Below are 144,179 nucleotides of genomic sequence, written 5' to 3' on the forward strand. Positions count from 1 at the left end.
CCCGCCACACTTTCAATGTCTAGTCCGGTGCACCATACCATGATGAACATTAGACTTCCAACTATTGATGAGTATGCTAGATGAGACATTTGTGGCTTCTCCACTTCTATTCTAAGGCATTGTTATGAAGATAAATTAATATGAATAGGAAGTAGAGTACTAATTGGTTGTGTATTTTTCATGTTGAAGCATTGTAAAACCTTCTCCACATTAGTCTTTTGTGATAACCGTAATTTCCTATTATCTCTATCGCTATGTATCCTCATTACAAGAATCTATTTTGCACTTCCTAAGTCCTTCATTTCAAACTCCCCAATAAGATGAGTTTCCAAATGGATGATTCTATCCATGCTAGGACCTGCAACCAACATATCATCTACATACAAAACTAGAATGATAAAATTGTCAATATCATACTTTTGAAAATAGACATAATGACTAGCTTGACATCTACTAAAACCCTATACTCATCATAAAGGAATAAAACCACTTATATTAAAATCTAGGTGCCTATTTTAAACCATATTGTAATCTTTTCAATCAGCAAACAAGATTGTCCTTTCCTTTTTCCTTAAAACCTTCTGACTACTCTATATAAATCCCCTTAGAGAGATAAACATGTAGGAAGGTTATTTTAACATCTAATTATTTTAACTCCAAATTAAGACTACCAATAAGAGATCAAACAACTTTGATAGTACTCAAATGTACAATTGGTGAAACATTTCATCAAAATCTATACCATATTTTTGAGAATACCCTTTAGCCACCAACTAATCTTTATGTCTCTCTAAATTGTCATTTGGATCCATTTTTGGCTTGAATACCCACTTGTTTTCAATATTTTTTCTTCCTATAAGTAATGGGACACGATCCCAAGTCCCATTTTTATGATTTGATATCATCTCTTCCATAACAACTCTCTATTTGTTTGTACACTCTATTTCACAAGCCTCCTGATGTGAATTGGGTTCACCAACTTGTCTTAGTAATTCATAAGAAAAATTACAAGAAGAGTACCTTTCAAGTACTTTGGATTCTCTACTAGACCTTCCTACAATGGATGATAATTCACCATATCGCTCTTTGATTGTTCAACTGGATGATCTTCTTCTAATTATTCTTCATCAAGAATGTTGGGACCATCAGTCTGGTTTTCCACATCTACTTGTTTTCCTTATCTATTTTTCATGCCTTCTCATAAAAGAACACATATCATCTAACAATAATATTGTGTGTAATAGTATCCCACAACCTTACCCCTTTGTACCTTCTACATAACCAAGAAAAATACATTTTTTGGACTTCTTCTCTGATGTATTCATGCTCTATTTAGGAATATGTGCTTATGCATCAGAACAAAAATAAAAAGAAATGAGTAGTTAATTGGATTACCTTTCCATATTTTTTTAGGAATTTATTTTCAAGAGCACTAGTGGGAGATCTATTGATCAAGAAACAAGTTGTGTTAACAGTCTTGCCCCAAAACTTCTACTCCAAACTAGTAGTGCTTAACCTAAATCTGGCTTAATCCATAGTTATACGGTTCATTTTTTAACAACACCATTTTGTGGTGGTGTCCTAGCAACCATAAATTATCTTTCAATTCCATGCCCATTACAAAATTGGTTTTTTTTGCCTAATGAAATTCACCTTCATTATCTTTTTTAATACATTTAATTATCTTACCTTTTTTATTCTCTACTAGAGCCCTAAACCTGTTGAAATATGTTAAAACCTTAGATTTATTCTTGAGAAGATATACCCACACCTTTTAGAGATAATCATCTATAAATTTAAAAAAATGTGGTGATCCTCTAATCATTATTAGATTTATTCTTGAGAAGATATACCCACACCTTTTAGAGATAATCATCTATAAATTTTTAAAAATGTGGTGATCCTCTAATCATTATTATAGGAGATTCCCAATTACCAAAATAAATTAAATCTAAAATATCTTTACTTTTGGCAATACTTCTAGAAAAATTTACTCTATTTTTCTTTCCATACAAGAAATATTCACAAAATCTCAAATATTTGAATTTAACACCAGGAAAAAGATTTCTATCTAAGAGTACCTTGAGACCTCATTCACTCATATGTCCTAGCCTTTGATTCTAGGTTGTTAGTGAGTCCATCTCTGCAATTGTTACTACAACAACCTCTCTATTTGGGTATTTTTTTAGTGGTGAATATTCATAATTTAGTGAATATTGGGATTTCTAAGTGTTGTTTTTGGCAATTTTTGGGCCATTACATGGTGGCCCAATCACCTAAAATTATCAGGGTTAGTGGGTCATTACTCCTTTCAATTGCCAAGCATGGATTTACATTTGACTTCTTTGGTATCATTATTTTCCTTTCATGCATCTGACCTATTTATTCTAACTGATGCCATGTTCACCATTACTCAATCCATTAGATTTTCATGTGTATGGGTATTTCACCCAATTTATTTAAATTTAATCCTTTCACTCAACCCATTTTGCCAATAATTTTCTATTTTGCATTGTAGTGTTTGACACATTTCACCTCTTGGGATTCAGAATCAATTGATATAAATCACATTTTGCCTCATTTTTTTGTAATATTATTATAAAAAATTATACCATATAATTATAATGTATATATTTTATGTTTAGCATAATGAATCAATTCACCTTTTGAAAAAACTATTATTTGTCAATGCATATATTTTATGTCTAGTACAATGAAATAATTCATCCACAAAATTAATATTTTACCAGAAAATAATTTGTATTCACCAATATACATATTTTTGTGCTTTTAAAAACAACTCAATTCCTCTAGATTTTGCAAATTTTTCAAGAGATTATGAATGATTTGCCAATGGAGATTATTATTTTTTCATTGTAAATTGATATTTTTTGCCAAAAAAATTATTTGTTTTGCTAGGTGTTTTATACATTTTGCCAAGTTTTACATCTTTTCCAAAGGGGGAGTTCCTTAAAGTATGCCCTACTCTCTACTGTCAATTTTACCAACCATCCTATACAAATTGCCAACTTTTTCTCGCTCAAGTATAACCAAGAATCTCTTTGTTACTTTCAAAGAGATATTCTCACCACTAAATTAAAAACCTTGTTCATCAAAAACACCACATGAAAGATTTTTTTTCTTTAAATTAGGTACATGCCTAACATACTAAATATTTCTAACTACTCCATTAAACATCTTAATTCTTACCTCTCCTTCACCAATGGCTTCACATGGATTATAATTTCCCATATAAACCATACCTCCATCACAATCCTAGTAAGAAGAAAACTAGTCTCTATGCAGATTCATGTGAAAGGAAGCACAAAAATCAAGAATTCAAACACACAGTAAGTAATTTCTCAAGTTAGCAATTAATACCTCTCCATCTTCTAATGGTGCTTGAACTTCTATGTTATTTTCTTTGGATGTATTTGAAGCAATATTCTCCTTGGTTTCTTTTGGAAACCTATAATCCTTCTTGACATGTCCACTTTTTCCAAAATTCTAGCACTTGACCTTTTTCCACCCCTTGGATTTGGACCTATTTTGTCCATGATCAATATTGATTCTCTCTTGAGTTCTATCTCTAGCAGCTAGGGCTTTATTAGAAGATGAATATCCTTGAGATGTCATTCACCTTGAATCCTTAGAGATTAAAGTAGATATCACATCATCACATACCAATATCTTGCTAGGTATAGAATTGTCAAGAGTTGTAACCAATTGATCCTAACTATTGTAAAAGGAACAAAGTAAAATTGTTGCCTTATCTTTTTCAACAATATTAACTCCCATTGAATCCAACTTTCTTATTAGTGAGCTAAATTCATTCAGATGATCTATGATGGATGTATTTTCACACATCCTCAAATTATGCAATTACCTTCATACAAGATTTTTGTTTGAGAAAGAATTAATTTCACACAACATTGCAAGATTAATCCATAAACTATGAGTAGATTTATCCTCTACAACATTAAATAGAATTGAATCTACTAGAGATAATTTCATTGTAGCTCTAACATTATTGTCCATTAAATTTCATTATTTCATGCTCATAGTTGTAAGTTTTAATGAAACTCCCTTTAGAGATAAATCACAACCATCCTTTTCCAGCAAAACTTTAATCTGCAACTTCCAAATAGAAAAATTTGAGCCATCAAACTTTTATACTTCAAATTTGGTAACAAAACCTCATGTCATTTCTCACCACTCCAAATAAAAAAATTATGGACAAAAAATCTCTGATATCAATTGCAATAAAGAACAACCTGGTGTAGAAATATTTAGAATTGAGGAAATACACATACATAATATTTACATGGATAAATAATAGTAAAAACCACGAGCTAATATCTTAACCTTTATTGCTCAAGAATTTTTATAGTTATAGAAGTGTTCAAAAAACTACCTAAACAATCATGACTTCAAGTTGTAGATAACAACCAAGTTGCAGAGTTTGAAATACAAACCACTTACTAAATTTAGTAAGGATGAATTGCACAACTACATGTTAAATACTTGTCAAAATTACTATGTTAAGAAATCCCCAAACAATTTTGCTCTTGATGAATCAACCACAACTAGATGACTAGATGGATGACTTCACATTCCAACAGTATCTAAGTTGAAAAATATTATTAGTCATGAAGGGTGTTCCCCTTAATACCACAAGCACATAAAAAAAGAAAGAAGAAACAACAACAATTTGCAAGAACCAAAAAATGGGCTTTTTATTATCTGGAAAAAAAGTATGTAATTAAATTTTTTAGAAATACAACATGCAAAGCCACATGGGCATTTTCCTTACAATATTTCGTAAGATAGAGCCACCAATAACCATCCCATTGGCTTATCTCCAATCAAACATCTCAAATTTGTTCTCTAACTTCTGTTCATTACCTTTGTTTTTCATTAGTTTGTGGATGATGTAATGAGATGATATTCAAATATATCCTTAATTTCTTCCACAATGTGTGCCACACAACTACCCAACAAACTTGTCTCGATCTGAAACTATACCTTTTTTAAGACCATGTACTCTCACCACTTCTTAGAAAAACAATTCTTCCACATGAACAAAATCATTAGTCTTCTTGTAGGGAATACAATTTTCCATCTTTGAAAACCTATAAACCACCACACAAATTGAATCATTCCCTCACTAAGTCCTTGGTAAGACAAGATCAAAGTCCATTATGATATCCTACCATGAATTATCTAGTATAGGTAATGGTGAATATGACCCTATATTTTTCTTTGCTCCTTTTCCCATCTGATACTTTGCAAATCTATACAAACTTCTTGATATCTTTGTAAAACTATGGCTAGTAATAGTTTTCACCAATTAGAGAAATGGTTTTATCTTGACAAAAATATCCAACCAACTCTCCATTATACTTCTCCTTGATGAGAATATCCCTCATAGTACTCATTGGAATGCACAAATGACTTCCTTTGAATAGCATACCATCTTGGGTGATGAAATCAAAAAATTTGGTTCTATCTAGGGTAACAGGTTCTGTACAAGCTTTCTAAGTTTCATTAAAATCAAGATCCTCTAGATGCAATATCTTGAGTTCCTTGAACCCAACCAACTTAATATGTATCTATGTTAGTAAGATATGTCTCCTATTAAGGAAATTTATAATCTTGTTTGACTTCCCTCTCTTATGTTTCAATACAAATGTATAACTCTATAAAAACTCAATCTGTTTCAAATGCCTCTAATTTAACTTTCCTTGACTATTTTAATATTGTGAAGATTAATGATCGATATATAAAATAAACACCTTAGGAAGAAGATACTATCTCCACTTCTTCAATGTCTAAACTATAACATTAAATTTTTGATCATAAACAAAATATTTTCTCTTGGCATCATTTAACTTCTCATTGAAGTAACAAAATAGTTCTATCTTCTTGGCTCAACACAACTCCTATTATAATATCACTAGCATCACCATCTACTTGAAACACCATATTAACATCTCAAAGTTCTAAAATAGGTTGTGATATAGATTTTTGTTTCAACTATTGAAAACTCTTATTTGCTCATGCAATCCACTTAAACTCTTTCGTATCCCCTCTCATTGTTTCAATTAATGGTCCATAGACATTGCTAAAAATCATAACAAACTTTATGTAAAATCTAGCCAAACCATGAAAAGATCTTACCTTAGTAGAACTCCTTGGAGTAGGTCATTTGAGGATAGCCTTCACTTTCTGTAAGGACATTTTTAGACCTTCTACTGGAACTTCAAATCCCATGTATGTATTAACTCCTTCAAAAAATTGCACTTGTTCAAATTAATTAATAGTTTCTCTTCCTTTAAATTTTAAACACCTTAAAAATATGCAATATATGCTCCTCTAATGTCTTACTAAAGATCAAATATCATCTAGGTAAACAGTGGTAAAATTACCCAAAAATTCTTTCATTACCTCATTCATGAGCGACACAATTTTTCTTAGTGCATTGGTTAGCCCAAAAGGTATGACTAACCCCTTATACAACTCTTCATTTGTCTTGAAGGAAATATTCCATTCCTCTCATTTTTTGATCCAAATATAGTGATATCCATGCTTCAGATCTATTTTCATGAAATGCATATCTCTACTCAAATGATCCATAATATCATCCATCCATGGTAAGAAATTTTTGTACTTTACTATGATCTTATTGATAGCCCTACACTAGTAAATTTGGACCTATTTTTGGACAAGAATTGGTCAATATTTTAATGGATAATGGTTGAAAAATAATATTGCTATAATTTTGTCAATTTTTTAATGTAATCTAGGGTTGTCACGAGGCGGTGTTAGACCACTAGTAGGAAATGTCAAAAGTTTGACAATTACAAAATTGTTATCGATGATAGTTCTCGTCAAAATATCAACATCAGGAAATTATTATCAATGAGCTTGCCATGTCCTAGATGAAATGACTCTTCAAAATATCAACAATGAGGAGATTGTTATCGATGAGTTTTTCATGCCATCGATGATAGACATCGTTGAAATAGCGACTAGTAGTCATCAAAATTTCAATGATAGCTAATTTTAAAAAAAATCAACAAAAAAATTTCAAAGCAAGACCTCTCCTAGTGCCTCTCTTTGAGGAAATTTTTATTAACATCTACCATAACCCCTAATTTGTTGGGCCTTCATGAAAAAGCATGCTCTGGAAGCTTCTTCCAACCTAGCCCTTGTTAAAACTTGTGTGACCATGCCCACAAGTAGAAGGCCCTGGAAACTACCAACACACCCCCAATACCTTGAAGGCTTCATTCCTTGGGGGAGAGAGAGAGAGAGAGAGAGAGAGAGAGAGAGAGAGAGATCTAATGGAATTCATGAAGTGGGATACTAAGCTGAAAGTTAAAGGGGTGAATTAAGATACAACACATTTACCACATAAGCTAGCTTGGGTTGATTTTCATGGTTTGTGTCAATTCATTATTTTGTTTCCTAAATGCAGCTAGATACCTTGTAGTTGATAACTAAATAGTTTGATATGTTATTTTTAAATTACACTTGATAAATTATACAAAATGGAACTTCATTGTTAGTAAGAAAGTATTTATTCACCCTATGATTTAAAAAAAAATCCTGCATATATTTCAAGCTAACTTCTTTTACCAAAGAAAACTAAGATTGCTATGAAAGAGTAAGTGAAACAAATATTTTGAGAAGCAACAAATGACTCACCACACATTCTTTGATATATCAGTTAAAGACATGATTACATGCAATTATGGTACTTTTGACATTTTTATAGGGAGAGTGATTGATCCCTGTCATTTTACAAAAGTAATCCAACTGTGTTGGAGACTTCAAAGTTGGATCATCCTCATCTACAGTAATGACAATAATGCCTATAAGAGACAATAATGACATTATACAAAAATAAGTTATAACTAAAATGATTTTAAAAGGGAAATTAAAACCACTTATGTTTTAATCAGATCATAAATTAAAAGAGGGATTTTTAGTGCAATAACAAACCTCAAGCATCAATATTGTCAAACTCAAGCACTCTAGCTTAAGTTAATTTGTTGTGCTACTCAGTACCTTGCAACCAAATACAATGAAATCATGATCGACTAGCATTATATCAACAAATTTAAGAAGACTAAGATCAACAGGTTACCAATATGGTTGCAATTAGCAAAGATCAATTTTAGTGAATGAAGGCATGACACATTTCAACAAAGGAAACACCACATTACTTTTAATAACATCAAAATGTAGAATGTAGCAATAGTCAAAAAAAGGAACCCAACGGTAGAATGTAAATAGTGAAGAATCATTGCTTGTAGTCACTTAAGCATCCATATGCCTTTGGTTTCTCTCCCTCCCATCCAAAATAATATTCAACCACTCTAAATCAAGAATGTGCATGCAATAGCATTCCATATGCATGGAAAATATGGCAGAGCTAAAAAAATGCAACACGTTTACATTAATGACCTGTATAAAATTTGCAAACATGTTGCATTTTTCAGCTCCACTTGATGTCCTATGCATACCAATTGAGATTGCATATTGAAGTAGGGCCTCCTTCTACATTTCCTAAAACCAAGACAAATGAAAAAAATTAATCCAAAATACAAATTTAATCCAAAATATAGATTTATGGTACAAGTGATATGTAATAATGACCCAAATTGTAAAACCATTGGCCTGTTTTGCATATATAAGTCATCATGATCAAATTGGTCAAGGGGGTAAGGATAGAATTTGGTGTTCTTAGGTGTTGGAAATATTTTCAAGTCATTTTTCACCTATTGTATGAGGTGTGAAATGGTTTAGGTGTAATTCGCTATAAAATAGAAAAGGTTTTCAATGTTGCTTGACAACATTGTCAACATCTAAATACAATCTTCATGAAAAATGCAATTGGGTGTGAGAAGCAACACATGATTCACCGCACATTCTTCAATATATTGATTAAAGATAGGATTATGTGAAATGATGGCGATTTCAACTTTTTTATGGGGAGAGTGATAGATCCCTATCATTTTACAAAAGTGATCTAAAGTAAACATGGCCATTAGAGCCATTTGAATGAAGTTTTAATTAAAAAACATGTCAAAATGTTCAAGGTTACCAATGTGGGAAAATAGTCCTAACAAGGGATAATAGATGGGTTCAATGATAACTTTAAGTTTAGTTGATCTTTGAGTCTAAAGGGGTAATAAGAGGCTATTTGATGTAATGGAATAAGAAAAACATGTTAAAGTTGCAAAAATGGTGTAAGTTGTCAAATTCACAACATAAGGGATTAAGAAACAAAATCAATCTATTATGTTTATAGGGTAGTTAAAAAGGTGAAGGTTGGTTTTAGTAGACTATATTGGTCTATAAAAGATGTCAAATCCTAATAATAAGTTTAATGGTCAAATGATATTTGAGCATCAATTAAGGGCAAGTTTTTGCATATTTATATGTTTTGACTGATATAACAACACTTTAAAATGATTTTTTCATGGTTGATATCTTAGTACCTAAATCATATTAGTTTGTGGATGAAACAATAGTAAATTCCCCTAAATGATATTTGTTTGTAGAGAAATAATTTTCAAGGGTTTTGGAGTCCTAGTTTGTGGAATTAGGACACATTTGAAGGATGAATTCGTGATAAAAAGAAAGGGATGGCAATTAGTAAATTGTTATGTGGTTGGTACTTAGGTGTGATCAAAGATTGATGTAGAACCAATATGTGGAGAATGGTGGTTGGACAAAGTTTTTTGTGATAGGATCAAAGCATTAATAGGTCTTAATAGAGTTATTAAGTGATTGGATGATTAGTTAAGAGACTTGGTGTTGGTTCAATCAATTTAGTGGTTTCAGAGGACATGTTTGATGTGAGAAGTTGTATCTCACTAGAATAATTTAAGATCACATTCTTGTACATGGGAAAAATGTGTTGAACCACTATGCTTTGCATTGTGGTGGTATTAGAGAAAAGGATTAGATCCTTGCAAGTTGGTGAAGGTTAAGAGAAAGTCTAAGAAAGACAAAGATGGGTTTGATAAAATTAGAAATAAATATGCTTGAAGCATTCAAAGCATTGAAGGTATCATTGAGTTATGGAAAGAAGAAAAGAGAGAAAGATGAGAAGAGCAAAATATTGTATGAGGAAAGGAGGTAGAGCTATACTATTGAGAAAGAGATAGATAATGAGGTTTGATGCCATGGAGAGGAAGATGGGGTTGAAGTAGCAAAAGGTTGAACAACTTGAAAATGAGTTGGTTCAAGATGTTTAAGTAGTGATGGATGGTGAAGAAGATGAAGAACCTAGTGCTAAAGAGGTCTAAGGTGTTGAAGTAGATGTGGAAGACAAAGGTGCTTGTGAGGATAACAAGGAAGCAAGTCCTATAGGGCTTGAGTATGATGAGTAAGTGGTGTTTGGTATAATGACAAGACCTTTGAGTGAGGAGAAGGGTATGAAGGCTAATGATGTAACCTTGATGGTGAACGAAGACTTATAATGCCAAAAAGAGTGGCACGAGGTAAGTGAAAATTTGGTAGAAGAAATTATCTCAGTAAAAAGGATGCAATGGTGTGGGTCATGAGAAGATCATGGAGGTTGTTTATGCTCCAATAATAGAGATTGGATATGCTATTGTTACCAAGACATAAGAGTGTCTTTGGGTAGCATACTTGGTGAGTTTATAGATGTATGCAACTGGGATGATGAAAATGAAGATATCTAGCTAGATGAAGAGCATTGAGAAGGATGCCGTGTTCAAAATGCCAAGGAAGAATCATCCCAAGCCATCTTCCCCCTAAAATGCCTTTTCATGTGTACAATATCACAATAGAATATTATCTTCAGGTAGTGAGATTGACTATTTTTATAAAGTTGAGAAAAGTGTGTTAGGTGGAGTTTGGTGATGACCAAAGGAGTCAATTAGACATGTCTACATCAACATGGAAGAAATATCAATCTCCTATTATTCTGTTAAGTTAAATGAGATGAACCCTCACATTGTATGGAAATGAATTTTAAGTTGTTTTGAGTCCAGGTGAATTTAGTAGGCCTAAAAAATTTATAGTCTCAAAATTTCTCAAATTCATCATCTTTTTGAAGAGCTTAAAAACTTGGACTTCATGCAACTTGAAGCACACGAAAATGAGTTTGTATGCTCAAAATATGCTTGGTCAAAATTTTGGTCAAACAAGTGAACCCAAGGTTGACCAAAAGGGTGAAATTTGACCATTTTGGAAGTGGTCAACAATGAATTTCATATTGAAGAGCTCATCGAGAGATTTCTAATGAATTTTGAATGGACAAAATCTGAGTCTGTGTGCAAAAGTTATGGCCAAATGAAGATTTTTGATAAAAAATAAAATCAAGTGTTATTGATGACATCAACATGATTTGGTAAACATGATAGTTTTGGGAAATGTGATATGTTAAGTTGATCGGATTGAAAAATGGTGATTGTGGGAATTGAACACAAAACCTCCCTCCTTTCATTTGAAGCCTACACCATTGCCAAATACATGTCTTGGCTTTAGTTTTAGGTAGATAAGACAAAAATTAGAATGAAACAAGTCTCACAAGATTCCACCTAGAAAACCTCTCTCTTCAAGTAGATTTCTTGCCAAATTTTATGCAACGAAATTCCTTTGTTAAGTGCAGATAGTGATTAATCAAAGGAAGTTGGTTAAAGTGATTTGGACATCAATGTTAGTGTAGTTTTTTATTTTTCCTATTTTGCTAGGTTTTTCCTACACTTTTAATAATCTCGCTTAGGTTAATAAAGCATGTCTTATTAGGTGAATGGTTGTGAGGTGTCATCTTCCTACATGTGAGCATCCATTAGCTATCTTGGGAAGATACTTTGCTATCTTTAGTCCGATAGATGGTTGCTCCTCATTGGTTGGTGTTGCCACCTCCTCCCTCTTCCTAGCATATATAAGCATGCTACCTGGCTTGTATTTGCATCTCTCGTTTTTGCATCCTCTTAATGCTATTTTGCTTCAAGCATTTGCATTACTCTCTTGGAAACTAACTCTATGATGCTATTTTGATTTTGTATCATTTGCATTCATAGTTTAGATATTTACTCTTTGCACTAGTTTTCTGGATTATTAATCTTTTCAGATTCTAACATGGTATCAGAGCTTTTCTATGTGCAAGAGTAGATTTTAGTTTCCTTATTTGAGAGATTTGGGAGGGGCAAATAAACTTTATTGTAGTTTTTTGAAAAACGAAGTATGCTCTTCTCTTGCATCTTTGGATGATCCTGAGAATCAGAAAAGTTTTGACAAAAACAATTTTTCTCTGGGGTTTCAATCTCAAATCTGACAACCAACTTGCATATTTGGAGTTTTCAATCAGTTTTGCAGGTTTCAGCATGCCATTGATGGATTTAAGAAGCTGATCCAGCATTTGCATGTCATATTTTGTTTGCTGGGGTCATTTTTTAATTTTTGGAGCCATTTTTTACTGTTAAAGGCGTCTGATTTACACTACGGCAACATCTTCTGTACATCAGCAAGAAAAACGCTTTCTGGGTTTTGTTCGCAGCCCCGAAAAACCATCTGGATATCTTTTAGATTTTGCATGCAAGCTGTATATTTTTCAAAATAGAGCATGCAAAGCTACAGCCATACCCCTCTCCGTTGGCAGTCGCAGATTTGAATGCAATTTTCAAATGTCTCGTTCTTGCTCATACGAAATCCGATTTTGATGATTCTTGTTATGAAATTGACTATTTTTTTGTGCTCTATCCACTAGTGGAGTTCTTTTTTTGATTTTCATGCATGAATTCTTCAGAAATTGCAGATTCTTGGCCGTGACTGTGCATAGTTCTGGTTTTGGAAACTTCGGAAGATCATAACTTTCTCATACGACCTCGTATCGAGGTGATTCTTTTTTGAAAGTGCATGATTTTTCGAGTAGATCACATTGGTGCTATTTGTTTTCTTGATTATTGTGCCCAAGTTTCACTTCTAGCATATGCTCTTCATGAGGGTTTGTAATGCATTGAAATCAAGACCACTAAGTAATTCTTTCTAGTGGTAGTTGTAAATGCACTAAAATAAAGTGCCAAATCATATTTCTTTGAGGGGGGGTTCTTTGATTGGGTAAAGAGGGGGGGGCATTGTCGTGGCTGGGTTCTCTTCTTTTTAGCATTTCTTCTCTACATTTCTTCATCATGGATCAAAAAAATATGCCCATCCTAACTCCATACAATTACTTTGAGTGGAAATCATGCATGACAATTCACTTAAAGAAAGCTGGATTAAATAGGATAACTATGGGACTTGAAACTGAACCTACTAAAGATGAAGACAAGCCTAAGTGGTTTAACAAATGTGATGAGGCATATGGAACATTGTGTTTGTCTGTTTCTCCTGACTTGCTATTTCACATTGAGTCTTTGGATACACCAAATGAAGTATGGACAAAGCTAGAGACACTATTTGGCACACAAGATTCAATGAGGGGTCATATGTTGGAAAATGAATTAATTAGTTTGAGTCCAGGCAATTTCAACACAATCCAAGATTTCTTCACCAAATTGAAATCACTAAGGCTGCAGTTAAAACAATGTGGAATTGAAAATAAAGATGAACAACTGATTCTTAGTATTCTCTCTAAGCTAAGTTCAGAATATTCTGTGTTTGTTTCTACCTTCTGTGCTACTAAGGGTGCACTTGGTACTCAATTCACCATGCCATCTTTAGATGATTTTGCTGTCAATCTCACTCGAGAACAAGACAAGCTAATCCAGATGGGCATTCTTAAGTCCTTTAAGTCACATGCCTTGGCTGCTAACCAAGGCACAAAAGAACAACAAGGACAAAGTAGTAACAACAATAGTAAGGACAAGAAACAAAAGAATAGCGAGGAGAAGAAGGATCAGATGCCAGTTTCTTCAAAAGCAACTATTGATACACCATCTTCCAAGGGTGATAAGCCTAAGAAAGAAAAGGTCAAATGTGCCTATTGTAAAAGACCTGGTCATGATGAACATAAATGTTTGCAGAAACAACTTGATCACTTGACATACATTCTTGAGAAGAATAATATCAGTGTTCCTGAGTCTATCAAACAAAGTTCTAATGAAGGGTCTAACAAAGAAAAAGAAAACAGCAAGGGGAAAGGAAAGGGCAAGGCCCTTTTTGCAGTTTCTTCCTCACCATCCACTTGGGTTCTTGATTCGGGTGCTTCACACCACATGGCTTCATCTAAGGAAGAAATTGCATCCTTGGAGCAATGTACTATGCCTTCTATGTTGATGGGTGACAAAACTCCTATTGAGGTGTGTGGGAGAGGGTCTGTTGATGTGGGGGATGGCACATTCCATGATGTTTCTTATGTACCCTCATTGTCAACTAATCTCCTATCGGTACACCAGATCACTCACACAGGTTTAGGCAAGCGGGTTGAGTTCACTCCTGATTCAGTGGAGATACGTGAGTTGCACAATGATTCTACAATTGCAGTTGGGAGAGCAGATCATCAGTCAAGACTCTATATGTTTTCTCACCTTGTTCCTGATCCTCCTTTGACTATTTTTCTCACTCACTCTAATGATGTGAGCAGATTATGGCATGAGCAGTTTGGCCATCTTAACTTCCACTACTTGCATCAGCTTAACCAGCAGAGCATGGTCACAGGGTTGCCTTCTACTTTGACATTGGAGTCACTTGGAATACATGATAGATCTTCTGATGGGTCAGATTCACTTGAGCAGTCTTCTACCTCCACTTTTGATGCAGAGAGTGATTCAGAGGACTCACCTCCTTCCTCTCCTAGTCATCATTCACAGGTTGATGATTCTCCTCTAGATTCTCCATCTTCTGGTCCACTTTGGGCTAGACAGGCCTTGCAGTTTGCAGGTGATTGGGTTGGGGATCCATCAGACACCAAGCAGACTCGTTCACAATTCCAGGATGCTCTACATATCTTCATTGCTATTGCCTCAAATCCACAGTCCTTTCATGAGGCTTCTGGTATTTTTGAGTGGGATACAGCTATGCAGGAAGAGTATAGTTCCTTGATGAGGAACCACACTTGGGATCTTGTCCTTTTTCCTAAGGGAAGAAAACTTGTTCAATGCAAGTGGATCTACCGAACAAAATTTGCAAGCTTTGCTGGAGGTGCGGGATGCTACATCTTTTGGGGGGGGCCTCTTCCTCTCACTTGGAGTCCTAATTTTCTTTGGGGAGTCTCTTTTCTCTCTCTTTTGGGGGAATTTTATGTACATGGGTACCTCATCAGGCTTGACTTGCCGGGACCCATTTCTACATCCACCTAAGCTTCGCTTATGGGGGGGTGTTAGTGTAGTTTTTTATTTTTCCTATTTTGCTAGGTTTTTCCTACACTTTTAATAATCTCGCTTAGGTTAATAAAGCATGTCTTATTAGGTGAATGGTTGTGAGGTGTCATCTTCCTACATGTGAGCATCCATTAGCTATCTTGGGAAGATACTTTGCTATCTTTAGTCCGATAGATGGTTGCTCCTCATTGGTTGGTGTTGCCACCTCCTCCCTCTTCCTAGCATATATAAGCATGCTACCTGGCTTGTATTTGCATCTCTTGTTTTTGCATCCTCTTAATGCTATTTTGCTTCAAGCATTTGCATTACTCTCTTGGAAACTAACTCTATGATGCTATTTTGATTTTGTATCATTTGCATTCATAGTTTAGATATTTACTCTTTGCACTAGTTTTCTGGGTTATTAATCTTTTCAGATTCTAACATACCCAACATCCCCTACATTTTCTATACACTGATGCAACATGCACCATTCTTGGGATTAAATATTATAGATAATTTATTTCTCCTATTTTACAAGTGGTCATCCAATTATGTAGAAATATGAGCTTGATCCTCTATAGATGATAAAATGGGAAAATGCATTGTGAGCCTATAATTATAAAGGTTGGATGTTGTAAAAGATTTAATTGGGAAAAGATGGTAAAAATAGAATAAATGGGATTTTATGTAAAATCAATTGGTTACCCACTAAATTGGGTAAATTTTTAATATTAAAGGGGTGGATGGGTCAAAGTGAACAACTAGTCATTGAGAAAGAAATTAGTCTTGGAGAAGAAATTATTATGAGAAATTCTTGGAGAGATTTTTTGTGAGAGAATTTGTAAGGTGTTATTTTACACAAACAATTGTAAATAAAGAAAAAGACTATGAAGGGTCAAAGCTTAGATTTTTTAACAAAGTGTTTTTCTTTGCATAATTAATAAAGTGGTCCCTCGATTGAGAAGCAGACCCAGAGACATAGTCCTAACTAGATGAACTCTGTATCAAATTGTTTGTCTCTTTATTCTCTTTCTTATTTTCTCACCCATTTAAGTTTCTTTTATTATTATTCTCTTTTATGTACATTAAACACATTATTAAATTAAGTTTTTAAGCTTTAACCTTCTTGTAATTTCAATAGTTTAAAGTACATACCACACAATTACTACCTAGATCAGGGATTAAATCAATATTTTGGATTAAGTTATCAAACTTGTAAATCCTAGTTTATAGATCTATCCTTGTTTAGAAAAGACATTGTCATACTATCTTGACCATGACAGTGGCATTCATAGTAATATATCAATTCACTAAAGGTCATATTTGTATGGTTGCAAAAAAAACACTATGATTGAGCTTGAAGTGCATTGAGATTATTTATTTGGTTTGAAGTGTGCATTGAGAAGGTTTGGATCCTTTCATGCATTACCATTATGCGACAATCACAGTATGACATTCAAATGAGATTGTGATATAAATGGCGAAGCTTCCATTGGGAGTTTATTCATAAAACCTCTATAATTAGGAAATGAGTTTGATCCATTTGATCCTATTTAGAAGTTGTTATGATGATTTAGTGAAGGTTTATTCGAGTGTCAAGTTGGTAAGGCATTTGGGAAGAATTGATGGGACCATATATTATTATTGAGTTTTGATAGGTTTAGCTTGAGCTTCACTTGGTTTCAAGAATCCTTTCATATTCTCTACTTAACAAGGCCAATCACATGAAGATGGAAGCATATTTGGCCTCTCCCCCCCCTATAATCACTCTAAATTCCCCATTAAAAATAATGAAAATATTTCATTCATTCATTTTAGAAGTATATCATTGAATCATTATAAACAATAATATTCATTAATATAACCTATAATTAATTAATATGTATAAATATTCATCAATAATTCGTGAATGCATCAATCATTATATTCACATAACATTCATTAACATGAAATATAAGTCATTAATACGTATAAACATTCATCAATAATTCATGAACACATCAATCATTATAATCACATAACAATATTCAATTACATGACATAAAATTCATTAATAAGAAACATTCATAAAAAAGTCATCAACACATTCATCATCAAACAAGGTTTTTAACATTTATTTCTTCTTTTGTTTTTTCTTTTGTTGAAGATAAAGCCCAATAGGCACATCATGACTATCTTCAGAACTCTCCTATAACTTTTTTGGTTCTAATCTTATGACACGAGGCTTGCTCTTCTTTTTTCAAGGACAAGGCTAATGTACCCCTGCAATAATAAATAAATAGGTTTAATACTAAACATTTTAAAAAATTTTATAAGTATTTCATTAATCTAAAAAACATAACATGGATCTTTCTTTACCTAATAGTGCCACATCATCTACTATCACATTTTGTTCAACCCCAACCTCAACATGCTCAACACTAACATCATGCTTTGCATACTAAAGAATTATCAGATAAAGTTACACCAACTGCAATTTAACATGTTAAATTTTATTAATAATTACATAATTAATTTTTAATAGAAATTGAATATGTATCTATATCTTTGTGATGCACATCAAGGTCTTTGTCATGTATAGGATCTGTGCCTTCATCATCATGAGTAGGATCTATGTTGGGAGTAGAAGGCTATAGTGAAATGTCATGCACATTGTTTGTTGAATACAATTGATTAATTATGTATTGTCTTTGGTGTTACACAAAATGCCATATCATTGCTAGTCAGTATATGGTGAGCTCACTTGGGCATTGAAGACAGTTTCCTATGTTTGCCGAGCATTCTAGAGTTTGCTGAGTTCATAAGACAATGTCTACCATGTTCACTTGGGCATCAAAGCAAAGTTTGAAAAAGTTTAGTGTTAATTGAGCTCACTTGGTTAATGAAGGAAATGTTGGATGGAACCAGTGTTAACCGAGCTCACTTAGTTACCAAAGGAACTTTGTGAATATGTAGTCTTAACTGAGTTCATTTGGTTAATACAAAAAATCATTTCTGAGTTAGTGTCTACCAGGTAGGGTTAGCTAACGAAGGATTTTCTTATTTTGGCATATTGAGTTCAATTAACTTGTTTGTTGGTTCTAGCTGACTAAGAAGATCAATATTAGTTATTCTAAGTTGTATTTAAGTTGACTTGACAATATGAAAGATATAAATATAAGGTCAAGTTGAGGATTACATCAAGAAGGATAGTGGAACATAATTGAAGATTTGATGATGCTGAGAGGAAGTGCATGAGAAGGATAAGTAGAATATCCTTGTTGAGATGAAAAGATACATTCCATCAAGAAGGATTAAGTATACAAGCCAAAATTTAGACCTATAATCAACAACTTAGTTGCATTAGGAATCAAGTCACCTCATTGTTACTCTTTAACCATTGTAGTAGTGATCTAAATCTCTTAATAGAGTTGGCTTAACAACTATTTGTAAATTCTCTAACAAGGTGGAATTTCTGTTGAATTTACTAAAGACCTCTAACAAGGTCACTCTTAATAGGGTTATTAAATCATCTAACAGGGTCACACCTAACAACGTGTTTTGTTACCATTAACAGGGCTGGCTCCTAACAAGGCTTACTTTAGAAGAGTGAAAATCAGTAACTAGTTACAATTGGTGGTTTTTCCTGAATTCAATTTCCATGTTGAATCTTAGTGTTAAGTGTTTACATGTTATGTCTCTTATGTCATGCAACTAAGTTAAAGTAATATTAATCACTAGATAATATCTTAAGATTTTCATGTTAAGCATTTATCGAGTTACAACATTTTGTCTGTGTGTTTATTGAGCTTCAATAGAGTTGAGTTTTCACAGAGTTTATTTTGTATTGACATCTAAGGGATCTGGGAATTATTTTCAGATATTCACCACAGCTAAGATGGTATTGACCAAGCTTCTCTTTCCTAGCTTGTGTAGCCTTTGATGTGTCTTGTAACTTGTATATGTAAATATTGAAATATGTTAGATTATGGAAATATAAAGATCACTAATTTGTGCATAATTACATTAATAATACAACATACCTATTTTTGTTGGGTGGTGGGTTAATTCCTTTATCTCTTAGTCTTATCTCTTTTGCATCTTCAATGATTTCATTAAACTCCAGCTCTGGAACTATAGGAGGATGCTTGTACTTTGGGTTGAGCTTTAGAGCTCTTTTGTATTCATCTCTCATAGTCTTTAGATATTTGCAAGTTTTTAAAAGAATTTGGATTCTATTCAAAATATTTTGATTAAAAGCTACTCCATATCTTTTAATTCAGATCCTTTATCATTCCTCCTTTTAACAAAAAAAAAGTTATATAAAAAATTAGTTCAAGCTATGTACGTTGAATATATTACAAAGAATGGATGAATGGAAAAATGTAGCAACCAATTATATCAAGCTACATAACTTTTACCTAATGTGAGCCCAAATATCTTCAATGCTAAATCATAAAAAAATTCGAAAAAAGATCATTTCTTGTAAAATTTTCACACACTTATTAGTCAAAAATGAGTTATGCATAAGTAAACTACAATGACACTTTAAATAATTACAATTTTAAAGTATCCAGAAGCTTAGGCAATTTTAATGGAATCATATCTTTCTCAACCATCAACAATGATGGCTCCAATGATCTAGTAGGAGTAACATGGGCTACACCAGGAAAGGCTAGTAAATTATCACTAGTATTGGTATCTGTTCTTGTTAATCTCAGATTGGTTTTGACAAGGTAGTGAAAAAACACTTAGTCATTCTCTATTAGTATTACAATGAAGCGGAGTTATCATAGCGAGCTGCGCAATCAGTGTGAGCTAAGTGATCAAAGCATGCCATGCATAAGTTTCCAGACAATACATGTCAAATAATATACCTAGTCAATGTCGAGCATCAGTACATGCTGAGCATATAGTACATGTTGAGTCACTCAAGTGCCAAGAAGACTATACATGTTGTGTGATTCAGGTGCATAGTAAACAATGAGTGCCAAGTTATTAAGAAGTTGAGTTACAACATAATGAGCATAGTGTATGCTGAGCATCAGAGTCTTTGGATGTTGAGTGAATAGTTTTTGGCATAATTTTTTGTAATGGCACAAACTTCTATGTAAACCATTTTTGGGTTGACATAATGATTGTTTAATGATTCTAAGAGATAATTATGAAGGTATATTGTGAATCCCTATGTAGTACATGCAACCAATCAAATTAATTTATGATGAATTAAGAGATGATATTGATCAATCATAACCATTGATTCTTACCTAACCCATTCCATCTATGTTTATGTCATAAGGAAAACCCTAAAGACTTTGTATGCGCAAAAGAAGATGAATGATACGTGCAAAGAGAGCATTCATGGTGGCTCTGGAGGTTATGGTAGTGTTTTGAATTAAAAAATGAGTTAGAGAGAACAAAGGAATGCAAAGATAGGATAGAGGAGACATATTTTATCAGAAGGATCAAGGATTTATTAGCAAAGAGAAGATTTGACATCTAGCAGCAATGTGCTAACCAAAGAATCATGGTGTTGAATCATTTTAACAAGTGATGTAGAGAAAATCTCCTAACAAAGTAGTCTTAACAAGATTTTATAAATCTCTTACCTGAGTGCTTACTTTTTTATAATTTTAAATCCTTTGATAAGGTTTGACCTAATAATATTTATAACCCTTTAATAGGGTAGGCCCCTGATAGGGTTGATCATAGTTTATGGTCAAACTAATTGTAGCTATAATTGACTACACTTTATAGCTACATTAATGAATATTTGTGGGTGTCATCCCCACACTAGTTTTACCTTCTAATTGGAGGGTTTCTCGGCAACCAATTTATTATGTCATGTGTTATTTGTTTCATGCTATGGATGCAAATGTGTAGTTAGCTATTTCAATTTATATCCTCAATTATGAGATGGATGTGTTGTGAATGTTTTATAGTTAAAGTTTTGAAGTGTTGATTCAACCCCCCTCTTAAAGTTTACTTTACCATTTTTATTTCCAATAATTGGTATCAAAGCTTTGTTCTCTAGAAAGGAAAGTTTGCAACTTTGGAGGTAAGATCTTGAAGATGGAAGTCTACAAGTTGGGAAAGACTATTGAGAACTAGAAGATTGAAGTACAACTTGCCCTACATCAACTCAAGAGGAAAGAGATGAACTACAACATTCATTACAAAGAAGAAAGGAACTAGCTATTCAACAAAATGACACTCGATACCAATAAGAAGACACTACTAGATTGTTTGAGAATGGAAACTCAAGTGAATTTGATTCAATAGTTGTAGATTTGATGGAAATGAAAAATGCCATAATTGAAGAGGTCATAAATCTTAAGTTAGAATAAGAAGTCCAATCAATATTGCTATGTGAGGTGACTAAACATAAAAAGAAAGATGAAGAAGACAAAGTCATGATTGAAGATGATAGAAGAACACTAACTAACAAACTAGAAGAGAAGACATCAAATGTGCAAAATCTTGCTAACATGCAATTGGATACAATGAATCAATTGATGATTGCAAACCATAATTTGAATGGAAAGGACATTGAGATCACAACCCTAAAGTTACTAATGGTAAAGAGGAAGAACAAGGCTAGGCCCTACTAGAATTAACTCAAGGCTTAGGTGAGGATCAAGAAGAAGAAGTAGAAGCTACTTAGGGAGAAGAAATCAAGGAAGCACCCAAGGATACTAAGGCCAAGAAGAGGAAAGCTAAAGTAAAAATTGTGGAGAAAGCAAAGAAGCATGTGCAAAAACCACAAAAGAATCTAGTTGTACCTATTACTAGGTCAAACATACATGTAGCCATAATTTAGGCTACAAAAATTGTGAAGCCTAAGGGAAAGAAAACACTTGACATAGTAGAGCTGAGTGAGCTTGGTAAGAAGACATACAAAAGATTAAAAAATAAGTCAATGCCTCAACTAGATTTAGATGAGGAGAAGATAGAGTCAGATGACTTGAGTCAATACAAGGTGGTAAGCCACAATCCCTCTTCTGACATAGATAATTTGTGTGAAAATATTATTAGAAATGCATATTTTTCTAGATTTACACATGTTGAGTTTGACAAGCTAGGGAGTGTAGATAAGAATAAGGTTGAAGAAGCCATATATGAGATGATGGCTACATTTAAAACTACTCCACTAGAGATTTCCAACTCTTTACCCAAAAGTCTATATGATTGAGTTGAGCAAAAGTGACAATTAGTTTGACCACTGAGAAGCAAATAAGGGAGGCTAATTTAGCCCATCTACTTTGGATAAGAAGATGATGGCTAAAGCCATGAAAAAATACAAGGGGAGATTTTCCCCAAAAATAGAGCTTTTAAGATTTTGAGGAATAATATAGAAGAAGTGGTTACTCAAAGCACATTTCTTTGAAAGGACATTTATGGTCTATCTACCAAGGTAAAAGAAAAAGAAGAAGATGAAGATAAAGGAACCTAAGAAATGCGAGAAAGAAAAGGATGAAGTCTCAATCAAAGAAGTTGATGTGGAAGGGACTCAAGGAACTATAGAAGAGGCCACAATTGAAGATGTGTAGTAGGATTTACAAAATGTACAAGTTCCAAGTGTCAATCCACACATGCAAAATAGGAGAGTCAATAGGGCTCAGTGGTTATAATCAAGCATGTTGCTGATAATTCATCACAAAACATAAATCCTTTGAGTAAGGAAAATTTGTAGAAAATTCTTAAGGACTCCACCACTAGAACACAACTATGCACAAATCCTATATTGGTGAGAGTGGATGTGAGAAGGAAGAACTTATATCTGTAGGGGAGAAACCACAAGAAACATCAAATGTGCCCCCTCAATCTATAGAAGTGAAAGAGATAGATATATAAGATCTTCAAGGAGATCAAAGTGCAAACCTAGTACAAATAGTTGTTGCAACTGATACACCATTTGTAATGCCCATTTTTGTATTGTAGATGAAAGAGGTCAAGGAAAAGAAAAGAAAAACATCATTTCCAAGCATAAACAATTTAGGTTTTCTAGCATTGCTTACTATTGAGAAAGATGGAACTGAAGTGAAAATAGGTCAGGAAGCAAGTCCTATACCTAACAAAAAATTACAAGGTGAAGCTCAAATGGAGGATAATAATACTAAAGAGTCAAGGTTGGCTACTATTCCAAAGGAGTAGATAGAAATACAAACACTAGTCACACTACCAATATGTACATCTCCTATTAGTAGCCAAACTCTTCAAAGGTCGAGTATACATGAAACCCCACTACAAATATCAAAGCCAAGCTCCACCACACCACTTAGTGTTGATACTACATCATATGGTGATGTAAGTCTTGATGAAGTGATTGAGCTACCTAAGTTTGATCTTAATACAATGACTATAGAAGAGATGAGTATATTACAAGATTCTCTACAAAGAAAGAAGAGGTAGGAAATTTTGAGGAGAGAACATAAGAAAAAGCAAGTGTTACATGATATTAAAGACATAGTCTATGATGCTTTTAGCCTCCTAGAACTAAATGAAAACAAGATTATCATAAAAAAAATTGTCACCATTGTGGACAAGATCAAAGATGAAGACTTGGATTCAAATGTCAAATTACTTGAATGGTTTGAAAGGAAGTTCCATACAAGGGTTTTATAAAACATATCAAGTGCCCTTACACTTTGACAAGTTGACTTAGAAACCAAAATGGAAAGTGTCAAGTTAGCATTAGAGAATACCTTCTCTCTATACACCAAACCGTGCTATGTGGATAATTTCACACAAGAGACACACATGGCTTTTGACTAACTGTAAAGAGATCTACGTAACATAGGTAACACTTTAAAATTATCTCTTGGTCAAAGTCAAGTGCATTTCCAGAGGCTACTATCTACTCAAGGTAGGCTTGTTGAGCTACAAGCACAAGATGCTACTATTTTTTCTACCTTGATCAGTATCTAATCCATGTTGACTCTGCACATGGAAGTGTTTCATAAGGAACTAGCCTATGCAGAGACATTGATGAAGAAAGATTCACATCTTTCAACTCATGATGGCTTAGTTGACCTTGCTGCCAAGCTAAATATTCAATATCAATCACTAGAGGTAGCTTGCAATAACTGGAATGCAACATTGAAGATAATCATGGAGTTACATAAGCCATTTTTTGATAAACACACTCTAAGTGTACAACCCAAATGACATAAGTGTCAAAAAAGGGGGACTTTAAAATTTTAAGAAAATATTTTATTGAGGTAGATATCTACTCTATAGGAGTATGAGAAGAAGATTTAGAAACAAAAATGAAGTATTTACTCATGAAGAGTAATGGAATAAAATTTTGCAAAATTTTAAAGTTATGAAATTTTGTATATAAGTTGAGTAATGTAGTATATATTGTCTGAATTATGCATAAATAAGAATATATATGCCATGAATTTTTTTTTTTCCACTCATGTCAAAGGTGGAGATTGTCAATCTTAGATTGGTTTTGACAAGGTAGTGACAAAAAACTTAGTCATTCTCTATCAATATTAAAGTGCAAGTTGAGTGATTAGAGCTAGCTAAGCAATCAATGCAAGTCGAGTGATCAAAGCATGTCATGCATATGTTCTAGACAATAAATGCCAAGCAATATACCTAGTTAGTGCCAAGCATTAGTACATGTCAAGCATATAGTATGTGCCGAGTTACTCAAGCACCAAGAAGACTATACATGTCAAATGATTCAGGTGCTAAATAAATAGTACATGTAGAGTTGTTCAAAAGATAAGTTATAGAATAACGAGCATAGTGTATGCCGAGCATCATAGTCCTTCAATATCAAGTGAATATTTTTTGGCATAGTTGTTTGTAATGAAACAAACTTCTATGTAAACCATTTTTGGACCAAAATAATTGTTGTTTTATGATTCTAAGAGATAAGTATAGAGTTATATTCTAAATCCCTATGCAATACATGCAACCAATCAAATTAAGGGATGAATTAAGTGACAATATGAATCAACCATAGTCATTGATTCTTACCTAGCCCATTCCACCTATGTTTATTTAACAAGGAAAACCCTAAAGAGTTTGTATGTGTGAAAGGAGACAAATGCTAAGTGCAGAGAGAACATTCGTGGTCATTATGGAGGTTATTTTAGTGTTCTAAATTGTAGAATCAGTTAGAGAGAACAAGAGATAGGACAAAGGAGACATATTTGATTAGAAGGATCAAGGATTTATTAGCAAAGATAAGATCTGACATCTAGAAAACTCATAATAAAGAAAGCACTTAATTAAGAGATTTAGAAAAGCTTGCTAAGACTACTTTATTTGTTTTGTTAAGATCTATCAGCCCTAGGTATTAAGTTTGAGTAGCTAGGACCTTCCCGGGTGGCATACAACTACCTATTTAAGAAAGGCCCAGACATTGTCTAGAATAGCTCTGGGTGATAGTTGACAGCACTATCTTGTAGATTTCTATAATGAAGGCACCCATTTGGGTTAGCATATTGTAATTGATAATTATGTAATTCTACATTTGTGGCAATATTAAGAAGTCCATTTTTTTTTCTTGCATTTGTTGTTGTTTCTTTTTTTTTTGTTATGAGTTTATGGTATTAAGGGGATCTCATGAAAAGGTGTATCTATCCCTACACAAAGTTAATCAATGTCATACTATGATCAAATAAACAAGAAAGTACAAATAAAATCATATTTAACACATAAAAAAATGTAGCAAAACAAGGATTTACCAGTTCTAGTTGCAATAGGTGTGGATGTTTGTATGCTTCTTGTTGTCGATCCTACAATAAAAAATGTTGGAGTACTGGCTGACCTCATGGAAGAAGGCATATACATGCCATCAACACCTAAAAAATAATTCTATATACAATGTATTGTCTTTTTGAAATATAGATTGCAAAAACATGACAATAGTAATATAAAATTGTCAATAATAATCGTGAAGAAAATAAAGTCCCTTCTAATGATTGAAAATTGAAATCACATACCTATAGGAGCTACATTAGTACCCTTGGTAAGGTCTCAAAGATTGCTATAAAAAAAACATACATATTTTGGTTCATGATCCATAAATTAGTATAAAACATAAATCTTTATTGAACTATTGTCCTAGAAAAAGATTCATTATTGCTTACTTCCAGAGAATGTGCTTTACAACACAATTCATTTCTTGTGGCCTCTTTCTCCTCTATGGATTTGGATCCATCAAAAGCCCAATTATTTTTAGATTGATGCTCTTGAGGCTCTTTTTACACATGCTTATAGGGGTATTGGTATATGTGATGTCATCATCACATAATACTATTTCTATCATATCAACAACTATTTGTTCTTGTGTAATATGTCCTTTTCCCTTTCTCTAAGCATCAAATTGTGAAAAAAACATCAGTAAAAAAATCAAAACAAGTCCAAAACCTTAATGAAAATAAGATAATAATATGAAAATTTGTAAAATTACAATTGAATTTTTTTTATATACAAAAGGTTTACCGCACTAGAGAAGGGGTGGGAGCAACATCCCTGCCTCTGTCATTTGATGGATTAGCCATTTCACCCTATGACAAAGAATATATATAATGAAAGGAATAGTCGACTTAACAACTTTTTTTAATAAAATGGTATATTATATATTGGAGTTATAATTGGATGTAAATAGTTTAAATATTACATATATAGTACTTATGAGTCCCATAATAGTAACTTTTTTTTGTATCTATGTGATTCAAATTTTAATGTATTAGCAACTCTTCCCCTAAACTTATTGATTTTATCACACCTACAAAAAATATGATTTCCCTCGTGCACCTCAAAATGGTAATTGGGCCACTTATTAGTTGACCCGGGATGCGTGCTATTTATAAAACTTGCAACATTCCTTGTTTCTTTTGGCCTTCCATCAATATACACAACACGTCTTTTACTTTGATAATTTTCTTTCCATTTTAGATAATTTTTTGACAATGCATACCTACACATACTTTTTTATATTGAACTATTTGCATCCAATTAATGTAATTGTAACAAGATCTGATGTACTCCATCAATTCAACAACTTTGTTATAACTAACCATTATGCCATCCATGGAAAATATGCCCAAACCATGTAATGATGATGGAGCTATGTGATATATCCTCTCGTTAACACAAAAATCAATATTAATTGGAGGTAATTCCTTGGGTACCCATTCAAATTGAAGATGTGTGTACCTTAAGGGAAGTTTGATGTCACTCTTTGTCTCATCATCATAAGAACATGACCCCCCTTGAGAAAGGAAAAATTGCATGTGTTTATTGAATTTTCTTTGAATTTTTTGACCTCTAGTTTGTCTCTCTCTTTCATAGACCTACTACATGTCTCATTATCCCCTTCTATTCCTACATTTCCCTCACTTGAGGAAGACAAATCTAATAGATACCTATTTGGAGTTACCTGTAGCCCATCAAATGAGAGATATATTGAAGGAGTGAAATATTTTTCAATAAAATGAGGCTAATATTGATGAAGTTTGCCTAAAGTTAATATTGAAGGTAAAGAGAAAGTAAGCATGCAATAAACTTATACCTCGTGATCCATGTCACTATGTATGATCCTTGTCAAAGGGGTATTGTTTTGCATATATAAATCATTTGTCTTAAGTTAGTTACAAATTACATGATACTTATGCTACAAATTACATAGAACATAACATGAACAATATGCATACATCATAATCATTATATACTTTTTAATTCATTACCTCTACAAAAAACATTTTATAAGTAATCAACACCAAGAATTGAGCATCGTAACAAATATTTTGACCTAATTAGAACCTAATTCATTTCCATTAATCATGTCATTGATCATCTTCTTCATCCATATCATCATCATGAACATCATCATTATTGTCATCATCATCCAAATCCTCAGAATGATCATTTTTTATCACCATGATTGTTACTATGACCATCATCACCACCATCATCATCACCATCGTCACCATCACCATCACCATCACCACCACCACCACCACCACCACCACCACCAACATCATCAATGTCATCACCATCATCATGAAAATCATCACCATCATCATCATAATCATTTCCTTCTTCATCTTTGCCAGCATTATCATCTATTTTGTCTTCCACTTCTTTGATATCTTCTTCTTCAATCACATTATATTTTATTGATCTTACTCTTAGATTGTGTCTAATGAAAAATGGCCAACCCAGTTTATGTGGAACATCAAAGTAAAACATTTTCTCACATTGTCTTGGAAGAACATAAGGCTCATTTCCAACTGGCTGAAATGACCTTGTATTAATTATTGTAAATCCATTATCATGTTCAATAACAGTTCTATTAGGATCATTTTGATTCAGTCGTAGCTTGTAGCATTTGACAATGAATAGAACTAGTTTGAAGGAATTAAAGTCACACTCAATTATTTTTACCAAAATGCCATACTATATATTTTCAAATTTTTGAAGATGCATGTCATTTCTATATGAAATATTGGTGATCTCAAAGACTACAGTTATCCTAGAATCACAAGTTCTCTTAGTAGATCATCCACCTTTTTTATGCAAAATTTATGACCATTGTAGTACATAGATTTGTGATGCTTGACCTAATATTTTTCAAATATGTCAAAATTATGCATCCATCTAGGAGTTCATACTAAACAAAAGGGTCATGATAGATTAACTTTTATGTACCTTTCCACCTCTTAAACCATTTTCTAGATCAATGACCATTGACATAACATTGGGATGCCCATTATGATGAGCTTCTTTAACCAAAGAAGCAACACCTTCCCATGTTAACAAGTGACCATTTTGTTGAGTAAGTTCAATCCATACCATCATTCAATCAATGATTGTTTGCAATATACAAATGAAGTGCATCCCACTCACGAGGAATTGTATAAAATAAATAGACTACTTAGAAACAACTTATATTGATGATGGATATGAATTAATTACCTACAATAACATCTTATAATTACCTCTCACTTTCCTCAATCTACCTTTTCCCATCAAGTACTCCAATTCAAATCTATTAATGGAGTTAGGATCCTAAATGTGATCTACATGGATCTTTGATGCAAACTCGGGAAGATATTCATTAATGTACACCATGGTCCAGTATACCATATATCTCTCAACCATGGAACTCTCAAGATGTGGTCTTTGTTGAACCAAACCCTTCAAAAATTTTGAGTTCCTCTCAACCATCCAATTTGACCTAGTTGGTACAGGTCTAGACAATTCAATCTCCTCAACTAGATGTATGAGGTAGTGTTCTTGTGCATTAAAAAAAGTTGAAGGTAGACACTTTTGCATCTCACAGAAAAGCTAAGGAGTTTTTCTCTTCCAATGCTTTAAGTATTTTTTTTATCAATTTCTTTAGATTGCAACCACCTAGAAGATATTCATCACATAAAAAACTATTAATGAGAAAACAAAAAATTATACAAAAAATTACAGAAAAAGAAGAGCAAGACACAAAAAAAATCTACACTAAAAATATAACAAATAACACTTCTAACCTCATGTATTTCCCAAGATAATATATAATGTATTTGACACTCATTTTGTTGAAGTTTTGTGGGAGAGATAATGGTAGAATGTACTACAATAATAATAAAATGATTTTTAAATATACTATTTAAAAATAATAATCAAAAGTACATGATGGTTTACAAATTTATTGTAAATAGAGAAGAAGATGACTTACCTATTACAATGGTGTTTTCATTGCACCAAAAGACTAATCTGTCAATGCCCAATACAACCACTCAAATTATAGTACATAGGAGGTGGTTAAGCCCTTGTCACAAATCCTGAGGGTAACATTGAGACAAATTTCCAACAATCTCCCCCATGATGTTGCCTGAGGGTCTAAGGATTCGAACTAGTGACCAAGCTCTAATACCACTTGTTACAGTGGAGTTCCATTGCACCAAAAGATTGATCTGTTAATGCCCAATATGGCCACTCAAATTATAGTACATAGGAGATCGTTAAGCCCTTGTCATAAATCCTAAAGGGAGTGCTTAACAAATTTCCAACATTACCTTTGTAACACTACCACTAACGAAAACAAATAACTTGAAACATAGAACAAGAACAAAGAATGAACAATGACACAATACTTTTTTTTAATTTAATTCAACTTATTACAAATACAAGAACAAGGATTAAGCCATTCTCAATCTGAAAATCTCAAAAGATAAGTAGACATCATCCAAATATGATTCCATTAAGATTCTAATACATATTGAGTTCAGTACAATAAGGAAGTACAATTTCATTCTTGAACACCTATGCCCAACATATGGACCCTACAAGTAATTATATGCTGATTCAAGAAGAACTTCAATAAACATCCTTAGCTACTTGAAAACTTGAAGCACTCGAAAAACACACATAAGGCAACACGACACAAAAGGGGGCTCAGTACACACTGAGTTGAAAAAGCATAATCCACCTACATACATGTTAAAATAAACATATACCTAACCATAATGCAAATATCTAATCCACTTAACATAGTGCAATTCTGAAATTAATATGCAAGAAGTAAACATTTACTTAACAATGCAAAATTAAACTTGCACTAAGAATAACCCGTAAATGAATCATATATATACTGAGGTGTCATCGTTATGGCACTAAGATTCTGCATCCATGTATGGTATGCTCATAGTCAACACATAATGGTAATCTCTATTATACTTGTCAATGACAGAATAGAGATATGCCTTGTTCTCCGTACTTAACCATATAGATTTAAGTCATAGGTAAGGCCAATTATCTTTTAATAAGTAATTAACCCACCCAATTCATTTTAAATTATCACTGAACTAATTAACTGAATAGAACAAATTGATATTCAGCCACCTTGATATACGATCATTACAGATATCCTTAAAATACACATCAAACAGATATTCTAAAAATGCACAAGTAACGAATAACAAATCAGTTTACTCATGATAATTACAATCTTCATCTTTTGAAAATCTCATGTTTTACTGCCAAATTCAAAAGTAAACTTAGACTATTTTAACAACAGAAATAAATACTTACAATATTATGTTCTCATAAATATAACTGAAACTGATACAACAATTCAATGATATTTACCAGTCATAGTACTATACTACATATTCCTGCTGCTATAATAAACTAAACTTATCTTTTGAAATGACTAAGATAATAAAACAATGCTCATATGATAATATTGCTTTAATTGATACATTATCAAACATTTATCATAAATTTGCCTCATACACAAAATAACTTTCCATTTTGATTATGAATTGAAATACATCTTTACAATAAACAAATTCTGTTTCAAACATCTTATGTCAATATGACCTGTAAATGCTATTTAAGCACTTCATAATCAAAATTAAACATAATAGAAACTAAGTACAGCCAATGCTTAACACATGACCATTAACAAGGTTATTAAAAAGTAAGTGTATATTTAAGTTTTACCTCTATTTGACAATAAGCCACCACTCAACTATAAATACAATAGCATAAAAAATCATAATATCTGAAACAATATAAAACACAATTCATAGAATTAGCATTGTAACTTCATCATGCCAACAACTAAAATAATTAGGATGTAATCTTTCCTATACTATAGGATGTAAACTAATTGTTCACACTATGACCACATTGACATTGAAACAACAACATTTCCCTATGTCTTTGTTTATCAAATAATTTCATATACTGTTGTGAACTATTTCTCAAAACATTAGTTAATAATAACTTAATTTCCATCAGATTATAATGGACAAATGATACTATCTCCATGTTATCACTATAATTACGAGTTTCACATTAAAATTTCTCATAACGCTGCCTTTGAAAACTAACAGAAATCTTAACCATCCAACATCTAAATCACAATTAAATATTAACTCATAATTTCCTTATCAAAACAATTTCCATAAATATTTAAAAAGTGATTTATAACGTTTGCATAGAACTTATACTTGTTTCCAATTTACCTCCTAACTGTTTGACCAAATGCCACCCTCAGTATAATGTATGTGTTCGATGGTTTACCTATGTTTTAAGTTCATACAATTTCACATACCAAACTAAACTTTTAAAATACTAATGTTTAAAAACAAACACTATGGATCGGATTGAGTCTCATACTCATATGCAACTATAAAATTCAAAAGATAGACTCGAGTTTTTTTTTATACCCCAATTCTTTCCGCAAAACAGAGATACATCCACTCTAATATTCACAAAGCTAAGTATGGCGTTTGCAAAAACTTTCCAAATTAAACTTATACCTTAACTTCTTGCAAACCATATGACAAAATGTCTCGGCTATTACTATACAGTTCTACAATGTTCAGTTTCAAACTAACAGTCGAAAGCATGTTTTCAAACACAATATGACCCGATGGAAAACATGAATAGATTTATATACATATATACAAACTGTTTGCCCAAAATCAAGTCAACTAAAAACCCAACCTAAATCTTACTAAAGTTCCAACAGAATAGTCATATCAAGAATGCATGCAAACTATTTCTATCAAAATGTTCATTAACAAAATGCACTGAAGTTTCAAACACACAGAGCACGACTGAAACAAAACCAAAAACATCACTATAACACTTATTACCATAACCCATAACAAATATGCTACAACATGGCTATGTTACCATAGCAATCTCACCATACCCACATCCAAATGTGGAAATATACAGAGTCCAACAAATTAATTGCTGACCCTGCATACTTCCACCCTTGGGTGTCGATATGCGAGACCCTAAACAAACCATTTTAAACCAATCTAGTTAACAATTTTAAATGAAACACACACAACTGAGAGAGAGTAGGGTTTAAGAAAGGCCCCCTACCTCAAATCACAATAGATTCCGAAATGCTCAATGCAAAGCTTCTACAAATAACTTGTTGCCAAAGCCCCAAAACAAAAACACACTCCAAAACTGGACACACTGATATGCAAAAGAAGGATAATGATTGATAGGGAGATCCCAAACTAAGCCCAGCTTCATAAACATGAATGCTCTGGCGACTAATTCCTTCATGTTGCTGTTTCTTAGCAACCATCAACCCAGATGCATAATAGAACAAAGTTGTGAGGCCAAATTTTTGGCCCATTTCAACAAGAAAATCCCAAATCGCATACAGATAAGGTCGACCAAACTTCAGTGCCATAAAAACTCATAAATATGCATTGAATACAACTTCAACACCATCACTATATCGGGTACACATAATAGATATTTGCCACTGCCATATATGGCTTTTTAAAACAATAAACATAATACCTTATGCAAAACACTTGACACCCATCTAGGGTTACTTGCCAATAAGATGTAATTAAACCTACTTAGGGGGATGAGAAATAATCCAATCCCTTATTAGTCACACAAATGTGGATATAATAACAGGTTCCAACACATACAACATAAAGCATACAAATTTAAAGCTTTCTTTCCAATATAATTAAAACACAAAATACTGTTTACGTCCAGTCTAAAACATTACAAACATGACCAATACCCAAACAACATGAAATTATAGTTTTCAAATCATAACATTATAAATAATCTTCAAAACTAAACAATAGTTCTGAACAAAAAATACGTTCATCATAAGTCTCAAATTCCAAAAGATACAAAAATATAACCAAGTACCGCAGTGAAATACAAAATATCAACTGAAATGATCACCAAACTGTAAAGTCTAAAAATACTGAAGAACAAAAGTAGTGGTTAGGCATGACAACCTTGACGAAAGTATGCAAATCATGTGTTTTAAACCCTAACCCAAAATCACCTTTCTTTGATATGAGATTGCTTATGTTTTCAAAAAATCTTGTGGGAAATTTAGTTTTTTTATGGCTTCAAATATGACATCATTTTGCTTCTACATTAATAACCAAGGAATGACACTCATATTAATATGGTTTCTATTGCTATTTGATACAAATAAAAACTTCAATGCATGATTGGACTCATCAATGTCATTACAAAATTGGACAATTTTTTTTTGTCACACCTTCCATCCAATATTTCCTATAGTCACTAGTACATTTGAGGTCATTTTTCAACCTTTATTGGTCAAAAATTTTGACCAAATTCTGACCAAATTCAACCAAATTTGACCAATCCATTGGTCAAAAATTTTCTCGTCAAAATTTTGACCAACCTATTGGTTGGTCAAAAATTGTACAAAATTGTTCGTCAATTTCTACCAAGCATTGGTTGAAATTTCGACCAATGCTTGGTCAAATTTTTTTTGAAGCTCACACTTGTTGAGGTCCACTTCAATAATGGCCCTTCTTATGAAATTGCTATCGAAAACCTTTCTAATGAGATAATGTGTCGTGAGCTCTTCATCAGTGGGATGGAACGTGAATCTAGGAGGCAGTTGTGCATCACCCATATCATGACTGTAACTAAAGTTAAGAGCCTCTATTATTGAATTCTCTTCCCTATCAGCCATATTCATTTCCTTTGCTATATGGGTGATAGGGAAGAGAATTCAATAATAGAGGCTCTTAACTTTAGTTATAGTCATGGAATGGGTGATGCACAACTGCCTCCTGGATTCACGTTCCATCCCACTGATGAAGAGCTCATAACACATTATCTCATTAGAAAGGTTTTAGACATCAATTTCATAGGAAGGGCCATTGCTGAAGTGGACCTCAACAAGTGTGAGCCTTAGGGAGGGTTCAATTCCCTCCTTTATTATTCACAGTGTTCTAAATGTAACAAAAATCAATCTACATTAAACCACTTAAGTTTCGTAGCAACATGGGCATTATAGTAGAGGATCTGACATGCCTTTCCCTTGAATCTAAAAACCAATAATTATATCATAATGGAAAAATTTATACCAACTTGGTTTGTATCTAAATTATAAGCAAACCATCCAACATTCTTTCTAATGGAAAGCTTTGACAGTATCAAGGGCATAATTAAGCACTTTACAACAATCACAAAGGAAATATTCCAATTTTCTATATACTAGTTCAAACTTAGATATATCTTGCTGATCTAACAACATCCCATCATTAAAAGTGCCAAAAAGGCACGCAAACATTTGTAGATCAGCATAATATCCATAATACTGAAATGTACTTGTAATATGTACTTGGAGATGATGCATAGAACCTCTATCTGCAAGAGTCATTCTATGAAAATTCCTACAAAAATAACAAAGTTCTAGATACAAGCAAACAATAGTGTGCTACTCATCTTGCATCCTATGCCTTCCCACACTTGAGATATTAATATCTTTAATTTATGAAATAGTAAATGTTGCCACTCAAATCTCTTCAAATTCTAAAGCTACCAACTAGTAGCTTGTATAATATTTTTGCAGTTTGATTCTCATTCAACCACCTCAAGCTACAAGAGCCTCTTCTCATATAAAAAGAATTTTGCCTTTAAAAAATTAAGTTATGCCTCTTAGAGCCTAATTCTATTCAATCCTATGACAACCTCATGATCACATATATGTATGCCATAGAGATGTGTTAAGGAGACATCATACTAAGACAACTCTGTAGTCTACTACTCAAACCCTAGTAAGCTCTCACAAACAAAAGATTAGACTTCACTATCAGAGACTAAAATTTTATAGTAGAAAATCTAACAATTATACTTATAGTTTAATAATAGGATGAGCCATTTCCACATAAGTATCCACCACCCATGCCATGACTTGAATACAAAGACGAGTAAGAACCTCCACCACCTACAAATAACATTATAAAATGAATAGGAGACTTAATCTGACTTCAACATATGGAAGTGTTAACATAAATAAAATCATGCAATTCAACATGGTTGCTCAATATTGTCTTCTTGTATGTAAGATTCAAATAAACTTAAAGAAATGGAGGATCATGAAGATCTCAAGTAAAACTTGATTTACTATCCATATATTTCCAAGTCTGGCCAATAGAAATAGTAAACATTTATCAACTTTCTATTTAAATGGGAAGTTACACAAGGTTCCCTAGAATGTAATCATTCCATCTCTAAACTTTGAGACAAATAAGAACATTATGATAATCAGACATCAAAAACTTATGGTGTAAATATAGAAAAGAAAATTAGCAATTACAAAAACATGGGGGCTCAATTCTCCAAAGGGGCTCAATAATCATCTTTTCTTTGACTAGGACTACCATTAGATTTTCCACCATTCTGATTTGAGAAGGGTTCTTGTATAATGAGCATTGCATGCATACTTGTACAAAATATCTAAGGATATGTAGGCTATGGTGATAATCCGAACTTCAAATGTAATTACAATATGCAAAAAGGTTGAGAAATTTTAAATGAAAAATTTAAAACATCTCAACATAATTTTTGCATTTTCTGTTTGTATTTAATGTGGATTGAGCCACGACGATGCTTGTATTTGAAGTATCAAGGATGTATCACTAATATTTCAAAATTTACATTTTTTAAATCTTCACAGGTGTACTATTAATTATTAACGAGTAAAATTTTGCTAGAAAAGAGTTGAATATCAATTATATCATTTACAAAGAACATTGATGAACTTGCTAGAATGTCATTCCTTTCAAAGTCTTTTGAAACTTGGGAGACTAGTTGCCCCTGCCTCTTATTTATTTTCATCAAAACATGGAAGACTTGGTGGACTGCTTACAAAGCTAAAAGTTATCACGTAATTGTTAGAATTTCATAGCTGAAATTATTAGATGTTGCAGTATAATTTTGATAAAAATGCACGTCTGATAGTCACTTGTTATCCTTTTATGAGGCCTCAAGTCCGCATGTAAAAAAGGTAAATACAATTATTCAAAGACATTAGTTGATTTTTTGTCAAGCTACTTTTCACTGTGCGGATGGCAAGCGTTGCATCTTGATAGGCACATATTGCAATGGAACTGCAGGATCACTGCCAGTTTTTCAGAGAGACAAGAATGTCCAGAACATGAAATATATAGGCCTTAGCTACATGAAATAAGACCCAAATTTGGGCACAAAACTCGTAAACAAGGACCTAAACTAGATCCAATCCAAACATGTTGCCTCAAATCTACAAGGCAGATCCTAATTGGCAAGGTGATCCCAAATCTAGGCTCTAAGCTTGTTAATAAGAGAGGCCATCAGTAAACTAACATGCATCCTTGGAGGGATAAATCATGCCCTAAATTCAATTAAATTTCAAGAAATTTAGATCCTAGTCGAATGAGTGCTTTAATTGGGACCCATGGCCCTAAATCTAGGTTTGCCCTAAATCTGAGTTTGCATTAAACTTATAGCTGCTTCTATCAACCATATGGACCTAAATCAGGCTTTAATTTAGATGAGGCATGACATAAATCTGCCCTCTAATCGAACACATAGTTCATAAATTCAAATGCAGGGGCCTGATAACCAAATGTATGGCCCATTGTTCAATGATTGGCCCCAATATCCAAACATGTGGGCCTCTAATTAGGCCCAGATCTAAATGCATTAGGCCCTACCATGAAATGTGCGAGCTAGAGTTTGTAAATTGGACTAGAAAGAAATGCATTAGGACCCAAATTGTCTAATGTGTGGACTCGAGGCCTTAGATCTGGCCCCTTGCTCAAGCAAATAGGCCTAATGAGGCCCAAAACTCAAAAAAATAGACCTTAAGAGAGAAAGAAAGAAATGAGCAAGCAACTATAGGAAAGGGAGTTAGAAATGCTCAAAGTGCTGAGGCACGAAGTTTGGCATAGTTGAAAGCTGATACACAAGAAATGACACATCAATCTAACTTCACCTCTACATGGGAGAAAATTGGAGACACCTATCTTGGGCCATTTGACATGAAATTTTATAAGGGATAGAATGTATGGAGTCAACCAATCCAAGGTGATCAAGATGATCATTATGAGTAGCATCGTACAAGCAACGATCTTCCCTCTTATACATTAGTGGATAGAGTTAGTTTTAGAGATGGCAAAAAACTATACTCTAATCACAAACCAAGTCCTCACACCGAAGGGAAATGTTGTAGCTCCACTCATAGTGGATACTATAAGAGATTGATTTTAGTAAAGATAAAGGAGATCTCATTTTGATGCATGGTCACCTGGGCATGTCCAGGGGCTGTTTGGAGGAAGAAGAGATTCTTGGCATATGTTCTCAATGGACTCCAGCAACCACCATGCATGGTGTAGGGCACCTTGGAAAGAGCATGAGAGGAGAGTCATTTAGACTCATAAAGATCAAAGTGATATTTAAAGATTAAGAGTTAAATGTAATCGAATCTATGATCCATCTTTGTATTTGATGTTTTGATGTAATGAAGCCTAAAACTATAAAGGCAATGTAATAGAGGTAAATGGTATTGAAAGATTAAAATGCACCTAAGGGGTTATTAAGGGTCATTTTGTGGATTGTAGCCTAGTTATAGGATTTAAAGACCTATATGGTATTGGACCAATGTAATATGGTCTCTAAAAGCCATTAAATATTGTAAAAGCACTAAAAGTGCTCAAAAGTTGTACTTTGCCATGTTGGCAATTTAGGTCTAGTAAGGTTTGTAAGGGGTTTAAGTGTCTTTGGAAGGGTTAGTGAAGTTATAAAACCTTTGAAAAGGTTAGTGAAATGTATTAAAGGCATATATGATTGTAAGTTGTCAAAGTTAACACTTTTTGTCAACTTAGACAACAAAGTTTAGTTTATAACTGACTGTTACTGTTACGGTTAGACATCAGTGGGTATTGGCCTTGTTTGGCTATTTAGTGGAAAGTGGTCAAGTTTTAAAGGAAATGGAGAGTTGGTTTTTGGAATAATAAGACATGTAATAGACTCTGGAAGCAATAAAAACAAGTTTTTTCTCTATTAACTAGCCACTGTTCCGGTACAGTCATAACCAATACCTCTGAAATGATAGTTGAGTTTGGCTCTCAATTGATCATGATGTAGGAATCTTAAGGAATTTGTGTCCTATTCTTTTCACACATTTTCTTTCTTATTTCATAGTTTTTAGGTTCAAATAATCAGGCTGGTGTTTGTAAGACAGTGATTGGCAGAGCACAGTTGGGTTTAGATTTGAAGCTTTCTACAATGTGGCAACTCTTACACCCTCTGTGATCTATGTGATTGGTGGATGGGCTTTCCTTCAAGGATAATGATATTTGGTGAAGGAATATGTATGGGGAGGACATTTATGAAGTGTTGGTACAGTCCTTTTGTTTTGGTGATGTTGTTAGAGGTCTCATTGAACAGGCCTTAGTTTAGTGACCCTAGAACCAAAGGTTTGGTGAAAAATGAATTGGATGGCTAATAGAACCTTGGAGATTTCAAAATATCTTTTTTTATGAGCCCTAGAAACACTCTTTCAATGTTTGGGGACAAGAGGATAAGTGGAGCTATGATTTGCTTTGAAAATGGGAGAGAAGTAGGCCTTGTTTGGTGTTACTAGGGGTATTGGATCTTGGGTATGATCCAAAAGAGTTGATATTGAAACTTAGGGAGGATGTATAGATCCCAAAAGGGTATCTTAATTAGGTTCTAGTTTCCCTAGTTGTTTGGGAAATATTGGAGAAATCCCCAAATTAGTGACTGGGATAAAATGAACCACAGTTGTTAAGATGAACCATGATAATCATATCATTCATGGGATAAAATGGGGTTGTAGTAGAAATCATCTCTCTTTGCAAAATCTCATGTTTTAATTATTTGACTAGCAAATTGCTCTTACCTAAAATTGCTAAGGAGCTAGCTTATTTCTAAATCTCCCATAAACAAAGGCTTCATTTGGGACATTTCAGCATTGGTGGTGAATTCAAGTCCAAGTTGCAAAAGCAAAGACATTTACATAAAAACTAAGCAACCTTGTCTAGCAAGAAAAGATATATAGAGATTTCTAACTAAAATTACAAATTGATGTTGAAAAACTTAAACCATAAGAATTGTTCTATAGAATAATAAAACAAATGAAGATAGCATACATTTCTCATTTCTAGGCTGTTCTGGTGCTTAGTGGCAGATTTCTGTACCTGCTGAATCGTGCTGCATAGAATTATATAGAATATTTGATTACTTAATATAATCTACATGCATTATGCAATCATATGATTCAATATCTTACCTAGTCATACAATAGACAAATGATAAGATAGTTGACAATGATTTATGATTTACCAGGATGTAGAATATGCAAATGCCATGACAGTCAAGATTGATCTCACAAAGTTTAAGAGGTGCTACTTGATAGCTTGACTTGTTTTAGAGGCAGTCACAAAAGGATCAAATGCCCTGGAAAGAAATCCATTACTGTAATATACCTAACACTTTAACAAAAATAATATCTGCTACCAATTTATTCCAAATCCAAGCAATCAAATTCAAAATACACTAAGTCAACAAGTTTCCAGTTGGTTGCAGCTAGGATCGAGGAATATGATACTTGAAAAACAAAAATTATTGTCTATCAACTACATATTCGTCTTAGTAGCTCTTTCTTTTTTTTTAAAGCTCTTAAATTCAAATTTTACCATAAAAGTTGTAGTATCATCCATAAACTAGCATCAAGTAGAAAGTTGAACACAAAAATATAAGAAATCTCACTAGCATTGAGATAGCTAGCCACAATTTTCAGCACATTTCTTTGGATGAAAAGTTCCTTGATGGTTGCATCCATTTGAGTAGACACCATTGACATGATAAGAAGGCTATTACCGTCCAATATTCTGACCATTTACCCATGCTTGGCCTTTACCCATTGTGCTCAAATCCAATCCTATTGGATCTTCACTAGCTGGTGCATCAAATGTTGCCTATACAGTAATAATTTAAATTTTAATGAAAAATGTTAAACAAAGTACACAAATTGTAACTATGCAAACCTTTTCATGGTTCCCATGGTTGTTGACACAATCATAGATTTAACATTTAACATCAAGAGCATACCTTGTACCATGTTAGTGGCTGTCTCTGAGGGACAACTACTCCTTTCATCCATTCAATAGAGGAATGCCCATCTATTGTATGGAGATCCATTGATTCACCTTTCAAACCAACCTGCACGCACAAAAAATTGGATATGCATATACATAGAAAAATATTACAAAATGAGCTGGAGCTGTATTAATAATCATAATAAATCACAATATTCCAAACAAGGATTTCTCCCAGAAATCTATAACACACATTTGTAATCCATTCAATACCATTCACCCTTTTACATTTGAACTCCAAAAAAAATCCTTTATGTCAAAAACTAATGCTCATATTCTTGAATATTAAGGAAGAAACTTAAGTTGTTCTACAATCTAAAGAGAAAAAAATTAAAAGACACCTAGGTCCACTGGTCACAGGTAAAATGTGTAGAGTCATCATGTTATTATAATTTGCGAAGACATATATAGAAAAAATATGGTGCCATTGGGATCTTTGGAAAGAAAAATAATCAATTTCAGTTCAAATTGTGATATAGTAAGCAAAGTACAAATATCACTAGCTTAGAAGGAGGACACAAAATGACATATTTGATCCAAAATTGATGACTTCAACCATGTTTTATTACTTATCCATTTGTGCTCTCAAAAAAAGTATCATATCTAAATAATTTAATCAATAATTAAAAATTTAAATGTATATAAACTATTCTTTTTCTACTCCAAACTATAGTATCCTATTTAAGAAAACAAAATAACAAATTTGCATTAACATGATTCATACCTAGTAAGACCAATTTTGTATCGACAAGTCTTGTGTTCCCTCCTTAAAGCCACTAAGGGTAAGTGGACCAAGAATCCCTATATTCCAAGATTCAAAATGGGGTCCAATATTCTATAACATAAACATATAAATCAAGAATTAGTATCTAATGTCAAAAAACATTATACTATTATAGTGACAACTAGTAATATTATATTTGATTTCATTTCACATAAACAACTAGTGACTAAATTCTTATACATGAAATTAGACATAAAACAAGATACTAACATCGCTACACCTACTATTTTCACTTTTGCATCTGCCAAATAGAACAAAAATATAGAAGCAACTGCACATATGTGGTTTGAAACAAACCTGTAAACCAACTGTCATACTCAAGAGTGCAATTATGTTTGTTCCAACCCTAAGCTTCACACTAGATGGATATCTCACTTTAGGGTTTTGCTTGCTTCCAAATTGAGAGCCTGTTAAAAGCATAAATCCAACATGAAAAGTCCTCCCAATTCTCAATTTCTATGTCTCAACATTGAAAAACCAAAAACAAAAACACAGACCAAACTAGCAATTATTAGTCCACTCTGATTATTTGACTCAACAACACTAAATTAGAAAACACACTCTGAATTTAGGGATGTTGGATGATCTTATACCTACAAATTCTCCATTGATGAAAACATGCAATGCATCACGTATTGAATCTATAGAAAGAACTGAAAGACCACCATTCTTTATAAAAGGCTCATCCTCACCAACTTCAACACTATACCATACATGATACAACAAATGTATTAATATGTGAAACTGCCAATTTGTGCCCAACAAAAGAAAACTCTTAGGTTTGAATTGATTCAAGATTCTTGTTTAACAAACTAGATTTGTGTTCAACAAACAAAGTTACAAATTAACCATATGACTGTTCATCAAGTAGTCTTCCTATCCACAATTCAACATTAAACATTTAGAATCTAGAGGAAGCATTAAATAATAGATCTACTTGGAAGAAAAAGGAAAATAATTGTTTATGATTTCCTTAAATATTCCTCTATTATCAAGATAACATGTTAATATTTAATGGAGTCAAAATCTTAAATTGTTAAAATAGAAGAGCATTCAGAGCTCAGATACAATCAATACAGATACCGTAAAACAAGTCAAATGTGAAGCATAAATTAGAAGCAAGGAACAAAAAGAAAAATATTTCCAAAAATGGAAAAGATATGAATGAAAGACACTGAATTAAGTTATTTTGCAAAAAGCATAAGCATGCAAGAGATCAACTAAAGTTATCTTGTGATCTATGGATTAGAATGGAATTAATTTTCTAACCTTTCTAAGATACAATTACAAATCTCAACAATGTGAAAATCGAAACCAATAGAAAAAAATCATTCTAATTAGTAAGAATGTATAGGTGCACTTTCAGTACACCATTTTAAAAACTTTTAAAGTTGCCACCCATAAAGAAATTCTTAAAATTGTTCTCAGTGTGTTTAACAAAATTTCTATGAAGGATTGAATTATTTTTGAGTCCAGATATGTAAATGTGGAAGCAAATAGAAGTCAAAATTTATTTTTCCACCATGGAGAAGCACTTTTCTATTTTTTCGCAATGGAGAAGTCAACTTGGGATTTTCCACCAAAGGAAAAATGAAGTGTAGTGGAAAACTCATTTTCCACTGCGCCTTTCGCAGTCATTTTCTAATTCTCCATGGAGAAGCACTTTTCTAATTTTCCACAATGGAGAAGTCAACTTGGGATTTTCCACCAAAGGAAAAATGAAGTGTAGTGGAAAACTCATTTTCCACTATGACTTTCGTAGTCATTTTTAGATTTTCCATTGGAGAAGCAAATATTTCATTTTCCAGCAAAAGGAAAAATGCATAGCGGAAAATTCATTTTTCATTATGACTTTCGCAGGCAAAGTCCAATTTTCCATGAGGAGAGAAAAGGAAAATCTCAATCCCAAATGAAGATATATGGGGTCTAGCATCAAGATTACTCCAGAAAAATAATTTGTGAATCAATCTACATCAAAATTGTGCCCACTACATGGAAATGGAAAATTCATTTTCCACTGCGACTTTCGCAGTCAAAGTTCAATTTTCCACCAAAGGGAGAAGACAAAAGTCAGATTTCTGCTATAAGAATTCCAGAGAATTTCTCCCAAATTTTAGCAGAGAATTAACATTGTAAGCATTGAAGATAACATTGTTGCAGATTGAAGATATGGATTATAGAGCATTGAAAGAACAATGGTTGGAAATTTTATTTTATTAATTCTGATTTTGTAGAAGTCATATAGAGCAGAATTCAGAAATTCATATCTTTTTACTCATTGATTATTTTTCCGATCGCTCCAGTCAGGATGAAGATAACTAAGTTTGGAAGAACATATCCAAAAATGAGCTCAATCCAATAGTGGAATAAAAAGATATGCCCCATGAAAAATGGCTCATTTTTACCTAGCATAACTATTTATTTTGCTGTCCACTCAATGAAGGAAAGATTTTGATATTGATTTAACATATTTAAATGTCAATTGTTAACATATAATTTAAATATGTTAATATCTATCATTATTAATTTTAAAAGTTAATAAGCATATCGGTTTTCAAAAGGAGAAATACGAGAAGTCGAAGAGACAAGACCAGTTATAGAACTGAAAAGTCACTAGAAGAAACCAAATGGTTGTTGGAGAATGTATTTATTGTAAAACCTTTTCCATTGAGGGGGGCATTTTTTCTGCAAGAGTAGGTATTGCTAGAGTAGAGGGAAGATAGTAGTTTATTTTATGCATTTCATTTCATGCATTGATTTCTATAATAGATTTGGCCAGAGTTGTAGGAAAATAAAAATTAGAGCATTGTATTTGTTGTGTTCAAAACAAAGAAGAGTTTTGCTTCAAATCAGAGAATTTGGGTATTATTTTATGAATATATTCAATCAGAGTATTGTTGTGCTCAGTTTTGGACATTATCTTGCATCTTGTGTATGTGCTGTAGGTCAGAGTATTTGCACATATTTCTATTGCATAAATCTGAATATTAGATCTTCATTTCTTCATTGCATTCACATAATCTGCATCCATATTGCATTACCAATATCAAGAAGTCATAGGAGTTGTGGATTCTTGGCATTGGCTAGATTTAGGAGTTAAAATTTGCCTGAGTTAGTTCCATCTAGGATTGGCTTGGTTTTCCCTCTTCCGTTCTCAGGTTAAGAACGTACCCAATTAGTTTAGGAACAAAAAAATTCATTGAATATCATTGATAAGGGAGCTGTAGCTTCCAATTCAGAGGAAATCTATCAACCTCATGATAGATTATCCAACTGCTGGTATCAAATTGTTTCTCACAGGTTCGGGCATTTAAGAGTTACATTGGAAAGAACAATCTATTCACCAACAGATTTTCGGCGAGTCTACTGGGGAAAGTGGAAAAGAAGATTAGTGCTGAAGTTTTACTTCCTCAATTTATATTATTATCTCTACTTGAGATTGGCAACTCTATTTTGATTCTCATCATTTCTGGTTGAAGAGCCCAATGCTTTCATTTTCAAAATTATTATTATCTCTACTTGCAGGAGATTGGCGACTTTGTTATTAAAAGCCATGCCCATTAAAGTTGTGAAAGGAAGAAGGCCAGATCCTTCTTTGATCAAACTTCATCAAACTCAAGATCCAGTCTTGCATGATCTTTTTGATGCTTTTAGAGAAAGCATTACCCATGGAAGAAAAATGAATTTGAGCGTTGAAGAAGATCATGCACCAGTCCTTTTATGGAAAAGTGTTTGTGCCAGGTATCACAAATTAAAGGAGATAGAAATAAAATCAAAGTTATTGCAACATTGTAGAGAAAGGGTGTTGTAGCTAAGCAAAGAATTGAAGGTAGATAATGATGAGATTGTAGAAGTTCCGCACCATCACATCTCCTATAATTTTTTGGTCCTGAGTGAATAAGAGGTTCAACCAAGAAAGAAAACCAGAAGAAAACTCACATTCAAAGAGATAGAAGCTGAAAGTGATTTCAATTTACAATTTCTTTGGACTACATTTAAACAAAGCATTGCTGAAGCCGAAAAGAAGAGATTAAGTCTCTCCGAAGATCATCAATCCACTCTATTGTTAAGGTGTGTATACCAGCAGTACTTCAACGTCCAAGACCAAAGAAAGGGGAGTTATGTTTCAGCAAAAGTGCTTGAAGAAAAACCAGTAAATCAAGAACCAATGTCAGTTAATTGTTTAGTTCTTGGAGAACAAGAAATACCCCAACTTCCAAAGGCACAAATTTCAATGGGCAAAGACACTCTTGATAGCAGCTGGGAAATGGTAAGTGAAATAGAAAATGAGGATTTTTCTATGGTTTCTTTTGTTCTTAAGGTTACAAGTTTCAGATTTGATGAAAATGATGATCATCTTTTACATAAAGTTTCTTTTGAAAATCATCCTTTGGTTTGTAAGCAAGTGGAATATGAAACTTTTAAGTTTGAAGAAGATATTTGTAAAAGTGATTTTAAAACTACACAAGTTGATGATGATTCTATGTTGGAATCATTTTATTTCAAAGATAATACAACTCTGAGTTTTCTTGAAGAAATCTGTGTTGACAAAAAGGCTGGAGCATGTGTTGATAATCATTTTACCAAATCTGAAAATATGATTGAAGAAATGGTTGCAAGAACAAAGTTTGAGCAGAGATTCTCTTTGACTAAAAAAGTGTTGCAACATCATGGGGAGGACAAAGAACTAGATTATATTTTTATTTACCATGAAATAGAAGCTAATCGAGTCTTGGTGCCTGCCAAATGTAAGTCTTCTTCTACAACCGATTCAAGTATTGAAGTTTTGAATTTGGATAGGGAGTTTTCAGACTTGATAGCTACTAGAAAGGATGAAGTTACTTCAATCCAAATTGATCCTATGTGTGATGAAGAATCATTTTATTTCATCCTGGATTTGAAATCTAAAAGTTCTATTCAAATCGACTGTGATAAATGTGCATATGATGGAACATCATTTTCAGAACCGTTTGAGTATCCTGAATTTTTCAATATTGTTTCGGATGTTGGAATCTATATTAAAAATGATGTTGTAGAAAGAGATCAAGGTGAGTGTGTTCCCGTACCAGATTCAGAATCTTTATACCTTTCTTTTACACAAAAAATGGTTAATGGTGCAAGAAGTAATGTGCAGGCAGGCATAGATGAATCAGAAATATATGATGAAGGATGGTTGTTTGGAAGGGATTTCTGGGCCACATATTTTCAGTGTACCTCTGGATTCAATTTTGATTATGATGAAGTTGCCAAGGGGAAATTTTTTTGGTTTAACTTGCTAGAACATAATTTGATTTTCCAGAAAGGTTCATACTTCTCCCTTCCGATTAATGGCCATGTGTGAGTTTCTTCCTGCTTGCTCTTTTTTTTTGGTGAGGTCTCCTCACCTGTATTTGTAAATAAGCTTTTGTTTCCGCAATTTTGGTGTGCGTAGCTTAATGTTCCCTGCATTCTCAGTTTTGGTTTTTCCTTACTCCCCTCTGCTCTCTCAGCAAGCAATTCTTTGATGGTCTTCTTTGTGCTTAGACTCTGTAACCCAATGGATAGGCACTTGTCTTTTGCTAGAGATTCTGAATTCTTTATGCACTTTGTAGCACATAATCCCCATTCAAAGCCAACTGTAGGTGCACTTTCAGTACACCATTTTAAAAACTTTTAAAGTTGCCGCCCATAAAAAATTTCTTAAAATTGTTCTCAGTGTGTTTAACAAAATTTCTATGAAGGATTGAATTACTTCTGAGTCCAGATATGCAAATGTGGAAGCAAATAGAAGTCAAAATTCATTTTTCCACCATGGAGAAGCACTTTTCTAATTTTCCACAATGGAGAAGTCAACTTGGGACTTTCCACCAAAGGAAAAATGAAGTGTAGTGGAAAACTCATTTTCCACTGCGCCTTTTGTAGTCATTTTCTAATTTTCCATGGAGAAGCACTTTTCTAATTTTCCGCAATGGAGAAGTCAACTTGGGATTTTCCACCAAAGGAAAAATGAAGTGTAGTGGAAAAATCATTTTCCACTACGACTTTCGTAGTCATTTTTAGATTTTTCATTGGAGAAGCAAATATTTCATTTTCTAGCAAAAGGAAAAATGCATAGCAGAAAATTCATTTTTCACTACGACTTTCACAGGCAAAGTCCAATTTTCCATATGAGGAGAGAAAAGGCAAATCTCAATCCCAAATCAAGGTATATGGGGTCTAGCATCAAGATTACTCCAAAAAAATAATTTGTGAATCAATCTACATCAAAATTGTGCCCACTACATGGAAATGGAAAATTCATTTTCCACTGCGACTTTTGCAGTCAAAGTTCAATTTTCCACCAAAGGAAGAAGACAAAAGTCAGATTTCTACTATAAGAAGTTTAGGGAATTTCTCCCAAATTTTAGCAGAGAATTAACATTGTAAGCATTGAAGATAACATTGTTGCAGATTGAAGATATGGATTATAGAGCATTGAAAGAACAATGGATGGAAATTTTATTTTATTAATTCTGATTTTGTAGCAGTCATATAGAGCAAAATTTAGAAATTCATATCTTTTTACTCATTGATTATTTTTCCGATCGCTCTAGTCAGGATGAAGATAACTAAGTTTGGAAGAACATATCCAAAAATAAGCTCAATCCAATTGTGGAATAAAAAGATATGTCCCACGAAAAATGGCTCATTTTTACCTGACAGAACTATTTATTTTGCTGTCCACTCAATGAAGGAAAGATTTTGATATTGATTTAACATATTTAAATGTCAATTGTTAACATATAATTTAAATATGTTAATATCTATCATTATTAACTTTAAAAGTTAATAAGCATATCAGTTTTCAAAAGAATAAATATGAGAAGTCGAAGAGACAAGACCAATTACAAAACTGAAAAGTCACTAGAAGAAACCAAACGATTGCTGGAGAATGTATTTATTGTAAAACCTTTTCCATTGAGCAGGGCTTTTTTTTTGCAAGAGTAGGTATTGCTAGAGTAGAGGGAAGACATTAGTTTATTTTATGCATTTCATTGCATTGATTTCTGTAATAGATTTGGCCAGAGTTGCAGGCAAATAAAAATCAGAGCATTGTATTTGTTGTGTTCAAAACAAAGAAGAGTTTTGCTTCAAATCAGAGAATTTGGGTATTATTTTATGAATATATTCAATCATAGTATTTTTGTGTTCAGTTTTGGACATTATCTTGCATCTTGTGTCAAATAATGAATGTGTTGTAGATCAGAGTATTTGCACGTATTTCTATTGCATAAATCTAAATATTAGATCATCATTTCTTCATTGCATTCACATAATCTGCATCCATATTGCATTACCGATATCAAGAAGTCATAGGAGTTGTGGATTCTTGGAATTGGCTAGATTTAGGAGTTAAAATCTACCTGAGTTAGTTCTGTCTGGGACTGGCTTGGTTTTCCCTCTTCCATTCTCAGGTTAAGAACGTACCCAATTAGTTTAGGAACAAACAAATTCATTGAATATCATTGATAAGGGAGCTGTACCTTTCAATTCAGAGGAAATCTATCAACCTCATGATAGATTATCCAACTGTTGGTATCAAATTGTTTCTCACAGGTTCGGGCATTTAAGAGTTACATTGGAAAGAACAATCTGTTTACCAACAGAATGTTTGATAAAATATTCACCTCTGTAACCATTTAGAAAACTGGAACATTAAACAAAGATGTGGAGAAGGTATATCTCACCTCGTAGTGTACCACAAGTAGTCAGTATTATCTCTTGTAGTGTTTATTTGCTCCAGCAAACCTATTGCAGTGAGAGAGCTATCTGCATTGGAGATAACATATTCTTGGAATGATTCCCAAGCAAATCCCTTAATGGGTGTCATTTTCATTTGAGTTGTTTGGACAGCAACCTGTCATAGAGCATGTGAATTTATTAGTGCCATAAATTTTGCAACTCACGTGCAACTGAAGTAATTCAAATACATTCTATCCATGTATAGAAGAAATATAATGCACACTAGAAGAGAGCATATTTTAATAAATAAATTTTCATTGTGAAGATGAAAAATGCAGAAAATCCTTCCACATTGCTCCTTTCAGATAAGCATTGAGATTAAACAGTAACACAAGTTTCATAGGCAAGTGTGAATATTTCTTTTAAACAAGATACTGGCACCACTACACTTATTATATTATTAAGAGAGGTTCCAGTTTAACAAAGAAGCATGACATGAATCAATAAACAAAAAAGTACAGAGAAATCCTGCACATTGCTCCTTTATGATAAGTATCAAGATTAAACAAAAATAAGAGTAGTAAGGATCATTCCAAAATATTCATACTTAACAATGAAACCCTCATCTTGTTAGGACTTGATCAAATAAGAACATGTAGATCATAGTTGAAAAATAAAGGGCGCAGATAGTCTTAATTTGTAAGCACATTGGCATTTTAAAGAAATTAACTATCACCTTGGCAGTATTGAACACTGAGTTTCTGTAGTTAGGGAGAATGCTACCAAACCAAGCAGGGATGTGATAGTGCTGATTGTTAAAAAAGACTACTACATCAAAATTTGCAAGGAAAGCAGCACAACTTCCACACCCTGTAGAATACACATAAGACTGAAAAGACAATGTTGTTAGCTCATTGTGTTTATAATAGCATTATCAACTTTTTAATTTTTTTCCCCTTTTTCAAATGAGACTTTAAAGTTTAATCTAAAAATAGTCTATAAAGTAGTAAACCAATCAACATGCTCAACTTACTTCCTGATAAGTGCCAAGAGAGTTAACTTGAGGATCACCACTAACTAAAGCAGCCTCACAAAGCTTTATAGCCTTGTGTAATTCCTTAAGATGTCCCCACTTTGGTTTCTTGAGAAGCCCTGCAAAGAAAGGAAAAGAACAATAGTTCATGTTTTAATTCGTGAAGACTTTATAGTATTTTTGAGATAGAATAAAAATACCAAGCTCAAAACAATTTACATGTTTAAAAATACTAAAGATCCAACTGATTTAATTTGACCCTAAGGTAGCAAGGAACTTAAAGTGGGATATAAACCTCATCTTTTATAAAGATAAAAAAATGTATTGCTCTTTAAGAATTTTATGTAATTCAGAAAAAATTATCTGTTCCAGTTTGACACTGTTAACAAAGAAGAATATCAGCACAAGTCTTATCGCATGCTCGGTAAAGCATACCATATTCATCAATAGGTACATCATAGTCATAACTAGTTGTAATGAAAGGCGCTACTGCAGTACGGCCAAAATTTGTTCCACCATGATACTGCAAAGAAGAGAAACTAAATTAATATAAAAAATGAGGCCATATAAGAATGGCATGTGCTAGGATAACCCATTTGCTTCAAGGTGAGCTCTACCATATAATAGTTCACAAATGATCCTCCTTTCTGAATAAAGTGAGCAACTGCAAAGGCCAGATCTTCAACAGGTCTATGAGAAGTAGTACCCCCAAATTCTATATACCTACAAAAATTGTAGACAGTGAACTTATAACTATAATGTTAATGGCATTCAGTGTGCCCACTGGTTAATACTTAAAAAAGAAAACACTTTACTATCATTTCTTAAAAAGCTAGAATTTGCAAGCCATCAAGAAGACCGATTGCCTAATTACTGCAAATAGTACTATATAAGCAATTTTCAAAATTCAACAGCATTGAGAAGAGGGAATGATCTATACTAGCTACTCCATGCCTCAGTCCACATTGATAGTTTGTAGGGTTTGTTAGGTACAAAGTTGTCATAGTAGAAACCGTTGCAAGTGTTAATCTGTCAACAATATTCAACAAAAGGGTTGAAGCATTGAATACTCAGATTATCAACAAGAATTATTATAGGAACATAAGATAACATGTAGACACCTCAAAAACCTGAAAGCTTACATTACATTATTTACCACTTCTTCAATTGTTTGGATAAGTGTACATTACATTAAAATACAAAAACTTAATTGCTAGGAAACTAAATATATGAAATGGATTTAGTGTAATTGCAAGGACACAAGATAATTCCAAATTGACCATGACAATTGATAGAGGCATTAGAGTCCCCAAGCCTCAAAATAGAAATGGGTCATATGAAATAGAACTCACCATAGGATCTGGCGCATCATCTTGTTTGCACATAACCTAGGGTACACCCATACCCAATCCCACAACCATTTGTGCAGCCTAGGTCATTTATGATGCCCCAGCAGGCCCAAACACTGCTTCATCAAGTTTGTATTCATTTTCTACATGTGAAGAGGATGAATTAGCAGGTTAGGGTATTCATTGATTCCATACAAATGTACACTTAAAACTCTTCTTGTTTCACTGATCTTTTGTAAGATCAGTGGCCTTAAGATAGAAAAAATTGCCTTAACAAAGATTCATGGTAACATTGTAAGAAACACACACACCTGGGACATAATAATAGGTCCACCTTGAGACTCAAGGAGCCCTTCACTCTTCATTAAGTCCACAACCTTTGATGTAAAACTTTGCATTGCCATCTGCAGTACTCATCACTTATTCAATATGAGAAACTGGATCAAATATTATGCATTAAAATCCTATTAAGATACAAGGTATTTATAAGTCTTAAAAGTGTCATCATTTCATAGAGAAGCACCTTGAAAGGCTCGTTATCTATCCTAAAGCTGATGCCAGGGACAAACTTTAACCAAACTGGAAAGCCCCTGCAAATTGATCAATAGCATTAATATCCACATTTAATCAACCATGTTGGGTGTTTGAAAGAAGAGAACCTCACATGTAATATAGATTAGTTACAGAAAATTATACCCAAAATTCCATTCGGCATAGACATAAGGACCAATTTGAAGGCTGACATATAATCCTCACGAACTTTACCAGATCAAATCTCCCCTAAAAATAGTACTGCAAAAGCAATAAAGCAATATAGAGCCAAAAATAACTTTAGTATCTTTGGAACATGCAACATACTGTGAATCTAAATGCAACCCTATACAATCGAGTAATTTTAAGAAAAACCCATGACATTCATTAGAGAGAATCTAGATTTTACTTAATAGGACTATGAGAAATGATTTGCATGCTATGGACATTGAAATTTGATGTAAATAGGAGCTCTTCGTAAACACTACGATGAGAAATAGCACATGCATTCAGTTCGGTGGAAAAGATGCCAGCAAATGGAAAGCCCTCTATCAATTCTTATATTATATAGTAGGTAGAATGACTGGCTTCTGATATATGTGCTGAGAGTGCACACTTGTGGATCCAATGAATAGATAAAAATATTGACAGAATAAACTACAAATGCTCCTCATTTATTACTGTATTCTCTTCAACATATAATGATCATTTTGATCGATTAACAGAATAAACAAACTATGCACAGTAGCTTTTTCAGATAATCATTGAGATAAACAACAAATAGAAAAAAGGGAGCATTTTGTACATCCGTGAAAGCTAGATTTCTGGCAGCAAACAAAATGCAAACTACAATGTGAGCACACAACAGAACAGATCTACATAGCTAGAAGAAACCACCTACTCAAAAGATAAGCAAGACATGCTGAACACAATGCTTTGCACAAACACACAACTATCAGAGTTAAAACCATTAAAATCTAATCTTCCATAGGCAAAACTAGACACAGAAAGTAAATCAAGATCCTTGACCTCTGACTGGTTTTTAGGGATCCATCTAAGTAGATGGAAATTTTAACAAAGGTTTTGGTATCCATTTTAAATCAAGGATTTGATAACTACCCACTAGCAATAATGGCGTTTCACCAGTTGATGACCTAGGAGAGCTAACATCCCTTCGCCGTAGCACGATTTGGATCTGTTTTCAACACCAACCCTACCCTTTGTGAAAATTCACAAAAAACCCAAATGAACCCACGTAAACAGAAATGAACCCATGTGAAAGACATAAAGTGGGAAATGTTTCTTTTGTTTTAGATGTATAAGCCCCGTGTTGGTCAAAATTTTGACCAATACGGGCATGGATTTAAAAAAACACATTTTTCTTTGCCTATTCCGACCAATTTGACTCCATCTTAATAGATGGTTGAAAATTTTGGTCTAAAAATGGGGTCAAATGTACTAGTGAGTGTCTCTATTACATTCTTTCCAATATGCATAACATTAGACAAATGCAGAATTGGGAGGTGCTCGTAGTATGACAACCTACTAAATTGTCTAGGATAGCTTTTAAGTCCTTTTGGAAGTTTCTCATCAATTCCTTGACAACCTTCATGAACATAAATTACATCATTACTAAACAAAAGATAGTATCAAAATTTTAATTTCATACAAAAACATGCATCAGATGGAATGACATTACCCTGATGATTCATTCTATTGTATTCCAACTTCCATATGTGAGGTGTCATTTTTCGTGGCTCTAATGTTGTCTCTTCTTTCCCATTGAAAAGATATTTTTTGGTAATTTGATACTTATGGTTTTTGTGGAGAAAGTGTCTATGCTCATCAAACACTTGATTTCCTAAACTTTTTTAATGACGAGATTTCATGTTTGGACCACAAATTGGACATGCAAATTTTCTATTTGTTTGAAGATCTACAAGATCATGTATAATTGGATGACATTTGTACTAGAAGATTCATATTTAAAATTATCACACACAACTAAAACATTAAAAAAAAATGTGTTATCACTATTACATACAAAGTTTTACATACGACAAAAATGTGTTAGTCTAGGGGCATCATGTATTGTCCATACAAGCATTGCATTGAATAAAAAATGTCTTTCACCAATTGGTCTAGAGATGTCATACATAGTGACTCCATTCCATAACTCCAACAACTAATCAATCAAAGGATCAATACATACATTTATGGGTAAAAGTATAGAGCTGTGTCACCTTTTAGGATACCAAAACCTATTTTGATCAAATCTCATTTCTCTTTCAAAACTCATTTTTTTTTTCAAAAACTAAAAATACCCTTTTATAGATCTCAGATTCAATATCATTATTATATAAATTTCTAAGTGTTTTGATTAGTTATAATATATTATAATTTCAAAATATTGTAAGCCAATATTTCAACGTTTCATAAGATGATCCCTCAAAAAAGGAAAAAATAGTAAATCATATGAAAAAAATAAATTTATATTTATCTCTAGGGGAGAGATTCCTCTTCATGAATATGTATTTTTTCAAAAAGTTGTAGATTTGAAAGGAAGTTTTGATAGGAGGAAACAAAATATTGGATTATGATAAGGTCACCCTTGAGTACTTATGACAAAGAAAATATACATAAAAAATAATTATTTCTTTTTTTGTTCACTAGCTATACATGTCATCTATAAGATATTTTTAAATCAGGTAAAAAAAAAATGATATTCATATAGTTGTTTGACAAGAACTACACCTTATATTTTTTACATTTAAAAAAGGGACTTCAAAATATTAAAAAACAAACAAATTTTTACTCAATTTTTTAATTATAAAAATCATAGACATAAAATTCATCCAATTTCACACATTTCATCAGTTTACATGATCTTCAACTTCTAAACACAAATACCATTTTTTTTGTCATTAAAGTTGAATAGTCACATTCTGATATCCTTTTACCCTCATATCTTTCACTTGGTACTTACCTAGTTAAATGATCATAAATGCAACATAATTATTATGGCCATTTTGATACTGCATTTATAAATTAATTTAGATGACTATTAAATGTAAAATACCTGGTACAATCATTGTGAACATTATGTGCTTCCTCTTTATGAACATCCAAGGAGGAATGTTATTATTAATAACAAAAATAGGCTAGACTGAGTAAATAGATCTCATCTCTCCAAATGGATTGACTAATAGGCCAACACTGGGGCAAACAATAAAAAAGAAATAATAATTTATGATAGAGTTTGACTGGTCTATACATGTCAATCTGAGAGCATAAGCTTGTGAAAGGCATCCGACCAATATGCTATCAAGGGATGATAGTTGTGAAATGAGGGATTACGAATGTAGCTAAAACACTCAAAACTAAATCTACAAGAAATCAAAATGATTGCAGCGATGGGAGTTATCACTTCTTGATGATACAAAGATTAGAAACGAAACCATCTTCCTAAAATAAAAATAATAATGATAATAATATATAGATTAAACAATAATAAAATCATTTCTATATTATATTTTAATTATTGGATGACTAATCAAAAACTTACTAACTGATACAAACATGAAAATATGTTGTGATGATAATCTAAGCAAGAAATGTAAATTTATACAAAATAGAATAACACACTAATGAAATGCATCATTGTGTTCCACCATGGAGTGGGCCCTTACTCCTGGCTTGCATGATGGGTAGAGAAAGCACTGTGTCTACACTATTTTAATCATGCAAAGTATCACTTTATTAAAACATAGCACATGCTGATACAATATGTTTGCTGAGAGGTTCCTTGTTGTAATCTATAGAAATGTGTGTATATCTCCCCTCAACACTATCTCACGCTACTTTTATATACAAAATATTAAAAAATTTGAAACTAATATGATATGTACTCCATATGAATGATGGTTGTTACATAAGAAATGCATAACATAAATTATGACTTGCAAATAATAGCCAATTTTCTATTATCATTCCAACTGAGTAGTGTTGTCTTCTTCAACAATTATTGCTTTACAAGTTTGAGATGGCTTAGTCATAATAGATTCTTTTTCATACAAATGATTAGCAATGGTTAACATTGGGCCAGCCATGTTTCCATATGGTTAGGGTAACTAATAATATGTAATCCCTTTATAGCTACTGATTTCCTTGAAGATGGACATATTGCAAGAGATGATGTGGCATTTAATTTTCCAACAAATTTTCATTTAACTTGGCATTTAGATTAAGAATAATATTGCATCTTTTGTGACAATAAATCTACATCTAAATTGCTTCAATAACTTTCTAATCACCATTTGTTATTATAGGAAAAAGCATAGAATGTGATAGGAAGATCTGTAGGCGAGAGGAAGAGTCATAACCCATAATCAAATACAATCACATCTTACTTATTCTAATATTTTATCTAAAAACTAGATTAAATATCACTCATAAACATTGTATCATATGCAACGTAGAAGGATAAAATGGAATAGAAAATGGGGATTGAAAGAAGTGTGAAGGATTATATGAAGGATAAAATATGGTATAATTTGGGACATAAAATGCTCTCATCATTCCCCCCAACTTAGCTTATTGCATGTCCTCGTGCAATCATTATAATTAGGTCTTTGGTTTGAGTTAAAAGCACTTGGATTTATGGCTTTAGACAATCTCCACCCTGAACCATGATAACTCATATATAAACACAAATCCCTTTCTTTGCTTCACATGATAAGCTTTCTTATGTTTTCTTATTCATAGGGATATCTCTTTCAAATTTTCATAGGTTATTTCTCTATTCTCTTTTCTTTTTCTTTTCATTTCAATTTTTTTATACCATCATGGTTCAAAAGGTTTCATATAGGAGAATTTATCTCAATTTGCACTAGAGGAGTTTAAATGGGTGAAATAGGAGAGATGAGAGATTAAGAAAAGGCTATTGTACAATGGATATAATGGATAGTATGATGGGTTTAGTAAAGGCAACAAATGGAAGATAATAGGGTGACATTCTTCCCCCCAACTTAAAGGTTGACCGTCCATGAGAAATAGGGAAAAGATAGGGAGGGGTGTTGCATAGTGATCAACATAAAGGGCAATATAAATAAAGTTAAGAGATAAAATAGGGGAAAACAAAATTTATTGTTTTACCAACATGCATGTGTAGAGAGACCAAGGCTAGAATAGAGAGTAACTCAACAACTGTGGCCACAAAAATGGAGGAATCTACAACAATGAATGAAGAGAAGCATCTATAAATGCAACACCATAAAATACCACCATTTGACTAAAATCATCAAAGAGATGACCACTCAAAGGAACTAGAAAAAATGGGACAAAGAAGGAAATATAAGGAACCACCATCATCAATTGAAGCATTGGAGATCATATAGTAGGTAGAAAATTCTACTGAAACACCTTAATTGAGTATGCAACACATACTAGGGGTAATCAAAGATTTGAGGATCACACTGAGCTGCAAAAATGAACAAAGCTATAGGAGGTGCCAAGAATGAAAGAACCACTAAAGCCAACGAGTGTTCCTAAAAAGAAGGATTAACAGAAAAACTAAGAACACCAATTATTGCATTTTTTTTTTGTTTTCAATTTTTGATAACATCAAGTGACCACTGGCAAGCCAGTTTTCAATCACTCACCACTTAATGGTGCTATAAAAACATTTTTCACCACTAAGAATTTATTTTGCAGTTAACATCCACCAGAAACTAGTTTTCAGATATTAACTAGCCAACAATGCCTCAATGTATTCATTGTTGGATCTTTTATTGCTTTTTTTTTTCCTTTTTTTTAATTACTACATATAATGACCAACTAAATAAAATCTTGACATGGATGATGAAAAATGATATCATCCAAGGCTTGATTTTTGTCCATGACCTCACATAAGGCATTATTGAAACTTGATTGTAGAAGGAACTTGAAATGATGAACAAGAATAATCTCCACAATTTTGAGAATATTGCACTAATCAACTTTGATCTATGTATCTCATGTCACTAAATTTGAAAGCTTCTTGGAGAACTTTAGAACATACTAGCACACTTGGATGAAAGAACTACTCATAATGCTCCAATAGTGAGAAAACTAGATCACTTCGCATAGAGTTGTGCTACATATCCAATCCTTGTAAAGAATGAGATCGATCCATTTTTTGAAATAATAACACCTTTATTATCAAGGATAAGGTCATAGAGTGATATACCAATGATAGTCTCTAATGTGTCCATAGAGCTTTAGAGAGGGGGAGACATAGCTCAAGAAGGAGTGTAATGATCTAAAACATCTTCAACGTCTTTCTAGATGTGTGGCTCAAAATTATCATGAATCACAAAGACCAAGTTGCATACTTTCCTCCATGTGATAAATCATTGTAGAAAATAAATCTCATCTCAAGGTGGTGAACACTCTATGCCAAAATCTGTATGTGATCTTGAAAATTGAAGCACAAGTGAAATAGACATGCACCATATAGCTAGCAAGCCCACACAATGTTAACAAAGCCAACAAAGTGTGTTAGGAAATGCTTGTGTAGAGAAGCATCATGATTTTAGCTCACCAGAGCAATAGACCTGTAACCATATTCTTGAAACCAAGCATATCAAGTGTAGTAAAGCAGTTTTATCCAATTAATAACCCTACCATTAAGTGAGTAATGCATTTATACAAATGGTGAGTAGAGTCATTAATATAAATAAACACTTGATAAAATAATAATAATGTGATTACAATGATTATACCAATGTCAATAAACATAAGAATACATACCTTGAATTGTTGAGGTGTCACATGTCAAGGTATACTAAAAAGACCAACATAAAAATCAATGAATCTTGATTGGAAATCATCCTATCACCACAAACTTGGAAAGATTCCCCACAAATTTAACTTCATGCCACAAGGTGATGAAATCATTAGAATAACCAAAGAAATTAGGCAACCCATGAGAGAGTAACACATCATTAGAATTTTGTGAGCCTTTTTGAATGATAGATAAATCAACTAGTTCAATAATTCAAAGGATGTACTCCCAAATTAACTTATGTCATAAAAGCATAGGTAATTGAAATATCCAAGGAATCAAGAAATGGATATAGTACTTGTTATCAATGAATGATCATCGTAAGATACAAGAACCAAGAATGAAAAATATATGGATATTAATACCTTGATCCTTGTTTAACAAATCATCCATAGTTTATTTGGTCACCTTAGGACGATGGAAAGAATCAACAATGAAGAATAATTATCATCTAGTTTTAACATTTTGGTTAATAATTCATAGAATCCCTTGTGCTTGATCAATTATGGGTCCCAGATCAACAAGTATGTGAGGAATGCTCATTTTAACTGTAGGCCTCCAAATCTCAGTATGTGTAAGTCCAAAAGTAGTAGACTATAGATTGTGGAGGATATGGTACCATGTTTGTGAAATATGGAATGTATATGGTTCAATATTACTTAGTGAATGATTAATATTAACACACATACTTATGAGTCGAATAATTAAAATTGGTGAAATTTGAAGTATGGGCTCATTTATGGGTATTTGGAATTCACTAAGTGGAAAAGAAGAACATAGTTAATTATAATTCAATAAGTAATATTGTTCTATTTTAAGTAAACCAAAATCACATCCCTTATATACATCAATACATTCCAATGTTGATTTATCAATTTCAAGAAAATTATTAGATTGTATAGGGATCCTTAAAAGTTTGATATTATATATATTTCTAGCGATCTTATTAAATGAAGTGTTGTATGAGGCAATATAGCTGCCTTTGGTGGATAGGGTGGAGTGCAATGTGAATGGATAATGAATATGGTATGAAGTGTGAAGGAGATAAAGTAGATGGAAATAAGAATGATAGGTGAAATGAAGATGGTAAGGATGGATATAGTAGAATATAAGAGGGATATATGGGTTGTTGTGAGCATTCTTGATTCCATTCACCATGCATAGTGATGGGGACACTACCCAAGCACAAAATGGACACAACATGAAAAGAGAAATTGTATTAACTGAAAAAATAAGCTAGTACATTTAGTATAGATAAAATAGACTTCAAAACATGCCCTAAGGGCTTACAATAGCACAAAATTGGAGATAATTTCTCCTTTTGGTACCTCTTCTCAAATTCCACTCTGAACTGCCTTTTACAATGCCAGAAATGTCCTTAAATAGACCCCGGAGAGTTAAGGACTAGGAATACATTCTAGAAAGTGCTAGTAGGCATCAACCAACCAAGTAGAAGGCTCCAGAAGCTGCGTAGAAGTTGGTCCAAATCTAGAAGAATCCAAAAATGGTAACCGAACTTTCGGGAGGCATAACTTTTGAACCGTAGCTCTGATTGATGAACCGTTTACATTTTCGGAAAGCTCTCAAAGTGCTCTATAGCCCTATGGACCAGCTTCGCTCATCTCCCATTTTTGGCCCTTTTGGAGGTCATTTAATGCCCCTAACATGACTTTGAAGCATTCTTAGGAGGTCTCCAAAAATTGAAAAACTGCGATAACTTTCAAACCATGGGGCCTTTTGACCTGATTCTTTTTCTGGAATGCTCTAAATTGCAATTACATTCATCTAGCAAATTTACACCTTCTAGTTCACCAAAATGATGGCTCAATTACATACTCCTATTTTTTTTGACATTTACATGTATCCCAACGTGTTCAAATACTCTATCCTAGAACACTAATAGTGGAACTATGAGAGTTGGAACCTTTATTTAACCCAAATGGGTATCCAGAAATGAAAACACATGAAACAAAAATTAAGTCTAAGTACATTTTTTGGGTGACACAGGATTGCCCTTATACCTCTGGATGCTCCTACATCAGACACCCAGGGTAGATTGAAAAGTGACCCTGTCACTTTATGAATGGTAGAGGAAATCCCAAATGGAAAACCTTAGCTGCTGAAATCCAAGTTGAGTCCTCTATCGGCCATCCTTTCCACTTGACCAAATACTCTTCATACTACCTATTTCTAGTACTCCTACCCACATAATGATCTAGAATGTCTTCTATCTCCTCCTTCTTAGAAGCAGGAATTGGACATGGCTCTAACATCAGTTCCTCATCTGCACCATCATCATGATACTCTATTAAGTCTGCAATGTTAAAAATAGGAGAAATGTGAATACCATCTAGCAACTCCACCACATATACATTTCCTGAGTCATGTTTCTTCAGAATTTTGTAGGGGCCAAATTTCTTCATTTTCAGCTTGTTGTAAGTACAGGCTAGAAATCTTTCTTTTCGTAAGTGTACCATGACTAGATCGCCTACTTGGAATTCCTTATGTCTTCTCCTTTGATCAGCCCTAGATTTACACTCTTGATTCATCTTGGTAATGTGTGCTTGAACCTCCTCATGTAGACTCTTGATATGTTCAACAAATTCTTCAGCTTCAGCACTTGTCCTCTCCCCTTGCTCTATCTTCCTCAATTCTGGCGCAGTCCTTGGGCTACTTCCATATACAATTTGGAATGGTGATCTACCAATACTCCTATTTACAAAGTTATTGTAAGATAACTCGGCTTGTGGTAGAATCAAATCCCACCCCTTGGGATTATCCCCAACTAAACATCTCAGAAAATTTCCCAGACTTCTGTTTACCACTTCTGTTTGGCCATCAATCTGTGGGTGATGTGTGGAACTGGATTTCAAGTCTATTCTCAACTTTTTCCATAATGTTCTCCAGAAATACCTCACAAATTTAGTGTCTCTATCAAAAACTATACTCCTTGGAAGACCATGTAGCCTTACCACCTCTCTGAAAAACAAGTCTGCAATATGGACAACATCATGAGTTTTGTGGCATGGAATGAAATGTGCCATGTTGGAGAACCTATCAAACACCACAAATACTAAGTCATTACCCCTTTGTGTCCTCAGAAATCCAAGAACAAAATCCATACTTATGTCCTCCCATGGCTTTGATGGAACAAACAATGGCTGATATAGTCCAGTATTGTGGCTAAATCCCTTGGCAACTTGACAAACCTGGCAACTCTGTACAAACTTCTTCACATCTTGTGAAATCTGAGGCCAAAAATAATGTTCTCTAAGAATGGAAATGATCTTATCTCGACCAAAATGTCCTACCATCCCTCCACTGTGTTTCTCCTTAATCAGATTTTCCCTCATGGAACTCCTTGGAATGCACAATTGGCTGCCCTTGAATAACATACCATCCTGAATCAAATAGTCTAACCACTTAGCTCTGTCTACAACAACAGGCTCTTTACAAGCTTTCCATGCTTCAACAAAATAAGGATCATCAAGGTACAGATTCTTGAGTTCATCAAACCCAACTACTTTAACCTACATTACTGTTAGCAACAACTGTCTCCTACTTAGTGCATCTGCAACCCTATTAGATTTTCCACTTCTATGCTTCAACACAAATGTATAGCTTTGCAAGAACTCTACCCACTTCATATACCTCTGATTCAATTTACCTTGGCTATTTAGGTATTGTAATGCCTGGTGATCAGTATACAAAACAAATTCCTTTGGCAACAAATAATGCCCCCATTTCTTTAAGGCTTGAACTACTGCATAGAACTCTTGATCATAAACAGAATACTTCTTCTTTGCATCATTCAATTTTTCACTAAAATATGCAATAGGCTTACCTTCTTAGCTTAATACAGTCCCAATAGTGCTGCCACTAGCATCACAATCCACTTGGAACACCTTTCTAAAATCTGGAAGTGCCAACACAGGCTATTTTGTCACCTTCTTCTTCAGCAATTCAAAACTTCTCGCAGCTGCTACAGTCCATTTGACCTCTTTTCTATCCCCTCTTATTGTGTCAGTTAGGGGTGCACATATGCCACTGAAATTCTTAATAAACTTCCTGTAAAAACTAACTAGACCATGAAATGATCTTACCTCAGTAGCAGACCTTGGAGTAGGCCATTCCAAGATGGATTTTACCTTCTTTGGATCCATTTTAAGACCTTCAGGTGATATAACAAACCCCAAATAGACTAACTCCCTTTTTGCAAAGATACACTTCTTCAAATTAATTAACAGTTTCTCTTCCCTTAACCTTTCAAGGACACTATGAATATGCAATGAATTTTCTTCGAAAGTCTTGCTGAAAATTAAAATATACTCCAAATAAGACAATAACAAAATTTCCCAAGAACTTCTTAAGTACCTCATTCATAAGCCGCATGAAGGTGCTTGGGGCGTTCGTCAATCCAAAGGGCATGACTAACCACTCATAAAGACCCTCCTTAGTCTTGAAGGCTATTTTCCACTCATCTCCTTCTCGAATCTATATCTGGTGATAACCACTCTTGAGATCTATCTTTGTGAAGTACTGAGCTCCACTCAAGCAGTCCATAAGATCATCCATTCTTGGTAAAGGAAATCGATATTTGATGGTTACCCTATTTATAGCTTGAGAGTCTGTACACATCCTCCACTCTCCATCCTTCTTTGGTGCTAGTACTGCAGGTACTACACATGGACTCAGGCTCTCTCGAATCAAGCCCTTCCTCAATAGCTCCTGAACCTGTCTATTTAGCTCCTTAGTTTCAGTAGGAGTCATCCTGTGAGTAGCCTTGTTAGGCAAACTAGCTCCTGGGATTAAATCTATCTGATGACTGATTTTCCTTACTGGTGGCAATCCTTCTGGAACATTATCAGAGATAATATCTCCAAACTCACCTGGTAAATCTGAAACTTCAAGTGGTATTTCACTACTACCTTCTTTATCTTTCCTAGGAATCAAAGCATAGCACATATGCTGATGTTTCATTCCATCTAAAAACTTTCTTTCATCAACAAGACAAATCCTAGCACTGCTACATACCTTTTCACCTTCCTTTTTCATGGGCTTCAGTTTGTGGCAAACTCCATCCTTTGTTAGAGAGTATGTTTTTGCATGACCATCATGTACTGCATGTCTATCAAACTGCCATGGTCTACCCAACAATAGATGGCAAACATCCATTGGGATAACATCACAGAGAACTTCATCATGGTAACTCCCAATTTTGAATTTCACTAGACATTGTTCACTTACCAGGACCTTATGATCATCTTTCACCCAAGCAATCTGATAGGGCTGGGGATGTTTCTCCCTCTTGAGCTTCAGCTTAGAGACCATCTCCTCTGATACCAAGTTATCAGTGCTACCACCATCAATGATCACATCACAAGATTTATCCTCACACTTGCATCTGGTACGGAACAAACTCTTCCTTTGTCCTAGTTCAATCTCACCACTTAGTAGGACCCTTTCATTTACCAAGGTCTCTCCTCTTTTTGCATCCTCTGAATGTGATGACTGTGCATCCTCATCCACATGAGCAACCCTAGCTTGACCCTCAGCTCTCCTATCTGTCCTTCCTTGTCATTGAGGGCATTCAAAGGAACGATGACCTTCTTCATTGCAATGGAAATAGGTACCATGAAAGCCTCCTCTTCCTTTTCCATGTCCTCTACCTCTTCCTCTCTAATTTCCAAAGTCTTGATCATGGGAGTGGTTGAAACCCTCATTCCTCTGGTTCCTGCTAGTACCCACATCTTCATTTTTCTTTTGGGTTTCATTTCGGCCTCTAGATGACCTACCGCTTCCCCTTCCTCCTTGACCATACCCTCTTTGTCTCCCTTCAAACCTCTTATTTAGCTTCTCTTCAACTCGTAGGGAAAACTGGCATGCCTCTTCAACGCTGGTCATTCTTACCAGACTTAATTCCTCCTGGATACTAGGTCGCAACCCACTGATATAATGAGAAACCTTCTCCTTATTTGCTTCTGCATGCCCTGCTCTAATCAAAAGTTGATAAAACTCCTCTATATATTCTTGGACTAATCTTCCTACTTGCTTTAGCCCATGCATCTTCTTAAACAAATCAAGCTCGTAGTCCACAGGAATGAACTGCTTCTTCAATTTGTCCACCATGCAATCCCACCTTGTGATCTTCTCCTTTCCTCTTCTATTTCTTTCTAGTTGAACCTTTTGCCACCAGATTTTGGCATGGCCTTTCAGTTTGGCCTTTGCAAACTTAACCCTATTTGGGTCCTTGATATCCTCATACTCAAAGTATTCTTCCAGTTCATTGATCCAGTCGATCAACTCATCTGGTTTCAAATTTCTTGAAAATACACCCACATCAATTGTAGGTCTTTTCCCAAAATTAGTAATGGCCCTAAAAATCCTTTCCTCTGTTTGATTCATAACTTCCTCATCAAATTCCCCTTTTGGTCCAATTTCTTCTTCTTCATTGTCATCCTCATTGTCATCACCTGCAACAACATTTGTTCCTCTACGGAGCTCCTCTTGCAATGCTTGTACCTGCCTTTGGAGGGCTCTAACCTCCTTAGGATTAACAACTTTAGCCCTTCCACCATGCTCTCTTCATGGAGGAATCTTCTTAACTCAAACCCACAACCACACAATCCTGGTGCAAACTGCCTCACAGTCGACACTCTGTCTACACACTCAAGAAAACCAGCTCTGATACCACTTGATGGGGACACTACCCAAGCACAGAATGGACACAACATGGAAAGGGAAATTGTATTAACTGAGAAAATAACCTAGTACATTCAGTACAGAGAAAATAGACTTCAAAACATGCCCTAAGGGCTTACAATAGCACAAAATTGGAGATAATTTCTCCTTTTGGTACCTCTTCTCAAATTCCACTCCGAATTGCCTTTTACAATGCCAGAAATGTCCTTAAATAGACCTCAGAGAGTTAAGGACTAGGAATACATTCTAGAAAGTGCTAGTAGGCATCCATCAACCAAGTAGAAGGCTCCAGAAGTTGTGTAGAAGTTGGTGCAAATCTAGAAGAATCCAAAAATGGTAATCAAACTTTCGAGAGGCATAACTTTTGAACTGTAGCTCCGATTGATGAACCGTTTACATTTCCAGAAAGATCTCAAAGAATTCTATAGCCTATGGATAGCTTCACTCATCCCCCATTTTTTGGCCCTTTTTGAGGTCATTTAATGCCCCTAACCTGACTTTGAAGCATTCTTAAGAGGTCTCAAAAAATTGAAAAATTGCGATAACTTTCAAACCATGGGGCCTTTTGACCTGATTTTTTTTTGGAATGCTCTAAATTGAAATTACATTCATCTAGCCAATTTAGACCTTCTAGCTCACCAAAATGATGGCTTAATTACATACTCTTATTTTTTTTGGCATTTACACGTATCCCAAGGTGTTCAAATACTCTATCCTAGAACACTAATAGTGGAACTATGAGAGTTGGAACCTTTATTTAACCCAAATGGGTATCCAAAAATGAAAAAACATGAAATAGAAACTAAGTCTAAGTACATTTTTTGGGTGACACAGGATTGCCCTTATACCTCTGGATGCTCCTGCATCACATAGTATGTAAAGAAATGTGTTTTGAAGAAACATGTTGGCTTTGTAATGAAATAGAGTGAGAATACATATTACCAACATAATGCATACTGTGATCTTCTTAAGTTGGTGCTTGATATTGTTCATCCATTATAAGTAGTACTTGGTCACTTCCACCCTTATCATGGTAAGGATAAAAAATAGCATGCACCTCATTCACCATGTTCTCATGATTGTTCGGGCATATACATTGGTCATCTTTCCTGTAACAATTAGAACAACAAGTGGTTAGATTTTCATCATCAAAATCACATTGTTCTAAGAATTCATTAATGATATTTTCTTTGTTAGACATAAAGATACCATTTGTACATACTTGTGATGATGGAAGATCAATATTTGTTAAGATGTAGTTATTAGGTAGAGAAGGTATTAAAATGTCACCTTTGAGATCAACGTGATTTCCTCACCAATTTCATCTTTTGTTTTTAAATTTGAAGGCGGGGGTTTAGGAGTGGTAGCCACCAGTGGGGTCAAGGGGCAATGCCCCTTGCAGGGTCCTGGGGAAACACCCAAGGTGTGCTTCCTATCATAGTACAGGGTGGGGTTGAGGGGCAGTGACCTTGATGCCAAGTACGTTTTGCCTCTTGCATTCCCTTCAAATTTTTCATTTTTGAAGCAATTTTCAACCAAATTTGATATACCTGAACAACCTTGAAAGTGCATTATTTTAAACATTTTTCTTCAAAAGTGTCTTTTCTTTACCAATATCTCACAACAACTGATGATAATATAAAATTGAATTTAGTTTCTAAAGAAACTAATGAATCTAATTTCTAAGCCTACTTGCAAACTCTAAAAAAAAACTCTAAAGCAATGCATTTATATGATTTAAACAACACAAATTAAGATCAATTACTTAAGCAAGGCTAATAGTTGCAAAAGCTTTCATCCTAATGCATTATTCCTAACTCAAATCATCAAACTAACATGCCTTTGACACCTTTCCCTAGCAATGATGCCAAAATGATAGGTCAACACTAGTGCAAATAATAATAAAGAATTAACAATTTATGATAGAGTTTGGTTGCTCTATACATGTAAATCTAGGAACATAAGCTTGCTAAAGACATCCAAGCAATATGCTATCAAGGGATGATAGTTGTGAAATGATGGATTATGAATATAGCTAAAAAAATCAAACCTAAATCTACAAGAAATCAAAATGATTACAGCAATAGTAAATGTCACTTCCAAATGATACAAAGATTAGAAACAAAAGTATCTTCCTGAAATAAACATAATAATGATAATAATCTATAGATTAAACAATATTAAAATCATTTCTATATTATATTCTAATTATTGGATGACTAGTCAAAAACTTACTAACTGATACAAACATGAAAATATGTTGTGATGATAATCTAAGCAAGAAATATAAATCTATACAAAATAGAATAACACACTAATGAAATGCATTACTATGTTTCACCATGGAGCGGGCCCATACTCCTGGCTTACATGATAGATAGAGAAAACATTGTGTCTACAATATTTTAATCATGCAAAGTATCACTTCATTCAAACATAGCACATGCTAATACAATATGTCTGCTAAGGTATTCCTCGCTGTAATATGTAGAAATGTGTATATCTCCCCTCAACGCTATCTCACGCTACTTATATATACAAACTATTAACAAATTTGTAACTACTATGATACGTACTCCATATGAATGATGGATGTTACATAACAAATGCATAATATAAATTATGAGTTGCAAAGAATATCCAATTTTCTATTATTGCTCCAGCTGATTAGTGTTTTCTTCTTCAATAGTTAGTGCTTCACAAGTTTGAGATGGCTTAGTCATGATAGATTCTATTTCATAAAAATGATCAGTAATGGTTAACATTGGACCAACCATGTTTCCATACAGGCAGGGTAAATGATAATATGTAATCCCTTTATAGCTATTAATTTCCTTGAAGATGGACATATCACAAGTGATGACATGGCATTTAATTTACCATCAAATCTACATTTAACTTGGCATTTAGATTAAGAATAATATAGCACCTTCCACGACAACAAATGTGCATTTAAATCACTTCAATAACTTTCTAATCACCACCAGTGTAATCAAAATATAATCACATCTTATTTATCATAGTATTTTATCTAATAACTAGATTAAATATCACTCATATACATCATATCATATGCAACATAGAAGGATAAAATGGAATAGAAAATGGGGATCGAAAGGAGTGTGAAGGGTTATATGAAGGATAAAATATGGTATAATTTGGAACATAAAATGCTCTCATCATTGGCACTTTCTACTACCAATGGAAGCTTCAGATTATGAGGTTCTTCTTTAAATATTGGAAACCTATCTTCTATGTCCTTAAATGCAAAACCATTTGTAGGCATTCACATAATTTCATCTTGACTTCTATTGTGTGCATGGTAATCCATAAATTGTGCCAAGCTAGTGCATGTGAATTGTTGGTGTAAATAAATATTTACTATTTACACTTTACTTAAGTCTACTTAGGTTAATGCATTATTTTATTATTTATTTAGGCGAGAAACTTAGGAATTTGTGTACTCTCATGAGTTGCCATGTTGACAAAACAAACATATGCAACTCTAATTCAGCACATGGTCTCTACAACATTGGAGTTTGCATCATTCACTGAGTTGTCATGTAGACAACATAGTTATTCACACTTTGATTTCAGCACATGTTGTCTACAACATTATTTTTCATGCTACACCATTGTAGGCTTATCCTCTCATCATCACACTTACTCCCATGCTTAATGGAGGATAACCCATATCTAGTGGACATGTGCCTAGTTGTATGACTTATCATTATGTTGACTTCTATGCATTCTAGAAGCTCTCTAGAAGCCTCTATATATAGGTACTCCTAGTGTACTTTGGCATGGAATATTGAATGAATATATTATCATTCTGATCATACTCTTTTTGGTCTACTGTTGTGCTTGTGTTTTAGTTCCTTGGTCTTGGGTGAATTTTTCTCTAAGGCAAATTCTTACATGGTATCAGAGCTTGAGGATATTCTCATCACATAGCCATTTGAGAGCATTCACGCTTCAGCACCTCAAACCAAATATGAAGAATCTAAAAAATTGGGAGCAAGAGCCAAATCTTACCTCACCATTGCATCTGGAACATTAATTTGATGAAGTTCAACTATAAATTTGCCTATGCTAAGCTAAAATTGATCGTGAGGCAATTTTTTTGCAAATCAGCATCTAAAGGCACCTATTTGTGAATCAAGTATGATCTATTTGATCTACACATTTCAATTGTTTCAAATCTAAATTTAATTCCATCTTTGCATTTTTTTCGAATTTTATCTTCGAGAATTTTATTTTTGCCTAGTTGGGCTAGTAGAGAATTTTTTTTTTTATAGAAATGGATAGTCATACCCCAAACCTACAATTTGGGAGAATATTTCTTAATCAACATCAAACTATACTAATCAACGGACATTCACATTATTCTAGCTGTGGAATCAAATTTTGGCTTCAACAAATCCAAAATCCAGTGAGCGGCCAAAATACTCTACTGGTAGCTTTGTTTTGATATTTGTTGGGCAAATGTTTTAAACAATGTATGAAATTTCCACACATAAAATGTGGGACTAAGTCCTAGAAAAATTGGCTCCTGCAAAGAAATCCTGGCACCAGATAGAGCAAGTTCCAGCGGCATAGTTCAAATCTTCTAGCACTGTCTGTGTGATAGCTCCTAGCTTGCGAAACTGAACTGGTATTCAGGGTTCCAACCACCACAAATTTAAAACTAGCATCAAAAAAGGAAATCCTACCTACCAAACAATTTTGGCCACCATCTGTGTCAAATACATTATGCCATGTAGAGTTATTTCAACTGCTTGTTTGCGTAATCCTCTGTCAAAGTCAATGATCTCTATGGTGACACGTGGAGTACAAATTATCAACCGTATTGCCAAATCATGTAGACTATACACCTATCATTGACACATCATTATACAGTTAGTGTTTTCCATAAAGTCATACTTGATTATACTTTTTCATACTACTAACATCATCATGATGACATACTAACATCAACCAAGGGTGGAGTTTTTGCTGATGTCATCAAGTTTGTGAGGCTAAATTTGTCAGCTATCTGACCATCATCCAGGGGAAAATTAGCAATATTGTGATGGCCATAGACTATCAAATTTAACCCCATCTTTTGATAATGTAACCCCTCTCCAGATTGATTTTTGATTTTTGATTTTGTAGTCTGACTTTTGGAGGCCATATCTCAGTCATCTAGACTCTAAATCAGGTGTATTTTTTTTGAAATTAGGTAGAATTTCCTAAATTTTTTAGTGGTGTAGCTCTTTTCTAGTTTTGGTGAATAGATTTGTTAGAATTTTCATCTTTTGGCAACTATGCCTATCCAATCTTATATTTGCAACTTCAAATGATCAGTACGAGCTCATCTAGACATGAAAACAAATTCTATTTTTTTGAAAGTGCATTATTTTTCATCTACTTTCTAGATCTGTAGTTAAATTGTAGGGTTTTGTGGACAAAAATCTCACTTTCAAAATTAGGTCTTTTTCTGCATTGTAATTGTAAGAATTTGGCTTAGGCCAGAATTCACCCAAGAACAAAAGAACTCAACAATAGCACACAGTAGACCAAAATAGGTAGAGTATGATCAGAATGATGATATTCATTCAATAATGGATAAAACCAACATATGTTGAGTACATTAGGAGTGACTGAATATAAAGGCCTCAAGAGAGCTTCTAGAATGCCTAGAAGTTAGCACCATGACATGTCATACAACTAGGCACATGTCCACCAGATATGGATTATCCTCCATTAAGCACGGGAATAAGTGTGATGATGTGAGGATAAGATTACAATGGTGTAGTGCGGAAATCAGTGGAGTAGACAACATGTGCTAAATGAGGAGTGCAGAAAACTGTGTTGTCACCATGACATCTAAGTAAATGATGCATACTCCTGTGTTGTAGACACCATGTGCCTAATTAGAGTTACGTAACTCAATGAGAGTTCACAAACTCCTAAGTGTCTCACCTAAAATAATAATAAAGTAATGCAAAATAATTAAATAATGCATTAACCTAAGTAAAACTTAAGTAAGTGTAATAAGTAAATACTTATTTACACCAACAGTAATACTTTGATATATCTTCAGAATTGTTGTATATCCGAGATACATTGCAATGTTCCAATTTTAAACTCCATAAGGAGGTTGTAAAAGATAAAATTAGAAGTCCACTAAGGCCAAAATTGGCAAGTGGCCATTGTAATTGCACTACATATAAAGTGCCCAAAGAAACTTTTGGGGGAGGGGGGAGGGGGGTTTCTTGATTTAGTGAAAAAGGGGGGTGTTCTTGGTGTTGTGTTCCTCTCTTTTTTGTAGTTTTCTTTCATTTCTTTGCATCATGGGACATTTTAAGTTTTCAAAATTAACTCCACATAAATATGCTACATGGTCCATTAAAATGTGGTGTCATTTAATGCATAAAGGAGTTTCTCAATATGTAGATGGTACCCTTCCTAAAATAATATGTGATCAAGTATCTACCAGTGAAATCATTGATTAGTAAATAATGGATAGGAAAGCCTTAGGTGATATTCATTTTGGGGTTGATGACAAGATCATGTATTAAATTCAAAAGTCTTGTACATCCAAGGAAGCTTGGGATACCCTCTAAACTCTATATGGTAAAGTGTTTAAAGAGTATGTTTTCAAAATTGAAGATGAGCTTGTCTCCTTAGATCCTAAGTCATTTGATTCCATACAAGATTTCATAATTAAGGTGAATGAACTAAGGATGAAGCTTACTGATTGTGGGAGTCTTATCAAAGATGACAGATCGATATATCTCATTCATAACAAGCTGCCATCTGAGTACTCCACATTTGTTTCTACTTATAACACCTCAAAGACTACTTTAGGGTCTACTTATCAGAAAGTATCTTTTGATGATTATGCTGATCTATTGGATAAAGAAGAAAAGAAGTTGAAATCAATGAGGATTCTCAATTTGCCAAAGTCTAAGGCATTGGTGGCAAATAATGAGGGTTCTCAAAATTTAGCTGGACAATCTTCAAATAAAAGAAAGGGAAAGAATAAGAAATGGAAGAATAATAAATTAGAGAATGCATAAAAGAAAACACCACAATCAAATCAACAAGGTAAATCTTCCTCAAATTCAAATAAGAAGGGAGACAATAACAAGGACAAGAAAAAGTGTGCTTATTATAAGAAATTGGGTCATGAAGAACATGAGTGTTATCATAAAAAGATTGATGAGTTGACTACCATCATGAAGAAGCATAATGTTCCACTGCCTAATACTTACAAGGAGAAAGGATCTTCTTTAGATTCAAAGGGCAAAGGGCAAGCACTCATGGAAAATTCAAATTCTTCAACAGAATGGATCCTTGACTCTGATGCCTCATATCATATGGGTTATTCAAAAGGGGATTTTTCTTTATTGAAGTAGTCTAAGGTACTACACATCTTTGTGGGAGATGATACAAAAATGAAAGTTGAAGGAAAAGAAAACATGGAGATGGAAAATGGAGAGTTCAAAGATGTTCTCTATGTTCCTAACCCAAGTTCTAATCTTCTCTCAATTTACCAAATCACTCACCTTAGAGATGGTCATAAAGTTGTGTTCCTTCTAAAAGATGATTTAATGGTTATAGTGGGCAAAGTTAATCATGACAAAAGGGTGTATTCTTTTTCCCACTTTGTGCCCAAGTCTCCTTCACAAGCCTTGTTGACATAATCAAATTCTCAAATCAAATTATGGCATGAGTGGTTTTGTCATCTTGCCTTTTGCTATCTTCAACAACTTTTCTCAAACAAAATAGTCAAAGGTCTACTTAGAATCAACTTTTCCACAATTGAATGTTCAACAGGTTCAGTGGATATGAATCTAGAGGAGAAGTTACATAAAGGGAAGTTTTCAAGAGCACCAGTTGTTCTTTAATTGGTTCACATGGTACTAATAGGTCCTTTTTCAGTGACATCAGTTAGCTAGGGTCACTACATACTTACTTTCATTGATGACTTTTCAAGGTACACTTGGGTCTACTTTCTTCATCACAAGAATGAAGTGTTGGATAAGTTTCTCACCTTCAAGACTCATGTTGAATAGAAATTAAGGAAAACCATCGAAGTTATAAGGATGGACAATGAAAATTGATATGTGAAAAAAAGACTTAAGGACTTTTGCAAACTTGAGGGAATCAATCTTCAAAATCCATCAACATTTAGTCCACACAAGACAGATGTTGCACCATTGAGGCTCCAAGCTCTTAAGTCCATGGCAAGTTGCATGATACAAGCCAAGTCTCTAGATCCATCACTTGAAGTCGAAGAAATTAGTGATGCCAATCACATACTTGATAGGTCTCCTCAACCTGCCTTACATGGAAAGAATCCTTTTGAGGCATGGTGTGGCAGAAAACTAGTTGTGACACACTTCAAAGTCTTTGGTTGTCCTGCATGAGAAAATAGATCTTCCAGGGGATGCAAGGCATAGTCACCTTGGCCTTGTACCTTCATCGGATATGAAGACAGTGTGAAGGCATCCAGACTTATGGATCCTGAGTCACATGAGATATTTGTGGAGAAGGATGTACACTTTGAGGAAAGTTCACCTAGCTTATCCTCTACTCCTCTCCACACATTATAAATTATGGAAACTAATAGTGACATAAGCGATAGTGCTTCAAAAAATTTAGACACATGGGGTTCTATTGATAGTTGTAGTGAGAGGTCACATCATCAGTATAGTCCACATGCATATATCACCATAATAATAGGTCCAACAAAGCAAGATACACCTAGCCTTCCAGCTCCAACAATAGAGGATGACTACATAGTAGATATTTCAAGTTTTTTTGTGGAGTCATATATAGCATATTTGGGGTACATCATTAATGATGTATATCTTCTCTTTGATGGAGAAGATCCTTCTACAATTGTTGCGAGGGCTCACTCTGACCCTCATGTCCATTCTCTACATGATCGATCTTCAAAAGTTGATGTGATTGTGGATACTTATGTACAATAGTTGTAGGAGGTCTCTTTATTAGTAGAGGAGACAATACATTCTTTGGGACAGGTTCTTGATTCATCCTTCATAGGGACATTTGAATAGGTTTTAAAGGCATCAATGATCATTGAGGTTCCTTCCAAACACAACGGAAGCATCTCATTTTTACCTATGGTATTGTTTCTTCCAAAGGGGAGGAACACTATTCTGCAGTCTTGGATCAGCTTCTACATCAGAGCAGGTTAAAAGCACAAACCTGTGTCACCTTTTATAAAGAAATGAGATATCAGAATGTGATAGTTCAACATTAATGACAAAAAAATGGTATTTGAGTTTAGAATATGAAGATGATGCAAACTGATGAAATGTGTAGAATTGGATGAATTTTATGCCTATAATTTTAATTATTTTTTTGAGTAAGAATTTATTCATTATATTTTATTTTGAAGTCCCTTTCTTAACTATAAAAAATATAGGGTGTAGTTCCCATCAAACAAGTATATGCAAATCATCTTATTTTGTTCTAATTTGAAAATATCTTATAGATGACATGTATAGATAGGGAGAAAAAAAGAAATGATTATTTTTTATGTACATTTTCTTTGTTATAAGTAATCAAGTTCAACCTTATTAGAATCCAACAGTTTTTTCCTCCCATCAAAACTTCCCTATCAAATCTATACCTTCTTGAAAAAAAATTACATATTCATGAAGAGGATTTTCTCCTCTAGAGATAAATATGATTTTTTAATTTTTTTGATATGAAAATACTATTTTTTTCCTTTTTTGAGGGAACATCTTTTGAAATTTTGAAATATTGACTTATAATATTTTGAGATTATAACATATTATAACTAATCAAAACACTCAAAAATTTATATAATGATGATATTGAATCTGAAATCTATAAAAGGCTATTTTTAGTTTTTTTTTAAAAAAGAGTTTTGATGGAGAAATGAGATTTGACCAAAATAGGTTTTGGTATCCTAAATGATGACATAGACTTGTGCTTTTACCTAGCAGTCACTGGTCGACATTCTTCTTTGGGGGGGGAGCCTATCCCATCTTTGTTCCTCTTCTCATTTTTCTCCTTTGTATATACTTGATGTATGTTATAATGGAGTGGTCTTGATTACTCCATCCATCCATGCATCTAGTTTATTCATATCTCTTTTTGAGGGAGGGTTTTTCCCATGAAGTTTTCCCTCTTTCTACTTTATGAGAGATTACATTTCATTATGTACATGGGTACCTAACATGGCCTAGTAGCCGAGACCCATCATGCATTTCATCCTAAATTTTGTGAGATTAAGTGCATTCCTCTAAGTTTCAATTAAGAGGGGGTGTTGGTGTAAGTAAGTATTTATTATTTACACTTTACTTAAGTTTACTTCTTTTAATTCATTATTTTATCATTTATTTAGGTGAGACACTTAGGAGTTTGTGTACTCTCATGAGTTGTCATTGTTGGATACAATTGTCTAATTGTGTGTTGTCTTTGATGTTACACAAATGTCATATCAGTTGGTAGTCTGTGCTTACCAAGCTCACTTGGTCAGCAAGGCAATTTCCTTTATCTACCGAACATTCCTTGATATTACTTTGTGAAGATAGTGTCTACCAAGCTCACTCAGGTGTAGAAGGAATTATGGCAGAAAGCAGTATTAACCAAGTTCTCATGGTTAACAAATGAAAGTTAGTCAGAGTAAGTGTTCACCGAGTTCACTCAATTTTCAAAGGATTTTGCAAGTTTGCAGTGTTAACCAAGCTTCTATTGGTTAACATAGGAAATCATTTTAGGATCATTGTTTACCAAGCAGGGTCAGCCAATGAAAGATTTTGTTAATTTTTGTATATGAAATTTAATTATTTCAAGTATCGATTCCAACTAATTGTGGTAATGATTATTGGTCATTGTAATTTGTAATTGAGCTGACATGATAATATGAATGGTATAAATGTAAGGTCAAGTTGAGATTCTAAATGTATGTGAGAATATGCAAGTGTATTGATTGATTGAGAAGGCAAGTGTGAGTGAACTTGAAGGATGCTCAGATATCCTTGACGAGCAGCAAAGTAATATTCGACCAGGAAGGATCTAGCATGAAGCAGAATAGAGATCTATAATTAACAATTTAGTTTCATGTCATTCAAGTCATTTTATTGTTACTTTCTTACCATTTTAGTAGTGATTCCAAAATCTCTTAGCAGAGTTTGTTTAATAGCCAATTGTAAATCCTCTAACAAGGTGACAGTTCTATTAAATTATTTTAAGACATCTTGCAAAGCCACTCCTAATAGGGTGATTAAATCCTCTAACAAGGTCACACTTAATAGTGTGTTTTGTAATCTTTAACTAGGTTGGCTCCTAATAGGGCTCACTTCAAAAGAGTGAAAATGAATAACTAGTTACATTGGTGGTTTTTCCCATGTTCGGTTTCCATGTTAAATCATGGTGTCTCATGTATTTATGCTATTTCTTTTATGCTTGCAAGTTAATCATTGTGAATGTTAAGATTAGTAATAAGTTAATTACATTGCTTTTACCAAGTTACATCAATTTTTGTGTGTTTACTGAATGACAACAACAATCAATTTTATTATTAACATCCAAGGGATCTGAAATATTTTTGTGGTAATTGACTCACAAACCCCCACCCCCCCAAAAAAAAAAAAAAAATTACTCCATCTATATTTCCAACAATTGGAATCAAAGATTTTGGTGCTTGCAGGAAAGGTTTCAAGGACCTAAGCTAAAGATTAGGATTTCTTACAAGATAGAAATTCTAAGACTTAACAGAGACAACTTTTCAACATGGCAGGGACTCATGAAACTTCATTTGGCTTCCATTGGTGATTTAGGATTGAAATACCTTGATGAAGAATAAACAACTCCCATTGGTACACTATCTGTTGGAGACATTGTTGAGAAAAGAATCACAACACCATGATGATAGATATTGCATATGCTCTTAGCTATGAAGAATTTGATGATATCAAGGACTACAAAACTACTTTTGAAATATGGAACAAGCTAAAGGACATCTATGGTGGTGATGACAATGTGAGGAGAGCCAAAGTAGAAAGCCTTAGAGGACAATTTGATCAAATGAGAATGATAGAAGATGAAAACATTACCAAATATGTTGAAAGGATCAAAGTAAGTGTCAGTGCAATCAAAGCTTCTAGAGGAGAGATCAAGGAAGAAACTATTGTAAGTAAAGTTCTTAGAACATTGCTTCCTATCTATGCAATTAGAGTATCTTCTATTCAAGAAAGGAGGTGTGAGACAAATCATAAGATAACTTTGGATACCTTAGTAGGAAGATTGACAATCTTTGAGCTAGATAACTTTAACAATTATGTTTCAGCTTCCAAGAATATTGAATATACATTTGAGGCCAAGCTTTCACTTAAGGAAAAAGGCAAGAAAATAAAGGATACTTAGTTAGAAAATGAAGAAGAATTAGAAGAAAGTTCTAACAATGATCTTGAAGTTGTTGAAGCTCTACTTGCAAAGAAATATTCTAGAGGTAGAGGAAAATACAAAGGTAAAGTTCTCCTAATCTATTTTTCATGTGAAGAAATTGGTCATATTATTGCCAGTGCCCAAGGAAAGAAAGCAAGGATGGCAAGTGCAATGGCAAGAAGGATTTCAAATCATTCAAGGACAAAGGTAAGAAGACATTTTTTATGGCTAAAGATTCTAATAATAGTGAAGATGAAATAGTTTACATTGCTGTGAAAGATGAATCTGATGATGATGAAGGAGATAAGATGGAACTTATCTCTCATGTGAGAAAAAATGATACATGGATTATAGATAGTGGATATTCACATCATATGACTGGTGACAAAACAAATTTTGAACACTTTGAAGATTATGATGGTGGTAGTGTAAGGTTTGGAAACAATGAACCTTGTTGCATAAAAGGGAAAGGTCAAATCTCATTAACCAAAGAACTTGTATGTGACAATGCCTATTGGGTTGAAGGACTAAAACATAATCTGCTGAGTGTGGCATAGCTAATCAACATTGGATTCAAGGTGGAATTCATGCATGGCAAGGCAAAACTACTAGATGACAAAGGAAAACTGATTGGATTAGGCAAACAAACAAAAGGTAACCTATTTTATCTTGATCTTGGTGAGTGCTCATGTTTTATTGCTCAAGTTGAAGAAAGTTGGTTATGGCACAAAAGGTTATGTCATGTAAATTTTGATAACATGGTGAAAATAAGAAAATTTAGGAAAGTAAGAGGCATTCTTAGTTTGAAGATACCTGAAGTTGGTCTATGCAAGAATTGTCAGATTGGCAAAATGAGAAAGACCAATTTTAAAAGAAAAAACTATCAATCTGAAGATATCTTAGAGATTGCGCATACTGATTTATGTGGACCTATTGGAATAGAAAGCTATAGTGGAGAAAAATTCTTCATTCTTTTTGTTGATGACTACTATAGAATGATGACTGTTATGTATTTAAGAGAGAAGTTAGAAGCATTTGAAAAATTCAAATGGTATCTAGCAATAGTAGAGAAGGAAATAGGGAAAAGATTGAAATGATTAAGATTAGATAGAGGTGGTGAATTCATCTCCAATGAATCCAATAATTTTTGCATTGAAAGAGGAATTAAAAGATAGGTATAAGCCCTTGGAACTCTCGAGAAGAATGGAATAACTGAAAGGAGAAATAGATCTATCCTGGATTGTGCAAGGACTCTAATGATTGAAAAGAACATTGCTATCAAATACTAGAAGGAAGCTTCAACATTGTAGTTCATACCTTAAATCGAGTATAGTTGAAGGACCCATATAAAACTCCCTATGAGTTATGGTATAGCTATAAACCTAATGTAAGTTACCTGAAAGTATTTGGAAGTAAATTTTATATCTTGAAAGAATCTTGAAAAGAAAAATTTGATGTGAAAGGTGACGAAGGTATATTTTTAGGATATTCTTGTAGAAGTAAGGCATATAGATGTTTGAATTTGTCTACTCATAAAATCATAGAAAATGCATATGTGAGAATTGACGAGTTTGCAGAAAGGATTGGAGAAGAAAGCAAAAAGCAACTAGAAGATTACAGGAGATTTGTTTACATCAAACCTAATACATTGCTAGACACATTTGTCAATAAGGAGACTTCTACTCCTAAGTTTCCTCAGTCTTTGAGTTGGAAGAAGTTCAAACCGAGTCACAAGGACCTGAGTCACATTCTGAAGCTACCAAGCCAATGCCTATTGAGTCTTAGCAATCAGAACCTGAAGTTGAAGTTCAAGAGGATGAAAATGCAATTCATTCATAAGGCAAGGAACCTATATTAGCCAAGTTCATCAGGAGGCATCATGAACCAGATTAGATTATTGAGATAAATCAAAAGGTACTATGACAAGAAGTAAGCTGAAAGGTACATGTTTACTTGCTGATTTTGAACCTAGAAATGTCAAAGATGCATTGGAAAATGAAAGATGGATTAAGGCTATGAATGAAGAGATAGAGAAAATAGAGCAGAACAAAACCTAGACTCTTGTACCTAGGCCTAAAGATGAAAATGTGATTGGAACAAAATGGGTATTCAAGAATAAGCTAAATGAAGATGGTAAGGTATCAAGAAACAAAGCTAGATTGGTGTGTAAAAGATATTCTCAAGAAGAAGGCATTGATTATGGTGAAAATTTTTCTCCTATTGCGAGATTGGAAGGTGTCAAGACCTTACTTGCATATGCGGCACATAAAGGATTTAAGATAGATCAGATGGATGCTAAATCTACATTTCTCAATAGTATTCTTGATGAGGAAGTCTATATTGAACAACTAGAAAGTTTTGTTGATCCAAAAAAAAGGGACATGGTCTGCAAATTACACAAAGCATTGTATTGTTTGAAACAAGCCCCTAGAGAATGGTATGAAAGATTGCATAACTATGTTATACAGATTGGTTTCCAGAGAACTAATGATAATGGTAGTTTGTACATTAAGGAAGGACTAGATAACAAGATTGTTTTGGTAGAAATATTTGTGGATGATACTTTATTTATAGGGAATGATGATCTATGCAAAGAATTTTTAGAGCAAATGAACAAAGAATTTAAAATGTCTATGTTTGGTGAGATTAAGTTCTTTGTTGGTCTTAAGATATAGCAAAGTAGGAATGATATCTACATCACTCAGTCTAAATATATCAAGTAGATACTCAAGAAGTTTGGTATGGAAGATTCAAAACTAGTTGGAACCCCCATGTGTATTGGATTAAAGCTTATAATGATTGGAAAACTATAGTATGTAGTTCATACAAGGCCTGATATTGCTCTTGCAGTTGGTATAGTGGCAAGATTATCGGCAAAACCCAGAGAAAATTATATGATGACAATCAAAAGAATCTTGAGATACTTGAAAGGTATTGAAGACTATGGCTTATGGTATAAACTTGGAGGAAATTTGGACTTAAAAGTATTCACTGATGCTGATTGGATAGGAAATATTGATGACATAAAGAGTATAAGTGGTGGAGCATTCTTTCTTGGTAAAAGGTTGGTATCTTGGACAAGTAAAAAGAAAAATTGCACATCCCAATCTACATTAGAAGCAGAATATGTTATAGCAATAGTAAATTGTTCTAATATTATTTGGTTTACACAGTTGTTGGAAGGAATGAAGGTTGAGATCAAAGAACCAGTTGTTATGTTTTGTGATAATATAAGTGTAATTTACATATCAAAGAATCCAATGATGCATTCCAAAACCAAGCACATTGCTATAAAATACCACTTTGTCAGAGAATTGGTGTTGGAAAAAGAAATCAGATTGGAATATTTCCATACAATAGAATAGATTGCAGACATATTTACCAAGTCATTACCTAAGGATGCATTCTTGTATCTAAGAAGTAAGTTAGGGGTCATTCCCCTATTTGAAGCTCACTCAAATAAATTTTTAGTTATGCATCAACATGAACCAAGTTGAAGATCTATTAGTTGATGCAACATAGTCAAGAAAACATTACATATGAATTAGTACTCAAGGTACATTGATACTCATTTGGTATGTGTTGTATTTGGCATGTGTTGTCAAAGAGGTAGAGTTTACTGTGATATCTTTTTGAAATTTTTTTGGAGAAGAAGCTATGCAATTCCTTCATTGAGGGAAATTACTACATAAGAGAAGCTTTTGATGTAAAATCTAAGAGGGAGAAACTTTTTGTTAGAAAAAGTCTTGTTTTCAAATTTCATTGTGCTATGACATGTTGTGTTTCCATCAATGCTAAAGAGGGAGATTGTTGGATATAATTGTCTAATTATGTGTTGTCTTTGATGTTACATGAATGTCATATTAGTTAGCAATCTATACTTACCAAGCTTACTTGATCAACAAGGAAATTTTCCTTTTCTATTGAGCATTCCTAGAGATTACTCTGTGAAGATAGTGTCTATTGAGCTCACTTGGGCATCGAAAGAATTATGGTAGAAAGTAGTGTTAACCAAGTTCTCATGGTTAACAAAGGAAAGTTGGTTAGAGTAAGTGTTCACCAAGTTCAATCAGTTTCCAAAGGATTTTGCAAGTTCAAGGTGTTAACCAAGCTTCCATTGGTTAACACAAGAAATCATTTCAGGATCAGTGTTTACTGAGTAGGGTCAGCCAATGAAGGATTTTGTTGATTTGGGGATATGAAGTTCAATTATTTCAAGTATTGATTCCAGCTAACTATGGTAATGATTATTGGTCATTGTAATTTGTAATTGAGCCAACTTGATAATCTAAATGGGATAAATGTAATGTCAAATTGAGATCCTAAATGTATGTGAGAATATGCAAGTGTATTGATTTATTGAGAAGGCAAGTGTGAGAGAACTTGAAGGATGGTTAGATATCCTTAAGGAGTAGCAAAATAATATTTGATTAGGAAGGATCTAGCATGAAGCAATTTAGAGATCAGTAATCAGCAATTTAGTTGCATCTCATTCAGGTAATTTCATTGTTACTTTCTTACCATTGTAGCAGTGAATCCAAAATCTCTTAGCAGATTTGGTTTAACAGCCAGTTGTAAATCCTCTAACAAGGTGACACTTCTATTGAATTATTTTAAGACGTCTTGCAAAGCCACTCCTAACTAGGTGATTAAATCCTCTAACAAGGTCACACCTAACAATGTTTTTATAACATTTAACTAGGTTGATTCCTAATAGGGCTCACTTTAGAAAAGTGAAAATTAGTAACTAGTTACATTGGTGGTTTTTCCCATATTGGGTTTCCATGTTAAATCCTGGTGTCTCATGTGTTCATGTTATTCTTTTATTCTTGCAATTTAATCATTGTGAATGTTAAGATCAACCATTAGTTAATCACACTACTTTTACTGAGTTACAACAATTTCTGTGTGTTTACCAAACGACAAAAACAATCAGTTTTGTTGTTTTTGGTTAGATAAACAGGTTTTACAGGGAACCTAAAACCCAAAAGTTAGTACATAAGAAGGTTGATAATAAGTGTGACAACCCAACCAAAAAAGTAAAAGTTCAGAGGCTGATAATAAGCATTAAGCCCAGCCAAAGGAAAAAGTACTGAGAAAAGACCAGGAAAAGGAAACAAACAAAGCCACGGCCAAAAGCCGGCACAAAAAGCCAAAAGACAATGATAAAAAAAAGAACAGGCAAGAGTTATTCCTCATTCTTTTGCTCCAGATCCTGCATCACCTGAGCAGCCTCAAAGGCCTGTTGATTCTCCTCCATTTCCATCTGTTGCCCTCTTGGACTCCCTTGGTCCTGTGCAAGAGTGGAGGTGTCCTTTGCAAGGTCGTCCTCTGTTCAGGCCTCGTCTCTATCTTCTCCATCCTCATCATCGTGCATTACTATGTATTTGATCCAGCCCATAAGAGCGATGATGTTGTTGTTGATGGAGCTTAACAAGGAAAACATCTGATTGGCAAGGTTGTGATTGTAGTTTTCCAAATTGTGTATCCTCTATTCTGCTAGAGTGAGCCTATCAGTCAAATTTGTCCTCTTTTTGTCTTCCATTCCTTCTCTTGTTGCCTCAATGTGTTTCACCTAGTCTTTAACCTCCTCAAGCTCATGGAAAAGCCATTTGATTGATCTAAAATTATCAATCATGTTGTTGTGAGCATTATTTAAAAGATTCATCCCTATCTCCCTGGCCCTGTCCAAAATAGCCACAATCACTGGATCAATTAATTCTTCCAACTGCTGCTCTTCTTGATTATCCACTAGGATTTGGGGATTCATGGCCTCCCTAAAGATTCCCATTTTGGCGGTCTTGACATTGAAATTAATCCACACTTTCCTCCTGTCATTGGTCTGCACTTCCCCTTCTGCATACCTAGCTTTCTCCTCTTTTTTTTCTTCATGGTGGAGATGGACAAGAGAAAGGGGCAACATAGACGTCTCCTCATAATGAGAGCGCACATCCTCCAGACTCTCCCTCTTGTGCTTTTTCATTCCACTATTGACCTTTGTTTCCTCCTGCATCTCCTTCACCACCTCCTCAAACTCTGGATCCTCCTCATCGTCCCTGCTTCCCTCCTCAGCCTTCTCTGCCTACTTTTGCCCAAGATCCCTAGGGCTTTTTCACAATCAGTTTTATTGTTAACATCCAAGGGATTTGAAATATTTTTGTGGTAACTTATTCACCTTCCCTCTTAGTTACTCCATCTATATTTCCAATAGTCATGTTGATAACACAAAAGTACATAACTCTAATTCAGCACATGGTGTCTACAACATTGGAGTTTGCATCATTCACTGAGTTGTCATGTAGATAACACAGTTATTCACACTCCCATTTTAGCACATGTTGTCTACAACATTATTTTGTGTGCTACATGATTTTAGGCTTATCCTCTCATCATTGTACTTACTCCCTTGCTTAATGGAGGATAACCCATATCTAGTAGATGTGTGCCTAGTTGTATGACTTATCATAATGTTGACTTCTATGCATTCTAGAAGCTCTCCAAAGGCCTTTATATACAGACATTCCTAGTGTACTTTGGCATGGAATATTGAATGAATATATCATCATTCTAATCATACTCTTTTTGGTCTACTATTGTGTTTGTGTTTGAGTTCCTTGGTCTTGGGTGAATTCTTCCCTATGAATAATCATTGTAGATGTGGAATAATGGGAATGTACCAAAGAACCTTGCAAGGAACCTTTTTGCTTATTTGATCTGATCAATATCTACTAATGTGACAATTAGGACAGTGTTGTAAATTCATGTTGTTTATGATATATAATATGATCATTGGGACATGCATGTATTGTTTGATACTCCATTCCAATATCTTTCATAATGGTTAATAATTCTTAGTAAGAGTGAGGTAGAAAGTTTGATGGTGGTAAAAAATACTCACCTATTAAACGATGGAAAAAAATGTTAATATAAAGAACATTAATGGTATGCTAACATAGAAGATAAAAAAATTTACACTATACCTTAGCATACATGAGATTTATATATTGGTTATACCATTGATAACCTTGAAGTTTACTAGCAACAATATAATGAAGAGAAGGTTAGTTTGGGAGCCTTGGTACATGGGCTCATATGCCTTTTCAATTATAGGTATATCAACATTCTCTTCATCATCATCATTATATGCATGACTATTATTTTCTTCATCATTAGTTGTGCTAGTACCATCTTCTTCAAATCTATTGTCTAACACATTATTAGTTACATCAATACCAACATCTTTAATTGTGTTCTTTGCCTCAAGATCATCTTCTTCCATGGGAGAATTACCTTCTACTTCGATATTCAAACCTCCATGTTCCACTAGTTTTAAATCCACATTCACCAAAGGATGAAAATCATTTCCCCTTCAATGTGATCATGTTGCCTACAATGTCTCTAAGCTATTGTGATTAGAATTCTTTGATTCTTTAAGCCCTTGCATTTTTTGCAAGGATAATAAAATTTTCCATCACCTTTTCTTTTAAACTGAGACCATAATTAGCAATTGTCACCATATTTTGTTCTAGGTTCATATTGTTAGGCACGAACTTTCTTCACAGGCAAATATTCAGGCTACAAAATTATATCAAATATAAACATACAAGCATTAGTAGTATCTTGTATATAATAAAAAATAATAAAATATTAATATCTCTAAAGTAAGGGTGGCATCTAAACAAATCAAATGAATTATACACTATATATATAATAATAAGAAAAGTTTTCATTAAAAAAAAATCACTATACAAACATAGATATTCCACTTTACATAAAGACATAGGTAGTGTCTTCATGGAAAATCATTGGTACACATATACGCCATATGTTTTCTTTATAGAAAATAACATTGGATGTGGTTATTTATTATGTTATGGAGTAGGTGTTATTCACATTATTACATAATGAGATCAACATATACCAAGCTCAAAACAATCTAAGGATGGATCTTAAAATTATCTATGATGCATTTATACCTAACTAATATGTGAATTTTATGGGACAATCAATGGGGAATAGACAATACAGATTCAAAGCAATAATGATTTTTAGAAAACTCAATAACTAGCAAACAAAGTTTTTCTATTCATCATGTTTGGAATGCACAAATAATTGTTGGTGCCTGAAAAGCTACAATCCCTATTGCTATTAGCTTTGTGTTGGTGTAAATATGTGTTTACTATTTACACTTAAGTTTACTTAGGTTAATGCATTATTTTATTATTTTATTTTGTGAGACACTTAGGAGTTTGTGTACCTTTTTGAGTTGTCATGTTGAGCATATGGTGTCTACAAAATTGATTTGTGTGTTACACCTTTGTAGGTTTATCCTCTTATCATCATACTTACTTCCATGCTTAATGGAGAATAACCCATATCTGGTGGACATGTGCCTAGTTTTATGACTTATCATGTAGTTGATTCTGAGGCATTCTAGATGCATCTCAGAGGCCTTTATATACAGGCACTCTTAGTGTACTCTTAAGGCATATTGAATGAATATATTGCCACTTTGATCATACTCTCTCTTTCTAGTCTATAGTTGTCCTTGTGTTTGAGTTCTTAGTTCCTACATGAATTTTTCCCTAAGAAAAATTCTTACATGGTATCAAAGCTTGGATATTTTCTCTTCACATAGATATTTGAGACCATTTTTGCTTTAGCACCTCAGCCTGAATCTGGAGTACTACAGAAATTGGGAGCATCTAGAGCTAGATCTGACCTCGCCATTGTATTTGGAATGCTGATTTGGTGAAGATCGACTATAAACTCAGCTACCCTAGGTCAAAGTCGATTGTAAGGCAATTTTTTTTACAAATCAACACCCAGAGGCCGCAATTTACAGTTTGGGTATGGTCATTTGCAAATCTACTTGATTATTTTTTTGGGTTTTTAATTTAATTCTTTATATTTTTTGACTGTATTATTTCAAAAAAATTTTGCCCTCCGAGCAAGTAGCAGAGAATTTTTTTTGCAAAACCAAACTATTAGATCCCAACCTTGCTAGAGAATATTCTATTCCATAGAGAATATTTCTCTATAATTAATTGGTGGGCTTCACACAGTGGGCACATTCTATTTCTAGCATACACATCCAAATTTGGTGGCATCTACAGAGCATCACCAGTGAATATTCCCAAAAATTTGATGACTATCTAACTGGTCGAGCCTCATATATTTCGGTGTGCTTGCATTTGCTTTAAACTAAGCAAGCTTCTACTTTTAAAAAGAACTAAGTTTGCACTCCCCATGAATGTGAAATAAAAATATATAAGTTTCTAGTAGCTGTTTAATATCCTCAGTATCTGGTGATGCGACAACATATTTCTAGCCTTAGCTTTCCCTTTCATGGTGACATCAGAAAATCTTGGCGTACCATTGCTCACCTCCACATAGACCCCTCTACAAGAAACATGCAAAAAAATTTCATTTGCCATGTGGTGCAGAACCACAACATAGAAACTATTGACTCAGCTTTGCCACCTCTATGATAACATGACACTAGGTGCCACATAGACTTTGCAGTACTTGCCATGCAGGACAATCAACAGAACCCACATCAGCACGTACATAGTCAAAGAATAGCTAGCTAACTCATCAACTATATGCCATGTTAGCCCATTTCCATATGGACACATGTCAAAATTGCGTATAGTTTGTATGACATGTCAACATACGACTCTGTCACATCACCAAGGAGACTATTTTTTGCTGACATCATCATTTCACTAGGTTAAATTTGATGGCCATCTAACCATCATTCCTATTCATTTTTCAACTATTGTGATGGCTATTTGACCATCAGATTTAAGCATGCAATTTTCCTTCCAAAGCCCTCTTTAGATTGCTTTTTGATTTGGTAGCTTGACTTTGCGAGCCCATAACTTGGACATCTGGACTCCAATTCAGGTGTGATTTTTTTTGAAATTGGGTAAAATTTCCTAAATTTTTGAGGGTGGAGTTCTTTTTTGGTTTTGGTGCAAGGATTTTTTAGAAATTGCATTTTTTGGCAATTGTACCTGCATAATCCTACATTTTTCAACTTTAAACACTCTATACAGGCTCGTCTGGACATGAAAATAGGTTCCATTTTTTTTGAAAGTGCATTATTTTCATCTACTTTCTAGATTTGTGGACAAATTTTGGGTTGTATGGAAAAAAATCTCACTTTTAGAACTAGGGTTTTTTCTGCGTTGTACTACTTTGATTACTTTTTAGAATTATTGTACATCTGATCTACAATGCTTAGTGATAGATTTGGGCCTCAAAAGGCAGTTGTAAAAGCAAAATCAGAAAGTCCACTTTGTTCATTTTGATAAGTGGCCCATTGTACACGCACTACTTATAAAGTGCCAAAAGCATCTTGTTTGTGGGGGTCTTTTGATTGAGTGAAAAGGGGGGCGGGGGGGTGTGTGTGTACTATGTTCTTGTGTCTCTCTTTTGTGCTCTTTTCATTTTTGCATCATGGGTTCATTTAAATGTCTATCTCTAACTTCATGCAATTATTTTATAGGGAAAGATATTGCATGGAGTAGATTAATGGAAAAAGGTTACAGTTTGTATGTTGATGGTACAATTACCAAACCTACTAATGCTAAAGAACTCATTGAATGGAAAAAACAAGACCAATAGGCTTTAGGAATTATCAGGAGTTGTGTACATAGAGATCTCTTCTTCCACATTGCTAGTTTCATGGAATCCAAACCAGCTTGGGACAAACTTGAATCATTGTATGGTAAGGTGGATGAAGAAAATGGATTTCAGATTGAGAACAATCTACTTCTCTTGGATCCAAAGAACTTTGACACAATTTAGGATTACATCAATAAAGCTAATGAGTATAGGGCACTACTTAAAGATTCTGGAAATCCCACGAAGGATGACAAGTTGATTCATCACATCTCGAAGAGGCTACCTTCCAAGTATGCTTCCTTTGTTTCAAGTTCTAATACTCATAGGTTGACCATGGGATCTACTTACCAGAAGCCTACATTTGATGCATTTGTAGAGATGTTGATTGTTGAACAATCTCACTTGATGGATTTAGGACTTTTCAAGTCATCAAAGACCAAAGCCTTGGTGGCTAGTGATGAGCACCAATCACGTCAAGGAGGGAAAAGTTCTAGGAACAAGAAGAAGAAGTAGTAGAAATAAAAAACACAATCTGAGACATAGAATCCTCCTCACAACAAGGCAATTCTTCTTCCAACAAGAAGGGAAGTAATGAAAAGAAGGACAAACTTTTTTGTGCATACTACAAAATCCAAATCATGATGAGCATCATTGCAAGACTAAAAGAATCGATGAGTTAGAAAATATACTTAGGAAGAACAAGATTCAAGTGCCAGGTCCTTCCAAGGATTCAACTCCAACCTCTTCAAAGGAAAAAGGGAAAGCTCTTATGGAAAACATAAGTTCTTCTTTAGAATGGATACTTGACTCAAGTGCCTCCTATCATATGGTTTCTTCAAAGGGAGACTTTTCTTCATTGAAGCAATCAAATGTACCACACATATTCATGGGAGATGATACTAAAATGGAAGTTGAAGGAAAAGGACATGTGGAAATGGACAATGGGGAATTCAAAGATGTTCTCTACATTCTAAATCTTAGCTCCAATCTCCTTTCAGTTTACCAAATTACTCACCTTGGAGATGGTCATAAAGTTGAGTTCCTTTCAGATTCAGTGATGGTGCATAGTCTTCGAGATGATTCATTGGTTGTAGTGGGGAAAGTCAATGATGATAAGAGGCTTTATTCCTTCTCCCACTTTGTGCCCAAGTCTCCTTCTCAAGCCTTGTTGACTCACTCTACTTCACAAACCACATTATAGAATGAATAGGTTGGTCATCTTGCCTTCTGCTACCTTCAACAACTTTGCTCAAAACACATGGTCAAAGGTCTTCCTAACATCAACTTTTCTAAGGGTGAGTGTTCATCATGTTTAGTGGATATGCATCTCAAGGAGAAGTATGATAACAGGCAAGTCTTCTAGAGCACAAATGTTCTTCAATTTGTTCCCATGGTTTTAGCAGGTCCCTTTGCAGTGACATCAGTTAGCCAAGGCTGCTACATCCTTACTTTTGTTGATGACTTTTCAAGATTCTCATGGGTCTACTTCCTTCATCACAAGAATGCAGAGGTTGATAAGCTTCAATCCTTTAAGAATCATGTTGAACACAAATCAAGGAAAGCCATCAAGGTTCTATAGGTGGACAATGAGAACAAATATGTGGATATAATACTTAGAGACTTTTTCAAGCTTGAGGGGATTGATCATCACAATCCACTAGCATTCAGTCTGCACAATATAGATGTTGTAGTACTAAGGATTAGGACTCTCAAATCCATGGCAAGTTTCATGATAAAATCCAAGTCTCTTGATCCTACACTTGAAGCCATTAGCAGTGCTACTCACATACTTAAAAAGTCTCCTCATAATGCCCTAGACAGGAAGATTCCTTCTGAGGCATGGTGTGGTAGAAAACTAGGTGTGAGTCACTTCAAAGTCTTCGATTGTCCAACATGGGAAAACCCATCTTCTAGGGAATGCAAGACACCAACACCTAGGCCTTGTACTTTCATCAGTTATGAAGACAATGTGAAGGCTTATAGACTTATGGATCTAGAGACACATGAGATTTTTGTGAAGGATGTTCACTTTGAGGAAAGTTCACCCAACTTATCCTCTAATCCTCTCTGCACTTCATACATAGTAAAAACTAATAGTGACACTAGTGATAGTGCTTCAATAGATTCAGACACATGGAGTTCTATCAATAGTTGTAGTGAGAGATCACATAATTAGTATAGTCCACATGCTTATATTGCCATAATGAAAGGTCCAACAAAGTAGGGTACATGTTGTCTTCCACCTCTAGCTTCACTTGGTGACTACATGGCAGACATTGTAATTTTGTTTGTGGAGTCACATACCATAGATTTGGGAGACAACCTTGATGATTTACATCTTCTCTTTGATGAAGATGATCCTTCTGCAATTGTTGTGAGGGCTCAGTTTGACCCTCATGTCCATTCTCTACATGATCAATCTTTGTAGGTTGGCATGATTGTGGATCCTTATGAACAAAAGTTGTTAGAGGTCTCTTTATTAGTTAAGGAGACAAATGGTTCATTGGAATAGGTTCAACAAACATCTTTTTCAGATTTGCATTCATTCTTTTTAGCATAGTTGGAAGGGCCGAACATTAGCATCAGCACACGAACACTTGAGTAGGTTTTAGGGCCAACATACATCTTCAAGATTGTACCTTTTCCATTATTTCTTCCAAATGGGAGGAACACCATTCTGTACTCTTAGACTAGATTCTTCCTTGGAGCAGCTTTCACTGATAGGCATTCTTCATTTGGGATGGGGGGATTTCCTTGTCTCTCTTCCTCTTCTTTCTTATGGGGTGGACTCTTTCCTCTTATGAGGTTCTTGTTCTTCTCATTCTTCACTTTTGTATATATTGGATGTATGTCATAATGGGGGGTTCTTGATTACTTCATCCATTCATGCATCTCTTTTCATCTCTCTTTTTAGGGGAGAGTTTTTCCCATGAGGTTTTCCCTCTTTCTCCGCTTTATGAGAGATTGCATTTCATTATGTACATGGGTACCTAACATTGCCTAGTAGCCAAGACCCATCCTACATTTCATCCTAGTTTTTGTAAGCTTAAGGGCATTCCCCTAAGTTTCACTTAAGGGGGGTTGTTGGTGTAAATATGTATTTACTATTTACACTTACTTAAGTTTACTTAGGTTAATGCATTGTTTTATTATTTTATTTTGTGAGATGCTTAGGAGTTTGTGTACCTTTTTGAGTTGTCATGTTGACAACACAGAAGTATGCAACTCTATTTTAGCACACGGTGTCTACAACACTGATTGCATGTTACACCTTTGTGGGTTTATCCTCTCATCATCGCACTTACTTCCGTGCTTAATAGAGGATAGCCCATATTTGGTGGACATGTGCCTAGTTGTATGACTTATCATGTAGCTTATTCCGAGGCATTCTTGATGCATCTAAGAGGGCTTTATATATAGGCACTCCTAGTGTACTCTTAAGGCATATTGAACGAATATATCATCATTCTAATCATACTCTCTTGTTCTAGTCTATAGTTGTGCTTGTGTTTGAGTTCTTAGTTCATGGGTGAATTTTTGCCTAAGGAAAATTCTTACACTTTTATTGGAGAATACATGGAAATTAATCCATACTGAACCTACAACTAGTTTGATTTAATCTATAAGAAATGAACATACCACAGTAACATTTGAAATTTTTGTACACACAAATGAGAATGAAATAGACATGTACAAAAAGGAATCAATCACTAAACATTCAATAGAGTCTATAGGTAGCAAAGAGCTCTTAATCATGAGTACATTGTGCTAAGGATATAATTAAAGCCTTCAACATTCTCAATTATGCTATTTTTGTAGGCTGAATATTTAGATCGATTGTAGAATATCATTAAGAATGTATTTAGATGATGGAATTATGCATCTAAACTTTCTTATTATATGCTTTGCTTGTTTTATTGAGAGAACATAAATGAATTTTATTGCAATGTGTTTAAAGTTTAAAGAACTCATTTATATACCAAGAATGTTAACTACAAATGGAGGAGAATGAAAGTAGCATTGAACAGTTATGATGTCTCAATGGAATAAACACACTTTTTTTTGCATAGCTGGACTCTTGAAGTCTGATTCAAATATTTTAGCAAGGATGTGAGGCCTTGAAAGTGAAGGAAAAAGCCAGGCCATGATATTTTTTACTGTAAAAATATGCATTAGAATTTTATATTGTAAAAACAAAGCCAAACAATGTGCTCAACATCTGATCTTAACAAAGGTGAGCCTGCCATCTTAATGAATTGAAGAGCCACCTCTTAAATCAAATCTTACCAACATAAGATTGGTCCAAAATATGTTTAGTTCATCTAAATTGAAATGAAAAAAATAGAATTGCAAATTTTAATATCAACTCTTTTACCCTAGAAGTCGAACTGATTTTCCTAAAAGAATGATTGAGTGAATAGAGGGTGAAGGTTTTCAAGAATAAAAATGTGTTTCACAATTGGGTAATTGCTTGTGGAGGCCTATACTATAGATATGAAGATACAAAAAAACAATGTCTATTAGTCATGAAGGAATGGAATCAATGGTTTGAAAGTATTTGATGGAGACTCTGAAATTCTCAAGGCAAGATAGCTCACATCTTATCTCCAACCCACACGTACACATAGGTGAAACCATGTTGCCCAAACATCATTTACATGTCTTGATCACCTTACAAGAAAGTCCACAAATTTCTACAAGCTTAGCATACTAAAGTTCGAAGAGGTTGAATAATAAGTATTTGACTAAATGATGTCCAAGGAAGGTCCATAATTGTTTTTGTTGAAGACATTAAATGAAAAAATAATATAATGTTTAGATATTATATCAATCCATTGTTAAAGAAATTTTTTTAACTTTATAATTTGGATATCATGATTTTTTTTGTCTTTGTTAACAAATCTCTATCTTCTATTTCAATGGACATGGTAATTTCTTCCTTATCTCCTCTAATTAAGGAAAGCCCCTAGTTATTTACTAAGTGTGTCTTCTATTAAACTATTTTTTATGAAGTGAAGGGATTCCTCCCTCTCTAATTATTGAACGATTTTTTTATGATACCTTGGTAAGTTCATTAGAACTAGATTTACCATATCTTCTTCTCAAAATTAAAAAATGGACAAATATAATTTTAAAAAATTAATAATTGCAGGTGTCTTGTTATTATCAACACAATTGTGGTGTTGTATTCTCTTGTTCAGGGGGTTAGATGCATTCATGGAATTCCTTTGATCAAAAAGCCTCTAGCATGGGTAATTTTTGGTTTTGACTAGGTAAAGAAACCCCAAATTCATAAATGTTCATTTTTTTCGTTAATTTTTCCCCCTTCTTTATTGATTGATTTTTTGAATTAACCAACCATAACTAACTTGCATGGCTCACTAGAGAGATGTGACATGCTCAGTTTTATCTAGGGTTCCACTGGGAAGTGTCACTAGGGATCTGTATGATGTCCCAAACATCCTAGGCATCCTAGTGATTTGGAGGGGACATCCCCTTTTTCAATAATGAGTAGCCTACTCCATTTGGTACACAAGTCTTTTAAGTTAAGGTAATACTTGAATGAATTTTTTGCCATCCCAAATAACTATACCCATATTCCTACATTCCCTTGCCCTAGAAGCTCAAAGAATCACTATTTTTTTCTTGTGGATAGATTTATGAATTCATCTATCTATCTAATATCTATCTATCTATATTTCTCTTTGGAATTTTCTATGCCTCTTTGGCTCATGCAAAGGCTATTTGTATGGACATTTAAAGTGTATACAGAAGAGTTGCTGAATCAAAACTACCAAGGCTTGGATCTCTGTATCATAGAGTGCAAGAAGGAAGAACTAAAATAAATTTGCCTCTTTATCACTATGAGGTGGCATAAGTGACACTAAATTAGAATTTTGTTTAATGTTTGTAGATTTTCAATTTGATTAATTGAGAGGCTCTTTTAGCAAGCATAGAAATACAATTCACAAAAATATGCATTGAATTTTTACATCCCAGAAATACAAGAAGAAAAAGTCATAGCATATTCCTTGTAGCGAACCAGCATATTGAAGCCAAAAGAAAAAGGTGGGGAACATTAGTGGATGAGGCTTATATGGTATATCTTCATTTTTATCCATTCATGATGATAAGGATGTTGCACCATCTGGTGAGCCATGCATACACAATGTCATAGCTAGATGCTGCCTCATGGAATTCAGTGATTGTGGGTTGTGGACAAAAAATAAATAAATAAACCCTGTGGATGGATTGATCTACAAAATTCCTTTGTTGACATGTGTGGTAATCATGTTGATATGATGAAGTCGCATGGAATGCAATATTTGTAGAGAACACCCTCTATTGGATGTGGAAAAACCAATGGTAATTGATAGAGTGAACTTAGGTTCATTGGAGTATGAATGACATGGCAATTAAGAAACAAGAAACAAACAAATAAGAAAAAAGAGACATGAAATAAGAAACAAGAAACACTATTTGAAAGAAATCCCTAGAGCTTTAATATATGTAAGCAACACACCTATACTAACCTAGCCTCTTGCTACTCCTAAGGAAATGAAATGATTTCTTATGATTTCCATGCACTTGCATGATAGCTATTTACACACCACACTAAGTCTATCTTGATTCCTCCCCATTCAACCCTCCTGCATGCCCACACTTTGCTGCATAAAAATAAATGAAGTTTCACTTTTCTTTTTTTTCTTTATATCCTAACAACATCAAAATTTCAATAAAAGTACTTAAGTGTCATCACAATTTTGAGAAGAAAATTAAGCTGCATTAAAATTTTGACAAGATACTTAAGTATCATAGAAAATTTGATGTTTTCATGATCATATTAAAAAAAAATTTGAATTTGACATGCCAAAATGGCCTATCATAAAAAATTTAGGTAAAAAATGGAACCCAAATGTACCAATGCTAGATTATATACACATCCTCTACTATCCATTAATCTTTGGTGCTAATAGTGTTGGTACAACACATGGAATCCAACTCTCTTGAGATAACCCCTTCTAAAATAAATCCTATACTTACCTATTCAACTGTTCACTTTCTACTAGTGTCATTTGGTGTATTGTCTTATTCGAAAAACTATATCCTAGAATCAAGTCCATCTAATGAATAATATTCTTTAATAGTGGTAATTATATACACAAAAATTTACACTTATATAAGACCTTTTATCCTAGGGATCTCATGGATTGAGAACCTTGAATGGCAACTTAGAACTCCTTGGGTATGACATGCAAAGGGTGCAAAAGGAATTATTGTGGCTCTCATATGAGCTTAGATACACAACCCTTTGCAAGGTGCACCATGAAATGAGAGATTCAAAGACAAGAGAAATGATTCTAGTGTCCAAGAATTTATGCAATGCTATCAAAATGAAGCAAAGCTAAAAGGAATGTAAAATGTAAATGAGCTAATATGAATGAAAGTATTACAATCCTCTTATTAAGATAGATAAGCTAAATCTAAAGCATAACGGAAAAGCTATACTAATAAAAACATTATATTAAACTAATGTGGTATGAAAATGAAGGAATGAGGCCATAAGATCTCAAAGAAGCTCCAAAGAGTACCTAGAATTCTTATAACATAATGTTAGTACACAAAATTGTTGGAAACAATTGATTAATTGTGTATTGTCTTTGATGTTACACAAAATGTCATATCATTGCTAGTCAGTGTATGCAAAGACCACTTTGGCATTGAAGATGGTTTCTTGTGTTTGCTAAGCATTTTAGAGTTTTCCTAGTTAAGAAGACAGTTTCTACCGAGTTCACTCAAGAACAAAGAAAAGTTTGCAAAAGTTGAGTGTTAACCAAGCTCACTCAGTTAATGAAGAAAATGTTGGATGAAACCAGTGTTAACTGAGCTCAATTGGTTACCAAAGGAACTTTGTGGATATGAAATATTAACTAAGTTCACTTAGTTAACATAGGAAAATAACTTTAAATTAGTATCTACTGAGTAGGGTCAGTTAACAAAGGATTTTCTTATTTTGGCATATTGAGTTCAATTGAAATGTTCATTGGTTCTAGCTGACTGAGAAGATGAATATTAATTAGTCTAAGTTGTATTCAAGTTGAATTGATAATGTGTAAGATATAAATATAAGGTCAAGTTGAGGATTAGAAGAATAAGTATAAGTGGAACATAATTGAGGATTTGATGATGCCTAGAGGAAGCGAATTAGAAGGATAAGAAAAATATCCTTGTTGATATGAAAAGATACATTCGATTAGGAAGGATCAAGTATTCAATATAGAATTGATATTTACAATCATTAATTCAACTACATCAGAAATAAAATCATCTCATTGTTACTCTCTAACCATTGTACCAGTGATCTAAATCTCTTAACAAAGTTGGCTTAACAACTATTTGTAAATCCTTTAACAAGGTGGCATTTCTATTGAATTGTCTAAAGACCTCTACCAAGCCCACTCTTAAAAGGGTAATTAAACCCTCTAATAGGATCACACCTAATAGTGTATTTTGTAACCTTTAATAGGGATGGCTCCTAACAAGGCTCACTTCAGAAGAGCAAAAATTAGTAACTAGTTACAATTGGTGGGTTTTCCCAAATTGGGTTTCCACGTTAAATCTTGGTGTCAATTATTTTCATGTTATTTATTTTATGTGTTTGCAACTAAGTTAAAGTAAGTTCAATCACAAATAATATCTTAATATTTTCATGATAAGCATTTGCTGAGTTATTTTAGTGTTTACCAAGTTACGACATTTTCCTGTGTGTTTACTGTGTTATAATATAGTTTAGTTTTGATTTGCATTGACATATACGGGATCTAGGATTTATTTTTGTGGTAAATAATTCACCCCTCCCCTCTTAGTTACTCCTCTTATATTTCTAACAATTGGTATTAGAGATTTAGGTGCTTGCAGAGAAGGTTTTAAGGACCAAAGCTAAAGATCATGATGTCTTAGAGAAGAGAGATTCCCAAGTTGAACTAAGACAACTTTGCAGCATGGCAAGGACTTATGAGGTTACATTTGGTAACTATCAGTGATTCAAGTTGTAAATATCTTGATAGTGAATACAAGACTCCTATTGGAACATTATCAGTTGAAGAAAATACTAAAAAGAAAAATAATAACATCATGATGATTGACATTGCTTCTGCTCTTAATTATGTTGAATTTGATGAAGTCAAAAGTTGCACTATAGCTTATGATATGTGGATCAAAATAAAAGTCATCTATGTAGGAGATGATAATGTAAGAAGAGCTAAAATTGAAAGTCTCATAGGATAATTTGATCAAATGAAGATGAGAGAAAATGAAAACATTGCAAAATATGTTGAGCAAATTAAAGCAAGTGTGAGGGCAATCAAAGCATCTGGAGGAGACATTGATGACAAAATAGTTGCAAGCAAGGCACTCAAAGCCCTTCTTCCTATCTATGTAATTAGGGTGTTTGATATTCAAGAAATGAGATGTGATCCAAATAGCAATATAACTTTGGATGCTCTAGTTAGAAGATTGACAACTTTTGAGTTGGATAACTATGATAACTATGTCCTTAGTTCCAAAGGTATTGAGTCTACATTTGAAGCCAAGCTTTCACTCAAGAATAATAGTAAGAAATAAAAAGCCAATCATTCAGAAAGTGAAGAAGAGGAAGAAATTTTAGATAGTGATCTTGAAGCCCTACTTGTAAGGAAATATTCCAAAGGCAGAGGAAAGTACAAAGGTAAGATTCCTCTAATCTTATTTTCTTGTGAAGAAGTTGGTCACATTGCTGCAAGGTGTGTAAATAGAGAGAAAAAAGATGAAAATAAAATGATAAGTTCAAAGGAAAGAAGGAATTCAAAAACTAAAAAGATTACAAGGACAAAGGTAAGAAATCTTGTTTTATGGCTAAAGATTCTGATAATAGTGAAGATGAAATGGTATGTATTGCTATAAAAGATGAATTCGATGATGAAGGAGATAAAATGACACTTATCTCTCATATTAGCAAAAATGATACATGGATTATTGATAATGGATACTCACATCATATGACTGGTGATGAAACAAAGCTTGAACAAATGCAACATTATGATGGTGGTAGTGTGAGATTTGGAAATAGTGAACCTTGTTGCATAAAGGGAAAATGTTGTATCTCATTGACCAATGAACTTAGATGTGAGAATGCTTATTGGGTTGAAGGACTAAAGTATAATCTATTGAGTGTGGCACAGTTGAATAACATTGGATTCAAGGTAGAATTTATGAATGGGAAGGCAAAACTACGAGATGGAAAAGGAAATCTGGTTGGATCTAGCAAACAAACAAAAGGTAAACTATTCTATCTAGATCTTAGTGAAAGTTCATGTTTAATTGCTCAAGTAGAAGAAAATTGGTTATGGCACAAAAGATTATGTCATGTAAAATTTGATAATATGGTAAAAATAAGCAACGTAAGAGTAAGAGTTATTCCTAGCTTGAGGAAACTTGATATTGGTCTATGCAAAAATTGTCAAGTTGATAAGATGGGAAAAACTAGTTTCAAAAGTAAGAACTATCATTCTGAAGAAGTCTTAGAGCTTGTACATACAAAATTATGTGGACCTATTGGAATAGAGAGTTATAGTTGAGATAAGTTTTTCATTCTTTTTGTTGATGATTACTCTAGAATGATGACAATAATGTATCTAAAAGAAAAATCTAAAACTTTTCAAAAATTTAAGTGGTATCTGGAAAGAGTAGAGAAAGAAATTGAAAATAAGCAAGAATGTTTGAGATCAGACAGAGGTGGGAATTCATTTCCAATGAGTTCAATGAATTTTGCATTGAAAAAGGAATGAAGAGACAGGTATCAACCCCTAGTACACCTCAAAAAAATGGTGTAGTTGAAAGAAGGAACATATCCATCATGGATTGTGTAAGAATATTGATGATAGAAAAGAATGTTGTAATCAAATACTGGAAGGAAGTAATTAGTACTACAGTGCATACCTTGAATAGAGTACAATTGAAGAAAGACTCAAATCAAACTCCTTATGAACTATAGTATGGCTACAAACCTAATGTAAGTTACTTAAAAATATTTGTTAGAAAATGTTATATCTTGAAAGAATCTAGGAAAGGTAAATTTGATGTCAAAGATGATGGAGGCATATTCCTAGGATACTCTTACAGAAGTAAATCATACAAATTCTTGAATTTGTCTACTTATAAAATCATAAAATGTGCACATGTGATAATTGATGAGTTTGTAGAAAAGAGTGAAGAAGAGAGTAACAAAGAACCTAAGGATAAAAATATATATTTTTCTTTAAACCTGATATAGTGCCAAATCTATTTGGAAGTTTGGAGGCCTCACCTCCCAAGTCCCCAAAATCTCTAGAAGTTTCCAAGTTGCATCCAGTGCAACTTGAGTCACAATCTAAAGGACCCAAGCCATAATCAGAAGGTACCAAGCTATTGCTAGAGAAAACCAAATCCAATGGACCCAAGTCACAAATAGTGGGATCAAATATTAAAATAGAAGATTATGAAGAGGTCAATGAAACAAACTCCAATTCCAAAATACCTATGTTGGCTAGATATGTCAGAAAGCATCATGCACCTGATCAGATCATTGGAAACAATTCAAATGTAACAAAGACAAGAAAAAAATTGAAAAGTACATGTTTTCTTGCTAAATTTGAACATAGAAATGTTAAAGATGCTTTAGATAATGAACATTACATTGAAGTAAAGGATGAGGAAATAGAATAGATTGAGAAGAGCAAAACTTGTACTCTTTTTCCTAGACCCAAGGATAAAAGTGTAATTGGCACAAAGTGGGTATTCAAAAATAAGCTAAATGAAGATGGAGAAGTTTCCAAAAACAAAGAAAAGTTATTATGTAAAGGTTATTCTCAAGAAGAAGGTATTGATTATGATGAAAATTTTTCTCCTATTGCAAGATTAGAAGGTGTTATAACTTTACTAGAATATGCAACTCATAGAGGATTTAAAGTTTATCAAATGGATGTAAAATCTGCATTCTTGAATGAAAATCTTGATGAGGAAGTCTACATAGAAAAACTTGAAGGTTTTGTAGATCCTAGAAAAAGGGATATGGTTTGAAAATTACACAAAGCATTGTATGGTCTCAAGCAATCTCCCAAAACTTGGTATGAAAGACTTTATAACTACTTGATAGAGATTGGTTTTCAAAGAACAAATGACAACTATCTTTATATCAAAGAAGGACTAGAAAAGAAGATTGTGTTGGTAGAAATATTTATGGATGATACTTTATTTACAAGAAATGATGACTTGTGCAAGGAATTTTTAGAAGAAATGAGTAAAGAATTTGAGATGTCTATGTTTGGAGAGATAAAATTCTTTGTTAGATTGCAGATCCAATACAAGAAAGATCGTGTCTACATTACTCAATCTAAATATATCAAGGAGATACTAAAGAAGTATGGAATGGAAGATTTAAGACCATTTGAAACTCCTATGTCTACTGGACATAAGATTTTCAAAAATGATGATTCCAAGGAAGTAGATTAGACTACATATAGATCAATGATCAAAAAATTGCAGTATGTAGTGCATACAAGGCCTGATATTGAATTAGCAATTGGTATGGTGGAAATATTCTTAGCAAATCCAAAAGAAAATCACATGATGGAAATAAAAAGAATTAGGAGATATCTAAAAGGTACTGAAGGCTATGGCTTATGGTATAAAAAAGGAGGCAATTTGGATTTGAAAGTATTTACAAATACTAATTGGGTAGGAAGTGTTGATGACAAAAATAACACTAATGGAGGAGCATTCTTTCTTGATAAAAGACTAGTGTCTTGGACAAGCAAGAAACATAATTGTATTTCTTAGTCCATAGTAGAGACAGAATATATGGTAACAACAGTTAATTGTTCTAATATTGTTTGGTTCAAATAGTTGTTGGCAGGTATAAAGATAGAGATCAAGGATCCAGTAGTTATATATTGTAATAACACTAGTGTAATTAATATATCAAAGAATCCAATTATGTATACCAAAACAAAACACATTGCTATAAAATATCATTTTTTCGGAGAAATGGTACAAGATAAAGAGGTAAGATCGAAATATGTGAATACTAAAGAACAAATTGTAGACACATTCACTAAGCCATTACCTAAGGATGCATTTCTATATCTAAGAGGAAAGTTAGGGGTTGTTCCCCTATTTAAAGCTCACTAAATGAAGTTTAGTGATGCATTAACAAGAGCATGTTGAAGATCAGTTAGTTAATGTGGTATTAATAAAGACATATTGCAAATGAATCAGTACATGAGGTACATTAATATTCAATGAATATTGTCTTTGGAATGAGATGTCAAAGAGGGAGAGTTTGGCTATCATATCAAAAGAAATTTTGTGTGGAGATGTCAATGAGGAAGAACTTGGTTTAATACAAAAGAGGTAGAGTTTTCTAGCTAAAGAAAATGTTGAATGCAGAGTTTTTCTGATAGAGAAAGAAACTAAAGGTAGAGTGAGTTCTCATGGATGAGAACTAGAATGATACTAAGGATATGCTCCTTATTTTATTCTTGCTCTAAAATTTCATTGTATTATGACATTTTGTGTTACCATCAATACTAAAGAGGAAGATTTCAGGAAAAAAATTATTAGCTGTGTATTATCTTTTATGTTACATAAAATGTCATATTATTGCCAATTAGTGTCTATTGAGATCACTCATGCATTGAAGATAGTTTCCTCCATCTACCAAGCATTCTAAAGTTTTCTTAGTTCAGAAGATAGTGTCTATTGAGTTCACTTGGGTGATAAAGGAAAGTTTGTAGAAGTTGAGTGTTAACCAAACTCACTCGATTAATGAAGAAAATGTTAGATGGAACTAGTGTCAATCGAGATCACTTAGTTACCAATGGAACTTTGTGGATATGTAGTGTTAACTGAGTGCACTTGGTTAATATAGAAAAATCACTTTGAGTTAGTATCTATTTAGCAGGGTCAGATAATGAAGGATTTTCTTATTTTGGAATATTGAGTTCAATTGAATAGTTTGTTGGTTCTAGCTAAATGAGAAGATGAATATTAATTATTCTAAGTTGTATTCAAGATAACTTGATAATATGTAAGATATAAATATATGGTCAAGTTGAGGATTAGAAGAAGAAGCATAAATAGAACATAATTGAAGATTTGATGATGCTTAGAGGAAGCAAATTAGAAGGATAAGTAGAATATCCTTGTTGAGATGAAAAGATACATTCGATCAAGAAGGATCAAGTATTTAAGCTAGAATTTAGATTCATAATCAACAATTTAGTTGCATTAAAAATTATTTCATCTCATTGTGACTCTCTAACCTTTGTAGGAGTGATCTAAATCAATTAACAGAGTTGGCGTAACAACTATTTGTAAATCCTCTAACAAGGTAGCATTTCTATTGAGTTTTCTAAAGACCTCTAACAAGGCTACTCCTAATAGGGTGATCAAATCCTCTAATAGGGTCATGCCTAACAATGTGTTTTGTAACCTTTAATAGGGTTGGCTCCTAATAGGGCTCACTTTAAAAGAGTGAAAATTAGTAACTAGTTGCAATTGGTGGTTTTCCCCAAATTAGGTTTCCACATTAAATCTTGGTGTCAATTGTGTTCATAATATTTCTTTTATGTTTTTGCAACTAAGTTAATTTAAGATAAATCACATATTATATCTTAAGATTTTCATGATAAGCATTTTCCAAGTTATTTCAATGTTTACTGAGTTACAACATTCTTTTGTGTGTTTAACGAGTTACAATAGAGTTTAGTTTTGATTTGTATTGAAATCTAAGGGATTTGGGATTTACTTTTGTGGTAATTGATTCACCCCTCCCCTCCTAGTTACTCTTATATTTCTAACAAAAGTGATTGATATGAAATGGGGAGAGAGATTTTCCTTTTAAAGAAGAATGAATGATAGAGATCATAGGTCAAGAGAGGTCTAATCAAGGATGGAGAATGAATTTTGAGTGATCCATGTGTACAAGCATTTCCACCAATCACAAGTGAGTTTAATTTTGTGCACCATATGAAACAATAAGGCTTTTTCTTTTATTTTTAATGTAGGAATAATACTTTATGTGTGCATAACTTAGGATAAGTGGTGACTCAATGCAAGGCAAGAGAATCCCTAAAGGAGATGGCCTAGCCCCTAGAAAATAACCACACAATGGTAATACAACACAAGAAATAAGATCTGATACCAAAGACTTCACTTTATTCATAAATTAACTGATTACAAGCAATGTGCTAGGTTTTAAGGCCTTCCTAGTTATGACCAAATACAAAGAAAATAATACTTTTGCAAGATCCTCAAGATCCAACCCAAACCCTAGCTAGTCCAAATCCTTACTTTGCTGGAAACATCCAAGAAAAATCTAAACTTGTGATCACAAGCCACCAAGCAATCTCCTTGTTTCCCAAGCCACAACTACTATCTCTTCTCAAGCTTCTCTCATCTATTTCCTCCTTCTCTTCAAGCTTATATACAATAAGATATCATACATTGAGATCTTGATTACAAATGTTCATATACCTTTTTTAAATAGGAACTTACCACACAAGATGTTACAAACACAACAAATTTGGGATAAAAGGTAAATGTAACTACCTTACAACAAATATTTAATTCCCACCCAAATATAACTAAGCACCACCATGTGACCAATTAGAAAATTACATTTCCTTTGTGGATCACAACAAATATTAAATACATGATTTAAGGGGCTTTCCACAAAATTCTAAGATGCCAACTACACACCTCAACAAATGAAAAATCCTTTTCTCTATTTTTTTCCTTGTTTCTATTTTTAAAATAAAATTTCCTCTAATTTTTTTCACTTTCTCTCTCCTCCATTTTTTTAAATCATACCCCCTTTCTTTTCATGATGCAAGATACTCCTGCATCAGATTCCCTGGGTAGATAGAAAAGTATGTCTCCTACATCAAACTCCCCAAATAGATAGAAAAGTATGTCCCATACTTTGATTTCAAAAAAAAATTCTCCCACCAACTTCATCTTCACCAAAGGTTTCCAATTTGTCCTAGACAAAATAAAAAATTCGTACACTAACCATCTCATCTTCATCCATACAAACATCTAAATCAAATGAATCTTCATAACAATTGACATGCTAGGAACAAATTGAACATAATACTTCAACAATAATATATGTAACTTAGTCAAATCAGGAACACACAGATCCAAAGTATCATATAGATCCTCAACCACATCAACAACGTCCAACTTCACATCAGTAGCAACATCCATATCAATAGTAACTGGTACATCCTCAATCATCTCAATAACAACATATGAATGTAGATCCATATTACCAACCATATACAAATCCCCATCCATATGTAAATCCCCATAATCAACAATCTCATCATCCAAAATAAGATGCTCTACAAAGCTCATGTCAAATCCAACCTAGTAATCATGAAAATAAATCTCCTTTCCAATCTCAACAAGGTTAGAAATATCTTCTATAAGATTAGGTATCTCAACAACAAATATAATTTGCTCTACAGGTTTCATATTAGATTCCATAAATTGATCAATGAAACCACCCATTCATATATCTTCAGCTTCAATGAAGTCATCCTTTACCTCTTCCTCAACAAAAAATATCTTCTTCATTATACAATCTTCTTAATTGGCCAAAAAACTCTCTTCTAGATTGGTGAGCTCCAACTCTAGAAATCTCTACAAAACTCAAATATCCCTTCCTTAACTCAATCATTCAAACTAGCTTCCAACCAAGTAGACATCTCTAAAATATTCTTCTCCACCACATTACAGAGACCTATGATCATCCTCAGGTCCAAACTTCTCAGAGACATCTTCTAAGATCTTTGCAAACCCTCTGCAATAAATTTACACTCTTAACAATCACCAACTAGATCAAACTTTAAGTCAACAAGATCAAATTTTCATCTCCGCAACCAACAATCCATTTCCAAGTCCTCTATAATTGTAAGTTCCCATGATCTTCCACCTCCTATAAAAGATATCTAGTATTTCACAAGGAAGAATCCACCACAAGATTGATCAGATCCAATCACAATAATATATTCTTCATCCCAGGTCCTGGTGCAAATTACTTCAACTTCAATGATCTATCTACACACTCAGGAAAACCTTTTCTCTGATACCACCTGACATAGTGCAAGGTAAGATAATACCAGAAGGAGATGTATTAGTTGTCAACAAATAAATACATAAGGGAAATACAACACAAGAAATAAGATTTGATACCAAACACAACTCTCTATTCATAAATTAATTGATTGCATGCAATGTGTCAAGCTTTAAGGCCTTCCCAGTTATGACCAAATATAAAGAAGGTAATAGTTCTACAAGATCCTCAAGATCCAACCCAGACCCTAGCTATTCTAGGTCCACACTCTCATAGAAAACTCGAAGGAAAATCTAAACTTGTGCTTGCAAGCCACAAAGAAATCTCCTTGTTTCCCAAGTCACAACTACTTACTCTTCTCAAACTTCTCTTCTTTGCTTCATCCTTCTCTCAAAGCTTCTATACAAGAAGAAATCACACTTTGAGATCTTGATTACACATGCTCATATTCCTTTCCTAAATAGGAACTTACCATCGAAGATGTTACAAACACAACCAATGTGGGATAAAAAGGTAAATGTAACTACTTTACAACAAATATTTAATTCCCACCCTAATACAACTAAGCACCACCATTTGGCCAATTAGAAAATCACATTGGCTTTGTGGATCATAAGAAATATTAAATTCATGATTTAAGTAACTTTCCATAAAATTTTAAGGTTCCATCTACACACCTTGAAAAATGAAAAACCCTTTTTTCTCCATTTTTCCATTTTTTATTAAAAAATATATTTTCCCTCTAATTTTTGTCACTTTCTCTCTCCTTCATTTTATTTTTATTTTTATTTTTTATCACACCCCCTATCAAGTGGGAAGCATTGACCTTATGGTCAAAACAATTTTTCATTAGTGTGAAAACACTTAGCCATCTAGTTGGTTACTATTAGTCTCAGAATGGTTTTGACATTTGACTGCCAACACACTTAACCAATTTCTACATTGGAGCCAAGCACACTATGTATGCCGAGCCACAACATGTGCTAAGTCAGAAAACCCAATAGGTGCCGAGTAGCCTTCAGGTGTCAAGTGAAGATCAAGTACCGAGTGACTTTAGGTTCCGAGCATGATACAAGTGCTGAGTAATATTTAGGTGCTGAGTCATAGATGATGCCAAGCAGGATAGAATCTCTACAGTAGTTGAGTCAGCTAGTCTCTTATATGTGCTGAGCATCAGGAAATAATAAATGCTGAGTAACACAAAATGCACATATGAATTTGAAAAGGCACAAATTCATATGTAAACCATTTTTATGGCTGACATATGATGAATCAAGAAGGATCTAAGTGATAAGATCAAATCTTTTATATTTCCTATGCAATCTACATGCAGCCAATAAGAAAAATAGAGAAGGCACGTAACCAATAACAAAAGTGCAAGGAATAAGTGAGAAATAGAGATTCAATATGGATCATAGATCCACACCTAACCCTAAGTCTTTGAATGTCTTTATAAGGAAGGTGAAATCTCATTGCAAACAAAATGGATGAAGGAGTGCATGAGAAAACTCTAGTGGAGTTCAAAGTAAAGAGTAAAAAGTCTTAGAGTTAAAGAGCAACAATTAGATATTCAGTTGATCAGAACAAAGCAAGGGATACAAATGAATATCAGATCTCAAAGGATCAAGATTAGAGAAAGTAGATCAAGTGCTTGAATTCAGCAGTCAAAGGATTGTAAGCTATCAGGTTTATTATACCTAATACTCTTTAGCCATTGTATTAGAAAGGAAACCCTATGTTGATAGGTTAGCTTAACAACTATTTTGTAGATCCTTTCAAAAGGTGATTAAATCCTTTAATAGGGTAACACTTGATGTAAAGTGTTTGTGAATCCTTTAACCAGGTCACTATTGACATAGCGTAAAGCCTTTAATAGGGCAGACCATCAGAAGTGGTCAAACATTATTGTTGCAGTGATTTTATGGGTATCATCCCCACCCCAGTTTTACCTTCTTATTCTTGGAGAGTTTCTAGGTTACCAAAATCTCAAGTGTTATGTGGTGATGCATATTTTTTCTCATGATTGCTTAATGTTTATATGCATGCACGTTCATTTCAATTATATGTAATTAAGGGTTTAAAATAGGATAAAAGCTAGTACTTTTGATTCACCCCCACCTTTCAGAAGCATTCTTTCCATTAAGACATTCCAACAATTAGTATCAGAGCTTGGTTCTCTCAAGAAAAAGCCTAATAGCTTGGAGGAAAAGATCTAAAGATGGAAGTTTTCAAACTTGGAAAGATCATTGAGAACCAGGTGATAGATTTGCATCTTGCTCTACACAAGGTGGAAGAAGCTAGAGTGGAATTAAGAAAATCCTTGAAAAGAAGGAAAGAAATAGCCATAGTTGAAAATGATATAAACTATAGGGAGATTGATACCACACAAGTGTTTGCCAATGGAGACACTAAAGAGTTTGATGTAGCAATAGCAGAACTGATGGAGAAAAATAAAGTTCAAGCAGAAGAGATAAGATCTCTCAAGATGGAACATGAATCATAGGCCATAATGTTATGTGAAATCAATGAACAAAAGAAAAGAGCAATTGAGGATAGAGTCATGATAGAAGATGACAAAAGGAATCTTGCAAACAGATTGGAAGAAAAATGTACTGAATTAACAAGGATCTCAAACATGCAGATGGATACACTTGCCCAAATGATGAACCTTCATCATGAACTCACTAAGAAAGATATTGAGATCTCTACTTTGAGGATGTAGAATGAACAACTGTAGAATGAATTGAATAGAGAAAAAGAGATAGCGAAGAATCTCAACAAGTTAAGTGAAGCCATCAAGTACTTTGAACAGTCGATGAAATTCTCAAGATCAACCCATGATACATCAGGACTTGGATACACCAACACTGAAGAAGGAGAGTCATCCAAGACTGCAAAAGAAAGAAGCAACATAGGTAAGAACAGAAAACCTACTTGTCATTACTATAATAAAAAGGGGCATACTGCTAATTTTTGTAGGAGTAAAAGAATCAATTAGCCAAACATACCCAAAAGCAAGGGTTACTGTCACAAGTGCAACATGCAAGGACATATGACACAAGATTGTAGGTCCAAAGTCACAAGGACACAAAGATTTGATGGACATTGCCATAATTGTAAGAAGTATGGACATAGAGCATTTGAATGCAGATCAAAGCCTATATGGACATCAAATCAACCAGCAAAAACAAAAGGAAATGAAAATCACTACCATTGGGATTACAACACCAGGTATAGCTGTCATTATTGTTAGGAATATGGACATATACCCTAGAACTGCATAAGAACACATTTCAAGGGGAACTATAAAAGATGGTTGAGTCAAACCACTTGTTTCAGCTGCTTGAAAACTGGTCATATCAGCAAAAACTATCCTACAAGGTCAAAAGTACCAAAAACTGAAGCTAACAAAGGAAAAGAAAAGATTGATGTTGAAGAGATAAGAGGGAAAATGAATAAGACTTAGAAGAAGAAAGATGAGTGCAACACATCAAGTGAAGGGATCACTTCACCCAATGGATCAAGTGGTCACACTTCATCAAACTAAACATGAATAGATGCATGGGACTGATATACAAAGTTATATCATACACTAGTCCCAAGATAAAGAAGTACTAAAAAGAAGAAATCAGCATAAGCAAAGATTCCAAGTCATAATATGAAGATTCTCACAAAACTATCGAGTTTTCCTCAGAAGCCAAGTAAAACTCTAGTGGGTACTGAGTTCCTAACAGCGACTGAGTTGATAACTGATGCCGAGTTGAAAAAATCCAATGGAAGTTGAGTGAAGTGGAAATGTAGTGCAAGCCAAGTAGTGTTAAAAATCCTTCAAAAGTCGAGTGGGCATTTGAGCATTTAATGTGATGGTAATAGGGTATATTATTGTGATTTTAATCATTTTTTTCTCATTGCGATCGAGAAGCAAAGAAGAGAAAGAGAGTGAAGTGACTTTATAGCAGAGAATCTAGTGTTCCAAGAAGATTCCAACCTCTTACAATGTGTTTTCATCGATCTTGAGGTATTTTCATTTGTGCAAAGCTACGCAATCTCATATTTCTTTGTAAAGGAAACCCTAGTTTGCACAAATGGCTTCGAGTTCTAAGAAAACCCATGACAAAGAGTCATTCGAGCTCTAGCTAGTATCTACTGAGGTTAAGGAGCCTGATTTTCATCCCATCCCTGAAGTTGCATATAAGAACAATCCCGTTGGAGCCCTTTCCTACATATCCCGAAAAGTTGTAATAGTTCAGGATGTAAGGAGATGCTATAACTATAAGATAGGAGCCATAGGAGATATGGAAATAAGGGAAGCCTATGAGAAGTTATGTGTCGATGGAGTTTTGAAGGATGAATAAAAAATTGCTGAGAGGAAGGGTTTAACATGAGCTTTGAGCTTTCCCACTATATTTAAGATAGAATGGATTAGACTTGTGTTAGTAGAATTCATGATGGTAGCCTGTGGCTAGAAGATGTTCCCATTAAGATCATGAAAAGAATCATTCATAGGGTTACTATATATCCTACCCTAGATTGGTACAAGACCTTGAGAAGTGAGTCCAAGGAGGTTATTGAGAAAACCATAGGTGCCTAGTGGAATAAAAGAGGAATGGAAATTCACACAATTTAAGAACCTCTTGTTGAAATTGCTGTTAGAGTTATTGCCCATAAATTTTATTAATCCAATAGACTTAATAGTGTGCCATGTATTGTAGTAGATGTAGGCTACAAATTGGTGAAAAAGGATCATACTTATGATCTTGCAGAAATGCAACTACAACAGATTAATGAAAACCTAGTAGCTATAAGAAGGACAAAGGGTGCCCAATGCAAATTTGGTGCAATTTTGGTTTGTATATTCTTCTTTGTTTAGAATGAATTTCCTTCTTTTGGAAAAGTTGCATGGAGAAATGATAGAACTATCATAGCCCAAATTAACAAATATATGGAACAAATGGGAGACAATTTTGACACACGGATGATGAGTTATTTTGAAGATTTTAAGAAATCAATGAAGCAAAGACTTAGGATTCTAGTTTCTTTAGTGGAGAAACATGTAAATGATGTTTTTTTTCTTGTAGATATTGACTATACCTATGTACAAGTGGTCATACCAAGGGTGAGATGGTTGAGGCCTTATGAGATCAACATAGATGAAGCATCTGCAGCAATAACTGCATTATTGGTAGAAGAGACAGACAAGAGTGCCCCACACTTTGGCACTTATGATGTGGTAAGGTCAAAGGTGAATATGGAGTTAAAGACTGCATCCACACTCAAGAAAAAAGATAAATTGTTTAAAAAGCTGAAGGCAAAATTTGGTGAAGGCACAACAGAAGGGGATGAAGAAGATGAGGAAGCAAAAGGAGATGAAGAAGAGCAAGAGCAAGGACAACTTGCATTAACCCAAGGCATGGGTGAAGATTCCAAAGAAGAGGAAAGTGCAGAGAAGGATGCACCCAAGGCCGAGCCCAAGAAAAGGAAAGCAAAGAAGCAACCAGTTGCACAGCCTAAGGCACAAAAAAATGTGACAAAACCTAGCCCAACTAAGCCAACTACAAGGGTAGATACAAGGGGAACAACCCAAGCAAAAAAAAATAAGAAAAGAAGAAGGCGATAGAGAAAGGTGGGCCTATAGAGTAGAAGACAAGAAATTTTGTTGCACCACAGGAGTCAAAGGAAGAAGAAATAGAATCTGATGAAGAACAACTTAAAGTGGTAAGATGCTCTACTTCATCCAGATTAGAAAGCATTTGTAATGATATTAGAGATAATGCAGATTTGTCTGGTCTTAAGACCATAAAGTTCAATAAGTTGTTTATAGAACAACAAAATATAGTTGAGGAGTCCATCTACACTATGCTGGCAAGGTTCAAGACTACTCCACTTGAACTTGATGACTCAATACCCAAGGAACTAAGCACATTAATTGAGAATAACTGGCATTACTGCCTCAAAATGGAAAAGGAAATAAGAGAGTCAACTTTGGCTCATGTAATGCCAGATCTTTCAAAAGGTCAAATCAGTAAGGAAAGCAAGAAATATACAAGAAAAGTTGTACCTAAATACCGAGCCTTCAGTATCTTGCATAAACAAATTGAAGATGTTGTCAAAAAGTCAACACAAATATGTAAGGTACTCTATGGATTGACTACAAGAAAGGAGGGAGAAGAGGACCCTTTTGAAGGGAGAAATGAAGAAGAAGATATTGATGAAAGTGAAAAAGAGGAAGATGTGGAGAAAGATGCCCAAGAAGGTGAACAAGAAACAACTGAGGAGCAACAACAAGAATAGAGTGTCCAAGACACCCAATTGCCACCACCTAGTCCTCTACATATTGCCACTACACCTGCAAAATCTGTAAAAATAAAGGATGTTCCTGACACCTCTTGTTAGAACATCAATCCACTCACTATAGAGGATCTCAAGAAGATTCTTCACCAAACAACATTGCAATCATAATTGTGCACTAGCCTTGTTTTGGTGAGTGTAGATGAATTGCAGAAGGTAGTGGCTAAAATTACCAAGGCAAAGGTGAATCCACAAGAACCACCTTCACAAAGTCCTACAGCTACTGGTACTCAACCTAAAGAGCATGAAGTCAAAGATACAACTGCTAAGGTTGACACTTTAGTAAGTACAACTATAGGGGAGATAGAAAAAGAGAAAACTAGATAGAAAGATACCTCTATATCTATAGCACAAACACAAGGTGCATTACCTAAAGTAACTATCATTGATCAAGGTAGAAAAGAATAGGACAAGGAAGGGGAGAGCCCTAAGGAGAAGGAGTAGTAGGAAATTCAAACATTGGCCAACTTTCCTAGAACAGGGACTCCCACTGAAACTTCACAGCAGCCAAGCTCTACAATACCATTGCAGATATCTATACCAAGATCGAGTTCTACCAAGGTTGCAAGGTACTTCACTATGGAGACCCTACTCTTGATGAAGAGATAGTCATTCCCAGGTATGACTATGATACCATGACCATTACCCAAATGACTGAAGTGCAAGAGGCACTTGAAAAGAAAAAGAAACAAGAAGTACTTAGGTATGAGTACAAATAGAGGCAAGAATTAGTAGAAATTAAGGATATATTTCTAGATGCTTTCAATTTACAGGTACCTAATGAAACAAAGCCCATAATGGAGCAACTAGCCAATATAGTGGAACAGGTATAGAGTGAAGACCAAGAGACCAATGCAAAACTCATGGAATGGTCTGAAAAGAGGTTCCAAGGGAAAGTAAACAAGAAAATTGCAAATGAAATAGCCCTATCACAAGTTGAACTGGCAAAGAAAATTGAAAAGGTCAAATAGGTACTTGAGAATATATTCTCATTGTACAAAAAGTTGTGTGACTTCTCATATTTCACACAAGAGACAAGCCGGAAGATAATGAGCTTGGAGAGGAATCTAAATATTACAAGCATGCAACTACTTAAGGATCCAGCTCAGAGTGAGAAGCATTTTGCTCAAATGCTTCGTACTCAGAAGGAATTGGCTGAATTAACAATAGAAGAGAGCACCGTCAAAGCCAAATTGCTATACCTTCAATCTTCCATCACCCCACACTTGGAAATCCTTCATAAGGAACAAGCCTATGCAGAAAATGTTCTAAAGAAAGACCCTAATCTTTCTACTCTAGATGGACTTGTTCATCTTGCCGTAGAGACTGCCATCCAACACAAATCTCTTGAAATTTCTTTGAGTGATTGGGATGCTTCTCTCAAGATGATTATGGAGGTAAATAGTACATTTTTGGAAAAATATAGTCTTAACCCTTAGTACCCTTTGACATAAGTGTCAAAAATGGGGAGATAAAGAGAATGGGGGAGATGAGATAAAGGGGAGATATAATGTTATATCAGCATGAGACATATTTAACACACAGATAATGGCACAATCAACTCAGGGGGAGTTACAACCATTTTGCGGTATATATTGTTTCTTACAATAATTTTGATCACATTTTTTTAAAACTTCTGTATATATATCGAGTAGATTAGTGAATATAATCATAAGGTTAGATAAATAATGCTTAGTTAAGTGTTTTTGTCACTCATGTCAAAGGGGGAGATTGTTAGTCTTAGAATGGTTTTGACATTTGATTGCCAACACACTTAACCACTTTCTACATTGGAGCCAAGCACACTATGTATTTCGAGCCACAACATGTGCCGAGTCAGAAAATCCAACAGGTGCTAAGTGATCTTTAGGTGCAGAGCAGCCTTCAGGTGCTGAGCGAAGATCAAGTGCTGAGTGACTTTAGGTGCTGAGCATGATACAAGTGCCGAGTAATATTTAGGTGCCGAGTCATAGATGATGTCGAGTAGGATAGAATCTCTACAGTAGCCGAGTGAGCTAGTCTCTTATATGTGTTGAGGATTAGGAAATAGTAAGTGCCGAGTAACACAGAATGCACATATGAATTTGAAAAGGCACGAATTCAGATGTAAACCATTTTTATGGTTGACATATGATGAATCTCGAAGGATCTAAGTGATAAGATTGAATCTTTTATATTTCCTATGCAATCTACATGCAACTAATAAGAAAAATAGAGAAGGCATGCAACCAATAACAAAAGTGCAAGGAATAAGTGAGAAATAGAGATTCAATATGGATCATAGATCCACACCTAACCCTAAGTCTTTGAATGTCTTTATAAGGAAGATGGAATCTCATTGGAAACAAAATGGATGGAGTGCATGAGAAAACTCTAGTGGATTTTAGAGTAAAGAGTAAAAAGACTTAGAGGAAAAGAGCAGCAATTAGATATTTAGTTGATCAGAACAAAGCAAGTGATACAAATGAATATTAGATCTTAGAGGATCAAGATTGGAGAAAGCAAATAAAGTGCCTGAATTCAACAATCAAAGGATTGTAAGATATTAGGTTTATTATACCTAATACTCTTTAGCCATTGTATTAGAAAGGAAACCCTATGTTGATAGGTTAGCTTAACAACTATTTTTTAGATCCTTTGAAAAGGTGATTAAATCCTTTAACAGGGTAACACTTGATGTAAAGTGTTTGTAAATCCTTTAACTAGGTGACTATTGACACAGTGTAAAGCCTTTAACAGGGTAGGCTTTTAATAGGGCAGACCATCAGAAGTGGTCAAACATTATTGCTGCAGTGATTTTGTGGGTATCATCCCCACCCCAGTTTTACCTTCTTATTCCTGGAGGGTTTTTGGGTTACCAAAATCTCAAGTGTTATGTGGTGATGCATATTTGTTTCTCATGATTGCTTAATGTTTATATGCATCCATGTTCATTTCAATTATATGTAATTAAGGGTTTAAAATAGGATAAAAGCTGGTACTTCTGATTCACACCCCCCCCCCCCCCCCCCCCTCTCTGAAGCATTCTTTCCATTAAGACATTCCAATAGTTACATTGTTACTAAGCTTTACAGTGTAAACTGAGCTATTGTAGTGTCAATCGAGCTTCATAATGTAAATTGAGCTATTGTAGGATCAACCAAGTAGAAAGTAAGTGTTAACTAAGAAGAGAAGAATGATAATGTAAAATGAGCTAGCCATGTTAACCAAGTAGAGCTAAATTAGTGTTGACCAAACTAAAGTGTCAATCGAGCTCTACAATGTCAACTACATTCCACAGTGTTTGTTGAGTCATTAGTGTTAACCAAGTTCATGCCTACTCCCAAGTGATGAATGTGGATAGAGCACCAACATTAATTGGATTCCAAAGCGTCCTAAGTTTACTATGTTGCTAAGTGTTAGTATATAACCCGAGTGGTCTTTAGAACCTAAGTATCAATAGTGAGATGACTTGGTGAAGATTGTTGAATAGGGTATTGTAGCCAACCCTAGAAGGTAATTATTTGGATTGGCATATATATAAGATATCTTGTCATATACAACTATGAGTGTAACAAGAAGAAACATGAGCATGAGTGAAAATTAGAAGACAAAAGGCTACAAGAAGTATAAGGAAAAGAAGAGTCTCATCCATCATACTAAGGTGATAATTCTACATTAAATGAATCTCATTCAACAAATTGAATTGCAAAGTAGAGATCAACTACTAGTCCATCCTAATAGGTGCATCAATCAAATCCTCTAAAAAGGTGGACTTAACAGTCTTATGCAAAATCTAATAACTGAGTACATACTTCATTGTATTGTATAAATCTTGTGGGTATCATCCCCACCCCTGTATTACTTTCTATTTGGAAGGTTTATGGGTTACCAATTATTGTGTCAAGTGTTATGAATGTTTTACTACTTTCAGTATTTCATGACATATAATTAGATCAGATTAGATTGTGAAAGATAAATTGGTTAATTGAAGTAAAAGTTTTATTGGTGTTTGATTCACCACCCCCCCCCCCCCCCCCACACACACACACACACACCTTAGTCACCTAGTATATTCTACATTTCCAACAATTGGTATCAGAGCATTTGGTTCTCACATTAATATTTTAGTAGCTGGAGAAAAAAATAGAGGTAATGGAAGTGTATAGACTAGAGAAAGCCAAAGTTGAAGATGAAAAAAATGAAAAGGCCAACAATATTAGAAGTCAAATGAAGTAGTAATGGATAAAGAAATCTGTAGAGAATACAAGTCAAATTTTTGAAAATGTTGACACCCAAGTCAATGAGTTGGGTGATTCAACTATTTTAGACTAATTAGCAATGGAGATCACTAGAACTATGATTAAGAAATATCCTATATTAGTTCTAGTTTGTAAGAAAAAAGATCCAAATCAACATTTTAGATGCATTGGGATCACCAAGTTTGGATTTCCTACTAAGTTTTGATGACATACACTGAGCTTGAGACATAACCAAGCTTATGGTTACTAAGTTGAAAATTGAAGGTATCTACCAAGTTGAAGACTTAGTCAATCATTTCATACCTATTGAGTTAAATAGGCTATCATCAAGATCTCCATAGTAAAATGCATTTATGGTGACTTAAAGACAAGATTTTGATTAAAAGGAAGAATCAAAGGTTTCTTTTTTCATCATGAATTTACAAAAAATAAAGTAGAGAAATCCTAAGCCCCAAAGAAATATAGAGAAAGTTTATAGAAGTTTATTCCTCCATCATCAAGAACTATGGTATCCTCATCCAACAGTAAGGTCAAGAAGGGCTCTGTGATGTTGGTAAGGAATGTTGAGCATGAGGTCTTTACATTCAAGCTTTGTCCTATGATTGTAGAGGAATTGGAACCATTCAATGCACATTGTAAAATTCCACAAAAGGTACTATTGATACATGATATTAGATCCTTTTATCACTTTTCAATTTAGGAATTGGGAACTCTAGAGATGAATCAAGTGTATGATGCATTATGTACATATGGAAACCTTAAACCTAAGCATAAACACTTGGAAGTGAAGGGTTTAAACCACATTTTAGATATGCTAAGGGATTTCCAAATTAAGTGGATTAGGTTTATCCTAAGTCATGTTCATGACATGTATTTTTGGCTCGACCAACCCATCCAAATCACAAAAAAATGATTCATAGTGTTACCAAGTTTCCTATGCTTGATAGACCTAAAATGACAAAAATGCTAGGTTGGGTTGAGATGGCAAAGAAGACTCTTGCAAAATGGGAAGGTAGAGGAATGAAGCCAAGTGGTATTACAAACATGTAGATTAATTTCAGAATTCAAGTAACTGCACACAAGATATAGAGTTCTATCCAACTAAATAATGTCCCATGTGAAGCTATGGACTTGGCTTTCAAGGTAGTCAAGAACAACCTATCATTTGACCTCCTTGAGTTGTACCTAAGCTAGTTGAGCAAGAACATGGTGAGAATCCAAGCATCCAAGACAAATCCATGTAAGTTTGGTTCAATTTTGGCATGATTTTTCTTTTATGTTCAAAATTTTTTTCCTTCCAAGGGAAATTTAGTATGGAAGAAGGAAAAACCTATTGTATATCAAATCGATGAATTTAAAGCTGAAATGGGAGACAATTTTGATAGCATCATGGATGCATATTTTGAAACCTTTAAGGAAAGGATGTAGAGTAGGTTCATAATACCTAAGAAACTAGTGGAGGATTATAAATAAACATTTGTTTCCTTGTATACTATGAAAAGGTACATATTCAAGTAGTTAGACCTAGACTTTCATGGGTGAAACCTCTTGGATATGAGGTAAATATTGATGATACTAAGGACATCATTGAAGCTCTTTTCAATGAGACTGTAGACCCTAAAGCACTTTATTTTGGAACATATGAAGAGGCAAAAACCATGATTTCTCTTGAAATCAAGATTCCTCAGATTCTGAAGAGAGGAAGGAAGAAGGTAGAAAAGATTCAGAAGGAGAATGTGAAATCTAGTTACCCCTCTTCTACTCATAGAAGGTAAGGGGGATGAAATTGAAGAGGAAGAAGAAGAATCTCAAACTTCAAGATGAAGAAGGTGAAGAAGGAGAGAAACATGTATCTTTTCCAAAATCTAGTTCTACCTTTGAAGAAAGATTAAGAAGACTCACAAAAAGTGGAAGTATGACATATTTCAAATATCTTAAGTATGAAACAAGAAATAAGGAAGAGAAAAATAAGATTGAAGAAGCCTTAGTGGAAAATATGAAAAAATGGAAATACTCTCTGAGTGAATTAAAAAGTCAAGTTCTAGATATTATACTCAAGGGAGTAGCACCTCATTGGGATAATGTTGTAGAGGTTGCCAAGGATAATTTAGGAACAAACCTTGAGGAATGTAATGCCAAATATTTAAAATAAGGAAGTGAAGGAAGCATTTCCAAAGTATGAACAAAAGCTAACTCTGAAGTTCAACGCATTCTTGATTTTGTCAAATGATATTGAATCAGTTGTACAATCCAATACAAATGCATGAAAGGATATTTATGAATTGCATGTTATAAAGCCCACTGAGGAAGTTTTGGAAGTTGATGATGTGGATGATTATGAAGAGGATTAGGATGATCAAACAATTAGCAAGGATCTACCTAAGATTTAGAATATCTAAGATCTAGATCCTAAAAAGATTGCAACAAAGGTAATGGCCTCCCTCCTTAATTGTCTAAGCAAAGCAATAGTTACATCAAGTGTATTGGAGACTACAATTGAGTCATAGGCCATTGGGTTAAACATTGTCCAATTAATCACTCAATTGGTTTTTGGAGCTATCTTATCAAGTTCAGAGATGAGTACTATTTTCACTACATCTATTGAGCAACATGCTCTACTCTTCTCAGCACCAAGCTAGACCAAGTCACAATAAGGCATTGAAAGTACTCTTACTATTGTTTCTATTTCTCAAATAAGTAATATTGTTTCTATTACAAGTGATTCTATAGTAAGTGTAATGAAAGTTGAGGTCAAGCCTTAATCAAGCAGTAAGGATTTGAGAAAAGGTAAGGAAATCATTCCTTCACTTGTTCTAAAGGTTAAAGTTAAAGAGATAAAAGTTTCCATTGATAAAGTTGATCTAGATGAAGGCTCAATAATTCTAGATTGGGATCTCTCCAATCTCTTTCCTGATTAGATAAACACTCTTGGAGAACTTTGGAAGAAAAGGGCCAAACAATAGAAGCTAAGAGTAGAAAAGAAGAAAAGAAATTAAGTGCTGGAAGACATCAAAGGTATATTTGTTGATGCACTTAGTATTGAAATTGATGATAAGAAATCTATTTTGGATAAACTTGTTGGCATAGTTCACAAGTTCAATGAATATCTAAATGGTCAAGAAAAACTACTGCAAAGGGAAGAGAAAAAATTTGATACCAAATTTTTGGAAAAGGTGGCACAAAAGATTGCCATTGATCAAGTGGAACTATCTGCTATTCTTATTTCTTTTGAGAGCACTGTAACTAATGTTGTTTCCTTATTTATAAAACTAAGTGATACTATAAGATTTACCAAGAAAATCAAGGACAAGTTGTGAATGATTTATAATGATATGAAGGCAAGTGCAAACTAGCTATCACTTGACCCTAGCACTAGCTCAAAAAATTTCATCAAGATCAGATATCTAACAAACTTGTAGGAAGAGCTACTAAGAGAAGAAGCAAGAACTAGGACTACACTAGAACAAAATTTAGAGTATGATAATTCCTAACATGGATATAATGTAGAAACACATTGTTCATGCAAAGACATTAATCCATGACAACAACTTTTCTATTGTTGATCATATGATGGAGTTATCAACTAAAGTTCAAATAGCTTTGCATATTTCAAAAGTTTTTCAAGAAAATTGGGACAAAACCATGTATGTAACTTTGAAGGTACATAATGATTCCCTCTCACATTTTGGTATTACCTTGTAACTATAATTTGCTTTTTGTCAATTGTGTTAAAAATGGGGAAATATAGTTATATCATATAAAAGGGAGGAATATAGATATAAGGAGGAAATATAGTTATAAAGAAAGAATCTATATATACAACAAAGCAGCAAAACTACAAAACAATTTTGAAAAATAAAAAATAGTGTTAGTGTTAGCCAAGTATTAGCACATAAGTCAAAACTGAGTTATAGACCCAAGTACATTGATAGGGGGTTTTAACTTATCATTTTTGAGCATTCCAAATTTTTGGTATGATAAGTGTTTTTGCCACTAATGAAAAAGGGGGATATTTTTTACCTTATGGTCAAAATCAATTGTCACTAGTTCCAAAACACTTAGTCATTTGGTTGGTTACATTGTTACCAAGGTTTATAGTGTAAACCAAGCTATTATAGTGTCAACCAAGCTTTACACTATAAATTGAGCTATTATAGTGTCAACCAAGTAGAAAGTAAGTTTTAACCAAGAAGAGAAGAAAGATAGTGTAAATCAAGCTAGCCATGTTAACCGAGTAAATTAAATTAGTGTTGACCAAGCTCCAGTGTCAACTGAGCTCTACAGTGGCAATTGACTTCCATAGTGTTTGCTAAGTCATCAGTGTTAATTGAGTTCATGCCTACTCCTAACTAATGAATGTGGACCAAGCACCAGTGCCAAATGAGTGCTAGAGCTTGCCAAGTTCACTGTGTTTTTGAGTGTTAGTATATCACCCAAGTGGTCTTCAGAACCTGAGTATCAATAGTGAGACAACTTGGTGAAGATTGTTGAATATGGTATTGTAGCTAACCCCAAAAGGTAGTAATTTGGATTGGAATATATGTAAGATATCTTGTCATATTAAAGTGTTTTGGTAACAAGCAAAAGCATAAGTATGAGTTCAAATTAGAAGACAAAATTCTACAAAAAGTATAAGGAAAAGTAGAGTCTCATCCATAACATTAAGGTGATCATTCTACATCAAAGGAATCTCATTCAAAAAACTAAGTTGTAGAGTAGAGATCAACTACTGGTTCATCCTAATAGCTGCATCAATCAAGTCCTCTAACAAGGTGGACTTAACAGTCTAATGAAAAATCTCCTAATCAAGTATATACTTCATTGTATTGTATAAATTGTAGGTATCAGCCCCACCCTAGTTTTACTTTCTATTTGTAAGGTTTTCGGGTTACATATTATTGTGTCAAGTGTTATGAATATTAATTTTATTGCTTTTAGTACTTCATGCATGCAATTAGATTAGATTAGATTTTGAAAGATAAATTGGTGAATTGAAATAAAAAATTTATTGGTTCCTAATTCACCCCTCCCCTCTCAGTCACCTACTCTATTCTACATTTCAAATAGGAAGTGGGATTTTTTATTTAGTTAAAGGGGGGAAATTTCCTTTTGATTAAATAAGAAATTAGGATATAGTGTTCAAACAATAGGATAAAATTAAATATATTATTTTTTGAAGATTTGATAATAATTAATGGTTAATAAATTATATTAAAAATAGTTAGAAAGGGGCTAATAGTCTAGATGACCATTTTTAGGTGTTTAACTTTAATGTTTAATCAGTTTGGGAACATATTATGTCAAAGAATGAAGAAACCAAGCAAGTGGTAGAGAGATCTAACCCTAAAGAACAAAGTGCAAAGAGATATCAGATCTTGAATGTATAGTCTATTAATAATAGTACTACACAATTTGTGAGACAGAGAGCATCGAAACCCAAGATAATTACTAATATGATGAGAAAAGAAAATATATAGATCAAGAGAAAATGGAAAGGTCAAGTATATGCTCCTAGAAAATAGATAGACATAGCGAAAAAGTAATTTGTAACAATTATAGAGTATTCCTAGCTCCTCAGGATCAAAATCAAAATGAGATAGAGGAGATGCAAAAATGAACTAGATTTGATCAAATTGAGATAGAGAAAAGTCCATGATGGCATATAAGTGAATAATACCAAAGAGAGACCATCATACAATAAATATATGCTAGAGTTTGACTAAGTCTGACCAAGAAAGATAAAGTATTAGAATTAGGTCAACGCAAGAAGAAAGGTGAAATGAAATGAACTGAGATGAATAAGAAGAGTTGAAGAGGGTAGAAATGATGAAGGAATAAAGAAATGATGATGCCCCAACAAGATTCAAAGATTGAGCCTCAAAAGGTTAGCCAATTGCAAAAAAGAAGAAAGAATTTCAAAATGTGACTTTGACCATCAAGATGAACATGGATTTTGATTTTGATCCAAAAATGGATCTAGGACATCATATTATCTAGGGGTGCAATTTTTATGCAAATATAAGGAGTTTAAAAGTTAGGTCAAAATTAAGTCAAAAAGGTATAAAAGGGGTCCAAGTGGTCATTTTAAAATCATTGGTCTTATTTGATTTTTGAAAGTTTAGAGCTTTAGAGAGAGAATATGATGACCCAACAAGGCATTTCGACCCATAGACACCAATATGAGTGCAACCCATTGCACAACCAATCTTCATAATATGGACCACTTATAATTTTTTGTCATTTTGAGCATTTTAAGTGTTGTTATGAACATTTTATCATATTTTCCTAGGGCTAAATAGGTTTTCCAAAATATGTTTTGTTATACTTTGTAAAGTATCACACCATAGTTATGCAAATTATTGTGCAATACTTTAGGCATGGAAAAAATATCATATGCATAGTATAGGAAGTATCGTATTGACCCCACCCATTTATCCCGCCATAGCATGTGAAGTATCAGAAAGAAAGATTTTATCATGTGGGTATGGGAAAGGATTGCACAATACTTGTTTAGTCACTTTATGAGTTTTATGCCATTTTTGTTTTGTTCTACATTTTTTCATGCTACCTTCTTCTTGATCGGTTGAGTCATTATGTGTTTAGTGTCACTTTAATTTGTATTTGATAGATACTAAAAAATTTACATAGTTTTTGACTATGTAGGATGTGTTCTTGATATTTAATATTAGGGTGCCTATGGTGATTGGTTTGAGACTTATATGATAGCTTTATGATGTTAATAGAGGGAGACTAGAGTCCATGGGATTTGTATGGTTGCTATGGATGCCTCATATTTGGGAAAACCATAGATTTTTGACAACATTAGTGGAGTGGTGGCATAGTGAGCATAACACCTTTACTTTCCCACTATAGAGGCCACTATCACACTAGAGGATGTGTATTGCATCCTTTGAGTGCCATTTCATGGTGACCTAGTGAGTGTGATGAGCATGTATATTACTTATACTTTACTTAGTCTCTTTAAATAAAGAGTGTTGATAGGAGATTATGTGTCATAGGTTTATTAGGATATGACCCTTGGAGAGGGAAGAACCTGACTATAGGAGTTATTCCATGATCTAACCATTTTGGATAGATAGATTGGATGGAGGTGATTGATCACATATTACAAAGACCAGTATCTAGTGTAGTGTATATTGTGCTCCTTGACAATGTGGGCATTCATCACAAATAGAAGCCAAAAGGGATTCCCAAGCATGCTTGGGATACTATTGATGAGTTTATTGGGAGGTCAAGATGGATGGTGTAGGGACCAACCATCCTAGAAGACATGTATCATGAGTTGCATGAGGTGGTATACAGTGATGGGAAGACATGGGTATACAGAGCAATTTTGTTATAGGTGTGGACCTAGGATCACATAATAGAGATCTGATCGCAAGTACAATCAAGGGATTAGAGATATCCCTATATCTATAGATACTTAGGATTCATAGCATATTTGTACAATGGAGATGTGACATACTACAAATTTTTTTTGATGAGCTATCTAGGTTTGTGTGGAGACCCTATCTAGGCTATTAGGGGTAGTAGGAGTCTCAAGATGAGCTCAAGTACATATTTCAAATATGACCACTAGTAGGAAAACATGTTGGGATAGTAGAGTGGTTTTTCATCAGCTGCATGTGGAGGTAGTCTAGTCATTGATAATGGGTGCCTAGCGAGATTACTACCTATGCTTAGTTCTAGAAGGACTGATAGGCCAATATTGGGGAAAATAATGAGGAAGATTTATTGAGATAATAGGTGTTGCACACATTGTATAATATTTTTATATTATATTATATTATTTTATTATGTAATGTTGCACTTAGATGGATGTGCAACATGTAAAGATTCCCATGGGATATACCTGATGATTTGTATTGCAACATTGTGATAAGTAATTATTTAATATGGGGAAAAGAATTAAATTTCCAATATTAAATGTGGGGTTAATGGATTAAGTAGCACAGGGTTTATGTAATACCACTTAGTGGTGTTGTGGGACTTGCTACTATATAAGTAGCTACCAAGGTAGTTGTAGAGATAAGAAAGAAGGGAAAAAGGTAAGAGTCGAATAGCACAAGACTTGATTGGTTAGCTAATGGATCATTTGTGAAGGTTGGAAGCATGACATGGGATGTGTGGATTCATGCTTGTTCACATGGATTGCTCAGTTGTGGCTATGGATTTGAAGGCTTCCATAGTTGTATTGTGATGGTATTTTTTCTGAATAATACATGGTGATGGATGCTTTTGGAGGCTACATTTTTCCCTCAATGAGGATTTCTCAAGGTATATCTTGTGTCACATTTTGTTGGTATATTGTCTATTCTCTTGCATGTGGATTTTAATTATATATTTATTTTAGATCTATTATGGGTTATGTGGAAATTATTATATTCTTTTTTGCAAGTTTCCTTATAAGTGTTATTAGAGCTATGGTTGTGTTGTTGTAACCTTAGATTAAATCCATGGGAATGCATGAGAGGATAAAAGAAAGGGCAAGATATATGGGTTCTTTATTGTAGATCTAAGGGTTTTGAGTTTGTTATTATGATGGGATATTGAAATATTTTGGGTGTGAAATTATTTGTCAAATAGATTTTTTGGATGTTTCATTTAAATGAGGTTTTAGGGGTTAGCTTGCAAAAATGATCTCCTGGGAAAAAAAAACCTCACCATTGGATTTGGGTTGATGTTTTCATAAATTTTGATATGTAATATGCCCTAGTTTGCCCATGCTTAAAGGAAATAAACGAGTAATTTTAGTTTTAGTCCATGATGGTCATCAAACTTAATCCCATTAAAATTTTTGCCACAAAAATAAAATGAAAAAATTGTAGTGAAAATGGTAAAAGGATAGTCTTGGTAAGATGACCATAATGTCCTCTAAAGATATTATATTTTAGAATTCTTATTGGTGTTGGAAAGATAATTCAAAGCATTACAACTTTGTGCAATTTTGGTTCTATGTTTTAAACATTTTGTCAACTTTTAAGATCCTAAAAGTTAGATGTTTATTTTGAGCATAGATTAGGGCATAACTCAGGCATATAGAGTCAAATTTTAGACTTTGAATAGTCAACAAAAATCTCTTGGAGAGCTCTACACATAGGTTTAGATTTGGTGTAGGTTTGGCATGGTTTATTTGGTGATATATTAATTCAAATAGTTTATGGTATATATTGACTATGGTAGCATTGTGAGTTCATGATATTGTAAGTTTGGAGAATTTTGATGTCATTTTATACTCACTTCATATTTTAGATTGGTCTCATGATGATATGGTTATTAGTGTTTGGTTTGGATATATATGATGACTTATTGGGTCTACAAGTTGTGCAGTGTTGTAAATGGTTTATACTTATAGGTTTCATTTATAGCTTGGTTATGGGTTGTCATTGCCCATTGATCTTTCATTATTTATGCATATTTAGATTGGTAGCTTGGATTTGGGTTGTCTATGCCCTAAGTCACATGATTTGTTTATTTTTCTTCATGTAGAAGGTATGAGATGTTGTTACCAGGTATAGTCATGGTGGAGGATTATGGTTGACTATTTTATGTTGATAAGATGGACACTTTGAGAGCTAAATGCTCAGTTCATGGATGTGATCATGGTGCCATAGATTTTGGCATGACATGATTGGATATATAGGTACACCCTTGATACACAATTTAGTGGGAGCTTGTGATAGTATAGGATTAGTTCCTAGTTTGGTGTGTATCTTCTTGGTTTGGAGATCTTGGTTTCACTTGGTATTGACACTTTAGTTGTGTGTATAGACTTGCAGGATCTTCACGTAGGAGATAGATTTTATGATTTCATAGGTGACTTGGTATCATGGTTGAGTGGGATTTTTTTTCCATTGATACATTTATTTAGTGTTTGTAGATGTTGGAGGTTTGTCTTAGATCCTGTTGCTGCAAAAGCATCATTTACATTTGTGTTGTGCACTTTTTATCTTCATGGTGTGTGAAGATGGTTAGATCTTAAGGACTCATAGGGTTCTTGGTTATCTTCATAGTGTGTGGAGATGGTTCTTCATGGTATGTGGAGATGGTTTTTTTCATGGTGTATGGAGATGATTGCATGTTGAGGATTAATGGGGTTCTTAGTAAAGGTGAGGTTTATGCTTTCATTTGACATGTTATCCTTGGTGTTAGAATGGTTTCCTTTTTATGTCATGATATACTCTTGATACATGTTTAGAGTTTTGACATGGCATAGTGTGTTCATATCGACCATGTTATCTCTTTAGTTGAGATGGTTAGATCATGTTGTCATGTTTATGTTCCTTAGGCCATGGTTGGAACTTTGACAATGATTTTGGTTTAGTTTCTTGGTATTAAGTACATTAATCATAATCTATATATATTTCATGATACTTCTATGTTGCATTTGGTGTTGGCATGGATTGATTGGTTATAGGTGCTCATGGATACTTAGAGATGGTGGTGATGCTAATTTCTCTCATATTAGAGAAGTATTTTTTGGGACAGTTGTTTGGTTTTAGTAGGAAGTCCTCGGGGCATTCACCTGATATGAATTTGAGAGGAAATTATTCTTAGATGAATCTTGGTTGGAGACTTTGATATCTTGATGAGAATTCTTATTCCCCACTCTTGGTCTACTTAGTGGTTTGTTACTTGAGAGGTATAGTCCATTCTTTCTCTCAAGTGCATTCTATTTATGCTTGTCTTTCATGGATATGGATCTTGAGCTATGGTACATGAGTTAGTTCTGGAGGGTTCATTTGAGAGATGGTTTAGTATTGGTTATCTCCATTTTTATATGTTGTTATGCTGGTTGAGTTTAGGAGATGGTTTTATATTGTGCATATTCCTTTTATTAGGAATGTTTTATGAGTTTGATCTTCTTGTGAGAGGCTTACATCCATGATTAGTTATATGGTATGGTTTGGGTGTTGTTGAGGCTTCTTGGCTGGGGTTTTATAGAGGATATCATACTTGCATAATTTATATCTAGAGGTGTGTGTAGAAGGACATGATAGATGTTATGATTTTCATGGTTTCTCTTTGGTCTTGGCTATCTTCCCGAATGTTCAATTTTTCACTTACATTGGATTTGAGATTGGTTAGAGATTGTGATCACTAGTTTGTTCTCATGTATGTGATGTGAGAGATGACATGGTTATTCCTTTATCTCTTTCCTCTATTGGTTGTGGAGATCTTGGAAGACTATTGGATATTTATTTATGAGAGTTGTCCTTACAAGATATTGGTTTATGTGTTGTGGATGTCTTTGAGACTACATTGATTCGCTTTTTTGAGATGTTGTGAGTCGATAGGTTATAAATTTGACATTATCTTTTACAGTGGGAGCTTCTTAGTATATATTTGGTAGGTATTTCTCTTAATGCTTGTGATTGCAAGTTACATATTGGATATGTTGATCATGTGAGATTCACTTGGTATACCTTTGGAGGTATGGATAGTTGGATGGGTTTGGAACTTGTTGTGAGTGCTATTTCAACTATGGATATTTTAACAACTAGGGTTATATGTGATTACCTTTGGATTCGGTTTTGCACTTGGCATTTCAGTTGGTACTAGTACAAGATTTTATGATTCTTCTAATGTGACAAGTTGGGTGGCTTTCTCTTTGGATGACTTCTATGTATGTTCGGTGGCATGAAATAATAAGAGGTGAGATCATTCATGTTTGAGATGCAGGATACTTTAATTTTTTTGTGGGTACTAGGATGAAGCACTTCATGTACTTTGATCCATGGTGGTGGATGTGCTAGGAGGGATTGTTCCCTTCTTGATTTAGGTGGCTATAGATTGACCCTATGGAATGTATACAACAAGTGGGAGATTGCTGAGATAATGGGTATTGCACACATTGCAAAATTTTTAATATTGCATTGTTTTATATTTATTTTGTAATGTTTCACCTAGATGGATGTGCAACATGTAAAGATTCCCATGGGATATAATTGATGAGTTGTATTGCACCATTTTGATAATGTGTCATGTAATTATTTGATATTGGAGAAAATAAATAAATTTTCAATATTAAATGTGGGGTCAATGGGTTAAGTAGCACATAGTTTTAGCACATGGTTTATGTAATGCCACTTGGTGGTTTTGTAGAGATAAGATAGAAGAGAAAAAGGTAAGAGTCAAGTGGGACAAGGCTTGATAGGTTAGCCAAGGGAGCATTTGTGAAGGTTGGAAGAATGGCATGGGATGTGTGGATTCATGCTTGTTCACATGGATTGCTCGGTTATGGCTATGGATTTGAAGGCTTCCATGGTTATATTCCAATGGTATTTTTGCTGAATAATACATGGTGATGGATGCTTTTGGAGGCTAGGTTTTCCTCTCAATGAGAGTTTCTCAGGGTATATCTTGCATCACATTTTGTGGGCATGTTGTCTATTCTCTTGCATGTGAATTTTAATTGCATTTTTATTTTAGATCTATTATTGGTTATGTGAAAATTATTATATTCTTTCTTGTAAGTTTCCTTACAAGATTTAATATTTTTAAAATAATTTCAGCTTGGTCTATTCATGTCAATCCAAGTGCATAATCTTGTGAAATGTGTCTAGGTAATATACATCAAGGGATGCAGGCTGTGAGCTAAACAATTATGGATGCAACTAGAACACATGAAAAAAAAATACAATAAATCAAAGAAACAATAAATCAAAGCAATTCTAGTGACACAAACTATCACTTTCTGGTGATAGAAACATTTTTAAAAAGCCCATTAATCCATAAAAAAATAATAACAACAATAATTTATAGAAGAAATAATAGTAACATAATTATTGATGGAAACATTATATTCTACTCTAAAGTATCTAAATAAATTGATCTAAAAATCACTAACTAAGATAAATATAATCATCTAATTTGATGAAACAAAGAAGTAGAAGATTACGCAAATAAAGTGACCACTTAATAAACATGCATCACCGTGTTTTACCAAAGAGTGGGCCCTTACTCCTTGGCTTGCACTGTGGGTAGAATGACTTTTGTAAACTCTTGTAATCATGCAAAATATCATTTTATTTATAAAAAATTATGCATACTAATTTAATAATCTCATACACAAAATCTTCTTCACAATACTCTACAAAAATGTTATATCCCATAATAGTCTATCTCTTTCTTCTTATATATACATAGTTTTAAAAACTATATAACTACTTTGATATGTACTCCATACAAAGAATTTCATACAAAATATGTAACATAAATCTACTACATAGAAAAAATAGGCCATTTTTTGTTATCATTCCAATAGAATAGTTTTGTCTTCATCCATATTCATTGAGCCACGATTTTAAAATGGTTTTGTTGTAACAAAAGACAAATATAGGAAGAATCTGATCACTTGGTTTCTTGTCCACATGATATTTGGAAATACATCCCAAAAAATGGTTGATTTTGGGCAATTATATTTCTAAATTCTAACAAGTAAACCTCCTTGATGTCCTCTCTGTATATGGAATATTTCAACATAGATATGTTGTGCTCTCCTCTATTTCAAATATTTGTAGCAAAGGTTTCATTATAATCTCCAACATGGGATTGTTTTGTTTTGATCATCATAAAAATAATACACATGAATCGTTGGTTGATAATGTATTACGCTAGTCTTGGCTTAGTATAGAAAATGGTGAAAATAGAATATTTTTTAGTTTCTCACAAAGACATCTCGATCTCCATCCACTAGTGTATCAAATATTTACTTCAAACTCTTTCCCTTATTCTGAAGAGGTGATCTATGATGATATGAATAAGTTGTACCGACATCATACACAATAATTTCTATCTCAAATGCAACAAGAGGTTTCCATAAAGTAGGTGACATGACAAGAAGGTTTTTTCCACAAATCAGCATGTTGTGATAATAAATATTAGTAAAAAGCAATTGATAATGAAATTTCCATATTTTAACCTCAAAATCATATTAAATAGTACTTATATATATATTAAACCATATGCAACATAAAATAGTAAAATGGGACAAAATCGAATAGGGAAGTAAGTATGAAGGCATGTGAAATGGATTAAAATATGCATAAAATGGGTCATAAATAGCTCTCATCTTTCCCTTTGAACTTAGAATATTGCACATCCTTTTATAATCATTATGATTAAAGGCTCTTTTGTTATAACTAGAAAAGGTTGACCAACCATGGGAAAAAAGGAGAGGATAGGTAGGGGTGTTTCATAATGGTCAATATAATAAGAAATATAAATAAAGTTTAGAGAAAAAATAAAGAAAAATAAAACTAATTGTTTTACCACATGCATGTTTAGAGAGACCAAGGTTGGAACACGGAGAAAATCAACAATTGACACCTTCAAAATGGATGATTCAACAATAAGTAACTAAGAAAGGCATCTAAAACTACAACACCACAAAAGACCTCAATCTAACTAAAATTGCCAAAGAAAATACCCCTTGAAGGAACCAAAAAATAATTATAGAGACTATAATGTGAGGAGCCACCATCATCAAACTGAAGCATTGTAGAACAAATAGTGGTAGGAATATTCCACTGAAGCACCTCAATTGAACACATAACACATACTATGGCTGATCAAAGTATTGATCACTTTTCTAAATAAGAGCTTCAAGAGTGAGCAATAGGAGGTGGCAACAGTGAAAGAACAACAAAATCCATAGAGTGTTCTTGAAAATAATGATTAGTAGAAAAACCAAGAACACCAATATTTTCATTTTTTTATTTCTTTTTCTTTTTATTTTTTTCTTTTCATTTTTTCATTTTTTATTTTCATCTTTTGATAACAACAAGTGACTAATGGTAAGGTAGTTTTCAATCACTCACCACTTAAAGGAATTATAAAAATAATTTTCACCACTAAGAATTTATTTTGTAGTTAACATCCATTGGAAACTAATTTTTAGATATTAATTGGCCAACAACACTTGAATGTTTTCATTGTTGGATCCTTTATTTCTTTCCTTTTTTCTCCTTTTTTTTTTTTTTTTTTTCAAATTTTCACTAACTGCATAAAATGACCAAAGAAAAGAAATCCTAACATGGATGATGAAATATGATACCATCTAAAACTTGAGTTCTTGTCCATGACCTCACATAAGGCATTGTTGAGACTTAATGACATAATGAACTTGAAATGACAACCAAGAATAAGCTTTACAAAATTGAGAATATTGAAACATTGCTAAAAACAACCTTGATCCATGTATCTCACAGTATTGAATCTAGAAGCTTGTTGTAGAGATTTGGAATGCACATTAATACTATTGGGTGAAATAATTACTCACAAGGATGATGATCTTCATTAGACATAGCGCTCTTATTAGGATAAAATTGGATCACCTAGCATGAAGTTGTGCCATATATCCAATCCTTGTAAATAATGAGAGATATCCATTACATGAAATAAACACACCTTCATTATTAAGTACAAGGTCATAGAATAAAATACCAATGAAAGTCTCTAATGTGTCCAAAAAATTATAGAGAGGAGGAGACACATCTCCAAAGGAAATGTGATAATTTGCAATATGCACAAGATCCTTGTACATATCTTCATAGCATTTCTGGATGTACAATTTAATAAAATGGTACCATAGTACACATGGATCTTATAGAACCAGTTGCATAGCATCCTCATGTGATCTAGTATTGTTAGGATTAGCCTTAGAAGAAAATAATAGTTACATGCACATATAACCAATATTAGAAAATAATAGATTGCACATAAGAGAACACAAGACACCAAGATTTAACATGGTTCACCGAATCCATAGGCTATTGTTGAGCTATCATTATGCACAATGCTAAATAATAGGACTCTCTTGAAAAGCTAATCCAAGGATCAACTCCAAGGTTTCAAGTGATCTTGCAACCTACTAGAATCTGTTTAGTTGAAGATAAATGTGATTGTTCACAAGGAGGCTTTTGTTGGTTTGTTTGATTTTGGATGAGATATAGAATCTGCACGCTACTTCGAAATAAACATGCAAAAGAAATTTATTTTTTTATTTTTATTTATTTTCCAATGAATGCAATCTAACAAGGGGTTAGTAAAGAAAATAACAAAAACTTTAAAGAAAATAAAGTGAAAATAAATTGATAATGGACATAAGCTATGAAAACAACACATCTGTTAGTTAAGCTTTCAAAGAAATCAGTACGTAACTGATGAAAATAGGAGCAAGGCTTCCTCAATTCTACTGATGCAATTGGCGATAGGAAACTTTAATAATCATATGATATTTTACTCTTCATCAAATTGCAAGGCTACATCAAATTGCAAGGCTACATAAAGTGCCTTCATGTGAGACAAGGAGTTATGTAGACATAATTCAATGATTTCTTTTCAAGCTAGATATGTCAGTAAAATTCATTAAAACCATAGCAAACACTAGAATTAAAAGATCGTACAACCAGAAATAAAGCAATAAGCTTTTGGCTCAATCACAATTTTATAACATAAATTCACAAAAATATGACACATTTAGGCAAGAATCACTACACTTCAAATGCGGGCACCAAAAGCATATATTATTGCAAAATAATGGTAGCCCCAATTACATATTACAATGGAGTATTGATAATAAACTGTCTCCTCAATTTGTGTTGAGAGTGAGAGATATCTTCATGCAATAAAATGCTTTTAGTTTAATAAAATAAGCTAATTACCTACAAACTAACAATCTAACTGGTGCTTAGTAGGACTCCATCCATTTTTATTCATTAATTGGATGCATGAGCCTTTACATGACATAGGACAAAGAATTCATGAGAGAAAAAGAAAAAGAAAGCCTTTAGTGAAATTAGAAGTGTCTGGAAGTGTCAAAATTAGAAGCTAATCCTTTAATGGGTGTCTATTGAAGTTAAACTGATCTTAGAATGCATTTCTAATGCATGAAAAGCTCTATTTTTGGAATTGGCAGTTAACTGTTGACACACCTTTAGAAAAGTGCACCTACTCACCTGCATACCTGTGCACCTGTGTACCTCAAAGATCCAAAAATGAAAAATTTCACTGAGTGTCAAAATTGGAATTCTATCTTCTAGGTTTTTTTCTTCTTCATACCAAAGCTATGTCAGGATGTTTGCCCTTGAATTTCTCTATAATCTCAGTGATCTTAATCGCATCTAGTAAATCTAAAGCCTCATACTTGTCTTTAACATTTTGTCTATAGTTGTCTACTTCAATTTAGGTATCAGAAAAATCCTCGAGTTTCGCATCCAACTCTAGTAAGGCTTCCTTTGTCCTAAATGCCTGCCTGATGTCATCCTCATTAGAAGCTTCCTCAAAAATCTTCTAAAATTTCTCTACTACTAGCTCTACAGGTATTAGTTTCTCCCATTCGTCATCTTCAAAAATATCAAAACATGCATCACTATAGTGCTTCTCTGCTTCCAAAATTCACTCTTGGCCTTGGTCCTTGAGCTAGTGGATCTCCACATGTAATGATTCCATTACTTTATTAGAGTTTGATATCTTCTCAATCCAATCATTAATCAAATCTAACTTTTTTGTTGTATACACATCTACCAAAATCCTATATCTCTGCCCTTTTATGGCTTGCAAAACCTGTAAATCCTTACTCCATGCCCATACTTCATCCATTATACTAAAATCCTATTTCAAAATTGCTATCATCTTATCTACATTTTCCTACATAGCATGCAATAACTTTATATTTCCTTAGATGATTAAAACACCTTTTTCTTCAAAACTTTCCAGCCATTATTGATAGGCTTTTAAAAATGGATTTAGATGCACACCTCCCCCTTCTCCAAGTACAACATTTAGAGTCTCTTCAGGGTGATCAAGATCTAAAGGACCAACAACTTCAGCTAAATATCCTCATAGGATTTCATTTTTCCTACAAAGTATCTTGAGTTTAGCACATTCTTCCTCTAGGCTTCTAAAAACTTCCTTTACTCCCATTGTCACCATTAATCTAGTAGTATCTAGTGTGGGCTTCCCAAGCATGACCTCTTTGATTTGATAATCCTATGGGCTTAAGTCTTCTACATCTCCATCCTAAGGAGGGACAACCACTTGTCCAAAAAAATCTTGATCCCAAGTACTGTTGATGAATGTCATTGGTCTTACCTCCTTTGATGGGGACTCAGGTTTGCTCAAAACTTCAGCCAACTCAATCATATCCTCTTCATCTGTATGAAATTGTGGCTTCCTATTTATCATCATTTCCTTCCTCAGCCACCTTGGAACTCATTCAACTATAGGCCTACCTCTCAAGGATGAAGGGGCATGCTCAACCACTACTTTCCCCTTATCACTCCTCTTAGGAGTTCTTTCTCTCTACGATGGCTCCCCCTTAGTAGTCTCAATTTCTATGAAGCCTATAGTTTGAACCTCAATGCCTTGGGAGGCTTGCTAAGAATAATTGACTAGTTGTCCCTCTTTAGACACTTCATCAATTGCCATTTTTTGTGGTTCTTACTCTTGTAAAGGCTCCCTTTGAACCTGTTCTTCCTCTAAACTTGGAGGCAGAGGAGTAAAATAACCTTTATCCACCACTATAACCTATACTAGGGATGAAGGAGTAAGATCAAAACCTTTTGATTTTGGAGGCATCTATGTCTAGTCCTCCTATTAGGGCTCACTTATCAGGGTATCCTTGATCTTATCCCCAATCAGCTCCATCCCTATGGGCATAAAATCAAAATCTGACATCTTGAATATGTCATCACCCTCTTGATTTTGCTCATCCACCCATTGTTTTACTTCATCCTCTAAAGTACTTATTTCCAAAGGTTCTTCTAGGATGGATGGTAGTGTGACTATGGAACTTCTCCTCCTTTCTTATTCAATGGCTCTAGCTAGCTATGCTCTTCTTCGTAAAGGCACATCTTCCAACTCATCTTCCTCTTCTTCTTCTTTCTCAAGAATAGGTTCTAGGATAAATGGGAAAGGAACCATCCTTCTAATCAGCCTTTGCCTCTTCTTCATGGGGATCTTGATCTTTTTCAATTTCTTAGAGGTAGAAAGGGATACTAGTTCTACCTATGAAGGAGGAGAGATTTGTTGGGTTTCACCTTCTATTACTACTTGGCTGGGTGCAACTAGTAGCAATTTAGGGTCTGGCTAGTCTTGAGAAGTTCTAGTATCTTTTGGCCCTTGCACATTTACTTCCTATTGTTGAGGAGGTTCCTAGACTTTACCCTCTTTAGTTTCAGCTCCTTGAGGAGAACTCCTCTTTCTTTTGCCCTTTCCTTTCTTCTTGAGAGGGTAATAGTATACAACTAGTCAATCAAGTTGGTATACTATTTCTGGCCTTATTTGTGATTGGGCTACAAAGATAGGGATGGTGATCTTCTTCCCTCTTCCTTTGACTGGGGGAGCTTGCGCATGAAAAATTATAGTCTCAGGTGTTGGATCAAGTTGAAATGGTTTACTGATCTAATCTTGTGTCATCTTGATGATATGACTTGCCCAATGATTAATTTCATCATTTTCTTCTCTGTTAACCTCAGTGTTCATTATGGGCCTTTTCTTGATTTTATCCATGTTGAATAGAGGGTCGAGTAGCTCCCCAGAATCTTGCTGCAATATCTTCTTGAGAATGCTTTTATTTAGAGCCTTCTCAACCAAATACAAAGTCATCCTACAATATTCCCTAATACAAACATCATTATCATTTGTCGCATTCATCCAATGATCTTGAATAGCTTCTTTGTGCTGAAATTCCTTACCCACCAGACTCTAAACTTTCCCAATATTGTCAAAACACAACCTAGGAGAATTGTACTCCTTAAGGGGATATTGCTTCCACTCCCATTCAAAAGATAGAATATCTTGTTTCTGCTTAACTTGATATGGTCCTATGACCAAGGGCCATGTCCAACATGGTCTTCATTGTCTCCTAACCCTATTATATAAAAATTTAATCTACCATGTAATCTCCAACATAACAAGTATATCACTAGGATATCTAGGGAGCTTCTTTGGATTAACAGTGGCACCAGCTACCTTTAGATATGTGAATGTTTTAAACTGAATCAAATAGGCCCCAAGTGTCATTATCTAAGCTATTGCATCATGAGATAATCTTTTTGCATAGTCTCCCTCTATAAATTGGATAGCAACATTTATGAATGCATCATTCATAATTCTATATTCTTTGCTCTATCTCGAGAGCTTCTTCTTCATCAATTGGGTTAGACAATATATGACCAAGCACTGGGATCCTACATGTTGCCCTTCCTATACAACTTGGGATAGTTTATTACCCTTATAGCTAAAAGATACACCAAATATGACATAATATAGAACTTTATCTTGTCCTTAACTGCCTCCAGTTGTTCACATAAGTTTTCACTCAATGTGGTGGCCCAGTCAAGTGGCATCCTTGTCATCTTGATAGTCTCAATAAAATTTATCATGAAAACATTCAAGTGTCTAGCGATTGGAAGACCCATTACTCTACTAAAAATAATGATAGAGTATCCTATATCTTCTTTCATGTACCCCCTTTTCATATCCACCTTTCTTGTTACCTTCCCTAGAGGAGTCTTCTCAATAAGATAAGAAGATTGGATGATCTTAGTAGCCTCATTTAGGTGTTCCCTATAACATCTCTCTACTACCTCATAGGTAATTTTGATGAATTGATTTTCCCTAGGGAGATGAAATAACCTCTCAATGTTGTTGGGTTAGAGATCAAGGAAAAATTCTCCAGTTATGCTCTTTACCACCCTTTCCTTAGGAACAAAGTGTTTTTCTAGTGTCATTATGAGTTCCAAGGATTATATTGATGTCAAGTGTGAAGCTACATTTACCAACCCTGATCGGATCAATGTAGATACCATAGATGATCTCTCCTTGGGCTTGTTGCAAATCCTTAAGAACTCTCCCAAATCAATGTGTCCCAAGTCTGTATCCTTAATTGTAGCATAGTCACCTTGGAATCTTGATTTTGATGACACACCTTAGAACTTGAACAAAATGGGTTTTAGTGCCATTTTCTCACTGGATGAAGATGCCATTATATTTTCATGACAAAAGGAAGATTTCCATTAGTTCAATATCAAAATTACGAGATTACAATAAAATCTAAAAATTTAAATGCACAAAACTCCATTATTATCCTCTTTTTTCTTAAAACAAAAATTTTAAGAGTAAGGTGTGCACTTGCACACTAGATTAGGTGCACAAGTGCACACCTTGTTTGGCATCTTGTTATGATCATGGGTGTGCACTAGTGCACCAAATTAGGTGTGCAAGTGCATAGTGCTATTTTTGATTTGTTTTTTTTGAGTTAAAATTTAGCTTGCATAGGGTGCGCACAAGCGCACCAAATTAGGTGTGCTAGTGTGCACCTACTTTATTATTATTATTTTTAAAAACCTTTTATTTTAAATTGGGCTTTTTAGGGTGCATAGTAGCACACCAAATTAGGTGTGCAATTGTGCAACCTCAAAGGTTTTATTTCTTGATGTTTCACTTTGAGTTTTGCATTTTATACATGCAAAGGGGAGGTGTGTAATAATGCACTTGACTAGGTACGAAACTACATACCCCTTATGGGTTTTATTTTTTATTTAGCACCGGTCTAAGCATATGGAGTTGCACCTCAACAAGTGTAGAGGTGCAGTCAAAAAGTAGATGCAAAACTCTAGTTGATGCGAGAGATTTTGGCGAGGGTGAGAAAAACCAAGTGAAGAAAGAAAGTGATAGGGGGGTATTTATAGACTTCACCCTTGGGGTGTTGTGCAGGTGGGAAGAGGGTAAAAGCACATATTTGTGTCACCATTTATGATACCAAAACTTGTTTTGGTCAAATCTCATTTCTCTATCAAAACTCAATTTTTTTCAAAAACTAAAAATACTGTTTTGTAGATCTCAGATGCAATATCATCATTATATAAATTTTTGAGTGTTTTGATTAGTTATAATATGTTATAATCTCAAAATATTATAAGTCAATATTTCAACATTTCAAAAGATGCTCCCTCAAAAAAGAAAAAAAATTGTAAATCATATCTAAAAAATTAAAAAATTATATTTATCTCTAGAGGAGAGAAACCTTTTCACGAATATGTAATTTTTTTTCAAGAAGGTATAGATTTGATAGGGAAGTTTTTACAGGAGGAAAAAACTATTGGATTCTGATAAGGTCAAACTTGAGTACTTATAACAAAGAAAATATACATCAAAAATAATTATTATTATTATTATTTTTCACTAGCTATACATGTCATCTATAATATATTTTCAAACTAGAACAAAAAAAATGATTTGCATATACTTGTTTGACGGGAACTACACCCTATTTTTTTATAGTTAAAAAAGGGACTTCAATATAAAATAAAATGAATAATTTCTTACTTAAAAAAATTATAAAAATTATAGGCATAAAATTCATCAAATTCTACACATTTCATTAGTTTATATCATCTTCATATTTTAAACACAAATACCATTTTTTTGTCATTAATGTTGAACTGTCACATTCTGATATCATGTTTCTTTATAAAAGGTGACACAGGTTTGTGCTTTTACCCAAGATGCACACTTGCATAGCTGCACAGAGATCTACTCTCTTACTTGGTGCATTAGCACACCCAATGTGGTGCACTAGTGCACCCTTTTATTTTTTTGCAATTTTTCCTTTATTAGAAATCTTTGACTTTCATCAGCTGAATTTTTTGAGTTAGAACCTAGATAAGAATTAGGACACTAGGTATTCAGGGGTCCTAGATTAGGAGCCTAATATCCATAATAATAAAGTAGGGGGTCCCCATTTCTACTAGGGAATGGAGCATGTGTTGTGGAACCACAATAGCTACATCCACCAATATCAAGTCCAATATTATAATGATCCAATGATTAGAACCTGATTACAATCCATAATCCCTTACAACTCAATATTGATACAAGAACCAATTTTTGCATCACACCTTATGAAAATCCCTAACCCTAAGCCTTTTTATACAAGATTTTTGTCACTTAAAAAATTAGGGCTAGAATAATAGAAAAATAGTAGCTAATACCTTTTACAATATAATGTTATTTTTGGCTTCAGCAGTGCTATCCTTGAAAAACTCTGTGGGGGCATTGCCCCTCGATCCCACCCTATATTGTGACATGGAGTGCACCTAGGGCTTAAAACCTCATAGAAATAATTTGAAGGGAAATCATGTTGAATAAACCTCTGAGTTTGATTAAGCTCCACATCACAATAATCTCCCACTTGGAGACTAATTAGACTCTACAATAATAACCTCCCACTTAGAGATTGACCATAGTACTACTAAACATGTAGCTCCCACTAGAATATCAAACCACCTTGGACTTTACTATTCTTTTATTCTATTCAATATTGAAGACCAACTAAATCTGAAGAGGAATTAAGCTTCTCCCTTGTGACTACCTTGGTAAACATATCTATTGGATTATCATATATAGGTATCTTGTCTAGCTTTAACTATCCATCATCGAAAACTGATTGAATAAAATGGTACCACAGCTAAATGTGTTTTGTCTTGGAATGTAGAGCTAAATTCTTTCAAGATGAATCACACTCTAACTATCTATAAACAAATGATTATCTTTCTAAGGGTGTCCCAATTCTTCCAAGAGAACTAAAGCCATATCATCTCCTTGGCTACCTTTGTAGCAGCAACATACTTTGCCTCAATAGTGGATATAGCATTAACTTTCAATAACCTAGAAACCCAACTCACTACTATCCCACCAATAGTAAATACATAACCTGTAGTACTCCACCTAGTATCAATATTGCCTGGAAAATCTGAGTCAACATAACCCTATAAAGTAGTAGTAAAGCTTCCAAAGTGTAAACACTTACTTGATGTTCTGCTCAAATATCTAAGAATCCATTTGACTGCATTCCAATGGTCAATTCCTAGATGACTCATATACCTACTAAGAACTCCCACTACATGTATAATATCTAGCCTTATACATACCATAGCATACATTAAACTTCCTACAACTGAAGCATAGGGTACCTTGGACATCTTGTCCTCCTCTTCTTGTGTCTTGTGACACATCTCCTTAGTCAACTTCAAATGACTAGGTAAAGGTACGCTGACAACTTTAGCATTCACCATAGAGAAATTTTGCAACACCTTCTCAACATAATTAGCCTGAGATAATGTCAATTTTCTATTCTTTCTATCTCTGCAAATATTCATACCAAGGATTTTTTTTGCTGCCCCCAAATCCTTTATAGCAAATGCATGTGCTAACTGGCATTTCAGCTCCTTAATATGATCCATGTAGACCCAGCTACAAGTATATCATCAACATATAAACATAAAATAATGTATCTATCATCATCCAACCTCTTAAAATAAACATAATGATATGAATGACACCTACTATGTCCATGCTCATGCATAAACCTATCAAATTTTAGATACCATTGCCAAGGTGCTTACTTCAAGCCACATTAACTTTTTTTCAATATGCACTCTAAGTTCTCCTTACCTTTGACCTTAAATCCCTATGACTATGCCATATATATCTCTCTTCATCCAAATCACCGTGAAGGAAGACTATTTTAAAATTAAGATGCTCCAAATGCAAATCTTCAGTAGCCACAATACTTAAAATAGTGTAAATAGAATTCATTTTAACAACAAGAGAAAATATCTCATCAAAATAAATGCCCTTTTTCTATGTAAATCCTTTTACCACTAGCTTGGCTTTAAATTTTTTAAAATCTCCATCCTCTTCTTTTACCATGTAAACCCATTTATTTTGTAAAGCCTTTTTACTTGCAGGCAATTTGCATAAATCCCATGTCTTATTTTTCAGCAAAGAGTTTATTTCTATTTCATTGTAGATTCCAATTAAATCTTAGTATCCACCTACACAACTTCATCATAACATTCAGGTTCACCAACATCTATTAATAAAATAGAGTACAAAGAAGGAGATAATCTTTCTAGAGATCTACTTAGCCTTGTTTACCATCTAACATTCATCAGGGTGTGTGGTATTTTTTTTTGTGGTTGTGTTGGTAGCCATATGGACTCAATATTCAAAATTTTCAATGTCAGATGTTGAACCTCTTTGAACTAAGGTTCAAATTAGTTTAAGTTGGTTCGAGGTGGTTTATTTTGGCTCAACTTCTTTATGCAGGTTCAATGAGTTTGATGTTTCAAAGGTTCAATTACATAGTCCAAGTTTGAATCCCAATGATCTAGTGCAAAGATCATTATATTCAAGTTCAGATGATTTCACAAGAGATCTCACTAGGTTTATTGAGTTCATTTAAGATTGTTTTGCATGTAGGCATCGGTAGCAGTATCTTAGCAATTTGGTGTGCACAAGCTGGTGCCAGGAAAGTATATGTTGTTGAGGTAACCAAAATGGAAAATCATGCTTGTCAATTTATGATAGGAAATGACATGACTGATATCATTGATGTAATTGTAGGATCAATGGAGGATATCATCTTACCATAGAAAGTTGATGTTATTATCTCTAAGTAGATGGGATATCTCTTCTTACACAAGTCTATGATCAATTCTATGATTTGTGCCCATGATCGATGGTTAAAACTTGATGGAGTTATGTATCCCAACTATACATGAATGTGGTAAACATCAATCAAATCTAGTCAAGGGGAACAAAATTTTCTTGGTTATGAAAATGTTGTGACAAATTAGAACAATTTTATAAAGGATCAAATGATTTTTATGGTGTTGATATGAATATCCAAGCACAACTCTATTGTGAAGAAAAAAAGAAGTATTATCTACATACCTCTCTTTGGAACAACCTTCATCCACACCAAATAATTGGCACCCCTACCATTGTGAATGAAATTGATTGTTTGATTGCAATTGTAGATGAAATTTATTATGTATAATTGGAATATACAATTCCCTTTACTTTTGAATAGGGGAGATTCAGTGGACTTGGTGGATGGTTTGATGTTCATTTGCAAGGAAGTACTTCTAGTCTAGAAACTTGTGTAGTTGAATTAACAACTACTCCTAGTATAGACAATCCAACTCATTGGGGTCAATAGGTTTTTTTCTTCAATCCTCCTACATGAGTAAGTAGAGGGGATTTCCTAGAAGGAAATTTCACCATGGCTCGCCCCAAAGAGAATCATCATTTGATGGATATCCATTTTCTATATAAATCAACATTTTCATCTAGAGAAACAACTGATGTTGTAATAGAATAACTATCTCATCTCAATGAACTAGTATTATTTGAATCAATGGTGTGAAATGATACTTAGAATTATATAATTTTCTGATATATCAACCACCTAGACCTTTTGAATGCATTAAAAATTTGAAGTTGATATATCGCATTTGTAAATTAACTGAAAACACAAGTGAGGTCTTGAGGATTGGGGCTATAAGTGCAATTAAATTTTCAATCAACACAATAATGACTTAGGTTCAAAAAGGTGAAATTTTTGTCTCACGGGCATGCTCGGTTTTAATTTTATGGGCACACATATAGGGCATAAGATTGACTAGGTGACTTAGTGTGATGTGTTTGAATCTTCCTTGATAGTAACATCCATATGCATCTTATGAAATCATGCTTAGATCATGTCTAATGGAGGAACCTACAATTTCCAAAGACCTAGCCAAGGATTGACTTCAGTTTGAGCTACCTAGATGATGACCAACATGGCATCAACATTTTTCAATGGAAAGTTAAAGAAAACCTAAGATGTGAAAGTGACATGTTGCAAAAGATGTAAGAGAATTGTTTGGAAAAATACTCAAAGGTTAGAAAATTGAACAAGATGGTAGGAAGATTACCAGTGCTTTGTGCACTTTGAGTCATGCACATAATATACCAAATGCACTTGTAGATGGTCATGAATAATGAAGTCATATATCATGCATACAACCATCCTCCACACATACGATCACGGACTCATTCCAACATGGAACTTTTTGCAATAGTGAGCCATGTTTGGATTAGAATTATAATTATAGTTTACATTGGGTTGCCAACATCTACAAATATTTTGATGCTCAATCTCTCCATCTTTGGGTGATTTCATGAAGAATTTTATTGGAGAATTTGAATAAAAGAACTAAGTTTGAGTAATCACCATGCTTGGAAAATAAGTATGTGCCCGAATGAGGGAGTGTAAACAAGGGCCCAAATATAGAGGTCGATATCGGTGGAGACAACCAATTTTTAATTGATGATAATTCAATTTCCCAACAAAACAT

The 144,179-nt window shown here is 33.8% G+C and overlaps 2 pseudogenes; one reads left to right on the forward strand and one right to left on the reverse strand.

Annotated features, from left to right (window-relative positions):
* Positions 1-40,945: 40,945 nt before the first annotated feature.
* LOC149555571 (beta-galactosidase-like) lies at positions 40,946-83,952 on the reverse strand (annotated as a pseudogene).
* Positions 83,953-142,196: 58,244 nt separating this feature from the next.
* LOC149555572 (protein arginine N-methyltransferase PRMT10 pseudogene) lies at positions 142,197-143,161 on the forward strand (annotated as a pseudogene).
* Positions 143,162-144,179: the final 1,018 nt, after the last annotated feature.

The sequence above is a fragment of the Cupressus sempervirens genome, chromosome 5 (genome assembly GCF_028749045.1).
Source record: "Cupressus sempervirens isolate cs-2001-9-10 chromosome 5, ASM2874904v1, whole genome shotgun sequence".
Classification (NCBI taxonomy): Eukaryota; Viridiplantae; Streptophyta; class Pinopsida; order Cupressales; family Cupressaceae; genus Cupressus; species Cupressus sempervirens.